Source organism: Oncorhynchus gorbuscha, linkage group LG01 (genome assembly GCF_021184085.1).
Source record: "Oncorhynchus gorbuscha isolate QuinsamMale2020 ecotype Even-year linkage group LG01, OgorEven_v1.0, whole genome shotgun sequence".
In the NCBI taxonomy this organism is placed as follows: Eukaryota; Metazoa; Chordata; class Actinopteri; order Salmoniformes; family Salmonidae; genus Oncorhynchus; species Oncorhynchus gorbuscha.
The window spans coordinates 47638651-47780746 of record NC_060173.1 but is presented as its reverse complement, the minus strand read 5'-3'; the positions used below and the strand labels follow the sequence as shown (position 1 = coordinate 47780746).

Below are 142096 nucleotides of genomic sequence, written 5' to 3'. Positions count from 1 at the left end.
CTAGAATGTAACTACGTGTTTTAAATTTTTATTATGGTTAAAACAGAAGGTGCTGTGAATTTTGGTTCTGCTCTGAAATATGTGATAGTTGTCTTCTAAACGTGTTGGTCAAAGTGGGCTTGGTGTCAGTATGTATCAGTTTGGTGTCAGAATGATATCTTATTGACTGATGGATGCTGACTTGATGGCTGTCCATTTGCAATACATTTAAACAGTGATGAACCATCACCAAATTGACATGCTGAAATCAACACCAACGAGCGATGGAGAGGAATCACTATCACTGCCCGGCCATCCCGAGTTCAACAGGCCAGTCAATTGGGCATTTCTGCGGTACATTAGAGCATGTCAAATTTGTGATGGTAAATGTCCATTGTAAGACATTGCAAATGGACAGCCGTGCTCCTGGCAATCTGAACTGGTTACCAGTAGCACATTTTGAATTATTTTTTAAATAAATGTCTTTAGGGGGGTGCAAGGGGTCCATGGTCATTGCACCAAATTGCACCAAATTCTTACCTCCTATGACTTCCTATGATCAAACATGACAAATATACCTTCTAGGTTGATTCAGGGCTTAATATGGTGATTTATCATTTGGTCAGTATAAATGCCATTTGGACATTTCTTAAGACTTTTGGACGCTGACTTCCTATGATCATATATGGCAAATGGACATAACATCCTGATTTGGTACTTTCAATATTTATGAATGGCATTTGGGCATTTCTTATGCCATTTGGCCATGGTTCACTGACTTTTGTGTTCGTAAGCCGACTTCCTATGATCATATATTGCAAATGGGCAAGACATAAGCCTTATGGACAAACTCAATAAAATAAGACAAATGAATGTTCATACGGTTATTACATATGTATTATTGACAAACAAAATTCTAAAGAATTTCAAAATACGTAGAATGTATGCACACATGACTGTAAGTCGCTTTGGATAAAAGCGTCTGCTAAATGGCATATATTATTATTATTTTTATTATAAAAAAACATTTTTTTGTTTTTGAAATGTAGATTTATTTTTTTCAAAATTTCACCCTTAGGTCTTCACTTTGTGACCATTTGCCATATGACAGTCTACCATGGAGCGTGCTCGCCATCTTTGGGATTTTTGGGGTGTGACACTTGGCATTTGCCATGTTCCACTTGCCATATGGTTTGGATGAACTGCCGTCCATTTGAGTGGTATTTGCGATTGTGTATATGGTTCGGCAAGAAGTTGCCATTCAATTTTGTCCATTTCATGGGGTCTTCCCTCACTTATCCAAGGGGCTCTCCATTTAAATGTGGCCTTTTTCTACTTTACTGGAGCAATGCCATGTGGTTTCACTTAATTTGCTATTAACATCATCAATTAAATCATCACAAAGGGATGGCAGAATAGGTAATGGAGTATTGTTCAATCAAATCTGTAGCAACTTCAGAGGTAAGATATCGTTTCTTAATAATGTGTTCAATATTACCCTGCACTATTGGCAACAAAGTAATAAAATATACACAGTGGTGATTAAATAAAGCAACATCAACAATAGAGGATATGTCTATAGAAATCCCCTTGGCAATAACCAGGTCCAGAGTTTGACCGCGGTTATGGTAGACCAAGAACATTTTGGATAAAGTCCATAGAGCTCAAAAGATTCAGAAATGTAATGGCCTTGGAGTCAGTCTCTTCGTCAACATGTCTGGTCTAGCGACGGTGGGTTTGTGCCCATAGGCGACGTCACCTATCTGGTGAGGACCTGCCTTATAACAGCGCTACACCAGGAATGCCTACAAGCCCTCAGTCCAGCCTCTCTCAGCCTATTGCAAACAGTCTGAGCACTGATGGAGGGATTGTGCATTCCTGGTGTAACTTGGGCAGTTGTTGATGCCATCCTGTACCTGTCCCGCAGGTGTGATGTTCGGATGGACCGATCCTGTGCAGGTGTTGTTACACGTGGTATGCCACTGCGAGGACGATCAGCTGTCTGTCCTGTCTCCATGTAGCGCTGTCTTAGGCGTCTCACACTATGGACATTGTAATTTATTGCCCTGGCCACATCTGCAGTCCACAAGCCTCCTTGCAGCATGCCTAAGGCACGTTCACACAGATGACCAGGGACCCTGGGCATCTTTGTTTCTGTGTTTTTCAGAGTCAGTAGAAAGGCCTCTTTAGTGTCCTACGTTTTCATAACTGTGACCTTAATTGCCTACTGTCTTTAAGCTGTTAGTGTCTTAATGACTGTTCCACAGGTACATGTTCATTAATTGTTTATGGTTCTGTCATGTTTTGTCATTTATTATCATGTCTTGTCCCTGTGCTTCCCATTCTATTCGTTTCCCTCTGCTGGGCTTATTAGGTTCTTTCCCTCTTTCTATCCCTCTCTCTCCCCCTCCCTCTCTCACTCTCTCGCTCTCTCTTCTCTCTATCGTTCCGTTCCTGCTCCCAGCTGTTCCTATTCCCCTAATCATCATTTAGTCTTCCCACACCTGTTCCCGATCCTTTTCCCTGATTAGAGTCCCTATTTCTCTCCTTGTTTCCCGTACCTGCCCTGTCGGATCCTCATATATAATTCACAGTGCTGTGTCTATGTTTTGCCCTGTCGTGTCGTGTTTCCCTCAGATGCTGCGTGGTGAGCAGGTGTCTGAGTCTGCTAGGTTCAAGTGCCTTCCCGAGGCAACCTGCAGTTCTCGATCAAGTCTCCAGTCTGTTCTCGTCTTTACGTGTAGTATTATGCTTTTTGTTTTATAAAGTTTATTCTGGATTAAATACTCTGTTTTCGCCAAGTCGCTTTTGGGTCCTCATTCACCTGCATGACAGAAGGATCCGACCGAGGAATGGACCCAGCGACTACAGACGCTCGTAACACTGCCGTCGAGATCCAAGGAGCCATGCTCGGCAGACACAAGCAGGAATTGTCTGCTGCTCGCCATGCCGTGGAGAGCCTGGCCGCTCAGGTTTCCGACCTCTCTGGACAGTTCCAGAGTCTTCGTCTCGTGCCACCTGTTACTTCCTGGCCTGCCGAGTCTCCAGAACCTAGGGTTAATAACCCACCTTGCTACTCCGGGCAGCCCACTGAGTGCCGCTCCTTTCTCACCCAGTGTGAGATTGTGTTCTCTCTCCAACCCAACACATACTCTAGAGAGAGAGCTCGGGTTGCTTACGTCATTTCACTCCTTACTGGCCGGGCCCGAGAGTGGGGCACAGCTATCTGGGAGGCAAGGGCTGATTGTTCTAACAATTACCAGAACTTTAAAGAGGAGATGATTCGGGTTTTTGACCGTTCAGTTTTTGGTGGGGAGGCTTCTAGGGTCCTAGCTTCCCTATGCCAAGGTGATCGATCCATAACGGATTACTCTATAGAGTTTCGTACTCTTGCTGCCTCTAGTGACTGGAACGAGCCGGCGCTGCTCGCTCGTTTTCTGGAGGGACTCCACACAGTGGTCAAAGATGAGATTCTCTCTCGGGAGGTTCCTTCCAGTGTGGACTCTTTGATTGCTCTCGCCATCCGCATAGAACGACGGGTAGATCTTCGTCACCAGGCTCGTGGAAGAGAGCTCGCATCAACGGTGTTTCCCTGCTCCGCATCGCAACCATCTCCCTCCTCTGGCTCTGAGACTGAGCCCATGCAGCTGGGAGGGATTCGCATCTCGACTAAGGAGAGGGAACGGAGGATCACCAACCGCCTGTGCCTCTATTGCGGATTTGATGGACATTTTGTTAATTCATGTCCAGTAAGAGGCCAGAGCCCATCAGTAAGCGGAGGGCTACTGGTGAGCGCTACTACTCAGGTCTCTTCATCTAGATCTTGTACTACTATGTCGGTCCATCTACGCTGGACCGGTTCGGGTGAGCGCCTTTAGAGATTATCAGCGACTTTTCTCTACATGCAGTGCCTTGATTGACTCTGGGGCTGAGGGTTGTTTCATGGACGAAGCATGGGTTCGGAAACATAACATTCCTTTCAGACAGTTAGACAAGCCTACGCCCATGTTTGCCTTAGATGGTAGTCATCTTCCCTGTATCAGATTTGAGACACTACCTTTAACTCTCACAGTATCTGGTAACCACAGTGAGACTATTTCTTTTTTGATTTTTCGTTCACCTTTCACACCTGTTGTTTTGGGTCATCCCTGGCTAGTATGTCATAATCCTTCTATTAATTGGTCTTGTAATTCTATCCTATCCTGGAACGTATCTTGTCATGTGAAGTGCTTAATGTCTGCCATCCCTCCCATTTCTTCTGTCCCCACTTCTCAGGAGGAACCTGGCGATTTGACAGGAGTGCCGGAGGAATATCATCTGCGCACGGTCTTCAGTCGGTCCCGAGCCAACTCCCTTCCTCCTCACCGGTCGTATGATTGTAGTATTGATCTCCTTCCGGGGACCACTCCTCCTCGGGGTAGACTATACTCTCTGTCGGCTCCCGAACGTAAGGCTCTCGAGGATTATTTATCTGTGTCTCTTGACGCCGGTACCATAGTGCCTTCTTCCTCTCCGGCCGGGGCGGGGTTCTTTTTGTTAAGAAGAAGGACGGTACTCTGCGCCCCTGCGTGATTATCGAGGGCTGAATGACATAACGGTTAAGAATCGTTATCCGCTTCCCCTTATGTCATCAGCCTTCGAGATTCTGCAGGGAGCCAGGTGCTTTACTAAGTTGGACCTTCGTAACGCTTACCATCTCGTGCGCATCAGAGAGGGGGACGAGTGGAAAACGGCGTTTAACACTCCGTTAGGGCATTTTGAGTACCGGGTTCTGCCGTTTGGTCTCGCCAATGCGCCAGCTGTTTTTCAGGCATTAGTTAATGATGTTCTGAGAGACATGCTGAACATCTTTGTTTTTGTCTATCTTGACGATATCCTGATTTTTTCACCGTCACTCGAGATTCATGTTCAGCACGTTCGACGTGTTCTACAGCGCCTTTTAGAGAATTGTCTCTACGTAAAGGCTGAGAAGTGCTCTTTTCATGTCTCCTCCGTTACTTTTCTCGGTTCCGTTATTTCCGCTGAAGGCATTCAGATGGATTTAAGGTCCAAGCTGTCAGTGATTCCGTTCCAAGGTCACGTGTTTGCCGCTTTTTAGGTTTATTTCGGTCAAGTTGCTGCCCCTTCACAGCTCACGTGTTTTAAGTGGTCGGTTCCGCCCAGGGAGCTTTTGATCTTCTAAAAGAACGTTTTACGTGCTCCTATCCCGTTACTCCTGACGTCACTAGACAATTCATTGACTTCTTCCAGTCTGACGCGTTTTCACTTCCTGCATTCTTCATTATCTGGCTGTTCTTCAATGTGTTAGCTGGTCGGGTTCGAGGCAGTCTATTCGCCAGCGAATTCATTACTGCGCGCAGACTAAGCCTCTCCTGCCGGTCATCTCAGACCGCTCCCCATTCCTTCTCTTATGGTCTCACTAGACTTCATTACCGGTCTGCCTTGTCTGCGGGGAAGACTGTGATTCTACGGTTTCAGGTCTAATTCAGATGGACAGTGCTCTTTTCATGTCTCCTCCGTTACTTTTCTCGGTTCCGTTATTTCCGCTGAAGGCATTCAGATGGATTCCGCTAAGGTCCAAGCTGTCAGTGATTGGCCCGGCAAGGTCACGTGTCGAGTTCTTTTAGGTTTCGCTAATTTCTATCGGGCGTTTCATTCGTAATTTCGGTCAAGTTGCTGCCCTCTCACAGCTCTTACTTCTGTCAAGACGTGTTTTAAGTGGTCCGGTTCCGCCCAGGGAGCTTTTGATCTTCTAAAAGAACGTTTTACGTCCGCTCCTATCCTCGTTACTCCTGACGTCACTAGACAATTCATTGTCGAGGTTGACGCTTCAGAGGTAGGCGTGGGAGCCATTCTATCCCAGCGCTTCCAGTCTGACGATAAGGTTCATCCTTCATTTTTCTCATCGCCTGTCGCCATCTGAGCGTTGATTGGGTAAGGGCCAGTTAGCCCTAGGCGAATGGCGACAGTTTGACCGTTCCTTTTGTCGTTTGGACAGACCATAAGAACCTTGAGTACATCCGTTCTGCCAAACGACTTAATGCCCGTCAAGCTCGTTGGGCGTTGTTTTTCCGTTTCGAGTTTGTGATTTCACCGTCCGGGTAGCAAGAACACCAAGCCTGATGCCTTATCCCGTCTGTTTAGTTCTTCTGTGGCTTCTACTGATCCCGAGGGGATTCTTCCTTATGGGCGTGTTGTCGGGTTGACAGTCTGGGGAATTGAAAGACAGGACAAGCACTCACGCACACTGGCGCCGCGCGCTTGTCCTAGTAACCTCCTTTTCGTTCCTGTTTCCACTCGTCTGGCTGTTCTTCAGTGGGCTCACTCTGCCAAGTTAGCTGGTCATCCCGGTGTTCGAGGCACTCTTGCGTCTATTCGCCACCGACTCAGGAGCGTGACACGCGCCGTTTCGTGGCTGCTTGTTCGGACTGCGCGCAGACTAAGTCGGGTAACTCTCCTCCTGCCGGTCATCTCAGACCGCTCCCCATTCCTTCTCGACCATGGTCTCACATCGCCCTAGACTTCATTACCGGTCTGCCTTTGTCTGCGGGGAAGACTGTGATTCTTACGGTTGTCGATAGGTTCTCTAAGGCGGCACATTTCATTCCCCTCGCTAAACTTCCTTCCGCTAAGGAGACGGCACAAATCATTATCGAGAATGTGGAATTCATGGCCTCCCTCCGTTTCAGACAGAGGCCCGCAATTCACGTCACAGTTTTGGAGGGAGTTCTGTCGTTTGATTTGCGTCCCAGCCTTCCGGGTTTCATCCCCATTCTCTTCCCAGCTTGCTTGGGCAGAACAGCTCCCCTGGGCAGAATACGCTCACAACTCGTTCCCCTCCGGGCTCAAGCGTTTGTCCAACGTTGTTTGTCCAAGCGCACCTGGAGGAGGGTGAGGTCTGCACTTTGCCGCTACAGGGCACAGACTGTGAGAGCCGCCAATAAACGCAGGATTAAGAGTCCTAGGTATTGTTGCGGCCAGAGAGTGTGGCTTTCCACTCGCAACCTTCCTCTTACGACAGCTTCTCGTAAGTTGACTCGCGCGGTTCATTGGTCCGTTCCGTGTCTCCCAGGTCGTCAATCCTGTCGCTGTGCGACTGCTTCTTCCGCGACATCTTCGTCGCGTCCATCCTGTCTTCCATGTCTCCTGTGTTAAGCCCTTTCTTCGCACCCCCGTTCGTCTTCCCTCCCCCTCCCGTCCTTGTCGAGAGCGCACCTATTTACAAGGTACATAAGATCATGGACATGCGTTCTCGGGGACGGGGTCACCAATACTTAGTGGATTGGGAGGGTTACGGTCCTGAGGAGAGGAGTTGGGTTCCGTCTCGAGACGTGCTGGACCGTTCACTCATTGATGATTTCCTCCGTTGCCGCCAGGATTCCTCCTCGAGTGCGCCAGGAGGCGCTCGGTGAGTGGGGGGTACTGTCATGTTTTGTCATTTATTATCATGTCTTGTCCCTGTGCTTCCCATTCTATTCGTTTCCCTCTGCTGGGCTTATTAGGTTCTTTCCCTCTTTCTATCCCTCTCTCTCCCCTCCCTCTCTCACTCTCTCGCTCTCTCTTCTCTCTATCGTTCCGTTCCTGCTCCCAGCTGTTCCTATTCCCCTAATCATCATTTAGTCTTCCCACACCTGTTCCCGATCCTTTTCCCTGATTAGAGTCCCTATTTCTCTCCTTGTTTCCCGTACCTGCCCTGTCGGATCCTCATATATAATTCACCGTGTTGTGTCTATGTTTTGCCCTGTCGTGTCGTGTTTCCCTCAGATGCTGCGTGGTGAGCAGGTGTCTGAGTCTGCTAGGTTCAAGTGCCTTCCCGAGGCAACCTGCAGTTCTCGATCAAGTCTCCAGTCTGTTCTCGTCTTTACGTGTAGTATTATGCTTTTTGTTTTGTAAAGTTTATTCTGGATTAAATACTCTGTTTTCGCCAAGTCGCTTTTGGGTCCTCATTCACCTGCATGACAGGTTCATTGAACAAGCATGGGAAACTGTGTTTAAACCCTTTACAATGAGGATCTGTGAAGTTATTTGGATTTTTACAAATTTTCTTTGAAAGACTGGGTCCTGAAAAGGGCCGTTTCTTTTTTTGCTGAGTTTAGTTTTTGTCTTTGCTGTCACAAAGGCGTTCACTAAAATATTTTGCTTGCAATGTTTGTCACCCACCCCCATCCATGTCCTAGTGAGTCTTTTGAGAAAATTTGAAATGAAAGGTACACCAAATTTAAAGGGATGCTCTAGATAAATGCACTGAAAACCGTATTGAATGAAAACTCCACTAGAAATTATTTTGGGATTGTTATCAGCGGTTGAAATTACATTTAGTCATGGTTTCATTTGGCCTTGGTTCAACTCTAGTAGGGATATTCCTTAACATAGTTATGTTGATCATCATTTGGCTGCTGATCCTCTGTCTCCACCCCTAAATGAAGGATGTTTTTGTTAATATTTGAGAGGGGCAAATGGAGAAATTGAGTGGAGGGCTGTTTATTTAAGCTTTATCAGAACTAAGAACTAATTATTATTTTCAATGCCTAGTTGTTATTCAGAGAGCTAAGACCCTTTTAATGTTACAACTTGGATGTATGACAGATTGCATCCAGAAATAAGAAATTACATTTATAGATGAAAAATATTGGCCTTACTGGAATATCCAGTCTGCAGCCAAGCATGTGTTGATATTCTGTCAGTGATGTCATGACTCTGTGTTCTGGCTTATTTCAAACCCAGGTCAGTCAACCGTAGAAACAGAGCGAGCATTCACAAGATTGCATTTATTACTGTAGGTGCAATGGCAGCCTTTAAAATAATCCCTGTTTTTTTGGTCCCATGTGTTTCAGTTGGTAGAGCATGGCACTTACAACACCAGGGTTGTGGGTTCAATTCCCCCGGGGGACCAGTACAGAAATGCATGTACTCACTACTGTAAGTTGCTCTGCTTAATGACTAAAATGTAACACAAGAAAATGCATGAGGGGAATCTAGACCAATCCTTTCTTCATCAACACACATGTAGACCAGATATACAAAATCAAGTGAACATATGGAAACAAGTCCTCTTTGTTTTCTCATCATGATCGTAATTTCACTGATCTGAATATGCTTCTGACAGAAGCAAAGACAAAAACAGACACTATTGCCGGCTTGTACAGTAAAGTTGCCAGAGATTCGGGGTTGAACGTTTGTCCGTTTTCTTGACCTTTATTCAGAGAGAACTGAAATGTCTTTATTATACCAATGGTCGACATGGCGCAATAGGGCCTTTTATTTTATTTATGATCATCCAATGATACCCTCTGACACTCAGTCACTGTTTTAACCCCTCTACTGCTGTATCAAGCTCACAGTACAGTTTCAGTATATGAAGGGTTACACTATACCCCCAACCAGAGTCTCTATCAGAGACCTTTACTGGTCAGCCATTACCACCAATGATGAATGTTAACTACAACTGTATTAGCAATTGAGTCATTTTCTGGTTGTGCGGAAAGTAGGCAAATGAAGCAGGTCACAATGCCCCCAGGACCCAGGCGGCTCATAGCAGGGATATGAGGTCATACTGCAGGCAGACTGCTCTAATGGCCCAGAGTAACCCAGCTGAGACCAGGCTCTTCCTGTCAGGACTGTTTGGATGTTGAGCCCTTACCTTTGGCCTGTGGAATGGTCCAGGTCCCGATAAAGTCGGGCTGCTGCTCTGTTTGAAAGGCTAGCGGTTGAGTTCCAAATAGCACCCTGTCCCCTATATAGTGCACTACTTTTGACAAGAGTCCTATGGGCCCTGGTCAAGAGTAGTGCACTATATAGGGAATAGGGTGCCATTTGGGACATAGGGCTAAAGGATCCTCTGTTCACAGACAAATGCCTATCTTCTAGGCACAGACACATGCATACAAGCACACGATAACGTACGCTCTATACACACACGTACACATGGATTATGTGTAGTAGATATGTGATAGTAGAGTAGGGGCCTGACGGCATTCACTTAATATGTTGTGAAAAGTGTTGTGAATGTATGGTAATGTTTAAAAAAAATTATAACTGCCTTAATTTTGCTGGGCCCCAGGAAGAATATCTGCTGCCTAGGCACCAGCTAATAGGAATCCATAATAAATAGGCCTAACACCACCCTATCTGAGTAATCTACTGCAGCCCTCATCCTCCACGTACAACACCCGTTCTGCCAGTCACATTCTGTTAAAGGTCCCCAAAGCACACACATCCCTGGGTCACTCTTCTTTTCAGTTTGTTGCAGCTGACTGGAGCTAGCTGCAACTAACACTCAAACTGTCACTTTCTGACCTTAGTTCCTTTCCCCAGGGCGTGAGTTTCGGGTGGGTAGTCTATGTTCTTTTTTCTATGTTGTATTTCTGTGTTTGGCCTGGTATGGTTCTCAATCAGAGGCAGTTGTCGATCGTTGTCTCTGATTGAAAATAATACTTAGGTAGCCTGTTTTCCCCATTTTAGTGGTGGGTGATTATTTTCTGTTTAGTGTTTTCTGCACCTTACAGGACTGTTTTGTTTTTTTCGTTTATTCACGTTGTTGTTTTGTATTTCAGTGTTCAGTAAATAAAACATCATGAACACGTACCACGCTGCGCATTGGTCCGATATTTCATACTCGACGTCAGACGACGAAGATAACCGTTACACAAACTGGACAGTTTTATCTCAATCTCTTCATTCAAAGACTCAATCATGGACACTCTTACTGACAGTTGTGGCAGCGTTGTGTGATGTATTGTTGTCTCTACCTTCTTGCGCTTTGTGCTGTTGTCTGTACCCAACAACGTTTGTACCCTGTTTTTTGCGCTACCCTGTTGTGTTCTACCATGTTGTTGTCATGTTATGTAGTTTTGTGTTGTCTCTCTTGTCGTGATGTCTGTTTGTCCTATATTTTTATTTCATTTATTTTTAATCCCAGCACCCATCCCTGCAGGAGGCGTTTTGCCTTTTGGTAGGCAGTTGTTTTAAATAAGAATTTGTTCTTAACTGACTTGCCTAACCTTTAAATAAAGGTTAAATAAATAAAATAAAATAAATAAAGGAAGGAAGAACCAGAGTAACCTCTGCTGCAGACAATACTTTCATTAAAGTTTCCAGCCACAGAAATTGCAGCTCAAATAAATGCTTAACAAAGTTCAAGTAACAGACACATCTCAACATCAACTGTTCAGGGGAGACTGTGAATCAGGCCTTCATGGTCTAATTGCTGCAAAGAAACCACTACTAAAGGACACCAATAATAAGAAGAGACATACTTGGGTCAAGAAACACAAGCAATGGACATTAGACTGGTGGAAATCTGTCCTTTGGTGTGTTGAGTTAAAATTTTAGATTTTTGCTTTAGCCTTAGTGACTTTGTGAGACGCAGAGTAGGTGAATGGATGATTTCTGCATGTGTGGTTTCCACCGTGCAGCACGGAGGAGGAGCTGTGATGGTGTGGGTGGGTGCCTTACTGGTGACACTGCCGGTGAACTATTTAGAATTTAAGGCACACTTAACCAGCATGTCTACCACTTCATTCGGCCGCAATAACCAATCCCATCTGGTTAACGCTTAGTGGGACTATCATTTGTTTTTCAACAGGACAATGAACCAACACTCCTCCAGGCTAGTTGGGCTATGAGGGCTATTTGCCCAAGAAGGAGAGTGATGGAGTGCTGCATCAGATGACCTGGACCCATAATCTAACTAACTAACTAACTAACTAACTACCTAACTAACTAACTAACTAACTAACTAACTAACTAACTAACTAACCAACTAACTAACCAACTAACTAACCACAAATACAGTGTTTCAGTCACAGACAATCATTATTCATGTTAACTTAAAAACAAGAGATATGTGATTTACATTTTGTTTGCTGTGGCTATTTCCCCCCCAACCACGCCATAGTGTCCCAGTGTTTCAATTGGTTTTACTATAGTTATTCACCTCACTAAACCAGTCCTGGGAAAGGTCTGTAGGGGGCATGTTTGCTCTGTTTAACATCAGCTTGTTTGAGTAGATGACTACTACATTAGCTGGCACAAATGACTGAAGCTGTGCAGCCTCGTGGTGACTCTGACTTAACTGCTATTAAACAGCTGATAGAGCAAAACATAGACTCTTGACCATAGGTTTTAATTCAGAGAGGTAAGTTCATCCAAATGACTTATATAAATTAACAAGGTGGAACATGTATCACAGATCAAAGAGCAATCCATCTTTTGAAAGGTTTTTATCAAGAGTTCTTCACAGTTACTAGGGAAAAATGTAATTCTTCATCAATATTTTTGGCCTGTTACTGCGGGTGTTTTCTGGTATTTCCCGATTGTCCTAATATTATGGTCAATAGTATAATCAACCACACCGTCCTGACCCTGGCTCATCTAATGTCACAATGCCATGAAATATTGCTCATAAAGGTAGCAAATGCAGGGCCTAATAAGTGACCCATGTGGTAAAGTAATTTATGGTCATTATGTGTCCATCCCACTGAGGTCATTGTAAAAGTTAAGAGAGTGCTGTCGGATTTAGTGACCGACCAAAATCTCATTATGTTTTTCTCTCTATTCGTGTTGAGTCTAAGTCCCCATATGTTTTCATTTTGTGCAGCTTGTAACCTATGTAAGCTAATATGTAGTTTCTGCTTCCCCTTGAATATAAGTGTCACTGCACATGCATACGCACACGCACGTTAGAGCTGGATTGATGTGTTTCTCATTCAATTCCATCTTGCATCTAATATACTGTAATCGTGCTTCCATGGCCAGAGAGTTAATTGTGTCACGTTTAACATTTTGAAGGGTCTTGAACGTAGCTCAGCGAGCAACACTTACTTACTGTATGTTTATTATGCCATTCAATAGGGGAGAGATGTAAGTTATCTGTGTTTCAAAATTGTCCTGTCCCCTGGCCCTCTACGCTACCCCTGTTTGAGTAAGTACAGTCAGGGATGTGGTTGTCAAATGTCTCAAACAAAAATGGTAATAACTCCATGTAATAAAGCATTTGTAATGGATTAGTAAGTAGTTTATTCATTTTGTATTAATCATGACTTACACATTTGTAAATGTTAACATATTTATAAACAACTTTTTAAGTATTTAAAAATGATTCATAAGATCATAAGATGTTTAATATCGGTCCTTTTAAACCATTTACTAATCATGAGTAAGTATTTTTGTGTGGGCTAGTTATACTAGCCCATTGTAATTTCAAACAAAAAAATGAACATGTCATTGGTAGACATTCCAAACGTATCTGACGGTCTCAAAATGCCCCCTAGAACGTATCAATAAGTACACAATACAGAGGAATGTTTAAGAAAATATATTGAACATTTTATTCCAAAACAGTCACACGGTTGTAATAGTGTGATGTGTAACTTTAGACACTTGATTTTGAGTAAAATAAAGTTTTTGTCAGAAAATGCTAAGCGTTTCTTGGCAGTGACTTGGCAGTGACCAAAACCAAAGCAAATTGCTGTCACTTCTTACAGCAGTCCTGTAGTCCTTTCCGGCAGCTCCGCCAAGTTGTGACAAACTTTATTTAATTTAGAGCACAGTTTCATTTATTGTTTAATTAATTTTGCCTTAGTAAGTATTGTTGACATTGTTTCATATCTTGTTGCTCTTCCGAACCGTAATAATGTTAGTGAATTGCTGAATGGATGATTGCTAAAGTAGGCCGCAGCAAAGCCTTGGTCTTTCCTGAACGATTTACCAAGTGGAGAGGCGGGCATATTTGTCTGCTCCTGACAGAGTTTCGGTTTCCTTGGTCGTCAGAATAGCCGAAGCAAGGTTTTTCATATCGTTTCTCTTCTTAACAGTGAAAAAAGGGATATAGTCAGTGTAAACATGACTTGACATAAGACGCCTGCATTCAGTTACCAAACCTTTGTCAGCAAGCTAGCACAGCCGCAAATGGAGCAAACGGTCATATTTCTGTCATTTAAAACCTCTCTAGTCTACAATTTATCTTCTATTGCTGAGCTTAATTTCCGAAACATAATCTGTCTCTTCCCAGAAATGACCGATGAAAGAGACAATCACTCTAAAAGAGATGCCCCAAATTAAAAAAGGAGGCCCCATTAAAGCCCCAGTCTTGCCTGGGCGAGCAACCCCGCCAATCCACTTGCCAGGGCGGGAGGAGGACAGCGATTGCCAGGACGCTGCCCTTAGTTTGAGGAAGTGCACAGAAGCTTTGAATGGGCTCAAAAGAGACATATATGATAAACTTCACATGAAAATTGACACTCTCTCCACAACTCTCAGCTCAGAAATGTCCTTAATTAAAGAAGAACTGAAATCATCTCTAGTTGCACTACAGGCAACAATGACTAAACAGGGCACTACCATTCTTGAACTAGAGTGCTCAAATGTGTCTTACAGTGATGACTTAACCTCCTTTCAGGTCCCAGTGAATTGGCTCTCATCTGTTGTTAACCTCACTAGGGTAGGGGGCACTATTTTCACCTCTGGATGAAAAGCGTGCCCAAAGTAAACTGCCTGTTACTCAGGCACAGAAGCTAGGATATGCATATAATTGGTAGGTTTGTATTGAAAACACTCTAACATTTCCAAAACTTTTAACCTCTTAGTCCGCCCCATCCCGGATCCGGGATTGTGACTACAACCTCAAGCTCATTACCATAACGCAAAATTAGCGATTTCTGAAAATTGCAAATGAAATGAAATAAATATGCCTATCCTCAAGCTTATCCTTTTCTTAACAATCCTGTCGTCTCAGATTTTCAAAATATGCTTTAGAACCAGAGAAAATCAATAATTTGTGTAAGAGTGGTGATAGCTAGCTTAGCATTTAGCGTTAGCATTTAGCATGCAACATTCACAAAAACCAGCAAAGGGATCAAATAAAATAATTTACCTTTGAAGAACTTCAGATGTTTCAATGAGGAGACTCTCAGTTACATAGCAGATGTCCAGTTTTTCCTGAAAGATGCTTGTGTAGGACACAACGTTCCGTTTTGTTACTATGCATTTGCCTACCGAAACTAACCGAAAATTCAGTCACCTAAACGTCAAACTTTTTTCAGAATTAACTCCATAATATCGACTGAAACATGGAAAACGTTGTTTGAATCAATCCTCAAGGTGTTTTGTCATATATCTCTTCATTGAAATCCCTTCCCTGGAAGCGTGCATTCTTCTCTGATTCGGATGGAAAAATACTGGTAGGTGACTTTTGCGCACCAATTTCCACGCAGACACCGTGCGGGACACTTGGTAATTGTAGGCTCTTATGGTCAATCTTCCAATGATATGCCTACAAATACGTCACAATGCTGCAGACACCTGGGGGAAACGATAGGAAGTGTCCGTTCATTCCTGTCGCATTCACAGCCATATAAGGAGATCATGGAAAACGTGCCTCCAGAAATCCTGTTGATTTCCTGGTCACTCAAACATCTTGGTTTTGCCTGTAGATTATGTTCTATGGCACTCACAGTGAAAATCTTTACAGTTCTGGAAACGTCAGTGTCTTCTTTCCAAAACTATCAATTCCAAGCATAGTCGAGCATCTTTTCGTGACAAAATATTGCGCTTAAAACGGGCATGTCTTTTTATCCAAAAATGAAATACTGCCCCTAGAGTCTTAACAGGTTAAAATAATGTATGTGAGTGTAAAATAACTGATATGGCAGGCGAAAACCCGAGAAAAATCCATCCAGGAAGTGGGATTTTTTATGAATGTAGTTTTCCATTGACTGCCTTTACAGTATCCAATGACTTAAGACTCAGATTGCACTTCCTATGGCTTCCACTAGATGTCCTCTTTAGAAATTGTTTCAGGCTTGTATTCTGAAAAATGAGAACATAAGACCACTCTGAATGAGTGGATCCTGCAGTGTTCCAGAGCTGTTCACTGCGCACGACTGAGAGAGCGCCATTCTTGATTTTTTTTTGTCTGCCTGTTTTGACCACCTTGGAGCCATTGGATTACTGAACAAAACGTGCCAACAAAACGGATATAAAGAGGGAATTTATCGAACAAAACAAACATTTATTAGGTAACTGGGAGTCTTGTGAGTGCAACCATATGAAGATCATCAAAGGTAAGTAATTGTATCACTATTTCTGACTTTTGTTACTTCTCCATTTGGCTGGTAGCTTTTTGTAATGTTTTGTTAGCTGGGTGCTGTCCTCAGATAATCGTATGGTATGCTTTCACCGTGAAGCCTTTTTGAAATCTGGATTAACAAGAAGTTAATATTTAAACCGATGTATAACACTTGCATGTTTTTTGAATTTTTATTATGAGTATTTCTGTTTTTGAATTTGGCGCTCTGCAATTTCACCGGATGTTGGCCAGGTAGGTCGGTAGCGTCCCACACCCCCTAAAGAGGTTAAAGTGCTGAAATAAAAATGCAAGGACCTTGAAGGTGTCACACCCTGACCATAGTTTGCTTTGTATGTTTGTATGTTTTATTTGGTCAGGGTGTGATCTGAGTGGTCATTCTATGTTATGTGTCTAGTTTGTCTATTTCTATGTTTGGCCTGATATGGTTCTCAATCAGAGGCAGGTGTTAGTCATTGTCTCTGATTGGGAACCATATTTAGGTAGCGTGTTTTGTGTTGGGTTTTGTGGGTGGTTGTTTCCTGTCTTTGTGTTTGTTGCACCAGATAGGGCAGTTTCGGTTTTTCCATGTTTATTGTTTTGTATTATGTTCATGTTTAGTTTTTTTCACGTTGCATTTTGGTCCGCCTCTCCTTCCCAGGAGGAAAACCGTGACAGAAGAACGTCATAGACGCCACAACATACGCCTGGTGGGCATTGCTGAAGGTCTGGGGGGGCTCCGCCCAATATACTATTCCCCCTAACTTTTGCAGGACATGTTACACCTTGACGAAAAACCCCTTTTAGACCCAGAGAGGGTGAGCTAGACCCAGAGGGTGAGCGAGACCCAGAGAGGGTGACCCCAATGGCCCTTCGTCACTAGAGCGCATTACTACCACATCTGGGACCAGATCCTGCTGGAGAAGCATCACCCTTACTGTGCAGAGGCAAGATATATACTATCAAAACCAATAACACAAATAACATTTCCCTCTGAGGCACTTGACCGGGGATCCAATGACTCGCTTTTTGCCACCGCCATCGAGCCCCTCGCAATTGCATTTAGAACCAACCCATATATAACAGTAGTGTTCAGAGATTGAACAAAGAGTCTCACTTTATGCTGATGACTTGCTTCTCTATATCTCAAACCTATTGTGCTATCTGTTCTTAGTGCATTTGGCCTAGTCTCTGTTTACAAGTTAATCCTGAATAATAGTGAGCTTTTCCCTTGAAATGCAAAAGCTCATAACTAATTATACACATTGCCTTTCAGAGAAGTTCTCAACAGATTTACATACTTGGGGGTACATGTCACAGACAAATTTGATAACCTTTTTAAGGCAAATTTTACTCCTCTTGTAACTACAATTTGATTCTGTGGTCTTGCCTGATGTAAGGCAGGTTCTCACCAGACATCACCGGCAACAACGTCGCTTATGGGCACAAACCCACCATCACTGGACCAGACTGAACTGGCAAAAAGTGCTCTTCACTGCCGAGTGCGGTTGTGTCTCACCAGGGGTGATGGTTGGATTCGCGTTTATTGTCGAAGGAAGGAAGCGTTACACGGAGGCCTGTACTCTAGATCGGGATCGATTTGGAGGTGGAGGGTTCGTCATGGTCTTGGGCGATGTGTCACAGCATCATCAGACTGAGCTTGTTGTCATTGCAGGCAATCTCAACGCTGTGCGTTACAGCGAAGACATCCTCCTCCCTCATGTGGTACACTTCCTGAAGGCTCATCCTGACATGACCCTCCAGCATGACAATACCACCAGCTGTACTGCTTGTTCTCTGCATGATTTCCTGCAGGACAGGAATGTCAGTGTTCTGCCATGGCCAGCGAAGAGCCCGGATCTCAATCCCATTGAGCACATCTGGACCTTTTGGATTGGAGGGTGAGGGCTAGGTTGCCTAGTGGGTAGAGTGTTGGACTAGTAACCGAAAGATTGCCAGTTCAAATCCCCAAGCTGACAGAGTACAAATCTGTTGTTCTGAACAAGGCAGATCTGTTGTTCTGAACACTGTTCCTAAGCCATAACAAATTGTTCAAGTTGTTCTTAGAATTGTTCTTGCCTAGTTAAATAATGTTTTTTTTTAAATCCCCCCAGAAATGTCTGGGAACTTGCAGGTGCCTTGGTGGAAGAGTGAGGTAACATCTTACAGCAAGAACTAGCAAATCTGGTGCAGTCCACGTGGAGGAGATCCACTGCAGTACCTAACACAGCTGGTGGCCACACCAGATACTGACTTTTGATGTTGACCCCCCCTTTCTTCAGGGACACATTATTCAATTTCTGTTAGTCACATGTCTGTGGAACTTGTTCAGTTTATGCCTTAGTTGTTGAATCTTGTTATGTTCATAGGAATATTTACACATTTTAAGTTTGCTGACAATAACATTACCTAGCTGTGTAGCCTTAGGGCTCCCAAGTGGTGCAGCAGTCTAAGGCACTGCATCTCAGTGCAAGAGGAATCTCTGCAGTCTCTGGTTCAAATCCAGGCTGCATGACATCTGGCCATGATTGGGAGTCCCATAGGGTGGTGCACCATTGGCCCAGTGTTGTCTGGGTTTGACTGGAGTACGCCTTCATTGTAAATAATAATTTGTTCTTAACTAGTTAAAATAAATAGCAATTATAACATGAATGACACTGTATTATATCATTACTTGTACTTCTATATTTGTATGTGAGGAGTAAATATTCAATATTGATATGTTAACCGTTCTTGATCATGAAGCATTTTGTTAGTTAGCTTGCCGGAAACAAATTATTGCATTGGACATCCTAGACTGTGCGGCTTGTCCTGTTCATTTTAGTTTGCCATTTGTTAGCTAGCTGCTTAGTAGAATTTAGCTGTGTATTGCCAGCTAATTTAATGTGTAAAATAAACCCTTTAATAGTCTACACTTGTGTATTGTTGCATTATTCAAGAGTGTAATAGGTTTTAGAAGTAAAGTTGCTTGGATTGTTAAGTACTTTGAGCTGACTGGCTAGTGGTTTCTGTGATATTGACAGTCAATTTGAGCTGCGGACCAAGAATGTCCAGTTGCCAGCCACAATGAAAGGTAAGGCAAGGATGTAATGTGAATTGAAAAGTAAAAATCTCTTTCGCCTCTCTGCTCCTCAGAGTCTCCTTCATCTCTCGTATTGAGCAGTGGGTGAACACAAAACACTACCCTGTAATGATGGAATTCACTCGATGAACACCTCAACCCAATTGATATAAAGTATATGGCTCGGGCTTACACCTTTATATTGGGAAGTTGTATTAAGCCCATCAGATGATAGATTTATCTGCCAGGACAGTACTCTATCTTGTCAAGTAGTAATCTCCACTGTGTGAGGTCCTGGCTGCCTGCATGGATGCTGTAATAAAGAGATTGCGTTTCTACAGGGAAACCATCATTTAATTGAAGAGATGATTAGATTAGTGCATCTGCGGTTTGAACCCTTCCAGTTTATGTACAGATATGCTCATGTTTCCACAAAAAAACAAAAAAAAGAATAAAGAAAGGTTTCGAAACATGTCACATGGATATTTGTAATTAAATCTACACTGTGTCCAAATGTAAGATAGATATGTGCAGATTTCAATTGAGAGAAACTCAGAGGGTAAGGACATTTCCCCTTTGAAATGTATTCCTCACTTGGTTTTGTGAGTGTCTGGGGAGATTCCAGTGCTACAGAAGTGTTATAGCCCAGGGCATTCTGGAATATTCAGAAAAGACAGGGAATGAGTTCATGTTCAGTTACTGTAATGTTTGTGTTCAGGGGTCATGACATGGTTGATTCTCCCTCTCTTTTCTGCCAAGGTGTTAGAATTGGCCCCTGAGGCCAGAGGGGTCTGTGTGTGTGTTTGTATATGTGCATGCGTATTTGTGGCCCTTATCCCCGGTTATACTTTTCTCTCATGGATCTTTCACTTGCAAAAAACCCACTATCCCCAAAATATTCTTACATGATTGATATGGGAAAGTTCAGTTTTAAAATTCATTATGACATATGCTCAGCCTCAGTTTCTATTACCTCAAGCATTCATTTTTAGGGGTTCAATACTCAACTCATAAATTCACTCCAATTCTGCCGATTCATTATTTTTCATGTTGCTACTGCACTGATTATAATAGTCAGACGTTCTCAGGGGGAGGGAGTGATTAAAGAGATTGATTTGTCTTCTTGAAAATACTGGCTTATCGAAGGTACCCAAATCATTTTCATGGTACTTTAGAGGTTATTGAGTTGTTATTAAAAATGTTGTCTCAAACCCCTCCACAAATCAACAAACCTATCGCAGGGGGTACTGTATCTCTTCTACCTTGTCACACCTCATCATTTCTCCAGTTCTTAGACTGTTATCACGATCTTGGAGAAACAATCTCATGCAAGTATGAGTGGGAGTCACTTGTACTATTTGAGCTTCCTCACCTGTATAGTAGGACAGACCTGTGCATAAGATGAGCAAATAGGGATTTGGTTAGGCCCTAAATCACTGTCTGAGCCTTACCGGAAAGTGATTTAGGCCGGGATTCAACAATTTAGGCCAGTTGTCGACAATGCAGATTGTATAGGCAAGGTTACCGCGTTCGCAGAGATTACATTCACAGCAGAATTTACAGTGAAATGCTTACTTACGAGCCCATTCCCAACAGTGCAGAGTTAAAAAGTAAGACAAATATTTGCTAAATAAAAAAAGGAAATAGTAACACAATAAAAACAACAACGAGGCTGTATACAAGGAATACCGGTATTGAGTCAATGTGCAGGGGTACAAGGTAGTTGAGGTAATTAAGTATGCACATGTGGGTAAGGGTAAAAGTGACTATGTAATGCCCGGGGGTGTAGTGGAGGAAGAAGTCAGGCGCAGGAAACAGAGAGTTCAGGGTAGCGATACTTTTAATTCACCACACAGGTGAAACCGACGCCAACCCAAACAAATGCCCCAAAACACGGGGAACTAAAACAGTCCAGAAAATACACACATACACGGACAACCGTGAAATACAGTCGTGCACAAATGTACACACAGAATAATCCCGCAAACCCAGTAGGAGGGCCGGCTGGATAATAAAGCCCCACCAATAAACCTAACTAAACACAGGTGTAACTAATAAACAGACAAGGGGGAAAAAAGGATCAGTGCCAGTTAGTAGGCCGGTGACGACGACCGCCGAGCGCCACCCAAACAGGAAGGGGAGACACCTTCGGTAGGAGTCGTGACAGACTAGGCAATCAGGATATATAATATACAGAGTAGCAGCAGCGTATGTAAATTGGGTCTATGTGTGCGCGTGCATCTGTGAGGCGTCAATAAGCATGGGTGTGTGTGTTTTGTGTGTGTGAGCGTATTTGGTGTACAGCATGTGTGTGTTTGTGAATGTGTTGGAGTGTCAGTGTAGTACTGTATGTGGAAGTGTGTGGATTTCTCTGAGCCTACCCAATGAGCATATGTTAATTTCGTTTGTTGTCTTCAAGTTTCATCTTACCCCTTTCTAAACCTCAATTGACCTCATTGCCCCCTACTTTTGATCACTTGAACAAGAAATGTGTGCCAAACCATGCCCGCCAACACCCCTTAGCTTCCTGAACCTGTTTTAATGTACCTGTACCTCAGGTAAAATAGTCTGCCATTTCAAGCGAGGACTTAGGAAACACATCTGAATCCAACATACTATAACTTGTATAAGAATGCTTTGTATCAAAACAGCTCATAGCTCATTCTTTCCTTTCTTTGTGGATTTGTGTGAGAATTTGACTAAAGTCATGTATAAAGCTCATCCCTCAGGAGAGCTATTTGTTCTGTGGTTATCTCCTTTCCTCTGAGCTGGAGGAGTCATATAGCTGCATGCCTGTGGAGTCAGCATGGGGGAGGCAGAGAGGACCTATAATGAGTGGGAGGGAGGGAGGTGATGAGTAGAGCTTGGATATTTGAGGGAGGAGAGGGAAACACATTCCAGGTCACAGGTCAGCAGTCAGCTCCTGAGATGGGAGGATTTAGTTCTCCTGGTCCCTTATAAACACAACCTTTCCTTTCTCTGAGATGGAATGAGAGGCAGTGTGAGGGACTGAGGGAAAGGGAAGGATGGTACTTCCCAGCTTGCACATTTGGTTACTTGGAAGTTGTGGGATGTGTGTTTTTGGTTTCATATTGTTTCAGAGAACGGAGAACTACGTTTCCTTACATGTGATTTTAAATAACACTGCTCGCTTATTTTGGGTTATCTTTTTTTAACTCCAAACACAGATAGGACACATATAGGGAAATTAATTTGATTATGCATTAATAATAATCCCCCTAGAGTCTGTTAAACCAGTGCGTCAATATAATTAAAGGTTTAAAAGAATTCCCATCCAAATCTGTCAGTTTAACTAGAGATATCAGTTTTTTGCATGGGCTGCATCTTAATACACCTCTTCCGCCAATGGCTGCCTTCCGCATCTGCTGTGGAAGGTGGACGAACTACAGCTGTGTTTGTCAGACCATTAGATCCCGAAAATTGGCTGTAGTAGTGTAGTGTCCGTGCTGTTTGGCCTACAAAACTAATATGACCACCATCTCGCGATGTTGGTCTCCGTTTTGTTTTGCTCTACACATCCCACTCCTCTGAAATTGATGTGCCAACTTTTATTTGTAGCATCCAAATCATTTAAAATCAAATCAAAGTGTATTTGTCACGTGCGCCGAATACAACAGGTGTAGACCTTACAGTGAAATGCTTACTTACAGGCCCTAACCAACAGTGCAATTTTTAAGTAAAAAATAGGTATTAGGTAAATAATACATAAGTAAAGAAATAAAAACAACAGTAAAAAGACAGTGAAAAATAACAGTAGTGAGGCTACATACAGTAGCGAGGCTATAAAAGTAGCGAGGCTATATACAGGCACAAGTTAGTCTGGTTAATTGAGGTAGTATATATATGTAGCTAAGGTTAACGTGACTATGAATATATGATGAACAGAGAGTAGCAGTAGCATAAAAGAGAGGTTGGAGGGTAGTGGGTGGCGGGACACAACGCAGATAGTCCGGGTAGCCAATGTGTGGGGGCACCAGTTAGTCGGGCTAATTGAGGTTGTATGTACATGAATGTATAGTTCAAGTGACTATGTATATATGATAAACATTTGATTACCTTTTGATGACCTGTTCAGGAGTCTTATGGGTTGGGGGTAAAAGCCATTGAGAAGCCTTTTGGTCCTAGACTTGGCGCTCCGGTACCGCTTGCCATGCGGTAGTAGAGAGAAGAGTCTATGACAGGGGTGGGTGGGGTCTATGACCATTTTTAGGGCCTTCCTCTGACACCGCCTGGTGTAGAGGTCGTGGATGGTAGGCAGCTTTGCCCCAGTGATGTACTGCGCCGTACGCACTACCCTCTGTGGTGCCTTGCCTTGTGGCCGAGCAGTTGCCGTACCAGGCAGTGATGCAACCAGTGTTGGTTGCGCTCAATGTTGCAGCTGTAGAAACCTTTGAGGATCTGAGGACCCATGCCAAATCTTTTTAGTTTCCTGAGGGGGAATAGGTTTTGTTGTGCCCTCTTCACAACTGTCTTGATGTGTTTGGACCATGATAGTTTGTTGGTGATGTGGACACCAAGGAACTTGAAGCTCTCAACCTGCTCCACTACAGCCCCGTCGATGAGAATGGAGGCGTTCTCGGTCCTCCTTTCCTGTAGTCAACAAACATCTACTTATTCTTGGTTACATTGAAGGATAGGTTGTTATTCTGGTACCACCTGGCCAAGCCTCTGACCTCCTCCCTATAGGCTGTCTCGTCGTTGACGGTGATCCGGCCTACCATTGTTGTGTCCTCTGAAAACTTAATGATGGTGTTGGAGTCGTGCCTGGCCATAGTCGTGGGTGAACAGGGAGTACAGGAGGGGACTGAGCACGCACCCCTGGGGAGCTCCAGTGTTGAGGATCAGCGAGGCAAATGTGTTGCTACCTACCCTCACCACCTGGGGGCGGCCTGTCAGGAAATACCTAGGATAGGATAAGTAATCCCTCTCACCCCCCCTTTAAGATTTAGATGCACTATTGTAAAGTGACTGTTCCACTGGATGTCATAAGGTGAATGCACCAATTTGTAAGTCGCTCTGGATAAGAGCGTCTGCTAAATGACTTAAATGTAAATGTAATGTAAGTCCAGGATCCAGTTGCAGAGGGAGATGTTTAGTCCCAGGATCCTTAGCTTAGTGATATGCTTTGAGTGGACTATGGTGTTGAATGCTGAGCTGTAGTCAATGAATAGCATTCTTACGTAGGGGTTCCTTTTGTATAGAGATTCTGGGATAATGATTTTGATGATGATGTTGATGTTGATGTGAGCCATTACCAGCCTTTCGAAGGACTTCATGGCTACGGACGTCAGTGCTATGGGTCTGTATTCAGGTGTTCTTGGGTGCTGGGACTATGGCGGTTTGCTTGAAACATGTTGGTATTACAGACTCAATCAGGGACATGTTGAAAATGTCAGTGAAGACACCTGCCAGTTGGTCAGCATAATACTCTTAGAAGTTCTCTGAAAGTTACTTTAATTAACTGCTGAGTGAAAATCTAAATTTGTAAAGATACAATTCTGTTAACTCAAACCCAAATAATGATGTTCTCTCGCCCTATACTCATATTTGTGTCCAAAGCATAAATTGGAGAAAAAAAAAACACTTCAAAAACCGCACCTCAAACGTGTATCCCATACTCCTAACTAACCCATAACCCTGTGTGTGTGTGTGTCTGTGTCTGTGTCTGTGGATCAACCACGCAGGTGGTATCATACTGTAGAGTTGGCTAGCGTTATGCCTACTCTCGGATACATGATCCACTGTACTCTGGATCAAATACTACAGATAACTTGCTGAAACTTGAGAGTGTTTTAAATATAACATTTTGCAAAAGAATAATGAATAATATTATCCCATTGTAAAAAAAAGTGTAATGTGATCTTTTTTCTGTTGTATTGAATTTGTTTTAACTTCCTTCACTCCGGGTGCCATTACTGTTTTATTTTCAAATTTTGCAGCAAAGACTGAGTAGTGACTTCGTTGCACTACTGTATAATTATTCTGCAATTATGCTGTTGTAATGGAAACTATTAACACAATAGCCTATGTGCAAATTGGTCAGACAAGCAGATCTAGCTGGACCAGTGTCTTAGACTTATCGGACCATTTGTTCTGTGTGTCTGGGATACGACCAGACTATTTGAAATCGTTCCAAGTACTTTGAGCCTTTTCTCTAGCGTGCCAGATGGGCTGAGTTGAATGTTCTGGGACTATTCCATTGGTTTATTTATCCAGGCATGCTTAATCAAGCACAGATTGAAGTATTTGAAATGATTTGAAATAGTATTTGAACCCAAGTCTGGAGATGAGCAGTGTTCAGGTCAGTGAGTGTGCCATAAAGCCGGGTCTTTCATTTGGCTTGGCTTGTCTTACTTGTCCTCCGCTGCTCCCCTGCTGTGTGAGCAGCTTCTTCTGACAAGTGGGGTGGGATGGAGGGACGGCCAATCTATAGCAGGCTTTGACACGCTGAGTACTCTCTTTGTCTGACGTGTCACCGAGAAAGACCCAGCAGCACTCGAAGGCGTGATTGGTGTGACGCTTTGCCATGGTAACTATGTTGTCGGCACTGTGGATGTGTGTGTCTGTGTGTGTTTTAGTAGGGATGGTGGCGGGGCATTTTCTCATCAACACCCCAAAACGTTGGATATAGAAGCTATAAATTATGTTATTATGTTTGAATAAATGTATGATCGGCGCTATGCTACCGTTTGTCTGCTCACAAGAAAGCGTGTTCTTTGTCAAACTGAACACACAGGAGACTCCCACGATGACCTGTTGTTGCAGGTTCAGAATATCCCCTTAAAGTTTTCCAAGAAAACTGAACTTTGTCATGCATCTGCTGCATGGTCTCACTGGCACCAAGTCCCACTGAACTTGTCACTCTCCAGACCTGCGCCCCATAGGCTGGAAAGGGACTATGGGACCACCAAAGGGACACACTTTGCCAAGGTAGTCAGTCACCCCCAGTGCACAAACTGATTGAATCAGCAATGTTTATTGCACATTGTGTTGTGTTACAGCCTGAAATCAAAATGGATAAAATACTATTTTTTTTCTCACAAAATACCCCATAATGACAAAGTGAAAACATGTTTTCAAATGTATTGAAAATGTATCAAATGTATATCTAATTTACATACATTACATGGCAGTTATTACAGCTGTGTGTCTTTCTGGGTAAGTAGAAGAGCTTTCACATGTGGATTGTATAATATTTGCCCATTATTCTTGTCAAACTTCTTCAACCTCTGTCAAATTGGTTGTCCTGCAATACTTAGTTTGAAGTGAGACTCTATATGGCATGACGCTGTATTTAATTTAAAGTCAGAACCCTTTGCTCATTCAGAACACATACATAAATGCCTTGTAACATATGACGCTGTGCTTACTATAAGGTCAGAACCCTTTGGTCATTCACAACATATACATAAAGGAGTAATAATGTAAACACTAATGTATTAACCATTAGGGAATTATCACTAGCAGCTGAAACAAATAAACATTAAAGACATGTTTAAATCATACATTTCCTTTTATTTGTAAAGTTTCAAATAGTCCAGCAAATGCAATTACACTACCGTTCAAAGGTTTGGAGTCACTTAGAAATGTCCTTGTTTTTGAAAGCAAATTTCTTGTCCATTAAAATAACATCAAATTGATCAGAAATACAGTGTAGACATTGTTAATGTTGTAAATGACTATTGTAGCTGAAAACGGCAGATTTTTTTTAGGAATATCTACATAGGCGTACAGTGGCCCTTTATCAGCAACGATCACTCCTGTGTTCCAATGGCACGTTGTGTTGGCAAATCCACGTTTAGAATTTTAAAAGGCTAATTGATCCTTAGAAAAACCTTTTGCAATTATATTAGCATAGCTGAAAACTGTTGTTCTGATTAAAGAAACAAGAAAATTGTCCTTCTTTAGACTAGTTGAGTATCTGGACCATCAGCATTTATGGGTTGGATTATGGTGCACAACTTAGCAAGAGGACAAGTACATTGGAGTGTCTAGTTTGAGAAACCGACACCTCACAAGTCCTCAACAGGCAGCATCATTAAATAGTCACCAGTCTCAACGTCAACAGTGAAGAGGCGACTCTGGGATGCTAAATTAGATATCCAATTTTGTTGTTAAAAAAGTGTCAAGAAAGTGTGATAAACCAGAAAGAAATGACAGTGTTATAAATGCTTTGTGAAGCCTCAATTGAATATGATTTATAATGCCTTTATTAAGCAGTGCTTATGCCACCCTTTACATAGCATGTATGACATATTGTATTTTGTGGGTTATGTCACATTTGACAATTGTAGTTATGTCACACAGCAATGCCTCTTAAAAGCTCTTTTCTCTTTTTAAAAGTTCTTAATTAACTGACTTGCCTAGTTAAATAAAGATAAAATAAAATATTGGATTCACATCAAGCCAAAATCTATATTAAGAATAGGCCAACATCAAAACAACCTTCATTTAAAGTGCATTTAAAGTATGATTTGATTAGATTCAATCTCATTCTTTCATTTAGACATCTGGTTGAGATGGAGACGTGAACCCAACATGTTAATGATTCACTTGAAGATTACATTTGAAATCAACCAAAGCTTGAAACCCTAGGCCTTTATGCAATTCAACATATCAATTATTCATTTGTAGACAAACTGGAATTCAAGCCAGACTAAGTCTGTTGCACAAAAGATACATCTCCTTCAAATGTTGATATTTTGTATTTATTAGGGATCCCCATAGCTGCTGCCAAGGCGGCAGCTACTCTTCCTGGGGTCCGAACACAGCAAGGCACTTCCATTACACGCAAAACAAAAAATATTAAACAATACATCATATAACACCGCTACACTACTACATATCCACAACACAAAATGCAAGATACCACCATACAACAATATTAAAATGTACTTGTGTGTAGAGTTTGGTTGCATTGACAATGACACACAATTCAATATCACTGTTGCAGTACAGTAAACAGTAAATGGTTCTGTACTCCAGCACATTCATAATACAATGATTCTGAGGTAAAAGTGCAGCCTGTCAGCTTTAATTTGAGAGTCTTTTCATCAGCTTTAATCATCTTTAGGGTCAGGTTTAATTTCAGGGCCATCCATATCAGGAGAACCATTTAAAAAATTACATTACTTTTTGTATGTACGCTCTTAGAGAAAAAGGGTTCCAAAATGGTTCTTTGACCCGTAGGAGAACCATTTGTAACAGTATTTATTCAACCTTTGAATGGGAAACACAACCATGGCCACATTTTGAGGATATTGTAACCATATGTAATCATAGAACGTGTGCATTTTCAAGATAACATGCAAAGGTCGGTAAATCTGTGGAGGTCTTCACATTGCTATAGTAATCTGCGCAGAAACAGCCTTGATCACTTGCACTATTTACTTTTAATGTAATCTCAACTGCAATCCAGGTCGTTTGGTTGTGCTATTAGATGAAGCACATTGATAATACATTAAGTTGTTGTATTAATACACAATATCTGACATTGTATTCCCATTTGAAATCTGTTGTGCTTTTAAATGGTTTAAAGTGTTGTGATAACACATTTAGATGACAACGAAGGGCTCGTACCACCAAAGATCAGCGCTATAGCGCGATTGATATTTAAAGGCAATGTTCCCGGGTTTGCAGAGACTGCATCCACGGTAAATGCTGCATTTACCATCTCAATCGGAAATTACCTTTTACATTTCGGATTGAATCGAGCCCTAACCCCAAAAATTTGACATAGTTTTTCAAATTCGAATTTGGCTGAGCTTTTAGATGGCTGAAAGCATAGTGATAAAACATTGGGAATTCCACAAACTTCTGGCTGTCTTTCTGAATGTGTGCATAAAGGATGAAATCTCAACCAAATATTACCCAAATTCCCATATTGAAATGACATGGTGCGCCCAGTAGGCCTTCTCCAAATTCCACATGACTTATATATACGTATATTTGTCATGTGATAAACACAATGTGTTCAATCACAGTGTTTTAACTACTTTATGATTGGCAAATAAAACAGAACCTACTCAATATTGCTATTGATTATTAGTAATTCCAGGATCATTAAGTGTTGTTTGTGTCCAAACAGTTATATCTTTATTGTTTTTCTTAATCTGATCTAATCTGAGTGAAACTTGAGATCTGGGGAGTGCATAGGCTGGGCAACAGACAGAGAGACAGGGGGTGTTAGGGGTCTGGATTAGAGAAGTCTGGGTTATCGTTTTACACCTCCCCCAGGGAAAGCCACATGACCCTGCAGAAGGGAGGTAAAAAGATGTTGGGCCACGTTCTGAGCACTCAATGAGAACCACATGTGGGAAAGAGGGAGAGGAGGAGGAGGGGAGGTGGGCAGTGACTAAAGCCTGTCTCTGTGAGAGGAAAGAGAGTGCTGCTCTGAACTCTCCTCACATTTTCAACAGGCTGCGCAGGGGACAGGATCTAAGAGAACAGGAATCCCTGTGTGTGTGTTTCTTGTGTCTGTGTGTGTGTGTGTCCGAGAGTGAATGAGTGGAAAAGGAGTACATAAATCTGTCTTACAGAAACTTCCACGCTGGCCATTGGGCTCAGGACTGGAAGATACAGAGAGGTTATTCTGAGGAAGAAGAGGAGCTACACTGTCACATATTTGATCTGACTAAAAGGGGAAGAAGAGGAGAAAGGAGACATGTCACGTGCAATCCCGAGAAGAAACACCAGCAAGCAAGGTTTGCAGAACCTCTTGAAGTGAGTAAAAATATGAATACAGTTATTGGAGTACAAATAGATTGAATAGAGAAAGAGAGTTAAGTATGCTGTTTATCAGAAGGGAAGAGCCAGAGAAAATGATAAAGAAAAGGTATGCTAGACTCTCGTAAATTGAGTCATAGTGCTATATTATTTTACAGCCAGCATGCTAGAGTAAATTGAGTTGTAGCTCCAGCCCCTTTCTCAAGCTCTTTGTCTTGTGGACACAAGGCAGCAATCAGGTTAATCGTTACTGTGACTGAGGCACAGGTACTGTGTGGCCTAAACAGCACACAACTCAAACACACGAAGCAGCTGGAAAATTCAAGACAAAATGCTGTATACTAATCTAGGAATGGTCTTCAATTACAGCTGGTGTTGGTGTTCCGCGTATGGACGTGAGTCAGAACCTGTCCTCATTTAACTCAGAACACCCTTTCTTGGCTGAAGAAAACTGCTGCATTAATTTGTCTAAAATCCATATTTTACACAAAAAATACACTGAACTGTTTGATATACTGCATAATATCATCCAAATGTTAAACCATGTGTCCATATATCCCCAGTTCTGGCTAGCCTCTCCTTAGTAAACATGTTTGTCTGATTGGGCACCAGAGGGAAGGATCAGTGTACTGTACTGTAGATGTGGGTCAGAGATCAGAGATCAGACCACACAGCAGCATACACAAAGCGTCTCCGAGTAGGAGTGCTGATCAAGGATCAGTTTTGCCTTTTAAATCACTTGTCTTTTAAATCATAATGACTAAGAGGGGGGGACCTGATCCTAAATCAGCACTCTTATTCTGAGACGCTTTATAAATACAGGCTTTCTCCTGCTGCTCTGATTACAGGAGGGGTTATTCAATGACCATTGCCCTGGGTCTTATCACCGTTGACACAACCTGGACAGGCACTGAAGCAGAGCGCCACTCTGTCACCAGAGACAGACCTTTTCATCAGCCCTCCTGGCTAGGTTGTTTGTTGTTCCTTCAGGAGGCTTGGAGGGTGGTGGAAGAGAGATGGAGAGATAAGTAGAGAGAGAGAGAGATAGAGAGATAGAGGGACAGAGAGAGGGAAGATAAGAGAGATAAAGAGAAAGATTATGAAAGAGGTGCCCAAGGCTTTCTCTTCTGACTGTAGCTGAGGGAAATTCCGTCAAACCTGTGTCAGAAGTGACGGGTGACTTGGGCAGCGCAATTGTGAGAGAGGCTGCTTATGGGTGGTGGCATGTTAGGTCTTTTTCTTTCTTTTTTTCATTCCTCCAGCGTTGCTCTATGGGAGAAAGCAGGTAGTGAAAGAACAGTGTAGGTACTCTGTAAACTCTCAAAATGAAGAGGGGTAGAGCATGGCACTTGCAACGCCAGGGTTGTAGTTTGATTCCCAAGAGGGACCAGTACGAAACAAGTCTGCATAAGAGCATCTGCTAAATGACTGTAAATGGACATAACATGAGACATGAAAATAACATTGATTCCATCTAAAGAGAACCAATACAGTCCCATTAACGGACAGTCTTATTTACTTCCCAGTTTGAAGGAACACAGAATACTGTTTGGGAAAGGGACCTTAAGACACTTCAACCATTATGATCAACAAAATAATATGTGAAAGAGAGTGAATGAGTGCTGCATTCAGTCTTCAATGAAAATACAATCCTTTTGTTTTGATTGTGTAATCAGAGTTTTCCAGTTTTGTCAATGGGAGAGGAGAGGCAGGCTTGAGGATTTCAGGTGGAGCAGAGCAGGTGTGGTTTGTCAAACAACTGAGAGTCGAGGCTTAGGCTGCTCCGAGGGTGTGGAATACAAGATACATTTTTGTGGGTATTTTTTCAGGGCTGCCAAAAAATATTTTCTCGCACACTTGTCTCTCACACACTTGTCCCTTTGAAATGCTCTGCCAGTTGCTTTGACATGCCAATGAGAAGGCTGTTTATCTTTAGGCACGGTGTTAAAGATGTGATTAACATCCAATGATTACATGTTTCAAACTGGTGTCGTCCCACAGCTTTTTGATGAACCTGATTATGGCTGTGTGTGTGTGTGTGTGTGTGTGTGTGTGTGTGTGTGTGTGTGTGTGTGTGTGTGTGTGTGTGTGTGTGTGTGTGTGTGTGTGTGTGTGTGTGTGTGTGTGTGTGTGTGTGTGTGTGTGTGTGTGTGTGTGTGTGTGTGTGTGTGTGTGTGTGTGTGTGTGTGTGTGTGTGTGATACCTTTTACTAGCCTTCTTGTTTACTCTGATGTTGCCATTTCTGAGTTAGGATGTTTTTACACATATCATACTGTAGACATAATTCTACAAAATGTATGAGGGGAGGTGCCACACAGATGTCAGTTCAAGTTTTAATTTACATTTGATCGAGTTGTCAACTAATGTGAATTCAACATGAAATCAAACATTTGAAACATGTCATTGTATTTAGGTTTAAAGTTCCCAAAATGCCTTTACATTGATGACATTCTGCGAATCCATTCAGTTGATTCAATGTCATAAAATGTTAGTTGTTGTTGAAATCATATGGAAACAACGTTGGTTCAGCTAGTTTGTGTCTAGTGGGATATCGCTTAAATTAACTGTCCAGTGATCCCAGATTACTATGAAATACGACCTATAATTACATGCAATATGAGTGAAATGGTTCTCCTTCCAAAAAGTGTTAATTATGTTAAAAATAAGATTTTCCAAGTTGTAATGGTGTGGGCGTAACCCAACAACAGAATAGTGTGGGTGTATACCGTTCATTAGACCCGCTGATTGGCCGGCTCATCCTCTTCAGATGTATGACATCATATTCTATGAGTGAATAGCAAGCATTTTCTAAACGGTCTGTTTGAGAAAAGTTTGAGGTGGGGTTTTTTGAAGTGTTTTTTTTCTCCAATTTATGCTTTGACCACAAATGTGAGTGAGTATAAGATGAGTCAGCAACATTATTTGGGTATGAGTTAACAGAACATTAACTTTTAAAAGTGAGGGCAGTGGTGGAAAAAGTACACAATTGTCATACTTGAGTAAAAGTAAAAAGTAAAAGTAAATGCTATACATCAAATTCCATATTTTAAGCAAACCAGATGCCAGACAGAGACACATTCCCATACTCAGAGGCAGTAGGGATGACAATGCATTATATTGATAGGTGCATAAATTGGAACATATTGCTGTCCTGCCTGAGCATTTGAAATGTAGTACTTTCGGGTGTAGGGGACAATTTCTGGGAGTAAAAAGTACATATTTTCTTTAGGAATGTAGTGGAGAAAAAAGTAAAAGTTGTCAAAAATATAAATAAGTAAGTAAAATAGATATACTCTCCCAAAAAATGACTTAAGTAGTACTTTAAGTACTTTACTTGTGTACTTTACACCACTGAGTGAGGGAACCGTTAGGAGGGGAGTAGAATGCTCTTCAACCAATGTGTTTAGGGAACAGTCATAAACACTACAGCCAGGCCAGGGAGTGCATCAGAGCTGTGTCCCAAGAAGCAGTTGGGCTAATCCTCAGTGCAGATGGTGCCACTCTGGGAGAGTGGAGAGAGATGGATGACATCAGCTTCAGACAGACACTCCTCCATCCCATCCCTTCCTTAGAAAGTGTCTGATTATGCCAAACCTCTCATCCGCTTGTCTGAAGGCTCTGTTTCCTCAGATATACTATTAAGTGAGTCCCATCCCATCATTAGAAGGTGTCTGACAATGCCAAACCCTTGTAGTCTTTTGGAAGTGTTTTTGTATTTTTGTATTTTTATTTACAGATTTTCACCCCCGCAATGAAAGTATGGTTTTCAGTTTGTTCATGAACCCTCATCATCTTGTCTAAATGTTATGTTGTCTCAGATTTACTATCAAGTCAGAAAGAGATATTGATGTTAGAAGCCAAACAAACTCAAAGTTTGGTCTCATTATTGGTTTTTTTAAAAGCACTTACACTAAAGCAATGAAACTGCCCTCTGAGAAAAATCACTTGACATAAGTGTAGCTTGGCTAGCTGCGCTTGTGTTATAGAGATTTTTATGAGATTGTTTCCATTTTTGTTTTGTTTGTTTTTGTGGGTATTGACATGCCGCTCTTTGAGGTACCAGCTGAGGTACCAGCTGAGGTACCAGATGAGGTACCAGATGAGGTACCAGATGAGGCCTCTAAACACGTTTTCTCATGTTGTAACATTCATTTGAATGGGTCAGGAAAGGCATGTTGGTCTGTTTTGAATGAAGTGAGAGAGAGACAGAGAGAGTGACGGCGCCTCCTCTGATAGATACACAAACTATCTAATCCCACACGGTGAGATAAGATGATATGCAAATAGTTTCACCAGAGCTGCTCATTGGACAGCTTTATCATGGTATTCCATGCAGTTGAGAAATTACGTGCGCATATACAGTTCCAGTCAAAAGTTTGGACACAGCTACTCATTCAAGGGTTTTTCTTTATTTTTACTGTTTTCCACATTGTAGAATAATAGTGAAGACATCAAGACTTTGAAATAGCACATATGGAATCATATAGTAACCAAAAAACTGTTAAACAAATCAAAATATATTTTAGATTCTTCAAAGTAGACACCCTTTGCCGTAAAGACAGCTGTGCATTCTCTCAACAAACTTTATAAAAACATATATATTTCACCTATATTTAACTAGGTAGGCCCGTTGAGAACAAGTTCTCATTTACAACTGCCACCTGGCCAAGATAAAACAAAGCAGTGCGACAAAAACAACAGCAGAGTTACACGTTAAAAAAAACTTACAGTCAATAACACAATAGAAAAGAAAAACAGAAAAAGCTATGTACAGTTTGTGCAAATGTAGAAGAGTAGGGAGGTAGGCAATAAATAGGCAATAGAGGCAAAATAATTAGAATTTAGCATTAACACTGGAGTGATAGACGTGCAGAGGATGACGTGCAAGTAGAGATACTGGGGTGCAAAAGAGCAAGAGGGTAAGTAATAATATGGGATGAGGTAGTTGGGTCTGCTATTTACAGATTGGCTGTGTACTGGTACAGTGACCGGTAAGCTGCTCTGACAGCTGATGCTTAAAGTTAGAGAGGGATATATAAAGGCCCCAGCTTCAGAGGTTTTTGCAATTCGTTGACCAGTGCAGTATACCTGCTGGATCCCATGCTGCAAGTGGGTGTTACTATGGTGACCAGTGAGCTGAGATAAGGTGGGGCTTTACATAGCAAAGATTGTAGTTGACATTATAGACGACCTGTATATATATGACTACATCCAGTAGTCATGTGTGCATACATTCTAGTATGGGTGGTCACCTGCCATGCTCTACCAACTGAGCTACAGAAGGACAGTAGTCACCTGGAATGAGGTAGTCACCTGGAATGAGGTAGTCACCTGGAATGAGGTAGTCACCTGGAATGTTTTTCCAACAGTCTTGAAGGAGTTCCCACATATGCTGCTACGCACTGTTTTTCCTTCACTCTGCAGTCCAACTCATCCCAAACCATCTTAATTGTGTTGAGGTCTGATAATTGTAGAGCCAAGGTCATCTGATGCAGCACTCCATCACTCCCCTTCTTGGTAAAATAGCCCTTACAGAGCCTGTAGGTGTGTTTGTTCATTGTCCTGCTGAAAACAAATGATAGTCCCACTAAGTGCAAACCAAATGGGATGGCCTATCGCTGCAGAATTCTGTGGTAGCCATGCTGGTTGTGTGCCTTGAATTGTAAATATTCACAGACAGTGTCACCAACAAAGCACTCCCACAACATCACACCTCCTCCTCCAGGCTTCATGGTGGGAGCCACACATGCGAAGATCATCCTTTCACCTACTCTGCGTCTCTCACAAAGACATGGCAGTTGGAACCAAAAATCTCACATTTTGGACTCATCAGACCAAAGGACAGATTTCAGCCAGTCAAATATCCATTGCTTGTGTTTCTTGGCCCAAGCAAGTCTCTTCTTCTTATTGGCGTCCTGTAGTAGTGGTTTCTTTGCCGCAATTCAACCATGAAGGCCTGATTCACACAGTCTCTGAACAGTTGATGTTGAGATGTGTCTTTTACTTGAACTCTGCAAAGCATTTATTTGGACTGTAATTTCTGAGGCTGGTACTGAACTTATCCTCTGCAGCAGAGATAACTCTTGGTCTTTCTTTCCTGTGGCGGTCCTCATGAGAGTCAGTTTCATCACAGCGCTTGATGGTTTTTGTGACTGCACTTGAAGAAACGTTCAAAGTTCTTGAATTGTTTCCTGATTGACTGACCTTCATGTCTTAAAGTAATGATGGACTGTTGTTTCTCTTTGCTTATTTGAGCTGTTCTTGCCATCATATGGACTTGGTCTTTTACCAAATAGAGCTATCTTCTGTACACCACCCCTAACTTGTCACAGCACAACTTAATGTCTCAAATTCAATGACACTTTTTTTGGGTTATTACATGATTCCATATGTGTTATTGCATTGTTTTGATGTTGATACAATGTAGAAAATAGTAAAAAAGAAAGAAAAACCATTGAATGAGTAAGTTCGTCCAAACTTTTGACCAAATAAGAATACGAACAAAGTAAATTACATTATAATAGAATAAACATTTGAGCATAAATATTATACAGGAACACACGATTTAAAATACAGTATTTACACAAATATTGGGGAAGGGGGGATGGGGGCAAATGTATCAATTGAGCAGTATAATAAGAGTCTGGTAGCAACAGTTGTGATGTGTGCTAAGGTGAGGAGAATCAGAGCAGGTCCAGTTCAAGTGTTCAGTAGTCTTATGGCTTGTAGATAGGAACTGTCTCTGAGCCTCTTGGTATGAGACCTCATGCTCCATCACCGTTTGTCCGACGGTAAGGGAGAGAACAGCTTGTGGCTGGGGTGTGTGGGGTCCTTGTTTATGCTGCCCCGGGGTGGCATGCCAAATTTCTTCAGCCGCCTTAGGAAGTAGAGACACTGTTGCACCCTCTTGACAAGAGTGGTGGTGTTGTTGGTTCATGACAAGTCCTTGGTGATGTGGATGCCAAGGAACTTGAAACTCGTGACTCTCTCTACTACAGTCCCATTGATATGGAACGGGGCATGTTCCCTCCTCTACTTCCTGAAGTCAACAATCAACTGCTTTGTTTTGGTGACATTGAAGAAGAGTTTGTTGTCCTGCCACCACAATGCCAGTAAACTTACCTCCTCCCTGTAGGCTGACTCGTCATTTGGTTATCATGCCTACAACCGTGGTGTCATCAGAAAACTTGATGCTGGAGTTGGGGTCATGCAAAGGCAGGCAGACATGTGTGAACAGGGAGTACAGCAGAGGACTGAGGACACACCCGTGGGGGGCTCTGATGTTAATAGTCAGTGTGGAGGAGGTGTTGTTGCCATTTCTCACGGCCTATGGTCTGCCCATCAGGGAGTCTAGGGTCCAATTGCAGAGGGTGGTGTCCAGACCCAGGGCTCTGAGCTTGGTGTCAAGCTTGGAGGGAACAAAAGAGTTGAATGCTGAACAGCAGTCAATGAACAGCATTCTCACATAGGTTTTCCTCTTGTCCAGATGTGTTAAAAGCCAGGTGAATAGCGATGGAAATGGCATATTCCGTGGATTTGCTGGAGAGGTAGGATTGGAGTGGGTCTAGTGTGGCTGGCATCCTGGCATCAATGTGGGCCATGACCAACCTCTCAAAGCACTTCATGATGAGCGAGGTGAGCTGAGTTTGTCTGAGTTGTCGAACATCAATTCAAGTTTGAGTCTGTATTGTCTTTTTGCACCCCTAATGGATTTGCGGTGCTCAGACCTGCTTGCCTTTTTTGCGTTGCGCACCACCGAGTCATCTGGGTTCCCAGATGTAGTAAATTAGCTGAGCTCCTCTCATTTCGTAACTTGTTCAACCACTTCTTGGAAAATTAGTATCTTCAGTATCGTCAACAACATGGTATTGTGACTAGCTGATGTAATGGCCTCCACAAAGTAACTGTTCTAACTTGTTTCATGACAACCATGAGATCATCATGGAAAGGTTTCCCAACAATACCCCCCCCCCCTCTCAGTGTCTGTCTGTCTTTTATCAGGGGATGTTATTATTTAATAATTCAGCAAGTAAACAACATAACTTATTTTGTTAAACATGTGCTATTAACCTTTCTAATTTACGCTAATAACGACTTTGTTTGTGAAATGCTTACTTTGTTACCTAATGCATCTGTAGTCAAGTATTACTTTACTACTTACAACGGTCAAGCAAGCGCTGTGTTTATGTACAAATTCTACACAACAGCAGGAATATATGTTCCTGTCCTCTTCTGATCTCTGTGGTCTCTGGGTGGCCAGTCTGGTTCTTTAACAGCCAGGTGTCAAACCTAACATGGGACTCAGAAATTAGGGAATGAATTACCAGAGGGGTTCACATTTTTGCCACATCATCATTCCTACACCCTCAGTGCACCTGAAAGCTTTATTGTTGGGGTAGATCATGTCCTTAACTTCCAGAGGGAAAAAGACTCAGGCTGCCAATGTTTCGGCCTGTACTTTGCCAACCAAATACATTATCATGAAACATTGTAATTGCTTGTGATCCCCTGGCTGCTGTTAGGTTAGTTTTAGATCGCCAAACTTCCCCATCTCTGAACCTCCAGTCTGAAACCCAGGAGTAGCCTTCATCTCTGTGGGTTAAGGTTGTTGGTGGCCTATGCTCCAGGAGGAGTTAAAACCCTCTGGCAGTTCCTGTTACGGGGTCTAGTTAATAGGTAATCAACTAGCTGCTCTGTTATCCAGACCCCGCATGTAGGGACTTGTACAATACTTCAAATCAAATCAAATGTATTTATATAGCCCTTCGTACATCAGCTGATATCTCAAAGTGCTGTACAGAAACCCAGCCTAAAACCCCAAACAGCAAGCAAAGCAGGTTTACAAGCACGGTGGCTAGGAAAAACTCCATAGAAAAACTCCATAGTCAAGGAAACACCGTTGTACTTGAACATGACTATTGAACTTGCCATTCATGCCGTTTTAATGAATTCTTCTAACATATCATACTAAAACACGGGATCAGAAGTGGCTCGAAAGCCACGCACTTGTTATTTTTGTAGCTAAGTACAGTATAGGCTTAGTTACATTCCATAGTCAAAGAAACACCGTTGTCTAATGCTAAATACACTACAGCATAGTGCTCACCTTGTTGTTAGCTGGCTAGCTAGCATCACCACTTACCTCGTTGACTGAAGGCAAAGAGATCTCCTATTCCATCGCCGTGGAAGTAAACAATCAATCTCCAAAACCTAAAAAAATAAATGTTTTACCTTTATTTTCCAAGGTTAGTCTCATTGAGATTAACAATCTCTTTTACAAGAGAGACATGACCACAAATGTTGCATACACATTTACAACATAAAAAACAAAACAATACAGTTTAGAAAACATCAATTTACACAATGAACAGGAAGATGGTTTGGGAAAGTGTGGCGCAACTAGGGGTCAAAACATTCACAGACCACCACTTAATTTTCCACCATAGTGTTTAACATAGCTTCAAACTCATTTAAAGCAATTTCATCTGACAGAGTTGAGTCTGGACAATACCAAAGGCTGACTGCAGTTCTTCAAAGGCCTCATTCAGTAATGAAGCACAACAACTGTGTCATTAGCTTAAAATTAGCATTTGACACAATTCTATCAACAATAGTAATATAGATATAGGGGTAGCCTAGTGGTTAGAGTGTTGAGCCAGTAAGCAAAAGGTTCCTGGATCAAATTCCTGAGCTGACAAGATAGAAATCTGTTGTTCTACATCTAACAAGGCAGTTAACCCACTGTTCCCTGGCAGGCCGTCATTGTAAGTAAGAATTTGTTCTTAAGTGACTTGCCTAGTTAAAAAGGATTTAAAAATAGATAATTAACAACATTCTTCCAAGAACAGAGCCCTATTGCACTCCTTTCTGGATAGTTAACATAACAGATGACTTGACATCAAACTGGACACACCGCATTCCTGCAATGCAAGTTGGATGAAGAAAGTAGCTTCATGAATACCTTCTCGACCCCTTGGAGTCAGAAATGCTGGCTCAAGCTCCTGTTTGTTGACTCCGTGGTGCCTGAGGTATATCAACGCAAGCAGCACAAGTTACTGGCTCAAAGCCATTTTACCAGTCGCTGATGATATCCTGATTGTAGGCTACAGTGGCACAACGAACAAGCAGAATGCAACGAAGTTGTGAAGCTTCTAGCACTGATGGAGCACTGCCGACTGTCACGCTGGTATAAAGGATTTGGAGACAGGAGCAGGAATACACAATAGAGGTTTTTAATATACCCAAAACAAACACGTATACAAAACACTGGGCTGTACCCAAACAAAAGAGCGAGGGTAAACCTTGTTGAACGATACGGGACGATACCCGTAATACAAAATATATAAACCATGCAGCATAACAGCTTCACCAACTCATAGGTACTCACACCAACAATGGACATGGAAACAATAACCGACAAAGACAGAGGGAAGAGATGGAACATATATAACATACTAATCAGGGGAAATGGAAACCAGGTGTGTTTAATCAGACATGACAGTCCAGGATTGATGATAATGAATCCTGTTCAGTAAACCCAGAACGCCAGTGACGTAGACCTCCGGATCTGGTGAACAGAATGAGGATCAGTACCGGGGAGATCCTAGACACTGACCAGTTAAGGTGCGCCTTGGCCTTCTAGAAACTATAATTCAAAGTGAAAGGCACTTCTATTGCCACATCCTCTCAGCCAAAGGCCTGCAGCCAGACAAGGAGAAAGTAAGAGTGATCCTCGTTATGCCAAACCCGACTGATGCAAAAGGAGAGCAGCATCTTATCAGCTTTGCAAACTATCTCTCAAAGTTCATGCCAACCCTGTCAGCAGTCTGTGAGCCTCTACGACGACTGCTGGACGACTGCTATCCAAACACGAGGCTGCGGTGCAGGAGATTAACTTCTCTAGGGTAGGGGGCAGTATTTTGACATCCGGATGAAAAGCATGCCCAAAGTAAACGGCCTGTTACTCAGGTCCAGAAGCTATATGCATATCCAGAAGCTAGGATATCTTCTTGAGTGTAGGGGGCAGGATTTTCGTTTTTGGCTAAAAGATGTACGCAATTGAAACTGCCTATTTCTCAGGCCCAGAAACTAGAATATGAATATAATTGTCAGATTAGGATAGAAAACACTCTAAAGTTTCCAAAACTGTCAAAATCTTGTCTGGATGTATAACAGAACTGATATTGCAGGCGAAAACCTTAGGAAAATCCAACAAGGAAGTGCTGTTTTTCCTGAAAGCTCTCTGTACCATTGGATGCCTTGCCTCCATTTAAAGGGATATCAACCAGATTCCTTTTCCTATGGCTTCCGCAACGTGTCAACAGTCTTTAGACCTAGTTTCAGGCTTTTATTTTGAAATATGAGGGAGAAAGATCACATTGTGTCAGTGGATAGCTGGGTGTTCACAGAGTTTTGCTTGCCCAACAGAATGGGGCAGCCATTGTCTCTCCCACTCCTATTGAAAAAGCTACAGTCCTGGTTGATATATTATCGATTATATATTTTAAAGGTTAACCTATAATCTAACATATCATACTGAAACCGTTCTCATTCCAGGAACTCCCGCTAATCACACTCACCTGTGACACACAACACTGACCATCTGCTCTGGAGAGGCATTTGCCTGTTTGTCTTCAGTTTTGTGTGGCGACAGGAGTGGCCTGCTCAGGCTTGCTCTGGTGTGAATTTACAAAGGGGCAAAAACCGCCCAAATACATTCCCTCAACAGTCTCACTGTCGGAGTCTGGCTCCTTGGCCCTGCGGCTGTTGCTTTTGAACGTTATTCGGAGGAAGTCGAGCTTAGACATTGATACAATTGTCAGGAAAGGCAACATAAGCCCCAATGTAAACCAGATTCTGTAAACCATATTCTTTGGAGTGTCTTTTCTCACTACTGTGAGAGTGAGTTCATGGAAATAAAGCTATTACAGATCGGTTACAGATCTAAAAGATGGAGTGAGAAAATGGGTCACTTAGATTAGGTTTAAACGAGAACAGATTCTTTCTTTGTCAGAGGATGACAAAGAAAGAAAGGCCATCTATAATCCAGACACCAAAAAATGAATTACATCATCATCTGAGTCAGACGTTTGACTTGTGCCAAGAATGAGATAATCCCATAATGCTGATTAAAGGAAAAATAATAAGAGGTTATAAAAGTTAAGTCAGAGAGCCTTGGTCCTGAAACGTCCACTACTACCATACCAACTGGCTGTGATTGCGTCCTTGTCTCCACAATGGTTGTGTCCAAAAAGAATTGGAGACAAACTCACACAAATTATATTTTACCTCATAACTGATGTGTCAAATGTGCTATACTATGAAATCGCCTTTGTGAAATAGCTTCCTGATTCACAACTCAGTGGTTTTGGGCACTTGGTCATGTCGTTCTCCCCTGGCCTCTCTCTCTCTCTCCTACCTATTCACGCTGACCATAACTGCTACGCAAATGGAAAACAGGAAAGAAAGAAAGTGCCTGAAGGCAAAGGGAGGAGAGGGGAATGAGGGAACGAATCTGATGCTATTGCTTGTAACTGAAAATTACTAATGGGTGTTGGGGGGTTGATTTTACAGACCATCCCACCTACATGGCTCTTTATAGGGGGTGTTGTAAAATGGAGAGTCACTGAAACAGATGGGTTGATGGTCTCAGGTGGTGGTAACAACACACACACACACACGCACACAGGACCTGGGGTCTGGGACACATTAGGGCCCTATTAGTGACCTGAGCCTTCCTTAATTGATCCAGAAGCCAAATGGTTGTGCGTGCTGTCATCTGACACCCTGACACACAGATGGAACCTATTAACCTCCTGCATTCACACTCAGGCAAATACAAATGTGTGTGTGTGTGTGTGTGTGTGTGTGTGTGTGTGTGTGTGTGTGTGTGTGTGTGTGTGTGTGTGTGTGTGTGTGTGTGTGTGTGTGTGTGTGTGTGTGTGTGTGTGTGTGTGTGTGTGTGTGTGTGTGTGTGTGTGTGTGTGTGTGTGTGTGTGTTTGCGTGTGTGTGTATTCACCCTGAGGCTAATGCCATGGTCCCTTCGCTACACAACAGAGACATACAGCACAACAGACACGTCCATAAGTGCTGTAGTATCTGCTATCATAATCACAGAAAAATATATGGCATGCACTTCCAGGCAATGTCTAAATGTCTAAATGTCTAAATCAGCGAAGGTGAACTCTAAACCCATTTTGCGTCCCATGGGGGGTTTGGTTTGTTCTGCCGTGGAGAAAGGGGAATAGACTGTTGTGATAAATATGTTGCTGCAGTAAAATGCAAACAAAAGGACAGCCACATGTTTACTGGTGCGGGGGATGCTGTAGTGATGCGGGGGATGCTGTAGTGGGTTAGGCATTGTTTTAAAAACATCTTCTTTGGAGAGCCCAGGCTGAGCCCAGGATGATGACTCAGAGAATCCATGTCAGCTATAAATATAACGCTCAAAGACAGACGGGGCTAAAAACAGTTCCTTATTTAGGTTCTAAAGCTACAGTCTGTGATTTTGAAAGCTGTTCAATGGTCATTTCCATTATTTATTACATTTGTTCCCTAGTCCCATATCTCAGAAGTATACCGAAACAAGTGGCAAGGACCCATTTAGTTGTCTTTCAAATCTCAGACTATAGCTTTAAACAATGCATCTCTCCGGCTCTCCACAGAATCACCACCCAAAGGAGCGTTGAGGATGCAGAGGAGGTGGAGCGAGAGCGTCGGCGGAGGGCCCGGGAATCCTACCGCAGTATGGGCAGCAGCAGCACCTCGGACCCTGGAGGCCTTTCACTAGACAATGTGGTCCTGGCTGAGGACGGCCTGTAAGTACCCAAATACATTCTTAGGAAAAAAAGGTGTTCTCTAGAACCTTAAAGGGTTCCTTGGCAGTACCCATAAAATAACCCTTTGAAGAACTCTATTTGATTCCAGGTAGAACGCTTTTGGTTCCAGGTAGAACCCTTTTGTGTTCCATGTAGAACCCTTTCCACAGAGGGTTCTACAAGAACCTGGAGCCAAAAAGGGTTCTCCTATAGGGACAGCCGAGGAACTCTTTTGGAACTCTTTTTTTCCAATTAGCTAAGAATGTACTTTACTTTGACTCATCCAAGATGATAATGGAGTTATTGAACCTATAGTAGATCAGTCATTTGAGATGACTTTCCTGTCCCAAACATTACTCATTCACCCGCTCAGTCATGTCCCATCTCTCAAATCTAAACTACAGTGTCTCTATTACAGTATGTTTTGGATTGTACTGATGCAATGATTTATATTAAGGGGTGTTTTCAGACTTCCCAGCTGTGGATGCCTCAGTCTATCATATCATGGGAGTGCTACTGGGACGGTTAGTTCCCCCTGCTTGCCATACATTCAGTTGTTTATGGATCTGCTCCACAATCCTGAGGATGCGTGGTTACAACAAATAAATATTTCCTTTGGGAAAAGCCATTCATCTCCACATCTCCTCTTAATCCCTCTCTCTCTCTCCTCTCTCTACCCCAGTCGCTCTTCCTCCCTCTCTCTAACTCTCTCTCTCCCCTCTCTCCCCTTCATTCTCTCTCTTTTCTCTCTCTCTCTCCCGCACTCATTCCTTCAATCTCTCCGAGTGAAGAAGAACACACAGCTGCCTTCCCATTACAGCATTTCAGAAGAATGTTAACTACAAAGTGTCTTGAAAAATGACTACTATGTCATGGCCCTTATCATAACTGCCACTTTTAATCTCACATATTTAATAACAGACTGTCTCTCCAACACCTTCTTCAAGTGGGGAGAAGAGAGAGTAAAACAGCTGATCATGTCAATGGCTCCACGTTTCTAAAACTTTCTAAACCGGGTTACTTTAACTCTACCTATGTTAACATATTACCTCAATTACCTCGACTAACCGGTGCCCCCACACATTGACTCTGTGCTGGTACCCCCTGTATATAGCCTCGCTATTGCTATTGTTATTTTACAGCTGCTGTTTAATTATTTGTAACCTTTTGTTTCTATAATATATCTATTTTTTCATCTATTTTTTTTACTTAAAATGTTTTTCTTCTTAACTTCTGAAAGCATTGTTGGTTAAGAGCTTGTAAGTAAGCATTTCACTGTAAGGTCTACTACACCTGTTGTATTTGCCGCATGGGAGAAATACAATTTGATTTGATTTGATTTAGTGAATGACTTGACGTGTAATTGTTGCTTGTTCATAAAACAGGCATTCGAAAATGTCAAAACCTTTTCAAGCACTCACTGTTCTCTTTCAGTTATTCATTTTGATATTTTACTTTGGCATTCACAAGAATCTCTAAGTAGCTCGAAGAACCAATCAAACACTTATGTTAGAGACAAACAGGTTGAGTGGCGAATGAGGGAGCCCCTCCCCTCTTACTAAAGATCCACTCTCCCGCCCTCTGATAATTCTCACCTCTCTTCCTCACAGAAGAGTTCTACTCTAGCTCTCCTCAGCATTACTTGATCTGTTTTCTTGTTTAACTGTTAACAGGTTTGCCGTTGAGGTTAAGCCGCCGAACACAGGTTTTTCCGTCTTTTGTGGTGGGTGACTTTAACGAAAGGAAAGTTTTTGCTTCCGTAAGAATTAGCCCATGGTGGGAAAAGTACCCAATTGTCATACTTGAGTAAAAAAATTATATCTTAATATAAAATGACTCAAGTTAAAGTCACCCAGTAAAACACTACTTGAGTAAAAGTCTAAAATTATTTGGTTTTAAAAATACTTAAGTATCAAAAGTAAATGTTATTGCTAAAATATACTTAATTATCAAAAGTTAAAGTGTAAATCATTTAAAATTCCTTAAGCAAACCAGACAGCATGTTTTTATTTATTTACAGATAGCCAGAGATGTTCCCTGTTTAGTGAGTCCACCAGATCAGAGGCAGTAGAGATGACCAGAGATGTTCTCTGTTTAGTGAGTCCACCAGATCAGAGGCAGTAGGGATGACCAGAGATGTTCTCTGTTTAGTGAGTCCACCAGATCAGAGGCAGTAGGGATGACCAGAGATGTTCTCTGTTTAGTGAGTCCACCAGATCAGAGGCAGTAGGGATGACCAGAGATGTTCTCTGTTTAGTGAGTCCACCAGATCAGAGGCAGTAGGGATGACCAGAGATGTTCTCTGTTTAGTGAGTCCACCAGATCAGAGGCAGTAGGGATGACCAGAGATGTTCTCTGTTTAGTGAGTCCACCAGATCAGAGGCAGTAGGGATGACCAGAGATGTTCTCTGTTTAGTGAGTCCACCAGATCAGAGGCAGTAGGGATGACCAGAGATGTTCTGTTGATAAGTTTGTGCATTGGACAATATTCCTGTCCTGCTAAGCATTCAAAGTGTAAGTACTTTTCGGTGTCAGTGAAAATGTATGGAGTAAAAAGTATATCATTTTCTTCAGGATTATAGTGGAGTAAAAGTTGTCAAACTTATAAATAGTAAAGTACAGATACCCCAAAAAAACTACTTAGGTCGTGCTTTAAATAATTATTACTTAAGCACTTTACACCCCTGGAATTAGCTTGGTCTATTCTTCTTCCTTTTTGTCCTGTGATAGCTAGCATCACACTAGCTGCGAAGACTTGGCTATCCTACCGACAAGCTTTTCTACATGGAAGGGAAGAATTACTAGCGAGCTCTCTCATTTAACTCAACCCACTACCGTGCCACGTTGACTAGATCGACCTCCCTAGCTTTATTGCTTATAGGTCGAAAGCCATGCATTTGTTTGTCGCAAAATCAACATAGTGCTAGCTTCCTTTGGCTAACTTTGTGTTAACTAGCTAATGTGGGGGAAAAAATAAGTCAAAATTGAATTTGTAGTATTTAAGCTTAACATGATGAACAGGAATGACATTTACTCTAACCAAATAAATCAAATCAAATTATTATTTGTCAAATGCTCCAAATACAACTGGTGTAGACTTTGCTGTGAAATGTATTTATTTTATCTTTATTTAACCAGGCAAGTCAGTTAAGAACATATTCTTATTTTCAATGACGGCCTGGGAACAGTGGGTTAACTGCCTGTTCAGGGGCAGAACGACAGATTTGTACCTTGTCAGCTCGGGGGTTTGAACTCGGGGTTACTAGTCCAACGATCTAACCACTAGGCTACGCTACCTCCCCAAATGCATTCTTACGAATCCTTCCCAATGATGCAGAGATTAAAAATTAAACAAATAACATAGTAGCACGAGGAATAAAAGAAAATACACAAGAATGGAGCTATATACAGGGAGTATACGTACCAGAGGTATGAACTATTTGAGGTAGATACGTTCATGAAGGTAGGGTAAAGTAACTAGGCATCAGGATAAAAATAACATGAGTTAAATAAAAAACAGAGTAGCAACAGCAAATGATGAGTGTAAAAGTGTGTGTGAGTGTACATGTGTGTGTGTAATGTGTGTGTGTGCATATGTAGTGTACCTGAATGTGTGTGGGTTTTGTGCGGGAGTGACAACGCAGGGTATGTGAGTGAGTGTGTATATCGTGTGCATATATAGTCTAGTGAGTGTGTATATGGTGTGTATATATAGTCTAGTGAGTGTGTACATTGTGTGTATATATAGTCTAGTGAGTGTGCATTGGCTCAGTGCAAGATAAGAGTCAGTGCAGATATATAATGATTGGCCAATAATGTCAAGGACATGGAGGAGTTGGGCCTCAAATCAAAATAAAATAAATAGTCAATGAATAACGATAATTTGGCTGTATATATGGGGTACGAGTACAAGTCAATGTGTAGGTGTATGAGGTAATTGAGGAAGGTGTGTACATATAGATAGGGGTAAAGTGACTCGGCAACGACATAGATAATTAACAGTAGCAGCACCCTATGTGAGGAGTCAAAATAGTGTTAAAAGGGTCAATGCAGATAGTCCGGGTAGCTATTTGGTACTTAGTATTCTCATGGCTTGAGGGTAGAAGCTATTCAGTGTCTTGTTGGTTTCGGACTTGGTGCATCGGTACTCCTTGCCGTGTAGTAGCAGAGAGAACCGTCTATGACGGGTGGCTGGAGTTTTGACAATTGTTAGGGCTTTCCTCTGACACAGTCTGGTATAGAGGTCCTGGAAGGCAGGGAGCTCGGCCCCAGCGATGTACTGGGTCATACGTATAGCCGGAGTGAAGGTAGAAGGCTTATCTCTCATCTTGGTAGCCCCTCGATGGCAAGGCAAGCTCTGGATAGTGGAGAACATTCTTCTGCTGTATCGTAAGCCTTGGCAACTCCCGTTATGCAGGGATCTGCTGACCCAAGTGATCAGAGAGAGTTTCCCCCCTTAACCGGATGCCATATCCCTCTGGGCTTGGCCCATGAGAGGTTAAATCTGGATGTGACAGGCTTGCCTCCCGGAGTCATTGAGACTATCCAGAGTGCTAGGGCTCCTTCTGTTCCCTCACTGTATGGAAACAAATGGTGTGACCAAAAAACAGATCGTTCCTAACCTGGTGGGTCGGAGCTTTGGGCCAGTAACTGAAAAAATCTGTCGTTCTGAGCAAGGCAGTTAGTTGCTAATGTCGATTAAGGCAGCCCCCCGCAGTTCTCTGATTCAGAGGGTTTGGGTTAAATGCGGAAGACACATTTCAGTTGAATGCATTCAGATGTACAACTGACTAGGTTCCCCCTTTCCCTGTGCTCTCTAACTGAGGTTTAATGCTTCCTGCAGGTCCTTTGAAACTGGGGGAAGGCTGTCTTTCCAGCCACTATCTCGGCCTGTCATATAGGCTTGAACACGGACAAGGTGGGAAAACACCCCTTGTTATGTCGTTTCATGAAGGGGGTATGTTGCTTATGTCCAGTTCCCAAGCCTTTAGTCCCATCATGAATTTGTCTTTTGAGCTTGAAGCTATTTCACAGCGGCCTTTTTACCTCTGGAAAGTGTGGAGAAATATCTCTCCTTTAAGACAAATCAAATCAAATCAAATCAAATCAAATTTATTTATATAGCCCTTCGTACATCAGCTGATATCTCAAAGTGCTGTACAGAAACCCAGCCTAAAACCCCAAACAGCAAACAATGCAGGTGTAAAAGCACGGTGGCTAGGAAAAACTCCCTAGAAAGGCCAAAACCTAGGAAGAAACCTAGAGAGGAACCGGGCTATGTGGGGTGGCCAGTCCTCTTCTGGCTGTGCCGGGTAGAGATTATAACAGAACATGACCAAGATGTTCATAAATGACCAGCATGGTTAAGGCAGAACAGTTGAAACTGCACCAGCATGGTCAAGCCATCATGTCAGGTAGTCCTGGGGCACGGTCCTAGGGCTCAGGCAGAACAGTTGAAACTGGAGCAGCAGCACAGTCAGGTGGACTGGGGACAGCAAGGAGCCATCATGTCAGGTAGTCCTGGGGCACGGTCCTAGGACCGCTTTAATGGTCAATTAGGTCTGCAATGCAAGTGACTGAACTACATGCACTGTCAGTTCAACATTCGTGACTACAGTTTGCCCTGGGATTTAACCCTGTTTTCCAACTTCGTCTTTTTACCTAAGGTCAGCGGCAATTACAATTGCAATCACTTTACAATCACTTTCTAGCTTGTGGCTTTCCACCTGCTGCCTTTCCCTTCTACAGAAGAGGAGCGGCTCCTCCGTTTGTGTCCAGTACGCGCACTGCGCATTTACTTGGATAGGACAAGAGCAATGCCAAGAGCAACCAACCCTTGTGTTCTGGGCAACTCCCTGCAAGGGGAGGCCCCTCTCTCATCAACGGTTGTCACATTGGATTGTGGAAACTATTATATTGGCCAATAATAGCAGCTACAGGAGGGCCTGAGGGCTCACTCCAACAGAGGTATGGCTATCTCTTGGGCATTGTTCAAGGAGATTAAAAGAGATTTGTGATGTGGCTTGTTTGGCATCCACTTATACTTTTATGAGGTTCTGCCGACTAGACATAACTGCACCTTCATTGGCACATACTGCCCTCAGTGTCGGGGCCTCTGAGGGTTTATTTTTGTGAGACTGCCTGGATTCGTAGAGTATGTTTATATTATTATTATTATATTATTATATTATTATATTATAGTATGTGCTATACAGGAGTTGGCCATATCCCACTGTGAGGTATTGAAACAAATATTTGAAAGAGAACTTAAAGTTACTTGCGTAACCCTGGTTCTTTGATATATGAGTGAGATATTTCACCATATTCTCCTACTTGCAAGAGTGTGAAGAAGTTTTGCATGCTTGGGAAGGAACACAGTGTGGGAGAGTGGCTCTTTATGAGGGGAGGGGCTCCCTCATTCACCACTTGATCTGTCTGTCTCCGACAAACGTGTATTATTGGTTCTTGGAGCTAGTTAGAGATTCTGGCGAATCCCAATGTGAGATACAGTATCTCACTCATAATATCAGAGAACCGGGGTTACACAAGTAACCTTAACCGGACCGCACACACACCATCACGCGCATGTTGATTTGTCCCCCCACACCAGACACGATCAGGACACGTAGGTTGAAATATCAAAAACTCTGAACCAACTATATTAATTTGGGGACAGGTCAAAAAGCATTAAACATTTATGGCAATTTAGCTAGTTTGCTTGCTGTTGCTAGCTAATTTGTCCTGTGATATAAACATTGGGATGTTATTTTACTTGAAATGCACAAGGTCCTCTACTCCGATAATTAATCCACAGATAAAAGGGTAAAAGTTAGTTTTCTAGTAATCTCTCCTCCTTCAGGCTTCTTCTTCTTCTTTGGTCTTTATATGGCGGTTGGCAACCAAATTTAAGGTTCCTTACCTCAACGTACTAGACTGGAGTGTGGACCACAGTTCATCTTTCAATCACCCACGTGGGTATATGCTCCTAAAAACCAATGAGGAGATGACACGTGGGTATATTCAGTGCGGCAGGTAGCCTATTGTTTTGAGCATTGGACCAGTAACCGAAAGGTTGCTGGCTCAAATTCCTGAGCTGACAAGGTAAAAATATTTTTGTTCTGCCTCTGAACAAGGCATTTAAACCACTGTTCCTAGGCCGTCATGGCAAATAATAATTTTTTCTTAACTGACTTAAATAAAAAATAAATAAACATATGCTCCTAAAAACCAATGAGGAGATGGGAGAGGCAGGACTTGTCAAACGTCACAAATAGAGCTAAGTTCTATTTTAGCGCCTGGCTACGCAGTGTGGGTGCAATGATTGAATAACATGTATGTGTGCATTTATTTTTCAATGCTCGCGCACACTACGTGTGCGGTCTAGGTAGCATGTAAATGTCCTCTTTGTCCCCAAAGGTCATAATAGTTCAGAGAGATCAAACTTCAAGACAACTGTCAAGATTGGTTTGGGTTTTGCTGTTATTCAATCTCTGTGTCGTTGACACTCGTGTGCTGCTCTCTCAACAACGTAATTACCAACCCAGATTCAGACTTGCTTCCTTTCTCGTTGTTTTCAGAGTATCATGACATGTCAGAGCCATTGCATAAACATTCCTCTCCAACCGGTGCCTGTAGCCTTTATAGGGCAGTGTCTTTGGTGCCAGAACGTACCACTTCATAACATCTAAACAACATCTACATGACTAAACACCTGACAAATCACACCACCATAATTACTGCCCATTATTTCTGATAATATATATAACCTGCCATCTGGAAACATCAATTTACTTTAGTAGCTAACCTGTTTAATCAACATTGGAATGCCTGGTGGGAGCATTCCATTCAGCCAGCTCCTGCGAAGATGAAACAGACTTTTATTACAGGGCTGTTAAAATGAATGGGGGATAGAGAGAATAAAGAAGTAGGGAGAGGGAGAAAGAGGTGTGCAGCTAATCTGTTAATCTCTCTTTCTGGTAATTGATAGAAGGTTCATGGAGTCGTTCAGGCAGATGCAGATGTTTGGACTAACCTGGGGAGAACCCTGTGAAGTTTACACAATTCAATATAACTACTAAATATCCTGTGGTCGTGTTGTATGAAAAGCAACACAGTATTGGTCTAGAGGCAAGTATCGTGCAGTGACTGCAGTAACGTTATAAGAAAAAAAATCAACACATTGTTAGTCTAGACTCGTCGTGAGGTGACTGCTGTCTTTTTGTAACTAACATAAGAAAAACCCAGTGTTTATTCAGCAGGTGTTATGGTGAGGACAAAATGGCTGTGTGGTGATGAAAGGGTAGTTAACATATCTTCTGTTGCGTCTGGACCACAGCCATGTCAATATTGAGCAACCTGGAGGAACACGAGGACAGTGCTCCCTTGTGTACTTAAAAAAAATGGATCTTCAAAAATGTAGGACATCTGGATTTTTTAGATTTTCCACCATTTCAATACATTGAAACAAATGAATAGCTCACAAAATAAAATGCTGATATGTACATTTATACTGATTGCATAGCGTTTTTGCCCTGTCAATTGTTTGTCAAAGAGGAGATGACGGTAAAATTCACAGCCTTATCCACTTTTATCACCATCTAGGCTCCCCATCCACTGCCTATCCACCATGGCCCCCACATGATTGCCTACCATGACCCTCACATTGGGCTCTGCCTCTCTCCCTGCAGTTAGTCTAAGCCCTTGTTTACACTGGCTCTTAATATGCGCTCATTACAGAAATCACTTAATTTAATGTCGGTTGAAGGAAGGTAGCGGTTCTCGACTCCCAGGTGCTAGTTCATTTGTCCAGCTGTGTTGTCTCTGGGTCCCCGCAGGGCCTGTTGTCCTCATAGGCCCCTTGTCTGTTTGACTCTCTATCCCCTGGAATCACCATTAAGATTAGCCTCTGTACTTAAATAACCCAGAGCTGATTCAGTGTTCAGCTGTAGCAATCTCAGTTATTGTCATCACTCCTCTCCCAACCCAAGAGTGAGTGTGTGTGTGTGTGTGTGTGGTGGGGGGATTCACCACACACACACACACACACACACACACACACACACACACACACACACACACACACACACACACACACACACACACACACACACACACACACACACACACACACACACACACACACACACACACACACACACACACACACACACTTGGCTTGGGATAGGAGTGATGAGGTGTGGGTGGAAATAAAAACACACCACACCACATATACACGCATACATATGTTAGCCTGTGGCACCGGCTGTAGAGGAGGAATAACACCAGAGTCTACAGAGGGCTGTTCCAGCTGTTTTCCTGCATTGTGTGTTTGATCTGGTCCTGTTGGTGTTAATTGATGGGCTCAGCACCTCCAGTCCGCATTTACACCTCTCATCCTGCTATCCATCCCCAGCATTCGCTAGGCCGCTGGGAGACAGCTTTGTAAGCTGTGTGTGGGCCACGGACGCTCTCACTGACACTGTAGTTGACATGTTTAGCCTTTACTGTAGAAGCCATGTTTGCCACATACTACAGAACACATTTGGCACTTTGGGATGTTTCACGCCAACCAAAACATCTCACTGGTGGTCATATTACAAAGCTGTCCTCTCTCCACCATCTGACTCAGTTTAGCTTTAAAAGGATCGTAATAAGTAGTCCTATTACCTTAATGAATGGATTTACATGGACTTACTCAAAGGAAATTGAACATTATAGCCATAATGGTTAGTTTTATCCAGATTTGTTCTTCCTTGACACATTCTTTAAGGGCTTCCTGACATTGTCGAGGGTTGTAAATGATTACAATGTTTTCAGGCTCAGTTAGGCAATCCTTGCACCTATATATATATATATATATATATATATATATATATATATATATATATATATATATATATATTTTACTAGGCAAGTCAGTTAAGAACAAATTCAATTTTTCAATGACAGCCTAGGAACAGTGGGTTAACTGCCTTGTTCAGGGGCAGAATGACAGTTTTTTACCTTGTCAGCTCGGGGATTCGATCTTGCAACCTTCCTCGTTATTAGACCAACGCTCTAACCACTAGGCTACCTGCCGCCCTTCAGAGGCCTTTCATGTTATAAACTGTATCGAGCTAAATCTACTTCCCTCTCAGACGAGGGGTGAGTTTCCCAAAACATTCGTAGCACTAACATCCTTTTTGTCGTCCATTGCCTACCAACGGACTTATAAAAGGTTAGGTCACCATTCAGATGAACATCATTAGCTATTCTTGGTTGAGTTCCCAAAACCTTTGTGGCACTAAGATTGTTTTATCTCTCCTCTTTGTGTCCCAGGTATGAGAGTGATCTGAAGCCTAGCAGCAGCTCTCCTTCTATGGAGGAGGACGAGGGCTTCAGTGACTGGACCCAGCGGTTGGAGAGACGCCGGCAGCAGGCCCAGCGCATGGAGGAGCTCAGTCAGGCCCCAGAGGAGCAGGACCAGAGGCCCCTGAACGGTGCCGCAAAGGCCCCCACACCACATACCCTCTCTGCCTCAGCCACCCCCACCACATCCACCTCTCGTCTGCAGAGACAACACAAGGCAGAAGCGGAGGATGAGGAAGAGAAGAAGTTGGTAAGAAAGGAGAGTGAGAGGAAAAGGAGGGAGCGAGAGGAGGTGGTGAGAGAAGAGAGGGTGCAAAAGGAGAGGGAGAGAGAAGGGGAGGGAGCGAAACAGAGGCAGGAGAAGATGAGGGTGCTCAAGAAGAGAGAGGAGGACCAAAGACCAGATGCTAAGGAAATGGTATTCTTGTGCATTATTTGTAATGATATGCTAATATGTGATTCATTAAGAACATTTACAAATTAGAATATGATTATTCAAAAATGTCTGTCCTTGAAGTAGTCAACCATGTAAATGTTTCATGTTCTTCCCAGTTCCAGTTGAAGGAGAAGAGAAAAGATGTGAAGGTCTCCTACACATCCCAAGTCATCCTGCAGACGGAGGCAAAGCATGCTAACACCAACGGAGACACAGCTGGGGAGGAAATTACATCATATATGGCCAAAACCAAATTAAGAGCTCCCAGGTAAATCAGGGTGTATTATGGTATATGGATATGTATCATTAGATCTGTTTCCACATTCAATTACATGGCAAGAAAATCACATGGCAATTCACATTGGGACAGATACAGATATAGGAAACGTCACCTTTCCTATGCGCTTACTGTACCTTATGCAGGCATTGCATGTGTGGTTTTCACTCAGCAGGGTTTTCAGGAAATTTCTCTAAAGCCATCCCTTTAAATTTGGTGTACTTTTATTTCTACATTTTTCGACAGACTCAATAGAATATATGGAGAAAAACTGTTCAGAATATTAGGGATCAATAAAAGAAAGCCATGTAAATGCACACATATTCGTCTAATTTTCAGTATCAATTGGTAGATTTAAAAATCTTGTATTTGGAAAGTATTTAGACCCCTTCCCTTTTTCCACATTTTGTTACGTTACAGCCTTATTCTAAAATGAATGAAATACAAAATTTTATTCATCAATCTACACACAATAACCAGTAACGACAAAGCGGATTTTTTTTTTTACAAAAAAAACACAGGAATACCTTATTTGCATAATTATTCAGACCCTTTACTTTGAGACTCTAAATTGAGCTAAGGTGCATCCCTTTTACATTGATCATCCTTGATATGTTTCTACAACTTGATTGGAGTCCACAAGTGGTAAATTCAATTCATTGGACATGGTTTGAAAAGGCACACACCTGTATATATAAGGTCCCACAGTTGACAGTGCATGTCAAAGCAAAAAGTTCAAGGAATTGTCCATGAAACTCCTAGACAGGATTGTGTCGTGGGACAGATCTGTGGAAGAAGACCCCAAGAACATAGTGGCCTCCATCATTCTTAAATGGAAGGAGTTTGGAAGCACCAAGACAATTGCTCGAGCTGGCCGCCCGGCCAAACTGAGCAATTGGGGGAGAAGGGCCTTGGTCAGGGAGTTGACCAAGAACCCGATGGTCACTCTGACAGAACTCCAGAGCTCCTCTGTGGAGATGGGAGAACCTTCCAGAAGAACCAACCATCTCTGCAGCACTCCATCAATCAGGCCTTGATGGTGTAGTCAGTAAAACACACATGACAGCCCATTTATAGAGTTGGCCAAAAGGCACCTAAAGGACTCTCAGACCATGAGAAACAAGATTCTCTAAAGCCAATCTTCACGTCTGGAGGACTCTGGCACCATCCCTATGGTAAAGCATGGTGGTGGCAGCACAATGCTGTGGAGATGTTTTTCAGTGGCAGGTACTGGGAGACTAGTCAGGATCGAGGGAAAGATGAACGGAGCAAAGTACAGACAGATTCTTGATGAAAACCTGCTCCAGAGTGCGCACGACATGAGACTGTAGCGAATGTTCACCTTCCAACTGGACAACGACCCTAAGCACACAGCCAAGACAATCCAGGAGTGACTTCGGGACAAGTCTCTGAATGTCCTTGAGTGGCCCAGCCAGAGACTGGACTTGAACCCGATCAAACATCTCTGGAGAGACCTGGAAATAGATGTGCAGTGATGCCCCTCATGCAACCTGACAGAGCTTGAGAGAATCTGCAGAGAAGAATGGGAAAAACTCCCCAAATACAGGTGTGCCAAGCTTGCTGCATCATACCCAAGAAGACTTGAGGTTGTAATTGTTGCCAAAGGTGCTTCATCAAAGTGCATGCTTAGTCCCCTCCTGTACCCCCTGTATTCCCTGTTCACCCACGACTGTGTGGCCAAGCACGACTCCAACACCATCGGTTAAGTTTGCTGACTGACAACGATGAGACAGCCTGAAGGGTGGATATCAGAGACCTGGCAGTGTGGTGCCAGGACAACAGCCTCTCCCTCAACTTGAGCAAGAAAAAGAGGATGATCGTGGACAAGGAAAAGGAGGGCCGAACACGCCCCCATTCATATCGAGGGGGCTGTAGTGGAGCGGGTCGAGAGTTTCAAGTTCCTTGGTGTCCACATTACCAGCAAACTATAATGGTCCAAACACACCAAGAAAGTTGTGAAGAGGGCATGACAATGACTTTTCCCCCTCAGGAGACTGAAATGATTTGGCATGGGTCTCCAGATCCTCAAAAAGTTCTACAGCTGCACCATTGAGAGCATCCTGACCAGTTGCATGATCGCCTGTTATGGCAACTGCTTGGCACCTGACCGTAAGGCGCTACAGGGGGTAGTGCATTCTTCCCAGTACATCACTGGGGCCAGGCTTCCTGACATCCATGACCCATATTCTATGCAGTGTCAGAGGAAGACCCCCAAAAATCTCAAAGACTCCAGTCACCAAACTCAAAGACAGTTCTCTCTGCTACCACACGGCAAGCGCGGTACTGCAGTGCCAAGTCTAGATCAAAAAGGCTCCCTAACAGCTTCTACCCCCAAGGCATAAAACTGCTGAAAAATGACCCCCCCCTTTGTTAATACACTGCTGCTACTCGCTGTTTTTTTACCTATGTATAGTCACTTTACCCATACCTCGGCTAACTTGTACCCCCGCACATTGACTCAGTACTGGTACCCGCTGTATAAACAGTTGAAGTCGGAAGTTTACATACACCTTAGCCAAATACATTTAAATTCAGTTTTTCACAATTCCTGAATTTTAATCCAAGAAAAGATTCCCTGTTTTAGGTCAATTTGGATCACTACTGTGTTTGAGGAATGTGAAATGTCAGAATAATAGTAGAGAGAATGATTTATTTCAGCTTTATTTCAGTTAGTATTTGGTAGCATTGCCTTTAAATTGTTTAACTTAGGTCAAACGTTTCGGGTAGCCTTCCACAAGCTTCACACAATAAGTTGGGTGAATTTTGGCCCATTCCTCCTGACAGAGCTGGCGTAACTGAGTCAGATTTGTAGGCCTCCTTGCTCGCACACGCTTTTTCAGTTCTGCCCACACATTTTCTATGGGCTTTGTGATGGCCACTCCAATACCTTGACTTTGTTGTCCTTAAGCCATTTTGCCACAACTTTAGAAGTATGCTTGGGGTCATTGTCCATTTGGAAGACCCATTTGCGACCAAGCTTTAACTTCCTGGCTGATGTCTTGAGATGTTGCTTCAATATATCCACGTAATTTTCCTGCCTCATGATCTACTTTGTGAAGTGCACCAGTCCCTCCTGCAACAAAGAACCCCCACAACATGCTGCCTCCCCTGTGCTTCACGGTAGGGATGGTGTTCTTCAGCTTGCAAGCCTCCCCCTTTTTCCTCCAAACATAACAATGGTCATTATGGCCAAACAGTTATATTTTTGTTTAATCAGACCAGAGGACTTTTCTCTAAAAAGTATGATCTTTGTCCCCATTTGCAGTTGCAAACCGTAGTCTGGCTTTTTTTATGGCAGTTTTGGAGCAATGGCTTCTTCCTTGCTGAGCTGCATTTCAGGTTATGTCAATATAGGACTAGTTTTACTGTGGATATAGATACTTTTGTACCTGTTTCCAACCAACATCTTCACAGGGTCCTTTGCTGTTGTTCTGGGATTGATTTGCACTTTTCGCACCAAAGTACATTCATCTCTAGGAGACAGAACAAGTCTCCTTCCTGAGCAGTATGATGGCTGCGTGCTCCCATGGTGTTCATACAGATGAACGTGGTACCTTCAGGCATTTGGAAATTTGGAAATTGCTCACAAGGATGAACCAGACTTGTGGAGGTCTACCATTTTATTCTGAGGTCTTGGCTGATTTATTTTGATTTTCCCATGATGTCAAGCAAAGTTTGAAGGTATGCCTTGAAATAAATCCACAGGTACACCTCCAATTGACTCACATTTTTCAGAAGCTTCTAAAGTCATTACATATTTTTCTGGAATTTTCCAAACTTTAGGGGCACAGTCAATTTAGTGTATGTAAACTTTTGACCCACTGTAATTGTGATGCAGTGAATTATAAGTGAAATAATCTGTCTGTAAACAATTGTTGGAAAAATGACTTGTGTCATGCACAAAGTAGATGTCCTAGCCAACTTGCCAAAACTATAGTTTATTAACAAGAAATTTGTGGAGTGTTTGAAAAACAAATTTAATTGACTAACCTAAGTGTATGTAAACCTCCGTAGTCTCATTATTGTTATTTTATTGTGTTATTTTTCATTTATTTTTTACTTTAGTTTATATTCTAAATATTTTCTTAAATCTATTTTCTTAAAACTGCCTTGTTGGTTAAGGGCGTGTAAGTAAGCATTTCATGGTAAAAAAAAATACCTGTTGTATTCTGCATATCTGACTAAAAACATTTAACATTTAGATAACATTTTATTTTATTTAATTTGAATGAAGGGTCTGAATACTTATGTAAATGTTATACTTCAGTTTTTTTCATATATATATATATATATATATATATATATATATATATATATATATATATATATATATATATGGCTACAGAAGCATATATCTTGGGTCTCCAAATTTCATCAAGTTACAAGGCCAGCATTTAATAAACTTCACAGTGGAAAAGGTGTTATGTTGATGTGCTTCAGTTTGCTGTAATATGACTTGTTTCACATTTTTCTTTAGAAATCATAAAGTAAAATAGATCTAAAACAATTGTCATTTATATTTACAATCCCTCTTATCCAAACGGCTTACTAATTTACCTAGCTGTTTTCAATACACCTTATCAATTTGTAAATTACAGTGCATGAAGAATGGTGTTATTTCTTTGGGGAAAAATAAAGTAGATGTTGCTCCACTTGGAACCGACAGGTTGCTCGATGTTATTCATCGTTTCATCGCGCTTAAAGGTGGTGGAATTATGAGGGAATTAAGTCAAGGTCAGAATGCAGCGTATCGGTTGACACATCTCCGCCACACTTTAATTTCTTTGATTTTCACCCCAAATGAATAGCGGGTCAGGTCAGAATACGTGTAGAGAGAAAAGTCCATAAAAAGGTAATTACATTCCCTTTACGTGTAACAACCTCAGGTCAGAATTCCCCCCCGAAGTGACTCCTAGATGTTACACATTTTAAACCATTAGGAGACAGAGATATTTCTTGAAATCCTGCCCCTCTATGTATGCTCCTTTTTTCCTCCAGCCGTCAATCTCTCTCTCCATCTCTCCCAGGGCTGTGGTACAAGTGGCAGGGGTCGAGACCGAGGAGGAGGCGGAGGCCATCTTAGAGGCCAAGCTGGTGAAGATCCGGCGTAGCCAAGCAGAGAAGGAGAACCAGGAGCTTGAGCTGCTCAGACACAAGCAGGCTGAGGCCGAGCAGGATCTGGAGGAGCTGAAGAGGAGGAGGGAGGAGAGACGCCAGGTCAGGGAGGGGGAGGAGCGCAGGAGCAGGGAGGAGGAGCAGCAGCGCCTGGCCAAGGAGGAGGTGATGGTCAACTGCAGTGTACAGTACATACGTAATGTGTAGCCTATGGCATTAAGAAACACAAACAGAAAGAGATGAAACTCAATATCTTACACATCAGCCGGTGGTGTAGTGCAGGGTAAGCCTAAGTAAGCACAGTTTATCCACCTTTTTGGGGGAGTTCACTCACCTTTTCTGGAAAAATGCATTGAAAGTATAGGGAGAGTGACTTTTTTCACCGCGACCACGGTCAGTTTAACCACCTACAGTATTTTATTTATTTATAATGTATATAAGGATGGGTATTCCGAGTCTTTTCGGGAAGCCAGAACATTTGACTCGGTTTAAAGAGCCGTTCATTTGGATCCCAATGGCTCTTCCATTTGGATCCCCAAACACAGGTGTGCCAAGCTTGTAGCGTCATACCCAAGAAGGCTCATGGCTGTAATCACTGCCAAAGGTGCTTCAACAAAAGTACTGAATAAAGGGTCTGAATACTTATGTAAATGTGATATTTCAGTTTTTAATTATTTTAGAAATTTGCAAAGATTTCTGAAAACCTGTTTTTGCTTTGTCGTTATGGGGTATAGCGTGTTTATTGATGAGGAAAAATAAAACAATTTCATTCATTTTAGAATAAGGATGTAACGTAACAAAATGTGGAAAAAGTCAAGGGGGCAGAATTCTTCCCGAATGCACTGTATATCTCCTAGATTTAGGACAAACACCTGATTTATTTTGTTGACTGTCGTTTGTGCCATTTTTTTATTTGTTATTTAATGCGTTTCTCTGGACTATACTAGTAAAGGCCATATTCAATATTTTATGAAGTATTTTTTTTATATAGTCAAAGGTTTGGACACACCTACTCATTACAGGGTTTTTCTTCCTTTGTACTATTTTCTATATTGCAGAATAATAGTGAAGACATCAAAACTATGAAATAACTTATGTGGAATCATGTAGTAAGCAAAAAACTGTTAAACAAATCAAAATATATTTTATATTTGAGATTCTTCAAAGTAGCTACCCTTTACCTGGATGACACACTTGGCATTATCTCAACCAGCTCCATGAGGAATGTTTTTCCAACAGTCTTGAAGGGGTTCACATATATATGCTGAGCACTTGTTGGCTGCTTTTCCTTCACTCTGCAGTCTAACTCATCTAAAACTATCTCAATTGTGTTAATGTTGGGTGATTGTGGAGGCCAGGTCATCTGATGCAGCACTACATCACTCTCCTTTGTCAACAATTAGCAATTGAGACATGGTGACATCCCTGTGCAGTTTCAGACCTGTCCTGCAGCTCAGTTCAGAAGGACGACTGTGTTTTTGATGTGTCTGGGTGGTTTAATACATAATACACTGCATTATTCAAGTTGGTTTGAGGTTTTTAAATCATGTGAAGCTGTGAAATGTGAAGCTATTAGGGAAATCTAAAGTCAACCCAGATTTACCACAGATTACAATTAGGTCACGTGCAGCTGCACTCATAATTGATGATTACTTGCGTGCTGCCAGCTGAGAGCTTATGGCCAGGATTGAAACAAACCAAACCTTAATTTATGTTGTGATGCAAAAAAAATGTTGTTTTGTGTTACATTTAATTACCAAAATTATCCTATTTATACTTTGCAGGCAATTTTGACAGTATGATAAACGTTTCTGACTCATATCGATGCCACATTGGCTGTTTTCTAAATGAGAAGTTGTTTTTTAGAGTTAGTTGCTCTTTAAAAATTGACACATTAAAAAATAGCACATTTCTAATGGAAAGCCTAACAGTTGGTTCAAAATAACTTTTAGATGACCAAATTATTAAATTGCTTGCCAATTAATTAATTAAATGTTTTTATGCACTGCAAAAATGAGCATGGACCTGAATGAGGCTCTCTCACATTACCTGTTGTTCCTGCAGTGGAAATATCCTTCAGCTAATGTTTTTCTAAGTTATCTGCAGATAATTGTTGTCTGGAGCTCAAGAAGCTGTACTAGCAGCCTGCGAATCAGTGAGGCAAATGAACCACTCTTTCACCGATGTGATTCGGTTCCTGACGTTCACCAAAAATATCCATTGTGTGTCTTCCTGTACAGGAAGAAAAGAGGAGGATGAAGGAGGACATAGAGAGGAGGAGGATGGAGGCAGCAGAGAGGATGAAGAGCCTCAGTACCTCCAGTGTGGACGGAGATGAGTTGTTTAGCCCGCTCAATCCTAAAGGCTCCATCTACAAGGTAGCTAACGTTTCTGTTCCATTCATCTATACATCTATATATACCTCAGGTTTGTAATTATTGCCCATGGTCATATATGACAAGCACCATTCTTGTGATGATATGGCAGTGAGTTTTTGAGATCATGGATAATGATAATGATACCTTTGGTTTTCTGTATAAAATAAAGTGCTCTATATTTCTATATTGTTTTACTACAACAAAAAATAACTCAAATCTCACTTTATACCATCTTTACAGCCATTTTGTTTAGTTTCAATCACGTAAGTTGCATGGGAGTGTTATAAATGTCAGCATTTTCCACAGCACATGTAGTGCAGCAGGTCACACACATTCATGTATGGGTTTGCTGTGATGTGTGGATTTGCTGAGACGTGTGTGAGACGTGTGCAACGTCTAGTTAGCTCTGACAGCATGCCTTTATGTACAAATTGGATACCACCATTGACTGAAAAGTCAGAGACCATAATACAGGTGAAGTTGGAAGTTTACATACACTAAGGTTGGAGACATTAAAACACATTTTTCAAACACTCCACAAATTTCTTGTTAACAAACTATAGTTTTGGCAAGTAGGTTAGGTCATCTACCTTGTGCATGACACAAGTAATTTCCAACAATTGTTTACAGACAGACTACTTAACTTATAATTCCCTGCATCACAATTCCAGTGGGTCAGAAGTGTATGTACACTAAGTTCACTGTGCCTTTAAACAGCTTGGAAAATTCCAGAAAATTATGTCATGGCTTTAGAAGCTTCTGATAGGCTAATTGACATCATTTGAGTCAATTGGTGTAGGTGTGAGTCAATTGGTGTAGGTGTGGATGTATTTCAAGGCCTACCTTCACACCTCAGTGTCTCTTTCCTTGACATCATGGGAAAATCAAAAGAAATCAGCCAAGACCTCAGAAAGGAAATGGTAGTCTTCCACAAGTCTGTACAAACAATAGTACTTAAGTATAAACACCATGGGACCACGCAGCCATCATACCGCTCAGGAAGGAGACGCATTCTGTCTCCTAGAGATTAATGTAATTTTGTGAGAAAAGTGCAAATCAATCCCAGAACAACAGCAAAGGATCTTGTGAAGATGCTGGAGGAAACAGGTCCAAAAGTATCTATATCCACAGTAAAACGAGTCCTATATTGACATAACCTCAAAGGCCACTCAGCAAGGAAGAAGCCACTGCTCCAAAACCGCCATAAAAAAAGCCAGACTATGGTTTGCAACTGCACATGGGGACAAAGATCATACTTTTTGGAGAAATGTCCTCTGGTCTGATGAAACAAAAATGTAACTGTTTGGCCATAATGACCATTGTTATGTTTGGAGGAAAAAGGGAGAGGCTTGCAAGCCGAAGAACACCATCCCAACCGTGAAGCACGGGGATGGCAGCATCATGTTGTGGGGGTGCTTTTCTGCAGGAGGGACTGGTGCACTTCACAAAATAGATGGCATCATTAGGCAGGAAAATTATGTGGATATATATTGAAGCAACATCTCAAGACATCAGTCAGGAAGTTAAAGCTTGGTCGCAAATGGGTCTTCCAAATGGACAATGACCCCAAGCGTACATCCAAAGTTGTGGCAAAATGGCTTAAGGACAACAAAGTCAAGGTTTTGGAGTGGCCATCACAAAGTCCTGACCTCAACCCTATAGAAAATGTATGGGCAGAACTGGAAAAGCGTGTGCAAGCAAGAAGGCCTACAAACCTGACTCAGTTACACCAGCTCTGTCAGGAGGAATGGGGCAAACTTCACCCAACTTATTGTGGGAAGCTTGTGGAAGGCTACCCGAAGCATTTGACCCAAGTTAAACAATTTAATGGCAATGCTACCAAATACTAATTGAGTGTATGTAAACTTCTGACCCAATGCGAATGTGATGATAGAAATAAAAGCTGAAATACAGTGGGGCAAAAAAGTATTTAGTCAGCCACCAATTGTGCAATTGATCTTCTGGATCATCCAAATGCTCTCTAGCAAACTTTCATTCATTCTTTCCTTTACGCGGATCAGTTGTCCTGGTCCCTTTGCAGAAAAACAGCCCCAAAGCATAATGTTTCCACCCCCATGCTTCACAGTAGGTATGGTGTTCTTTGGATGCAACTCAGCATTCTTTGTCCTCCAAACACGACGATTTGAGATTTTACCAAAAAGTTATATTTTGGTTTCATCTGACCATATGACATTCTCCCAATTTTCTTCTGGATCATCCAAATGCTCTCTAGCAAACTTCAGACGGGCCTGGACATGTACTGGCTTAAGCAGGGGGACACGTCTGGCACTGCAGGATTAGAGTCCCTGGCAGCGTAGTGTGTTACTGATGGTAGGCTTTGTTACTTTGGTCCCAGCTCTCTGCAGGTCATTCATTAGGTCCCCCCGTGTGGTTCTGGGATTTTTGCTCACCGTTCTCGTGATCATTTTAACCCCACGGGGTGAGGTCTTGAGTGGAGCCCCAGATCGAGGGAGATTATCAGTGGTCTTCTATGTCTTCCATTTCCTAATAATTGCTCCCACAGTTGATTTCTTCAAACCAAGCTGCTTACCTATTGCAGATTCAGTCTTCCCAGCCTGGTGCAGGTCTACAATTTTGTTTCTGGTGTCCTTTGACAGCTCTTTGGTCTTGGCCATAGTGGAGTTTGGAGTGTGACTGTTTGAGGTTGTGGACAGGTGTCCTTTATACTGATAACAAGTTCAAACAGGTGCCATTAATACAGGTAACGAGTGGAGGACAGGGGAGCCTCTTAAAGAAGAAGTTACAGGTCTGTGAGAGCCAGAAATCTTGCTTGTTTGTAGGTGTCCAAATACTTATTTTCCACCATAATTTGCAAATAAATTCATAAAAAATCCTACAATGTGATTTTCTGGATTTTTTTTCTTCTAATTTTGTCTGTCATAGTTGAAGTGTACCTATGATGAAAATTACAGGCCTCTCTCATCTTCTTGTGGGAGAACTTGCACAATTGGTGGCTGACTAAATACTTTTTTTTCCCACTGTAAATCCTTCTCTCTACTATTATTCTGACATTTCACATTCCTAAAACAAAGTGGTGATCCTAACTGACCTAAAACAGGGAATATTTACTAGGATTAAATGTCAGGAATGATGAAAAACTGAATTTAAATGTATTTGACAAAGGTGGTTGTAAACTTCCAACTTCAACTGTATGTCATTGTATTTCAGCCCAAGTCCAAATGGTAGCTGTGACAGCCTGTGTTTACACTGGTCTGTGGTATTGTCCTTAACTCCTTCCACCTTGCTCTGCTTAAAAAGTAGGGTATTAAGTAATACAGGTAGTTGTCAGTATTATAGATAGTGTTTCCATGGGTTCATTTGTTTGGATTCAGACGTTTGCACGGCACGGCATGTTGTAAAGCATTGTGTAGTGTAAAATGTTCTTGTTTGTTGTCAGTTGATTAGACTTGTCAGATCACACAGGGATTGAAATCCACTCAGATCTTGATTTACAAGCCTGGCTCATTACATTACATTATTACTGTTATTATTATTAAAGATGCATCTATTTATCTCTCATGAATTCACTCCTCGTATTAACACTAATGAAGACGAACTCTGTCACCTACAAAAGGGCAAGTTCAGCTAGCTACTATAACTTTTACTTCCTGCCTTCTGTTTCTAAGCTGACTTTCCTCTCTGGGTACAGGGTTGCTATGTTGGTGCCCTTGCCTACATCCTTAGTGCAGTCATGAGCATCCATCTGCTTGTGTGTGTAATTTCAGAGAGAGAATGATGAAAGTTTGACAGCAAAAAATACATTATTGGTGAGTTGGTGTCAACATGCTGTGCTCTTTGCTTCAGGTCCAGGACTGAACAGTGAACAGTAACATAAGGGAACCTTTTGTGTGGGAAGAACCAGAGCTTGGTGCTGGATACGTTGAAGTATGACCTCTTTGGCAAGCAACGGTAGAGGACAGGACATTATGACCCTGGCTCAAACTAGAACTCCTCTGATACAAATGTATTCGTATTTTGATAATGATTTGCCTAAGACTTGTAATCCCAAACACATTTTATTTACTATGATTCAGTCTGTAATGCATTAAATACACAGATTCAAGATAAGTAATGGGTTTCGAGATGGAAGTCTTCCCACACCCTGATTGCATTATAATTATGCCTGCAGTAAACTGTGGACTGGGGCATAGTTAGTTTAAATCTGTCTTTGATGATACGAACTGACAGATACAGGCGGATGGAAACGGTTGAGAAAGACCAGCAGAAGATTTCTCTGTTTGACTTGGAAGAGATATTTGCAGCGTCAGGCCAAATACAGGGCTGCGATTAACATCAAATTGATCATGATAATCCCGGTCTGACAATTCTAGAAGTCACGGAGCACTTCAACTGTTATATTCTAATTACAAAACAATAACCTTTAACATCACCCTTGTGTTTTTCAGATCACAGAAAGAACAGAATCCTTGAACCGGTCCCTAAAGAAAAGGTGAATATCATACAAGTATACAAGACTTTTTCACAATGAGTAACACGAAGCAAACAAACAAATTCACCAGCCCCGGTTGTTCCACTTGTACTCTAAAATACCTTCCCTCACTAATGCTTCGTTGTATCTTGAGGTTGACCAAAGTACTAGTGGGCCCCTCGGCAGATGCCTGGATGGAGAGCTGCTATCTGAGGCAGAACAGCAGCTATGCTGGCTAAATGGCTGGTGTGTAAATGTAAACATAGACAAAGAGGGCCAGTGGTGACCTCCAAATCTCTCTCAGTGCATCACCTTTGTCAGCCTGGATGATTTATGGCTTGGTTAACTCTGACCAGATGTGAGGGCTGGAGCCTGGGCTTGCTGGGTTCTCTCTGGTGGCTGGTGAGCTATAGCTCTGGACTGTGGGACGGCTCCATGCAGTCTGACTGCAGTAAGTAATCAGTGGCAAAGAGCTCTCAGCAGCTAGAGTAGAAGAGACCAGGCCAGAGTTGAATTAATATTAAGACTGTGACTGAAAATAGGGTGTAATAACAACTTTATAGGGTGTGCACCCACATTGCCCAGAATGCGCTGTGGTGAGGAAATTTTACTTCCTTAAGTTCTAAAATACACTTTACTAAGACATATACGATTATTCATATTCTGAATCGTTCAGTGGAGTTCTTTCTCGAACATTTCATTAACAGTTTATCCCAAAAAAAGTAGGATTTCTTAACCTAATACATCCCATAATAAGCACTGAGCTCTGTTGACAGAGTGGTGCAGCTTTCTCGCAGCAACATTGAGGATTTTACATGTCGTGGTGGTCATCTTCAAAGGGAGATTAACATAACACGAGCTGAATTAAATGTAAAAGACTTTGAAAATAAAAAAGCTTGCTCAGAGCTCAGTGCTCTGTTTACGTTTCACAGTGATAAGCTTGCTTTTGTGAGAAGTCTTCGAAAAAGAACAGCCATTTTGCATTAATATGAAAAGCGTGTACTAAAATATGAAAATACTACATGTAATGTCTCAAAATCGATATCTATCTCACCTCTACATTGTTTTACATCCTGCGGATTCGAGAAGAAATATGACGAGTTCAACGGGAAAGTGAGCCTGTCAGTTAGTTAATTCTCGCACAGCAACCTGCCTAGCTGAAGTGATGCTGTGCAACTTTCCTTATTTTTGCCCACTTTTTCCCTCTGGCCTCCATTGACTGTCACATTAACATTGGCCATCCTACAAGGTTAAAAACTCCAATAATTTAAGAGCGGATTATGATAAGAGTCATGAGGTTAGACCATTGGCTTCCTTAGAGGATTATCTACACAATTAACATGTGTTTTAAATGTTTTTTTACACATTGGTCAAAATATGTTTTTTATTGGACACCCTAAACTTTATCTTCCAGGTGCAGGTTTGAGATCTGAGGAATTGAGTGTGACGTAATGTTTAAGTCTAGGCAGGTTTTTTTAGGACAGAGGGAAGGATCCTTGTGTGTTAGTCCTTTGATGTGGGTGTTCCACTGCCTTGTTGATGTGTGTAAAAACACTGTAAGACCGAATCAAATCTTTCCGGAGAAGAATACGGTTGACAGACAGCTTTCTTCACCCCTTCACTTTTAACAGCCTCAACTCATGCAGATAGAAAACATGACATCATTCAGAAAACCCCATTTCAACGTCTTTGCAGAACAAAACACCCTCCAAATATAGATTTGTGGGCTGTGCACGTTTATGAAGTTCAAATAATCCTACCATGCCTGTGAAGAAGCTATGTAATCCTCAAACTAACCAGCCATATCAGGCTAATGACTCACACATGCCTTTCATGGGAGCTCTCTTTTAAAAAATAAACGGTTTTGAGGCCATGTTGAAATGCAGGAAATAGGGTCAGTATTTCCAGATTTGTCCACACACGGTTTGTTTTCCTGTTTAGTGTATATGTCTGAGAGTAGGACTCTTGTGTAGTGGGGTTTAGGCAACTGGCAGCGTGTGTGTGTGTCTGGATGTGTGTGTGCGTGTGTGTGTGTGTGCCTGTGTGTGCGTGTGAAGGGGGCCTTTGCACTGGGTCCCACTGCGGTCAGTGAGCAAGCTTCATACTGGGCCTGAAAGACAGTCTTGACAGAAGCTGTAAGAGGTCACAAAATCCCATCCACTCTCTAATGGCAGAGTAGATTCAAGTGGCTCATTTTACCAAGGGGGGTGTATCATAACAATGTGGAAAAGGGATATTTCACTCAGGGAGGGGAAGGATGATCCCTGTTCACTTGCGGGCCTATAGCCAGTCAGATGAGATCTTTAAAATGTATTATTTTCTTCCCACAAACATTTTCACTGACCGAGTGTCTTTGTTTTGGATACAGCAACAGCTTCAAGAAGACACAGCCCCCTGTTCTCCTCGCCAAGATCGATGACAGGCTGGAGCAGTACACCCACGCCATTGAGGTTAGCTCCCACCTGGTAGCTCCCCCCTTCTTCCCTCTCTCCCTCCCTTCCTCCCGACAGACAGAGGCCCCATTGATGAAGGCTGTGTGATGAATGCTTTCATCTGGTGACTATTCAGCCAGACTTCTCTGTCCCCTTCTCTTCCTCTCTAAAGGTGACGCACTGTGTCAGTCTCACACACACAAAGTTACTGTATATACTGTAGTTAAACCTCAGCCTCAGCCTCAGCCTCAGCCTCACAGTCCGTCAAACCACCTCTACTCTATCATATGGGAGAGGATTGATGGACACTTGAGGATAGGCTTAGCTTGCTTTCTCATCTCTGTGGTGCCGGAGTCATACTATAAGTACGGTTGAAGTCGAAAGTTTTCATACACCTTAGCCAAATACATGTAAACTCAGTTTTTCACAACTCCTGACATTTAATCCTAATAAAAATGCTTAGGTCTGTTAGGATCACATAAGTCTTAGGTCTGTTAGGATCACCACTTTATTTTAAGAATGTGAAATGTCAGAATAATCAAAGAGATATGTATTTATTTCAGCTTTTATTTCTTTCATCACACTTCCAGTGGGTCAAAAGTCTACGTACACTCAATTAGTATTTGGTAGCATTGCCGTTAAATTGTTTAACTTAGGTCAAACATTTCAGGTAGCCTTCCACAAGCTTCCCACAGTAAGTTGGGTGAATTTTGGCCCATTCCTCCTGACAGAGCTGGTGTAACTGAGTCAGGTTTGGAGGCCTCCTTGCTTGTGCACACTTTTTAAGTTCTGCCCACAAATGTTCCATAGGATTGAGGTCAGGGCTTTGTGATGGCCACTCCATTACCTTGAATTTGTTGTCCTTAAGCCATTTTTCCACAACTTTGGAAGTATGCTTGTGGTCATTGTCCATTTGGAAGACCCATTTGTGACCAAGCTTTAACTTCCTGACTGATGTCTTGAGATGTTGCTTCAATATATCCACATAATTTTCCTGCCTAATGATGCCATCAATTTTGTGAAGTGCACCAGTCCCTGCTGTGGAAAAGCACCCCCACAACATGATGCTGCCACCCCCGTGCTTCATGGTTGGGATGGTGTTCTTCAGCTTGCAAGCCTCCCCCTTTTTCCTCCAAACATAACGATGGTCATTATGGCCAAACAGTTCTATTTTTGTTTCATCAGACCAGAGGACATTTCTCCAAAAAGTACGATCATTGTCCCATAGTGCAGTTGCCAACCGTAGTCTGGCTTTTTTTATGGCAGTATTGGAGCAGTAGCTTCTTCCTTGCTGAGCGGCCTTTCAGGTTATGTCGATATAGGACTCATTTTACTGTGGGTATAGATACTTTTGTACCTGTTTCCTCCAGGATCTTGACAATGTCCTTTGCTGCTGTTCTGGGATTGATTTGCACTTTTCACAATTTTTTCTGAGGTCTTGGCTAATTTCTATAGATTTTCCCATGATGTCAAGCAAAAAAGCACTGAGTTTGAAGGTAGGCCTTGAAGTACATCCACAGGTACACCGCAATTGACTGAAATGATGTCAATTAGCCTATCAGAAGCCATGACATCATTTTCTGGAATGTTCCTGAGCTGTTTAAAGGCACAGTCAATTTAGTGTATGTAATCTTCTGACCCACTGGAATTGTGATATAGTGAATTATAAGTGAAATAATCTGTCTGTTAACAATTGTTGAAAAAATTACTTGTGTCATGCACAAAGTAGATCTCCTAACCGACTTGTCAAAAACTATAGATTGATAACAAGAAATTTGTGGAGTGTTTGAAAAACGAGTTTTAATGACTCCAACCTAAGTGTATGTAAATTCCGACTTCTACTGTACATGGGAGTAGAGTGTGTGTGTGAGTGAATAAGTGTTAGGGGCCCTCTTACTCTTTTCCCGTGAGGGCAATATTTCACAAGCCACTATTGCATCATCCGATTACTACCATGCCTTGTTAACCTTTTTCTAAAGACGAGATACAATTTATTTGGAAAGTATTCAGACGCCTAGAATGTTTTCATTACGTTACAGCCTTATTAAAAAAAATCCCTCATCAATCTACACATTATACTCCATAATGACAAAGAGAAAACAGGTTTTTAGACATTTTTGCAAACACATAAAACATTTAAAACAGAAATACCTTATTTACATAAGTATTCAGACCCTTTGCTATGAGATTCGAAATTGAGCTCTATGTGCATCCTGTTTCCATTGATCATCCTTGAGATGTTTCTACAACTTGATTGGAGTCCACCTGTGGTAAATTCAATTGATTGGACATGATTTGGAAAGGCACATTTCTTTCTATATAAGGTCCCAGCGTTGATAGTGCATGTCAGAGCAACAATCAATCAATGAAGTTGACGGAATTGTCCGTAGAGCTCAGAGACAGGATTGTGTCAAGGCACAGACCTGTGGAAGGGTACCAAAACATTTCTGCAGCATTGAGGGTCTCCAAAAATACAGTGGCTGTCACGACTTCTACCGAGGGTAACTCCTCTACCCTGTTCGGGCGGTGCTCGGCGTTGCCGGTTTACTAGCCGCCACCGATCCCTTTTTCCTTTTCTGTTTGTTTTGTCTGTGATTCTTTTCACACCTGGTTTCATTTGCGTTTATTTCTGTGTGTATATAGGGTACCTATTGCCTGCCTTAGTTCGTGCGGGATTAGACTTGTATGTATTGCGCTAGATTGTATTTTGATGTTTGTTGTTTTCATGGTTACGGACGTGTATGTAAGTGTCGGAACTGTGTTTGTTCCTCCGTGCGTTTGCACGAGTTCTGAGTATCGAGAGCGTAGTTTTTGTATTTTCGTCAGTGCCATTTTTGTATTGGTGAACTATATGATTAAACACACTTCTCAGACATCCCTGCTCTCCTGCGCCTGACTCCTACACCTCTCACCGAGACGCACATTATCACAGTGGCCTCCATCATTCTTAAATGGAAGAAGTTTGGAACCACCAAGAGTCTTCCTAGAGCTGCCCGCCAGGCCAAACTGAGCAATTGGGGGAGAAGAACCTGATGGTCACTCTGACAGAGCCCCAGGGTTCCTCTGTGGAGATGGGAGAACCTTCCAGAAGGACAACCATCTCTGCAGCACTCCACCAATCAGGCCTTTATGGTAGAGTGGCCAGACGGAAGCTACTCCTCAGTAAAAGGCATTTGACAGCTCGCTTGGAGTTTGCCAAAAGCCACCTAAAGGACTCTCAGACCATGAGAAACAAGATTCACCAGTCTGATGAAACCAAGATTTAACTCTTTGGCCTGGAGGAAACCTGGCACCACCCCTATGGCGAAGCATGGTGGTGGCAGCATGATGCTGTGGGGATGTTTTTCAGCGGCAGAGACTGGGAGACTAGTCAGGATCGAGGGAAAAATGAACGGAGCAAAGTACAGAGAGGTCCGTGATGAAAACCTACTCCCGAGAGCTCAGGACAGACTGAGGAGGTTCACATTCCAACAGGATAATGACCCTAAGCACACAGCCAAGACAACGCAGGAGTGGTTTCGGGACAAGTCTATGAACGTCCTTGAGTGGCCCAGCCAGATCCCGGACTTAAATTGATGAGGGGGAAAAAAAACATTTAATACATTTTAGAATAAGGCTGTAACGTAACAAAATCTGGATAAAAAAATACTTTCCAAATGCATTGTATACAGTGTTGACTGTGAATGCAGTCTTCGCAGGTACATTGCCTTTAAATTTCAATCATGCTATAACGCTGAACTTCAGTAATACAGATTGAATCCAGCCCTGTGTTACTCATTATGTCTAACTATGTTATATTGTGGTTCATTTTTACTTGCTGTGCTTCATTTTCATACTATCTAATTTCCCCCTAATCAGACTTGATAAATATCAGTGAACAAGCTTGATACATTTTTCTTTTTGATCTAGAGTTCTGTTATTTCTATGTAAATTCCATGCAATTGGAATGTAAAGTATATCACATTGTTATGTTGTGCAGTACTCCCAGGAGGCCAAGGCAGCCAAACAGGGCCTGATGGACATCCCCATGTCACCTGAGGCAGTGTCCTCCAAGAAGCACTTGTTTGAGGCTGGAGAGGCTTGGAACCAGAGCCCGTCCAAAGGCACACCATCCAAGGCAAGGAAACACCAACTTGACGTTACACACTGTACACATGAACAAATATAGTCAAAGTCCAATTTATTTCTCACCATCGCTAATGACATTATACATCCACCAACATAAATAGACCCTTATCAGTGTTTCCCCTAGGATTTTTTTCAGCAGCAGTGGCAAAGTTAGCGTAGGGGGCGGGGCATTGTAGTGGGTGTGGCCAATGGTGCTTTCCAACATTTCTAGAGACCCCCCTGATTGTTCATCCTTAAAGATGATCTTATTTAAAAATATATAGCTCCATTATCTTTTCTACATACATTATATCTGTTGTTAGTCATTTAAGTTTACACTGAAAATGTTTAACCATCCCGAAAATTATATATACTGAACAAAAAAAATTACGCAACATGCAACAATTTCAAAGATTTTACTGAGTTACAGTTCATATAAAGAAATTAGATCATTTAAAAATAAATGAATTAGGCCCTAATCTATGGATTTCACATCACTGGGAATACAGATATGCATATGTTGGTCACATATACATTAAAAAAAGAAAGGTAGGGGAGTGGATCAGTCTGTATCTGTTGTAACCACCATTTGCGTCGTGCGGCGCGACACATCTCCTTCGCATAGAGTTGATCCGGCTGTTGATTGTGGCCTGTCAAATGTTGTCCCACTCCTCTTCAATAGCTGTTGCTGGATATTGGTGGGAATTGGAAATTGCTGTCATTCACGTTGATCCAGAGCATCCCAAACAAGCTCAATGGGTGACATGTGTGGTGAGTATGCAGGACGTGGAAGAACTGGGACATTTACAGCTTCCAGGAATTGTGTACAGCTCCTTGCAACATTGGGCCGTGCATTATCATGCTGAAACATGAGGTGATGGATGGCAGGAAGCTTGGCCCCAGTGATGTACTGGGCCATTCACACTACCCTCTGTAGTGCCTTGCGGTCAGAGGCCCGAGCAGTTGCCATACCAGGCATTGATGCAATCAGTCAGGATGCTCTCAATGGTGCAGCTGTAGAACCTTTTGAGGATCTGAGGACCCATGCCAAATTTTTTCAGTCTCCTGAGGGGGAAGCGGTATTGTCGTGCCCTTTTCCACCTGTCTTGGTGTGTTAGGACATTGATAAATCTTTGGGTTTTGTCGCGCCCTGTTCACGACCATCTTGGGGTGCTTGGACGATGTTAGTTTGTTGGTGATGTGGACACCAAGGAACTTGTAGCTCTCAACCTGCTCCACTGCAGCCACGTCAATGAGAATGGGGGCGTGCTCAGTCCTCTTTTTCCTGTAGTCCACAATCATCTCCTTTGTCTTGATCACGTTGAGGGAGAGGTCGTTGTCCTGGCACCACACGGCCGGTCGTTGTCTGTCGTTGTCTGACCTCCTCCCTATAGGCTGTCTCGTCGTTGTCGGTGATCAGGCCTACCACTGTTGTGTCATCGGCAAACTTAATGATGGTGTTGGAGACGTGCCTGGCCATGCAATCATGAGTGAACAGGGGGTACAGGAGGGGACTAAGCACACACCACTGAGGGGCCCCTGTGTTGAGGATCAGCATGGCGGATGTGTTGTTACTTACCCTTACCACATGGGGGTGGCCCTTCAGGAAGTTCAGGATCCAGTTGCAGAGGGAGGTGTTTAGTCCCAGGGTCCTTAGCTTATTGATGAGCTTTGAGGGCAGGTTACCTTCGTGTTCTGCTTAAAACATGTTGGTATTACAGACTCGGACAGGGAGAGGTTGAAAATGTCAGTGAAGACACTTGCCAGTTGGTCAGCGCATGCTCGCAGTATACATACTGGTAATCCATCTGACCCCGTGGCCTTGTGAATGTTGACCTGTTTAAAGGTCTTACTCACATCGGCTGCGGAGAGCGTGATCACACAGTCTTCCGGAAAAGCTGGTGCTCTCATGCATGTTTCAGTGTTATTTGCCTCGAAGCGAGCATAGAAGTAGTTTAGCTCGTCTGGTAGGCTTGTGTCACTGGGCAGCTCTCTGCAGTGCTTCCCTTTGTAGTCTGTAATGGTTTGCAAGCCCTGCCACATCCGACGAGCTTCAGTGCCGGTGTAGTACGATTCGATCTTGTCAGGACCCGGTTACGAACCCGGGTCTCCGGAGTGAGAAACAGTCACTTGACCAACTGAGCCACGAATAGTCGGCAGAACCCAGAAGATGAGGCAGACACAGCAGTACTTGAGACGGTGTATTTAATGAAGTAAAAAGTGAAGTCCTTCAGGAAAACATGTAACTCCACAACCTCAAAAGGAATTCCACAAGAACAAAGGTAATCCTCCAAGACAAAAAAGGTAAATCCACAAGGTGGTAGGTATAGCATAAAAAGCCTCAAAAGATACTCAAAAATAAATAAACAAGAACAAAAAACAGAATTCCACAAGAGAGTCCACCGGGATCAACAATAGTTCACAGAATACTAGGGCTGGGTGCTAACATACAAACACAGAGCAAAGAACTGAGGAAAACTAAGGGTTTAAATACAATCAGGGGAAACGAGGCACAGGTGCAAATAATAATGGGGATCAAGGGAAAACAAAAGGTCAAAAAGCACAATGGGGGCATCTAGTGACCAAAAACCGGAACAACCGTGGCCAAATCCTGACAGATCTTAGTCCTGTATTGACACTTTGCCTGTTAGATGATTCGTCTGAGGGCATAGCGGGATTTTTTACAAGCTTCCGGGTCCCGCTCCTTGAAAACGGTAGCTCTAGCCTTTAGCTCAGTGTGGATTTTGCCTGTAATCCATGGCTTTTGGTTGGGGTATGTACGTATGATCACTGTGGGGACGATATCATCGATGCACTTATTCATGAATCCAATGACCGATGAGGTATACTCCTCAATGTCATTGGAGGAATCTCAGAACATGTTCCAATCTGTGCTAGCAAAACAGTACTGTAGCTTAGCATCTGCTTCATCTGATCACTTTTTTTATTGATCTAGTCACTGTTGCTTCCTGCTTAATTTTAGCTTGTAAGCTGGAATCAGGAGGATCGAATTATGGTCAGATTTGCCAAATTGATGGCGAGGGAGTTCTTTGTATAATTCTCTGTGTGTGGAACAAAGGTGGTGTATTCCCTCTGGTTGCACATTTAACATGCTGATAGAAATTTGGTAAAAATGGATTTAAGTTTCCCTGCATTAAAGTCTCCGGCTATTAGGAGCTCCGCCTCTGGGTGACCTTTTTGTTGTTTGCTTATGGTGGAATATAGCTCATTCAATGCTGTCTTATAGTGCCAGCCTCAGTATGTGGTGGTATATAAACAGCTATGAAAAATACAGATGAAAACTCTAGGTAGATAGTGTGGTCTACATCTTATCATGAGATACTCTTCCTCAGGTGAGCAATAGCTCGAGACTTCCTTAGATATCATGCACCAGCTGTTATTTACAAAAAAAACAAAGTCGCTGCCCCTTTCTTACCAGACACCGCTGTTCTTTCCTGCCAGTACAGCTTTTAACCAGCCAGCTGTATGTTGATAGTGTCATTGTTCAGCCACGAATCCGTAAAGGATAAGATATTACAGTTTTGAATGTCCCGTTGGTAGTTTAATCTTCCGCGTAGGTCATCTATTTTATAATGCAATGTGGAAAAAGTCAAGGTGTCAAGGGGTCTGAATACTTAGTACCAGTCAAACGTTTGGACAAACCTACTCATTCAAGGGTTTTTCTTTATTTTTACTATTTCTACATTGTAGAATAATATTAAAGACATCAAAACTATGAAATAACACATATGGAATTATGTAGTAACCAAATAAGTGTTAAACAAATCAAACTTTTTGTTATATTTGAGATTCTTCAAAGTAGCCACCCTTTGCCTTGATGACAGCTTTGCACACTCTTGGCATTCTCTCAACCAGCTTCACCTGGAATGTTTTTCCAACAGTCTTGAATGAGTTCCCACATATGCTGAGAACTTGTTGACTGCTTTTCTTTCACTCTGCGGTCCAACTTATCCGATTGTGAAGGCAATGTCATCTGATGCAGCACTCCATCCCTCTCCTTCTTCTCAAATAGCCTTGACACAGCCTGGAGGAGTGTTGGGTCATTGTCCTTTTGAAAAATAAATTATAGTTCCACTAAGCGCAAACCAGATGGGATGACGTATCACTGCAGAATGCTATGGTATACATGCTGGTTAAGTGTGCCTTGAATTCTAAATAAATCACTGACAGTGTCACCAGCAAAGCACCCCCACACATCACACCTCCTCCTCCATGCTTCCTGTTGGGAAACACACATGCGGAGATCATCCGTTCACCTACTCTTCATCTCACAAAGGCACCGTGGTTGGAACCAAAAAATCGAATCTCAAAAATCTCAAGACTCATCAGACCAAAGGACAGGATTTCCACCTCTCTAATGTCCATTGCTCGTGTTTCTTGGCCCAAGCAAATCTCTTCTTATTATTGGTGTCCTTTAGTAGTGTTTTTTGCAGCAATTATACCATGAAGGACTGATTCACGCAGTCTACTCTGAACAGTTGATGTTGAGATGTGTCTCTGACATGAACTCTGTGAAGCATTTATTTGGGCTGCAATTTCTGTGGCTGGTAACTCTAATGAACTTATCCTCTACAGCAGAGGTAGCTCTGGGTCTTCCTTTCCTGTGGCGGTCCTCATGAGAGGCAGTTTCATCATAGTGCTTGATGGTTTTGTGACTGCACTTGAAGAAACTTTCAAAGTTCTTGAAATGTTGCGGATTGACTGACCTTCATGTTTTAAAGTAATGATAGACTGTCGATTCTCTTTGCTTATTTGAGCAGTTCTTGCCATAATATAGACTTGGTATTTTACCAAATAGGGCTCTCTTCTGTATACCACACCTACCTTGTCACAACACAGCTGATCAGCTCAAATACATTAAGAAGGAAAGAAATTCCCCAAATTAACTTTTAACAAGGCACACATGGTAATTGAAATGAATTCCAGGTGACTTCATAACTAAGCTGGTTGAGAGAATGCCAAGAGTGTGCAAAGCTGTCATCAAGGCAAACTTTGAAGAATCTCAAATATAAAATATATTTTGATTTGTTTAACACTTTTTTTGGTTACCACATGATTCCCATATGTGTTATTTCATACTTGTGATATCTTCACTATTATTCTACACTGTAGAAAATCGTAAAAATAAAGAAAAGCCCTTGAATAAGTAGGTGTGTCCAAACTTTTGACTGGTACTGTATAGATATAAAGTGGAGTGGCGGCAACAATTTAGCAGCAGTGCTTATGGATACAAAACATGCTCTTTTACATACAGTAGCTGCTTTGAGTTATACTGCAGACTAGAGACACAGACATACCTAGCTAGCGCTTTCAAAATACATTTTCACACTGTGCAGATGTCTAAATATATCAGTCCTAATGCTTCTCTCCATGCTATTGTATGGGTGTGATCTCACACCTCTGTTTATAGTCCTCCCACCCCAGGCCATAGCCCCTGACTCTCCCTGATGTGTTTAATTACTGCACCTCATTCGTCGTGTGCAGGCCAAGGTTCTTTGAGGTATCCGGAAAAGGCATGGCAACTTGACCCGGGGCGAGTGGAATAACAAACACCCTGTGAGCCACGGCGGTTGGGATCAGAGGCGCTTAAGGCTGTAGTTTATTTTTACTCTCTACCACAAATGTGTGGTTTCCCCTATCCCCCTCTCCTGTACCTCAGAGGTATTCAATATTATGTAGCAGTAGCTGTTAGCCTGCCCACCCAAAACCAAATCTATTGTGTGTGCTGGACAGGTACATTTATATGTAACTGTCACAAGACACTATCGAATACATAATGAATGGAAGTCTCTTGTTGAATGCTTGAGTTGACGTATGTCTGTGTGTGTGTCAGCAGAATGCTGAGGGTCTGAAAGTGGGTGTGGCAGACCTGATCACCCAGTGGGTGAAGGGGAACCCAGATGGCACAAGCAGGAACTCGCCCCCGAGACCAGCTGTAAGTTTATCTATGTACAGTATATATGGATATACATGTACTGTATATGGCTCTGCATTTCACCAGTCTCCACCTGAGTAATCTTGGTTATCCCAGAACTAAAGTCTTGCATAGCTAGTTGGTCAGCTTCTTGATTAAGTTCTGGTTCCATAAGTGTTAAGAGAGGCGATGAAGAGATGCTAGAACAAGGAATGGAACCAGAACAAGGAGCTCCAACCTCTCTCTCTGCAAGTTACGGACAAGTTTATGGGCCAAATGTCCTCTCCCTTAATGAAAATCAAGATGCCAACACCTGCGAAATCATGATTTGTCTAAATAACCTGTGACGAAAAACCCAAGCACCGGAACTAATGCTTAGCTATCAGTGCCCATAGTATAAAGAGATCTATAAAGAGATCTATGGTACCATTTATGTTTATGTATTCTGCTCACAAGAGATTACCTGTGGAATATACACTACCACAAACGGCTTCCCTGTCACTATTCTCTAGCACTGGCATCCCCTTTACATAGGTGGCTTAAGGTTGGACACTGTTGTACGATGACACACGGGGTGTCGCATCCCCTTTACAGAGACTGAATCATTTTCATCAAAATACAGCATTAGTGAAACATTTGTGTATCTACTTCCTTTACTTTCCTTCCTCCGTCTTCTCATTTCAACGCTCTTCATGTCCTCCCTTCTCAAGGTTACTGCTCTTTTCACTTTCATTCCCTGTCCTCTCAGTTTCCTTCTGAACTCTTCCACACGTAAGTGTTTGCAGTACAGCTGTGTACAGGCATGCGGAGAATCAGAGGAGCGTTTGTGCAGTGAGCTTCATCCAAGGCTGCCCCCTTCTGGGGTGTAATTCTGTTGTGGCGGTTCAGAACCAAAGCCAAGAGGATTGCTTGTCTTGCATGGCTGATAAAATCATTTGATTTGATACAGCTGAGTTTCTGTTTGGTGCTGTTCATTCCCCAGGATGTAAAAGCTGGTGACGTGATGCAGAAAAAGAACATGTGGGAGATCATTGGAGAAACATCCCCTGGGAGATTAGGGGCAAAGGTGAGTACGCTCACTCGCTCCCAGACATACACATACAGTATTTGAATATTCTGTGACAAACTCAGTGTATTTACTGTGGCAAATGATTTCTTTTCTAAATCAGTCCCTATGCTTTTCAGGGCAATCCATCTGGTAAAAGGTACAAATTTGTGATGACTGCTCATGGCAAGTATGCGAAGATTCCTGTTGATGATGATGAATATATGGATGAGTACACCAATGGAAAAGCAGGTGCGATATCTGGGTCTATACAATAATCATACACTTTAAAACATTACTGTAATTACCATGAGTAGTCCAATAATAACTCATATTTTCTTAGGCAAAAAACACCTTTTTATTCTGCTGGTCCTGCAGATAAAAACCAACAATTATAGACAAAATACCAGCTACAATTTAATAATATTTATTTGATCAAACACCAAAAGGGCAATAGCTTTGCCCTTGACCTTGCTCTGACCATTATCTTCACTACAGAATACATTTTCTCTATTTCATTCTGTAGATCAAGATGAACTTTCTATGTCAAACATAAACCAAAATCAGCTTTTTCCTATTCAAGTTTTTTTTCTTCTCTCTTTTATCAAAAATATATAGAAAATAACATTTACTGTACACTTATACAGATAAACATCGGATTGCAAAACGGTTGAACATCACTCTGTCAATAGGAGATAATGTTCTTAATCTTTTTATATAGTCCATGCATGAAACACAAACGTAAAGCATCAATAACAAGCTGACAAATCTAGAGAACCTTAAGGTTAAATGTCACTCTCAGCTCTTGACTATTCTGGGTACCCCGTTTGACAGCTGCATATTTGAAACCTCTGTGAAACATGCTAAATTTAACTTTCACGTTAATCCTGCATTGATGTCAATTGGGAAATTCGTGGATCTCAAATTAGGAATCTGCCCTAAGTACTTACTGTATACATTTTTCTTCGCATTTATCATCACTTGCCTCCATATCCCACAAGACCTCCCCCTGACCCCTCATCCATCCATGCCAAAGGTTAAACACTTCCTTCATATAGCTTCCTCATCCTCCAGGAGTTAGCAACCCAAGATCTCAAATAACACTCTCAATGACCTGTACTCCTAAAAAGGAAGATGGCAAAGCTGGCATTAGCATATGTAGTGTAATCAAACATTCTAACTTCTAAGAAGCGCCTGAATATCTAAAGTGTATTTGAAAAACGTACGGAAATAGCACCATTTGGAGAAATATACACTCCTTCTACCTTCATCCTCTCTTCCTTTTTTCATCCTTATTTGGTTACGTACTCTGAATCCCCTGGAGTCAGATTTCTTCCGATAACCAAATCCTACATCAATATACTGTTCAGTCTAGTTTTCAGTAGGTAGTGGTCTGCAAAAGTCATTCATTCTCCTATCATGGTTTAACAGTGGACAAAAAATAAGCTCTGAGATTTACTTAATCTTTGTACATTTTAATCTCACGAGATGTCTGAATTCCTTTAAGACAAAAATATATTTTTCCTTCTGCTCTGATTTTCAAGGTAATATTTTCATACTGTCAGAGAAAGAGACATTCAGACACATCTGTAACGTAGTCAGATGTGAAGTTCAGACCACATTCTCTGAGAGACCGTCTTAAATATTGTACCCTGTGTCAAGCAGAGAGACTATTACACAGGACCTGTACATTATGACTAATATGTCTACACCTGTACACAAAACATTTAACAGAATTTTTCAAAATGTTCTTCTGTTTAATTTTTACCAGTCCAAAGAGACATGGGTTAAGGACAGGTGAACCCTCTAGCTGTTCTGTTAAAGTCTTTTGGTTCCTCATCTTTATTTTTACGCCCTATGAGACCCATCTCAAACACTGTCAAAATTTTTGTAAGTGGCCTTGATGCAGCCTCTCTTAGCCTTTTGGCATCAAACTTTGGGCTGAAAAGGAGGACAGGCAGACGATGGGCAAAGGATGGAATTTCTTTTGGTGCATCCTTTGGCTGCTCTTTTTTCTCCTCCTCACTTTTGCTAGCTTCAATCACCTGCATAATCTTCTCTTTAGAGGAGAACATATCAAAGAGAAGAGAATCCCACTTCTTTGCTACCTTGGGAGGATCGTCAGCTGTTACAGCTGCCACCATGTCTTTAAATGACACCGTTTCATCCGTTTTCGCTTCAACTCCCTCCTGCTCAGCTCCCTTTGCGGTGCCTTTCATAAGATTTGATTCTGGGGATGTAGGTGGTTCTTCTTCCACCACCATATGCTTCTTCAGCCGTGACCAACCACTGAGTTTAGACTTCATCATGCCCTTTGGCTTTTGGATCACTTTAAGAAGGGGTGCAGCTGCTGGGAAAGAGTCTTTTCCCTCTTCCTTCTCTGTTGATGGTGTGGTTGGAGCTGACACCACCTTTTCAGGTTGGGCTTCTTGGTTATCCTTTGACTTAGCCGGAGACTGAACAGCCACCAAAGGCTTCTCAGGAGCTGAGCTCTTTCCAAGTGGAGAAGAAGTAGTCGGCTTTGTCCCTGCTGGTTTAGACTCAGAGATTGCTTTGGTGGGCATTTTAGGCTCTGGTGATTCCTTTAACTCTTCTTGTTGTACCCTGGCTTTAGCCACAGGAGATTCTGTTTTTGAGACAGGAGATATTGTCTTGCTGGCATCTTTGTTTTCAGCAGAAGGCACAGGGTGTTGGGTTTCTGTGGTGGGTGTCTTGGGTTTTGGGATGACTCCATAAGTTGGGGTTTTAACCTCTGGTTTCTTAGCCCCGGGTGTTGGAGATTTAGCCCATGGTCTTGTGTTGGCCACAGTTTTAACCTTTGGTGTTTCTGAAACAGGAGTTGCCATTTTGCTGGTTACAGCTGTGGATACGCTTGGTTCTGAGACATCTTCAGCTTGTGTAACAACAATGATTGGAGGCAGAAGCTTATCTGCTGGAGTCGTGGATATTATGGCCTCATTTAAAGGGATTTTATCCTTGGAGGATGCTTCCTGGTTGGACACCATGGGCAAAGGATGTGTTTTTACAAGTAACTCTTGGGTAGGTATGTTAGATGCTTCCAACCCTTGCGTTGTGGTTTTAGATTCCTCTAGAGCATGCGTCTTAGACCTGGATATGCCGAATGAAGGTGAGACACGTTGGATTCCACCATGGGCAACATATGCAGCAGGAGTCAACCCATAATATGTATGGGTTGATTTAGGGGCCATATATGTTGGTGTATTGGGCCTTTGAAATCCAATGGATGATACCCCAGCTGTGGGAGTCTTTGGTCTTTGATAACCTGCTGGTGGTTGTGGTCTTTGATACCCAACTACAGGTGTTGTTGACCTTTGATACCCGATTGTTGGAGTCATTGGTTTAGGCTCTTCATTCGAGGGTGTCTTGGGAATTTGATATCCATATGATGGTGCAGTAGGCTTTGGTGTCTCATTGGTTGGAGTCTTGGGCCTTTGATACCCATCTGAGGGTGCTGTAGATTTTGATGTGTCTTTGGTTGGAGTCTTGGGTCTTTGGTACCCATATGAGGGTTCTGTAGGCTCTAGTGTTTTTTTTGTTGGAGTCTTGGGTCTTTGATAGAAGGGTGCAGTAGGCTTTAGTGTGATAATTGTTGGAGTATTGGGTCTTTGGTACCCATATGAGGGTGCTGTAGGCTTTAGTGTTTCTTTGGTTAGAGTCTTGGGTCTTTGATATGAGGGTTCTGTAGGAGTTGGTGTGACATTTGTTGGGGTCTTTGGTCTTTGATAGTCTAATGAAGCTGTAGAGGTCTTTGGTCTGGTAGACTCACCTATTAGAGCTTTTTGTCGATGAGCCTCTGGTTTTAAAGTGTTTTCAGGAGGTGATTTAGGTGTAGGAGTCTCTTTTGGTGTCACTTCCCCATTTGGAGTTCTTGCACCCTGACTAGTTGATGGTGATGTTGAAGGCTCAGACATTGGCAGATTTTGAGAACCAGACAAAGATGGATTGGCAGAATTAGAACCAGGTGTTGGTGTTTTAGATCTATGTGCATCTATAGTAATGGGTGAGACAGCAAATAAAAGTGGGTTGGGTCTTGATATTTCAAAAACAGGTGTTTTGGCACGGGACACACGATATGAGGGTGTCTTAGGTCGACCTAAATTAGTTCTTGGTGTTAAAAAGTCATTCGTTGGCGTTTTAGCTCTTTTCACTTCAGATGTAGGCGTTGCACTCCTTTGGATTTCAGGTCTGAACGATAAACCTCTTTTTACCCCAGATGTAGGCGTTGCACTCCTTTGGATTTCAGGTCTGGACGATAAACCTCTTTTTACCCCAGATGTAGGCGTTGCACTCCTTTGGATTTCAGGTCTGGACGTTAAACCTCTTTTTACCCCAGATGTAGGTGTTGCACTCCTTTGGATTTCAGGTGTCGGTGTTAAAATGATTTTGATTTCCGATGTCGGCGTTGTACCTTGATTCATTTTAGACGTTGCAACTCTTTTGATTTCTGATGTCAAAGTTAAATTGCTTTTCACTTCAGATGCCGGTGTTGCACTCCTGATTTCAGCTGTTGGTGTTATTACCCTTCTGATGTCTGGTGTGGGTGTTCTACTCCGAGGTAATGTGTCTGCAGTAAATGTCTTACCAGTGTAATCATGCAGGGGGGACTTAGATGCAGTATATACACGAATTTGACGGACATCAAACATCGGTTTGGGTGCTTTTAGTGTAGCTTCGGTAGCTTTAAACCGTGGACTTGGACTTTTGCGGTGTATTACTACTGGGGCTAGTCGCAGAGTAGGTTGTGTGGCAGCAGAAGTGACTGTGACAAGAGCAACTGGAGCAGGGACTGGAGGTGCAATTTGAGCAGCAGTTGTGATTGTCACTTCAGGCACAGAGGAAGTTGGCACAGGCGTTGTGGGTGCCACTGCATGTGAGACTGGCCCTGGAATGGGTGATGGGGTTGTTGGAGTAAATGTGTAGAGTGGGGCCACATGCTGGGGGAAGGTGGGTCCTGGAGCAGCATATGGCTTTGGGGAGAACCTTGTTGTACCACCAAAAGTGGCTCCTTGTTGTTGCGGGTAAGGGGATGGCACATGCCGATAGGCTGGCCTGACAGCGAATCTGGGGTGCTGTGTGTAGAAGGGTGCCTCTGGGGTTTTAGGAGGGGTTGAGTGATCACTGTGTTCCAAGTCAGGGCTTGCTTCATTCACAGGGGAGAGGTTTGAGCGGAAAGGGACTGGTGTCTTTGCCGTTTCAGGGGGAAGCTTTTTTCTTGATTTTTTTCTCTGTTTTCTTGAGTAGTTTCTGGAGTCTAACATTTTCCTTGCCAGGCTTGGGCAGTAGAGCTGGAGGGTACTGCTGGGACAGCAGGCCTGGTTCAGTGACATTGTTATAACTGGCAGCCATGAGCAGTTTAACCCCCCTGAAAAGAATATAAGACAGTGTGAGGAATATTTCTTTGGTTATCAATGATACGGTATTGTGTTAGAAGAAAAAGGGCAGTTTACAATCAATTCAACCCTCCTTAGAGATGCTCTCCACCTCCAAATCCAACATCTCCTTAGAGCTGCTCTTCACCCCCAAATCCAACATCTCCTTAGAGGTGCTCTCCACCCCCAAATTCAACGTATCCTGAGAGCTGCTCTCCACCCCCAAATTCAATGTATCCTTAGAGCTGCTCTCCACCCCCAAATTCAACAGCCCCTTAGAGCTGCTCTCTACCCCCAAATTCAACAGCCCCTTAGAGCTGCTCTCTACCCCCATCTCGGCCCATGGTATACACACTTAGAAAAAAAGGTGCTAAATAGAACCATATAGGGTTCTTCATTTTGCGTAGGGTTCTACCTAGAACCCTCTGTGATGGGTTCTTCCTAGAACCTTTTATAAATGGTTCTATGAAGAACCCTTTTATTATCTTAAGATCCTTCCTAAAACCGCCTATGAAGTGTTCTACCAAGAACCCTTATCTTCTTCCTAGAACCCTCTGAATGGTTCCACCAGCCATATTAGTATTTACAATACATAACACATACCATAATGCCTTTCTTTGAGGGCCACAGTGGTGGTGTTATAAAACAATTATTTTTAATGAAAAAAATGTTGGGCCTTACTGCTATTAGTCCATACAAACGCATTGATTAACAGATTCACTACATGGAACAACAGATAGTCCCCCCCAAAAAAATCTAAAGGAGGTTTGTTCTGAAGTGTTTGTCCTATATCTGAGCAATATACAGTGCCTTGCAAAAGTATTCACCCCCTTGGCGTTTTTCCTATTTTGTTGCATTACAACCTGTAATTTAAATGTATTTTTATTTGGATTTCATGTAATGGACATACACAAAATAGTCCTAAATAGTCCAATAGTCCAAATTGGTGAAGTGAAATAAAAAATATTACTTGTTTCAAAAAAATTGAAAAGTGGTGTGTGCATGTGTATTCACCCCCTTTGCTATGAAGCCCCTAAAAAAGATCTGGTTAATTAAATAAAGTCCACCTGTGTGCAATCTAAGTGTCATGATCTGTCAGATGATCTCAGTATATATACACCTGTTCTGAATGGCCCCAGAGTCTGCAACACCACTAAGCAAGGGGCCAAGGAGACCAAGAAGCCCTCCAAACAGGTCAAGAACAAAGTTGTGGAGAAATACAGATCATGGTTGGGTTATAAAAAAAAATATCAGAAACTTTGAACATCCCTCGGAGCACCATTAAATCCATTATTAAAAAAATGGGAAGAATATGGCACCACAACAAACCTGCCAAGAGAGGGCCGCCCACCAAAACTCACGGACCAGGCAAGGAGGGCATTAATCAGAGAGGCAACAAAGAGACCACAGATAACCCTGAAGGAGCTGCAAAGCTCCATAGCGGAAATTGGAGTACCTTTCCATAGGACAACTTTATGCCCTACAATCCACAGAGCTGGGCTTGACGGAAGTGTGGCCAGAAAAAAGCCATTGCTTAGAGAAAAAAAATCAGCAAAAACGTTTGGTGTTCGCCAAAAGGCATGTGGGAGACTCCCCAAACATATGGAAGAGGGTACGCTGTTCAGATGAGACTCAAATTTAGCTTTTTGGCAATCAAGAAAAACGCTATGTCTGGCACAAACCCAAGACCTCTCATCACCCCAAGAAAAGCATCCCCACAGTGAAGCATGGTGGTGGCAGCACCATGCTGTGGGGATTCTTGTCATCAGCAGAGACTGGGAAATTGCTCAGATTTGAAGGATTGATGGATGGCGCTAGATACGGGGAAATTATTGAGGGAAACCTGTTTCAGTCTTCCAGAGATTTGAGACTGGGACGGTGGTTCACCTTTCAGCAGGACAATGATCCTAAACATACTGCTAAAGCAACTATCGAGTGGTTTAAGGGGAAACATTTAAATGTTTTGGAATGGCCTCGTCAAAGTCCAGACCTCAATCCAATTGAGAATCTATGGTATGACTTATAGATTGCTGTACACCAGCAGGAACCCATCCAACTTGAAGGAGTTGGAGCAGTTTTGCCTTGAAGAATGGGCAGAAATCCCAGTGGCTAGATGTGCCAAGCTTATATAGACATATCCCAAGAGACTTGCAGCTGTAATTTCTGCAAAATGTGGCCCTACAAAGTATTGACTTTGGGGGGGTGAATAGTTATGCACGCTCAAGTTTTCTGTTTTTTGTCTTATTTCTTGTTTGTTTCACAATTTCTTTTTCATTTTGTATCTTCAAAATGGTAGGCATGTTGTGCAAATCAAATGATTAAAAAAAATTATATTTAATTATATTTTAATTTCAGGTTTTAAGGCAACAAAATAGGAGAAATGCGAAGGGGGGTGAATACTTTCGTATGGCACTGTAAGAAAGATCAGGAAACATTTGTTACATATTTTTTTAACATGTTTTTAACCCCCTGTTTTTGGCACTAAACACCCAACATGTACATGTTCGTGAGAGTCTCACCTTTACACATAGTAGTGTGTAGCCCATACTGTTCAGATGCTACAAGATCAACTGTACCAACTTCAGACAAGTCCCAAGACCCTTGTGGGCAAAAAGGAGTCATAGAACAAAACGGAGAACACCATCATGTTCCATAGAGTGGTCATAATATACCGAACAAAAATATAAACGCAATATGTAATGTGTTGGTCCCATGTTTCATGAGCTCAAATAAAAGATCCCAAAAATGATTTGTCAAATTTTTTGGCACAAATGAGTTTACATTCCTGTTAGTGAGAATTTCTCCTTTGCCAGGATAATCCATCCATCTGACAGGTGTGGCACATCAAAGAACTGATTAAACAGCATGATCATTACACAGGTGCACCTTCTACTGGGGACAATAAAAGGCCACTGTAAAATGTGCAGTTTTGTCACACAACACAATGCCACAGATCTCTCAAGCCTTAAGGAAGAGTGCAATTGGCATGCTGACTGCAGGAATGTCCACAAGAACTGTTGGCAGAGATTTTAATGTTAATTTCTCTACCATAAGCCGCCTCCGTTGTTTTAGAGAATTTGGCTGTCCATCCAACCGGCCTCACGCAGACCAAGTGTAACCAAGCCAGCCCAGGACTTCCACATCCGGCTTCTTCCCTTGCAGGATTGTCTGAGACCAGACAACTGATGAAACAAGAACATTTCTGTCTGTAATAAATCCCTTTCGTGGGGAAAAAATCATTCTGATTGGCTGGGCCTGGCTACCCTGTGGGTGGGCCTAGCTCCCAAGTGGGTGACCCTATGCCCTGCTAGGCCCACCCATGGTTGCGCCACTGCACAGTCATATGAAATCCATAGATTAGGGCCTAATTAAATTATTTCAATTGACTGATTTCCTGAAATGAAATGTAACTCGGTAAAATTGTTGAAATTATTGCATGTTGCGTTTATATTTTTGTTCAGTATAGTTTGTAGGCCAAACCGTTTGGAAACTACAGATGATTTTGTGAGAAAAACCATTTTCGGGTCTCATGGTCTGACAAAACACCACTCTAGCTCTGTCACCTTTCACCGCAGATGCAGAAGTGCGACATAGTCGGATGCGGTGGATTGCGATATCTCTAGATTTAAACTGACAGATTTTTATGGGGATTTTTTTATTATGCTAATTAGATTTCCACAGGTGTGGACATTGACCAGAGTTGTTTTTACTCACTTGCATCCTGCTTTCAGAATGACTGCCAGGGTAGGGAAAATGTATATATGAGACTACCTAAACCATCTAAACTGGAACAACCATCTCAGTAACGAGTGCAATAATTCTTGCTACTAACAGATTGGATTAGTTTAGAAAAACCTATGTTATTAATCTTTATGTGGCATAAGATCAGTCAATAATTGTACATGCAATAACACAGATAGTTAGGCAAACAATTCTAAAAATCGACCTGCTGTAGAGCATGCTGGAAAATATGATAATAATGGGCATGGTTTTGAGTGTTTTACTCAGCACATAGTAAAAATAACACAATCTCACTCCAACACACCAACACATGGGGTTATTTTACACCACTGAGTGTTAATTTACCTCTTTACATAATTAGGGCTCTATTCAATCTACGTTGCAGAAGTTCAGCATACTGAAATTTAAAGGCAATGTTCCCGCTTTAGAGGAGACTGCATCCACCGTAAATGCTGCATATCGGCCGGCTCCGACACAGCCCGGGATCAAACCCGGATCTGCAGTGACACCTCTAGCAATGCGATGTAGTGCCTTAGACCACTGTGCCACTCGGGAGGCCTCAGGAAGAGTCTGGGTGGTTCCAAACTTCTTCCAATTAAGAATGATGGAGGCCACTGTGTTCTTGGGGACCTTTACCCTCCCCCAGATCTGTGCCTCAACACAACACTGTCTCTGAGCTCTACGGACACTTCCTTCAACCTCATGGCTTGTTTTTTTCTCTGACATGCACTATCAACTGTGGGACCTTATATAGACAGGTGTGTGCCTTTGCAAATCATGTCCATTCAATTGAATTTAACACAGGTGGACTCCAATAACGTTGCAGAAACATCTCAAGGGTGATAAATGGAAACAGGATGCACCTGAGCTCAATTTCGAGTCTCATAGCAAAGGGTCTGAATACTTATGTAAATAAGGAATTTCTGTCTATTTTATTTTATTGAATTAGCAAACATTTCTAGAACCCTGTTTTTGCTTTGTCATTATGGGTTATTGTGTGTTGATTGATGGGGGGAGAAAATAATGTAATCCATTTTAGAATAAGGCTGTAACGTAACAAAATGTGGAAAAAGTCAAGGGGTCTGAATACTTTCCGAAGGCATTTTACAGTTTTACAGGGTTCAGGTTTAAACACTGAGGTAAACACTAACGCTCAAGTCACTACAGAAAGAAAGAAAAATACAATAAAAAGCTTATTCAAAATCAGAAGGATTCTATGTCGAACCTTGCCTTCCAAAGAACCTTCGTCTTCCAAACCCTGGTCCCTCTGCAAATAACCCTTTTGGAACCCTTTTTTTCTAAGAGTGTAGATCCGTGGCTGACTTATTCATTGACCATCAAAAACATAATCAACACACCATTGGTAAACAAACATCTGAATACTTTTTTATTTCTTTTTCAGACCTACCCCATGGTGAATATTGAAAAACATGTGTTGGTGGCAAAGACTTTCTTCTCAAGACGGTATGAACTTCAACAACACCGTTTGCTTGTCAGGCAACCCTGTGATAATATCCTGAAGTAGTATACCTTTATACCTTTCCTACCACCTTTAGTAGGTAACTTTAGAGAACTTTTAAAAATGGTTAGCTGTTGCTTTGTTCTGTGTGTCTGTATATTCAGATTGTACAAAGCAATGAGAACTCCCCAATTCCATTTCATCTCCAGACATGTACAAAACATCTTCTGTTTCCGTGACATAGACTGACCAGATGAATCCAGGTGAATGCTATGACCCCTTATTGATGTCACTTGTTTAAGTCACTTCCATAGGTGTAGATTAAGGGGAGGAGACACATTAAAGAAGGATGTTTAAGCCTCAAGACAATTTAGACATGTATTGTGTGTGTGCCATTCACGCACCGGTTTGTGTCAAGTACTGCAACGTTCCTGTGTTTTTCACGCTCAACAGTTTCTGGTGTGTATCAAGAATGGTCCACCACACAAAGGACATCCAGCCAACTTGACACAACTGTGGGCAGCATTGGAGTCAACATGGGCCAGTATCCCTGTGAAACGCTTTTGACACCTTGTAGAGTCCATGCCCCGACAACTTGAGAAAGTTCTGAGGGCAAAATTGTGTGTGTGGGGAGGGATTAATGTTAGGAAGGTGTCCTTAATGTTTTGTACACTCGGTGTATATTTGGTTACTTGTCAAAAGTATATGCCACATATGTTTATGTATATACAGTATGAATGTTTGTTTTTTACTCAATGGTTGTTTCTCTTCTTTGTTTATGCCATTGAAAAGTATTAGGTGAATGCATTTACAGTACATGTATGTTGGAAATACAGAAAGGAACATAAAACCCAAGCTTAGAATATGAAATGGTAACTCTTTGTCATATTTCCAGGTTTGGGAAGTTTAGTCACTGAGCCCGTTATTTGTAATATTATGTTTAAAAAATGTGTTTTTCCTCTGGCATTTATTTGAGCACAGAGATTATCCAGACATCAGCATGAATAAGGTGTTAAACACTAGGCTACACTGGCTTTTAAGCGATTCATCTCTTTTTTTTATGCATAAAATTCTGCATTGAAATGCCAAATTGTTTTTTGGTAACTGAATAACCTGGTAAGAGAACATTGATTGTCTGTCATATTATTTCCACTTTATTTCACACATACTAACATTTCATCCTGCCATTTAACCATGATTCTGTTTCCAGTGATGCACACTGGGATTTTTCACATCCTTACTTATGCTACTAATGTGACAATATTATGATTTCTGCTTTTTTTGTGTTAAAACTTTCTTTACCTTAAACCTATTTGTTTCTGACATGAAATAAAGCATTTTATATGATGATGTATGTATTTGGTTCGTAGCATTTTGTTCAGTACATTTTACGCAGCTAGACAACTGCCATTTGCAGAGGATAAAGAGGCGTAGTTACATTTACATTACATTTAAGTCATTTAGCAGACGCTCTTATCCAGAGCGACTTACAAATTGGTGCATTCACCTTATGACATCCAGTGGGACAGTCACTTAACAATAGTGCATCTAAAACTTAGGGGGGTGGGGTGAGAGGGATTACTTAACCTATCCTAGGTAGTAGTGTAGTGAGTGGAAAGTGAAGGAGGGTAGTCAAGTTTAACACTCCCTGCAATTAAGGCCTCACAGCTGATACTGGAAGGTTCCTTGGCCTAATTTTAGGCAGAGAGTAGAGAGGAGGGCAGCTGATCACCTGCTCCCTTCTATAGATGCTCAGTCATGTCCTGTACAGGCAGGGTGCATCACTTTCACTCGACGAGGACAGTAAATCAATAGCCGAGAAAATACCTGAGGGGCTGCTTATGGATATCAGATAGAACCTAAGAGCATATATTGGTCTAATTACTGTACTGTACATAACAACAAGGCAAAGTAATGTGTGAAGACACTGACACTTGTGCCTGTGGGTTTACTGTACAAATTACCAATAAAGATCAAATATACCAAAAACTATGTTGCTGGTATATTACATGTTTTTATATTATGTATTACTGTGACACTATGAGGTCTGGGCAGTTAGATACTGTGACAGTGTGAGGTCTGACTGGCAGCCATACTTGGCCTGCAACCTACAGGTCCAAGTATTGATTGAGAGTGAAAGTGAATGTTGATCATTGGTCATGGCCATTTGAGTAGGTCATAGTTTTTTTGTGCACAGTAAACAAATGATATAATTGGAAGATCTTGACCCGTATCTTTTTTAAACCTTGATGGCTGTAAACCTTTTAAAGTTCAAAAGTTATTTATCTCTCACAACCTTCTGTCTTGTTTAATAATGGAAATTGCATGTATAATGGCACATCAAATACCTTTTTACTTAAATATTTTTTTTTATGTAGGTTTGTATGATTTAGGCCAGGGACACTAAACTACTATTTGAGAAGGTACGGTCACACAAATGTCCTAGGTGGCAAAGGTCCGGATGGATATTGTCTATTATTGGTGTATTGAGAAAAAAAACTGCTCGCAACCCATGTGACCCCAAACTGTTAAAACTGTTTACACCCCTCTCGTTGATCATAGACAAAATGTTTGCCATTCTTTAGGCTAGGGGTCAGAATTTTCACTTTTTGATAAATAGCATGCCCAATTTCAACTTCCTGCTACTCATGCCAATAATATAAGATATGCATATCATATATTTAGATAGAAAACACTGAAGTTTCTAAAACTGTTTGAATCATGTCTGTGAGTATAACAGAACTTATGTAGCAGGCAAAACCCCGAGGACTAACTGTTCAGAATTATTTTTTTGCCTCTCTCTGTTCCCTGGCTGTTATTGCCAAGGGATATTTCTTAGGGACCTGTTTTCAGTTCCTACCGCTTCCACTGGATGTCACCAGTCTTTGGAATTTGGTTGAGGTTATTCCTTTGTGCAATGAAGAAGTAGGCCAACTAGGAACTGGGTACACTTTTGTGAGATGCGCAAGATGTGAAAAGTGGCGCCGGTTTGTTTTCATTCCTGTATTGAACACAGATTGCCCCGTCTACAATTTGATCGATTATTAATGTTTAAAAATACCTAAAGTTGTATACCAAAAGTAGTTTGAAATATTTTGTCAAAGTTTATAGGCAACTTTTGAAATATTTTGTAGTGACGTTGCATTTTTTGTAAGCAGTTTTTTTTCTGGATCAAACGCGCTTTAGAAATGGACATTTTGGATATATATGGACGGAATTAATCGAACAAAAGGACCTTTTGTGATGTTTATGGGACATATTGGAGTGCCAACAAAAGAAGCTTGTCAAAGGTAATGCATGTTTTATATTTTATTTCAGCGTTTTGTGTAGCGCCTGCAGGGTTGAAATATGCTAACTCCTTTGTTTACTGCTGGGGCAGATGGTGCAGGCTATCAGATAATAGCTTCTTATGCTTTCGCCGAAAAGCATTTTTAAAGTCTGACATGTTGGCTGGATTCACAACAAGTGTAGCTTTAATTGAGTATCTTACATGTGTGATTTAATGAAATTTTGCATTTGATAGTATTTCATTTGAATTTGGCGTTCTGCACTTTCCCTGGCAATTGGCCAGTTGAGACATTTGCGTCCCGCCTATCCCTAACTAGTTTTGAAGCTAATTTGCTACAATTCTACCTATTTTGCCATGGGGCGGAGAGAAAAGTGTGCAGTTTTAAAGCACATTTCCTGCAATTCTACACGTCTTGACATGTCGAGGCCCCTGGGCACATAATATGGCCATGATAACTACAAGATTTAGATAGCTGGTTAGCCTAGCTGGTTAGCCTAACTTACCTACCTAGCTAACATGGGCTAGTAATTGATCAACTCTATATTTTTGACATGTTAGAAATAGCTCTCTATGGTCTGTCAGTTAATGACATGACAAGAGGAAAACTGATTATACACTACCAAATTTCGAAATTGCACCATGTGCATTCCACTACTACAACTTTCAGCAGCATTAAGTTGAAAGCCCGACTGAGTTCAAGTCAGTACACGCGGTCCATGTTCCGGATCCGGACCGCGGTCCACCAGTTGAATATGGCTGTTTGAGGCCTCTGCTAGTAGTCAAACTCAAATGTAGGCCACTACTGATCATGTTTTAAAGCGGCCACTCTGCTACAGTAACAGAGACTGGACCTGCCTCCTGATACATGAGAGGAGGTCATCCTTTTAAGGCTCTGGTAGGTTAGGCTTTTGGAGCACCTCCAAGATGCAAGTTCAAAAGAGGAAAGGGTAATAATAGCCATGCATCATACAATGGCTTTTGGTTGTCCACCTTAGGTGGGAAGAAAAATCTCCTATCCCCTACCCCTAAAAACATGCACATGCATTTAGTTTATGAGCACATGATCAGTAAAGTTATAAAAAAAATATAACAGCATTGAGCTTACCAGGTAATGCTTACTACAGTTGACAAACACGCCCGGACAGGGGAGTCCCCTTACATTTGAAAAAGCAAAAACATTTACAGATTCAACTTAAAACACTGTACCAGCATGTACTTCAACAATAAACATTCTACCACCCTGTGTGTTATATGTTCATAGGTTAACATATGCAAGTAGTGTAGGAGTATCAGAACATAAACCATTATTGTTTTAACCATGATACTATCTCGTTCCAGTTATGACTCCTGGAATGCAACACCCGAAATACAAAGCTTTAACATTGCATCGAAAATCCCTTTGCTCTTTGAAGACATGTCAAATAGTTTTAGCCATAATGGGGCTACAGTATACAGTACAGCCTCCTGGGGGCTGGCTTCAACAGCTCTAACACCTGTCTCAGTGCTCTACCACCCAGCCAATAGCATAAACACATTACTACGAGCTGTCGAAAAGAAATTGTAGTGTATTTACCTGTGTGACTGCTGCTTGGGGGTCGGCCGGCTGCTGCCTGCTTGTCCCAGCCCGGAGTGTCAGACCGGAAGGCTCATGTTGAGCGCAACTATACCCCCTTCCTACAAATGGAAGGGCCAGTCTCCATGGCAGTCCAAAAATAAAATCTGAGCCCTAAGCTCAGAATGTGCTCCGTCGTGACAGCGCGCTAACTGCGACCGTCAGCCAGTCAGGGGGTGGCCATAGCACCTTAGATATTACCACCCCTCGCTGTGGCGACCAGATCCTCCTCTCTGAAAAATACTCTTTCAGAGTGGCGCCCCCTGCAGAAAAGCGTGAGCCAGCTCAGCTCAAGAAGCTTTTCTCTGCCAATTCGACCGAAATGTTAACCAATCACAGCTCCAGCCAGGGCACAGCATGGTCCGCCTAATAAATCAGTCCAATCAGGCACCCATAACACAGTTAAAGAGGGAAATTCATGATATCGCATATCTGTAAGGGTCTTGATGAAGCTAGAAAAATGAGAAACATTCTCAGTATGACAGTTAGTTCTTAGAGCCCTGGGCCCGTATCCACAAAACCTCTCAGGGTATGAGTGCTGATCTAGGATCAGTTTCATATCATAATAAATAGGATTATATGGACAGGTGGGGACCTGATCCTAGATCATCTCTCCTACTCTGAGACACTCCTACTCTGAGACACTTTGTGGATACGGGCCCTGGTGAGAATCTAATGCACACAAATGCACAGCCACAGTAATCTTCCCATTATAGAATACTTCATAAATAGGCTATAATGGGAAGATTACTATGGCTGTGTCTTGTATTTGCGTGAATTAGACCCACTGGTCAGTCCAAATACTATTTTAAAGCTGCTGAAGACCCTGAAAGTTGATTCAGCAAATAATGTAAAGTGTTGAAAAAGTACAGACTGTCCACAGATCCTGTCCTCATTTGACCGGGCCATTGACATACATTACGTTTATGTACAGTATCAATCTGATCTCCCACTCCTGTGGGAAAGGAACAAGTCTACCATCTGATTGCCTCGACTGACGTTCCTCTTGGGTTAATTTTGCTTGCCTAATGTGATGGCAAATATAGCAACAGGGGCGTTGGCTGTCCCTCTCCAAACTTGAGCCTCCCTCCCTACCCCACAATTTATCCATTTCCTTATTAAGTGCCGGGTGTAAGACGTCAAGACATCCCCATTGGGGCCTCGCCTCCGACGTTTCCTTGTCCAATAGGGACCTTCCTTGGATCAAGTGTCACTATAACAGAAGGACATAATCAGGGTTGTAATTCTGCAGAACCTTACAGCCAGTCTCGGCCACCAGGGAGCTCACTTCTTCTTTCCGCTATTCTGAGGTAAGAGAGAGAGAGTGAGAGTGGTTGGAAGGAAGAGAGAGTGAGTGGAACAAGAGAAGGAGTGAGTGAGTGAGTGAGTGAGTGAGTGAGTGAGTGAGTGAGTGAGTGAGTGAGTGGTGAGTGAGTGGTGAGTGAGTGAGTGAGTGAGTGAGTGAGTGAGTGAGTGAGTGAGTGAGTGAGTGAGTGAGTGAGTTAGATAGATAGATAGCTTGATAAAGAGCTTCAGATCAAGTGCACTGTTAAGAGCTCAGGGCCCCCCTAGCTGTCTCCTTTCAAGAACAGCTGAATCCACACGTGCAAAACCACTGCCACTGTGTTGGAACACTCAGGCATTAAAGCAGTCGGCTGCTCCATAGTAATGTTGAGGTCAAGGGTGAAAGGACCCACCAGGGGGATAGGGACTGGTGAAGGGAACATACAGGTTTCTACATAAGCTTCTAGCTTAACTTGATCAAGATTGTGGGTGTCTCTTTGTGCAAGAATATAATTCTTGAAAGCCACTTGGCATGTAAAATGAAGTGTCAACATTTTGTGTCAAGAAATGCTGGTATATGTGTGAAAGTCTGTTCTTGTTGTTCTTGTTAGATTAAGTGCTAAAAGTGACTTGGGTGCTACAAGGTTTCTGGGGGTGAGGCCTGGCTCCAACAGGCTGTCGCAAGCCTGGGATTTAAAAATGGTCCTCGAAGACATGTAGCTATGTTGTGGAGCTGATCCAATGGTTTAAATCAAAATGGAGGCTAAGATGAGGGAATCTTAGAGATATGCTCCATGTTACCTCAATGTTAGGATTGAGAACAGTCTTGTTAGCACTATACTGGTCTTTTGTGATGTGGTTAACAGATAGCTGGACACATATCTAGTGGACAGAAATGTTTGCGTGTTGTACGTCACAGCAAAGTCAGTGATAGTTTAATAGAGAGAAAGGTGTGACATTCTGTAATTCTGGAGACCTGTGAACTAGGAGAACGTGGTGGCACGTTGAACCTTCCATACTTATAGGCTAAACACATAGACACTCTACTAATGTTACAGGGCCCATTGAGCAATAGCCTGATTTGTGAAATCAACCCAGAAATCTATAGCTATGATAATATGATTGCATTTTCAAGAATCAACCTTTGACTTTCAGTCTTTCGCATTGTCAAACAGTTTCATGTTCTTTCATTATTCCCTATGTCCCCATTTTTATTTGTTATCTTTAACAAGTTAATACGACATAATGGAATCATGGAAAAGTGTCTGAAATGCCTATGAGAGGGAGATGTCCACATAAGGAAATTAAATGGGAATTACTGACACTATTCCAAGAGAAAGAACCTGATCTGTGCTTTGGAAATCGGATCCTGGACCCATTTCTTAAAGACATTTGCAGCTGTCTGTTTAGGAATAGTTGTAATGTGTGAGTAAGCCTCTAGGGTGGCCCAGTTATAGAAGTTATGCTTTACAAATGCAAAGGTGAAGTGTTTTGTGAACATCCTTGTAATGCACGCTAATCAGTTCAAAATGTGTAACTTTGGGAATTTATCAGATTGTCTGACAAGATAATATTAAGTTGCAAAACAAACTAAATCAGAAGCAAAAGGCTAGCCATAGCTTACTAAATCGGTCTAGAAGAGACCGAATCCCTTTAAAATGTTGATAAAGAGTTAGATAGTCATGTTTCTAAAGATGCATGTATTCTAGCACCTATGTTGAGGCATGGAATTTGACCAAGATATTAAGTTAACTTGAAGACCTTAGATTATGACCTTCACATTGACCTGTGGTCTCGTGGAACATGGGAAGGGGGGGGGGGGGTAAAAAGAAAAAGGCCATGAATATTTGCATGGGTACCTTCTCATTTATTGTCTGAGAAGCAGAATTGGCAGCGTATTGAATTTCAGTATATTTTCCTAACACTAATTAGAAAACAGATATTACAATGTGCAGATTTAGAGCTTGGTAGATTCAAAAGCAATCCCTTTACAAATTCAGCTAATTTTTCTGTACTACAATTTATTCAAAAATGTCGGCAAAATGTTCCCCCATTAGGGTTGGGTTCTGGTAATGGGAGAAGACATTTTACAGTCTGGCATCGATCATAACCCCATGCTATAAATAATGCTAGTGACTTGAGTGTTGCCTCCTTGGCATCTTAGTGAAAGTGTCTCTCTTTCTTCCCTTGTACCTCAGGTGCAAAGTCCACTGTCACCATGTCTGACACAGAGGAAGTGTAAGTATTTGCAGCATTATTTTGCATCCTCATAATTACCTCATCCAAATTTCATTTTGGTGAGTTGTTTTTGACTGCCTGACTAAACTTGCAATATCTTTTTCTATCCCTTTTCAATCCTTTCACAGCGAGGGTAAGTTACATTATTACTATGTTATTGCCCTGTATCATTATTGTATCTTTCCATGATCATAGTCATTTTAAATGGGTAATTGTTCAATCGTATGCTGAAACATTCTATATGTTTTGTTAACCAATGCCTAACTGATTTCAATCCTCAATGTAGAATAGTTAAAGGCAATGGAGAAACCTGGCTGGATTCCTTAGGTTTCAAGTTGTGTTCAAAACTGCCCTCTGTAGCACAACATGTAGAGAAAGCCATGACTTAGTCATGACTTATTGATGAATGGTTTCAGGGGCCAATGTTGATAACAGGCCATTGACTAAATTGAGCATGATGCATTTAAATGAATTAACGCATTCCTTTAAATGATTTTCTAAATGTCAGAGCACATCCATCCACTCGTCTGTTAGCAACAGGTCCCTGCAACTCTCTAGACCATTTACAGTTATACTGTCCTCCTAGTTTGTACACATTCTGTCTGAGTAAAAATGCATATCTCCTCTTTATGGAGGGCTATAAATCAATCCTATTAAACTATCAGGCCTTGAAATGTTTTGTCAGCTCAAAAGTCTTTCTAAGAGACCTGATTTAACAGCACTTTGTGAACTGCCAATTGATCAGCTATGGAGGACTGTATTGTGTATGCATACAACTGATCCCTACTGTACCCATATTTACAGTGTATAATATATATAGTAAATATTATATTATATACTGATATATTGGATGCAGACGGATTCTTTTGGTAACACTATTGTTTTACTCCTTTCTTTCTCCAAAATTGTTGTTTATATCCGTGGAGGCGAGGGAGAAGGTAAAAAACAATGACGCGCAGACAATGAAAATGTTCATGTCATCTATACTAATTTGTCAGCTGTGTCGCTCTTGATCCTCAGTGTGCTTGAGGATGTGTGTTCAACTCATACAATCTTCATGTAGCTCATAGCATGTTGGATATTGCTAATGCTACCACTTCACCTCACTTCATCAGACTTTAACTTGAACATACAATATGGTCATTGCGGAAAAGATTTATCTACAGAGTAAGAAACTACAGGCTCATGTCAGACTAGATATACCAAATTAGAAGATACCTCGTCGGCAAACAAACCTTCGTAATTGGCAGAAGTGTTTGTATAGTAGAAAAGTAGCAAGGTCAATTTCAGGTCCCTGTATGTAGGAAACATCAACACATTGTCCAATATTGCCTCTATTGATCTATTCATTGAACCCTGAACTCTTTCTCCTGCTTGCTATTTTCTCTGCCCCATATAGCGCCACCCGGTGGTTACGCCCATGAACTCATCTCCTCTTTTAACATCCATATCTCTCTTTTGTTCTAAATAACTCACCATCTTTCTCATGCTTCCATTCATTAACCTCTCCATTCACCTTCCTCTCCCTGGTTACTCACTGCATGTTGTGTAGCCATAGCAGAAGAAGTAGTTGAAGAGGTAGTTGAAGAGGTAGTAGAAGAAGAAGTGGTAGAGGAAGAGGTAGAAGTGGCCCCAGAGGCAGCCCCAGAACCAGAGGCAGAGCCTGAGCCAGAGCCCGAGCCAGAGGCAGAGCCTGAGCCAGAACCAGAGGCGGAAGGTATGTTGGCATGGGGTATTCTATCATCCTTTGAGATGCAGCAGTGCGCTCCACCTGTTACAGCCAGACAGACCTATGACTAATATAGCTAGGGATGTGTTCCAATGTCCATAGTAGCATACCCCTTAGAATCCAATACATTGGACATGTTTTATTATAAGTGGTATGCTAGTGTCGATAATGGGATACATATCCCTAGTGTACTTTCTTGTTCTACATTTACTTGAATGTAGTACCTTCCCTTCATAGCTGGCCAAGACAATGGATGCATCCACTGTATTATTAGTTGTATGTTATTAGCTATATGTTCTAATTTAGAGTGTGCTAATAAATATGCCCATTTCCCTGTTCCGTTCCCGCTGCTTTTAGGCCTAGGACAACTTGCTTCCTCATTGCTACACAAAAAATGCTGGATTAAAAACAACCTAAGAACCAGCGCTGGGTAAATATTGGGCAGAACACACAATGGGTTATTTTGACCCGAGCCAGTTGGGTTGCGTGAATAACCCAACATGTTGGGCTGTGGTTATCCAAACAAGGGATCATTTAACCATCAGTTGGGTATTTTTTTTTAACTTTCACGCTGCGGTGACCTAGCAGCTGTGTCTTATTGTATGTAATCCTTAAATTATTTTCAGGAGGTGTGGCTTATTATGGCTGTGAATATTCAGATAGCTCTTTTTGGTCACCCGTGAGAGTACATCTCATTCCTGTTCATCGTGTGAATGTTCAACCTTAACATGTGATAACTGTACAACAGAACAGATTAACAGGAATTACTTTTACTCTGATGGTTGGCAAAAAAAATCTGTAAGCCACGCCCCTACTGAAGTACGCTTCTAAACCCTTCTGACCCACTGGGTCATACAGTGCCTTCAGAAAGTATACACACCACTCAACTTTTTCCAGATTTTGTTGTGTTACTGCCTGAATTTAAAATGGACTAAATTGAGATTTTTTTGTCACTGGCCTAGACACAATACCCCATAATTCAAAGTGTAATTGTGTTTTTCAAAAAAATTCTAAAGTAATAAAAACTGAAAAGCTGAAATGTTAATTAGTATTCAACCCCTTTGTTAGGGCAAGCCTAAATAAGTTCAGGAGTAACAATTTTCTGAACAAGTCGCATAATATGGACTCACTCTGTGTGCAATAATAGTGTTTAACATTATTTTTGAGTGACTACCTTATCTCTGTACCCCAAACATACAATTATCTGTAAGGTCCCTCAGTCAAGCAGTGGTTTTCAAACACAGATTCAACTACAAAGACCAAGGAGGTTTTCCAATGGCTTGCAAAGAAGTGTACCTATTGGTAAATGTGTAAAAAAAAATAAAAGCAGACATTGGTTATCCTTTTGAGCATGGTGAAGAGGTTAATTATACTTTGGATGGTGTATCAATACACCCAGCCACTACAAAGATAAAGACGTCCTTGCTATTTCAGTTGCCGGAGAGGAAGGAAACCTTTCAGGGATTTCACCATGAGGTCAATGATGACTAAAATATTTACAGAGTTTAATGGCTGTGATAGGAGAAGACTGAGGATGGATCAACAACATTGTAGTTACTCCACAATACTAACCTAATTGACAGAGTGAAAAGAAGGAAGCCAGTACGGAATAAATGTTTTCCAAAACAGGCATACAGTCGCACTAAATTAATACTGCAAAATATGTAGCAAAGCAATTAACTTTTTGCCCTGAATGCAAAGTTATTTGTTTGGGACAAATCCAATACAACCCATTACCGAGTACCACTATCCATATTTTCAAGCATGGTTGTAGCTGCATCATGTTTTGGGTATGCTTATAATCATTAAGGACTGAGGAGTTTTTCAGGATAAAAAGAAACGGGACGGAGCTAAGCACAGGCAAAATCCTAGAGGAAAACCTGGTTCAGTCTGCTTTCCACCAGACACTGGAAGATGAATTCAGCAAGACAATAAACTAAAACACAAGGTCAAATCTACAATGGGGTTGTTTTTCCAATAAGACAATGAATGTTTCTGAATTAACATCAAGTTAATTCATTTTGAATTCAGGCTGTAACACAAAATGTGGAATAAGTCACAGGGTTTGAATACTTTCTGAAGGCATTGTCTCTCAATAACCCAGCACCAATAACTCTGAAACAACAATCCAACCTTGCTCTTTTTAAAGAAAACAGCAAAACTAAGTGACCAAATGCCTGCAACCAAGCAGTTGGGTCAACCAAACAACCCAGCATTTTTTGAGTATATAGAATAGAATTATTGTCTATATATATATATATATATATATATATATATATATATATATATATATATATATATATATATATATATATATATGCATTAGACTTCCAACTATAAGCTATAATAAGTCAACATCAGTGTATCAAAATATAGTGGATATCCTGCACTGTAGATGCACTCTGAACATGTGTTTGTTGTGGCAGTCCCTTCTTAAAGTTAGAATCCGTAGTTGCTACAATTTTTGGAGGTATAAATTAATGATATACACTGAGTGTACAAAACATTAAGAACACCTGCTCTTTCCATTACAGACTGACCAGGTGAATCCAGGTGAAAGCTACGGTCTCTTATTGATGTCACTTGTTAAATCCACTTCAATTTGTGTAGATAAAAGGGAGGAGACAGGTTAAAGAAGGATTTTTAAGCCTTGAGACAATTGAGATATGGATTGTGTATGTGTGCCATTCAGAGGGTGAATGGGCAAGAGAGAATATTTAAGTGCCTTTGAAAGGGGTATGGTAGTAGCTGCCAGATGCACCGGTTTGTGTCAAGAACTGCAAGGTTGCTGGGTTTTTCACTCTCAACACTTTCCCGTGTATATCAAGAATGGTCCACCACCCAAAGGACATCCAGCCAACTTGACACAACCATGGGAAGCATTGGAATCAACATGGGCCAGCATTGGAATCTAAATGGGCCAGCATCCCTGTGGAACGCTTTTGACGGCATGTCAAAAGATGTTCCTTATTTTTTGTATACTCAGTGTATACCCATTGATTCTTGAAGAATATAACTCATAAATGCCTCGTGAGCTTAGTTCGACTGTTGTACCTCATCAGAACCCAAAATATTAGCTTGTTTTACTCCAATGTGTGTAAACAATGTAAATGTAAAGAGACGGTATAGCTTCAAAACATGGTTGAAACTGTCATTGTTGGATGGATACCATGGATGATCAGTCGTTGCATCAATAGCGCTGTCTATGAATCTGAGAGTGGTTACAGTTATCCAGGGTCATCCCTCAGCTTTTACCGAAACAGAGGCCGGGTGGGCGTTGTTTTAGTTTCGACTAAGGATTCTAGTTTTAAACTGAACGATACTTTGAGGCGCTTTTGTGTGAGACACGTTTACAAATTCATTATTGTACTTCCACAAACTCCTGAAGTGTCACACACAAGTAAATCGTAGTGCGCAGCCCGACAAAAGAATAATTTCCATTTGAAATATTAAAATGAGATGACGCAAATGCCGAAGCTTAGCTAGAGTCTGCAGCCTATGGCTTACTAGTCAGCCCTTGTTGCCATTGCTAACGCTGTTTATTTTGCTTTCATTTTCATTGCTTGCTGCATGCAGAGGTCGTTGAAGAGGAAGGTATGTTGATTAAAGATGAATTATCTGTGTCACGCTGGTTTGTATATAGGAATGCGTATTTATATATTGTCCATGTCCCAGGTCTGAGGTCTCGCTGTATTGGGGGAATGTCTGCTCTGTCATAACTGCTTGTCAGATCTAGAATTACTGTGAAATTGGCTGACTGGCAGCACAAAGAAAAACTACACATCAGTTAAATCAACAACAACAACAAAAATTAAATGGTGTATTTTGGGAAAGAAATAAGAAAAAGGATGGAAGAATATGAAATGCTAACATTTGCTTAACCGCGCAGTGACCTTACTGTTTAACCCTCCCTGCTATGCCCACTCACGATTAGCACTGCATGTACCAAACCTATAACAAGAGAAAGAACATGCTCTTCTAACAATGAAATCTGTGTTGTCTTGCTTGTGAAAATGGTGTGCGGGTCAAACGACAAACATGACACAGTTAGAACGTTTCTCTTTTAAAGTTAAACACTTTGCTTGTCTTTCAGCAGTAATATTTTTCATTCGAATATTTTCCTGTAATATAAGTAGACGTCAATTATTCTAAAATAAGATCACACTAGAAATAAATCAAGCACACATTACACATGTCCACATTCTTCAATTGTGTGTGCAAAGCTGTTTATGTCATATCTGAGATTTGGATTTTTCTTTTGGTGGTTATTTCTCTGCTGATTTTCATAGCACTAACAAACATCCACCCCCTCAAATTGAAAGCCAGGCATTTTTGGAATATCTACCGCAGATTTTTTTCTCTCCATTTAATGTAGAAACAAATCAAATATTCATTCAAGTAATGCCTGAATCTTTTTTTGCCTGATTATTACTCATTTGCTTTATGCTGATTTGTACATATCTAACCCAATAACATGTACTTGTCCTCTTCATTTCTTAATATACAGCCCAAAAGCCACAGTTCAAGTAAGTCATCATTTCATGTAACCCCTCATTTGTTGGTACACATTTCTAGATGTGTATGATTACTACACAGAAATGGCTGCCTTCATATTTCCATTTCCATTTCATTCTCTCATAAAACAAAATACTACATTCTTAACTGTGGTAGTCAAAACCTTCAGCTGCCTTATTCTATATAGGCCTAACGCAACAAATGTGAATTTTTCTTTCTTTTTTTTAGATATATATTTTGTTATTATTTCATTGTCCTTATTTCAGGTCAACATCACATCAATTTCTAAACATGTAGATATATTTCATTACAAACAAGATGACATTAAACATAACAAAAGCAAACAGAAAACAAAACAGTGACGGTAAAAAAAAAAATAAAATTCAATAACTGAAATTCAATTTCAGTTCTCTGCTGTCTTACAGTGTTGCATTACCCCTAACATTATGCCTTTTTTATTACGTTATTTGTTTTTTATTATTTTACTACCCATGCATTCACTGTATTTTTATATTGACACTTCTCAGGGTACCAAAGATTCCTGATGGCGATAAAGTGGACTTTGACGTAAGTGGCCCTGCACACATCATGACCATCTGGAGACAGCTGGCCGGATAATACCAGGGCTAATGTCAGAGTTGACGACATGTACTTAACACATGGCTCTACTTCCTAACCTTACAGGACATTCAGAAAAAGCGTCAGAACAAGGATCTTATTGAGCTGCAGGCCCTGATAGATGCTCACTTTGAGCACAGAAAGAAGGAGGAGGAAGAGCTCATCGCCCTCAAAGAAAGAATTGTGAGTAAGAATGCGTAAATGACATCACTCTGCATACACATGGGTCAAATTTGAAAATGAATAGAAGGTCATAAATAAAGTCAAGGTTTTCTTATTGGACAAGTTCAGGTAGTTCACTCCTGCTTGCTTACATTTAGTTCCTGGTGAATACAACCATGACAAAATGATAAGACACTGCAATGTCCACTGGTGACCAAAGGTAATACAACCATGACAAAATGATAAGACACTGCAATGTCCACTGGTGACCAAAGGTAATACAACCATGACAAAATGATAAGACACTGCAATGTCCACTGGTGACCAAAGGTAATACAACCGTGACAAAATGATAAGACACTGCAGTGCCCACTGGTGACCAAAAGTAATACAACCAACCATGTGTATCTGTGTGTCCATCTGCAGGAGAAGCGTAGGGCTGAGAGGGCCGAGCAGAACAGGATCCGTAGCGAGAAGGAGAAGGAGCGCGCGGCGAGACGTGAGGTTTGTGTCCTCCGCCAGTTCCACCATCAACCCCTCCGGGCTTTCTTCAACGATCGATCGGCGTTCTGTCAACATGGGACCGACAACTACAACACAATGACTCTGTGCTGTGATCTCTAATACAGGAGGAGAGGCTGAAGAGGGAGGAAGCAGATGCCAAGAAGAAGGCTGATGAGGACGCAAAGAAGAAGTCTGCCCTGTCCAGCATGGGCTCCAACTACAGCAGCCATCTGCAGAAGGTGACCTTAGCGACCAGCCAGTCTTCACAGAACCATAACGTTATGAATAGAAAAAAATATCACTTACTTGTATACAACATGTCATTCAGAAGGAAAAAACAACAGAAAAACGAAACAATGAGTTGTGTGTTTACATGTGTGACCGATGGACTTGCCCCTTGTAACCACTGCCATTCACTTGTAACAGGCTGACTCAAAGAGAGGTGGGAAAAAGGAAACTGAGAGAGAGAAGAAGAAGAAGATCCTGGCAGGCAGACGCAAGGCCCTGAACATCGACCATCTGAATGAAGAGAAACTGAAGTAAGAAGCAGTTCAAGTAACAGACTTGGGCTTTATGTACAGTACGTTGTGTGTGGTGGTTTGTTTTGGCGAGGAGAATCAGGCCTACATCAGGAAGAGTCAGGTACAAGTACAATAGCTTTTGCAACTGTCTCTCGTTATCTGAAATGAATGCACTTTAAGAACAACCTTCATCCAATCAGAATCAAGTATTCAACCTCATGGTGTAAATATGGAATCTCCACAGAGAGTTTGAACTCAGAGTCATCTTGCTTGCTCTGCTCTAGGGAGAAGGCAAAGGAGCTGCATGAATGGATGCAGACACTGGAGTCTGAGAAGTTTGACCACATCGAGAGGCTGAAGAGGCAGAAGTATGAGGTATGTATTCGATGTCCTGGTTAAAGAAAAGAGAAATATACTATAAGTTATCCCAGTGATGCATGCATGCATACATACATACATACATACATACATACATACATACATACATACATACATACATACATACATACATACATACATACATACATACATACATACATACATACATACATACATACATACATACATACATACATACATACATACATACATACAGCAATATGCACATCTGAAAGAATTGTGGACTGTTGAAGTTATGATATATTTTAAAGACATTAAATTCAATTACGTAATCTTTTAATTTTACTTGCTCTAATCAAGAGCTCAGCTGATAATATGACTGTCTCCATTCTTAGAGCATAGAGCATGTCTTTGTACACGACCGCATTCCCTCGTGGCAGTATGGACGGTACTGTTATTGACCGTGACCTGATAAAACATCTAGCTCAAGTCACCACATGATCAGTTTTTTTCCTTCGGTTTTTACAGACATGGGTCATGTAAAACACCCTGTAAGATCTTTTTTAGACAACCTTGAAAAAGTCCAAGTCTTACCCTAGTAAAATCAAGGGTGACAACGGGCCACCAAGTCTCACCATCCGCTTGGTGGCCTCAGCCACACGGCCTCTCAGATATGAACACAACTCTGCTTTGATATCTCCTCCAGGTCACAACACTGCGTAAGAGAGTGGAGGAGCTGAGTAAATTGTAAGTAGTGCTGGACAGTTGTCACAGCTCATGGGGGCTCTGCCGCGCCACTGCGGTGCATGGTCTGAAACTTAATGAGAAAGTTGCATGTGAAACTTAACACAGAGGCGACTGAAACAGAGTAGACGGTTCCACGGTGGGTCGAGAAGACAAGAGAAGACACCAAATTAAATCTGAATGAATATTGATTATATTCCACTCATTCGGGTTGAACACGCCATGTTACAGACAGGTTATGACACATGGCAAACTGTACCATGTCATTCTGAAACATTCCAGAGGTATTAGAGTGTGTCTATGTGCAAGCGATAGACTGAGCTGAGACCCAATCATAGAACTGCTGAGCTAAAAGCCAGTCACTGGTCAATTCTGAAGAAATGGTGTGATTCACAGGTAAGTGATTCCGTCTGGATTTCATTCCCACTGAAAGAAAGTGACAGAAACTCAGTAGTGGTAGTGTCTGGCTAATCATTTCTAACATGTCCTCCTCCCCTCAACTCTCTATACTTGGCAATTTGGGGAGTCAATACTGACACACACACGAAGTCAGTCAACCAGTCTGTCTCCTGTAAAATGCGCTGTTAAATGTGTCATTTCCAGGTCATCACTCCCAGGAACCGCATTGACGTGTTACAGAAACAGTAAGTAATGTAGCTTCCACCCCTGTATCTTTCTGCCAAAACTGTTCAGGACAGTTTATGTCAGTTTATGGCTGAAAACATTACAGTTTAGAATCCACCAATGAGATGAAATGCTATTGAGTTAATCTCTCCCTTCACTATCTGACAGAAGAAACCAGTTTGCTATAGAACAAGATTGACATTCATGTTACTGTATTGGCAAACATTGCCAGCCATTCATTCTGAATTTGCTATGACATTAATTATTTAGTACTCTTGGCCCTTTGGACATAAAAACTCTTATACCTTTGGCAAAACACATATACAGTAGACACTGACAATCCAAATAACAAAGGATGTAGACCTACAAACAGGTTCAACAAAGAAAGCCAAGTTCCCGTGCATCACGTTCCTGAGCTGTAATGTAAGTAATGTAAGTCTCAAACCTTATTTTTTGGAATATACAGAGCATTTGAAATCTATTCAGACCCCTTGACTTTTTCACCATTTTGTTAGGTTACAGCCTTATTCTAAAATTGATTAAATAGTTCACACAATATCCCATAATGGCAAAGAAAAAAACATCGCTGCACACCTACTTTTAGGTCTCTCCAGAGATGTTCGATCGGGTTCAAGTCCGGGCTCTGGCTGGGCAACTCAAGGACATTCAGAGACTTGTCCCGAATCCACTCCTGCATTGTCTGGGTTGTGTGCTTAGTGTCATTGTCCTGTTGGACGATAAACCTTCACCCCAGTCTAAGGTCCTGAGTGCGCTAGAGCAAGTTTTCATTAAGGATCTCTCTGTACATTTCTCTGTTTGATCCTGACTAGTCTCCCAGTCCCTGCTGCTGAAAAATATCCCCACAGCTTGATGCCGCCACCACAGTGCGTCACCGTAGGGATGGTGCCTGGTTTCCTCCAGACGTGACGCTTGGCATTCAGGCCAAAGTGTTAAATCTTGGTTTCATTAGAACAGAGAATCTTGTTACTCATGAACTGAGAGTCTTTAGGTGTCTTTATGCAAACTCCGAGCGGGCTGTCATGTGCCTTTTACTGAGGAGTGGCTCCACTCTACCATAAAGGCCTGATTGGTGGAGTGCTGCAGAGATGGTTGTCCTTCTGGAAGGTTCTCCCATCTCCACAGAGAAACTCTGGGGTTCTGTTAAAGAGACCATCAGGTTCTTGGTCACCTCCCTGACCAAGGCCCTTCTAACCCCTATTGCTCTGTTTGCCCGGGCAGCCAGCTCTAGGAAGAGTCTTGGTGGTTGTAAACTTCTTCCATTTAAGAATGGAGGCCACTGTTCTTGGGATCTTCAATGCTGCAGATATATATTTATTGGTACCCTTCCTTCGACCACATGGCTTGGTTTTTGCTCTGACATGCACTGTCAACTGTGGGACCTTATGTAGACAGGTGCGGGCCTTTCCAAATCATGTCCAATCAATTTAATTTACCACAGGTGGACTCCATTCAAGTTGTAGAAACATCTCTAGGATGATCAATGGTAACAGGATGCACCTGAGCTCAATTTAGAGTGTCATAGCAAAGGGTCTGAATACTTATGTAAATTAGGTATTTCTGTTTTAGATTTTGTATAGATTTTTGCTTTGTTATTATGGGGTATTGTGTGTAGATTGATGAGGAAAACATTTATTTAATACATTTTCAAATAAGGCTGTAACAAAATTGGAAATAGTCAAGGGATTGGAATCATTTCCAAATGTACTGTATAAGGCTCTGGTTCTCTTTAATTCATGTGTTTACGTTGTGGGTATTGTCACATTGTCAAATGTTTCAAAAGCAAAGAAAATATATGAAAGCATCAAATCTGATCCTGAGGTAACTTTACATTTCTTCATTGTGAAGTCAATGAAATGCCTGTCCAATTACTAAATAGTGTGCTTTGGACTGCTGTTTCTTTGCTCTCTCAGTGTCGCATTCTAATTTCTTGAAGCTATCATGTGTATTACTGCCACCAAGGACCGGCTGTTAGCCTGATAGCTATAGGATGCGAAAAGAGATAATTTCCTCCATAAGGACAGAAAATACTCCATGAATCCTCACGAGCACAGTAGGATAGAACACACGGGTCAGTGAGAGAATCATGTTATATTTCCTTTGCTTTCATTCATTCCATCATCACCTCCATTCCATGGTAAGTGCTGCATGGTGTGTCGAAAAGGATAAGCATGACAACTCCATGACTTGTTTTGAGTGGTCTTTTGTTATTGATGATTGTTAGTTAGACCAATATTAACATTAGAACAGCATAACTCACACATTTGCATCCATATCCAAAGTAATTTGGAAGTAAATTCAGTAACTTAAAGTCAATGTAAGTCTTTATTTATAGATGAACATGTGCATTGATTGTCTCTTCATGGGATGTCTCACTCTGTTTCTCTGTCTTTGTGACGTTTTACAGCTCCAAGAAGGGTAAAACGGTTCGCAGAAAGTAAACGGTACCGTTCTGCTGCTTGGAGCCCAGACTGCCACCGTACTACCGGACACGAGCATAATGCAGCAACAACAACACACACTTACGCTAAGATCATGGCTCGGACACGACTAACACTATGTCTTAATGTTTGCATATTCACAAAAGATGTGCTACGGTCTACAGACGTAGAACGGAGCCATTAGCTGCTGTTGTAGGAATTATCCCTCACGCTTTCTCTCCCTGGACTGTTTGGTTCTCAGTATTTTTGTAAATAAAGTGTGACTCTTCAACCTTGTCTGTAGATCTGTTATTAACCAAACCCTCCAAAAAATATATATATTTCTTGCAGTGTAATTTTGAAGCAATTTGTTCATATTAATAACTATATCCACTCTGATAAGAGGCATAATGTTGTTGTGTTTGCAAAAATAGACCAAGATTAGCTTGTGGAATGATTTATGCCTATGTTAGAGCAGAATAATTATTGCATTATAATTAAAGTTTCTTCAACATACCATTCCATCACAAACACTGAATATCAGAGTCATCCAAATGAGGTGTTCTGTCCCATTTTGAGGAAAAATTTAAGCATTTGAATTGCCATCACAATTAGATTGAGTTAGATTGTAACCTAGACTGAAATGTTCTGATGTGCAACAGACAGTAACGTAAGTGGTTATCTACAGTAGCGTAGCACAGCCATTCCAAACCTTTTCCGTTGCGGGGGACAACCAATTCACTATCAAAATCTCTAGGACCACCATTTGTGCCACGCCTGCTCCTGCTCTCTCTCCTTGGCGCTCGAGGGTGCCAGGCTGCTCAGCCTCACGCACTCCTGCCACCATCATTATGCACACCTGCTTCCCTCGTCACGCACATCAGCGACTCATTGCACTCACCTGGACTCAATCACTTATGTTATTTCCTCCCCTATATCTGTCTGTCTCCCAAGCTCTATTCCCCACTTCAGCTTTAATTTTCGTATGTCTTTGTATTACCCGGTTCTGACGCTGTTCCTGTCCTGTTCCATGTCTGCGCTAAATTAAATGTTCAACTCTCCGTACCTGCTTCTCATCATCAGCGTTTGTTCTTACAATTTGCAGAATGGTAATGTGGGCGTTAGGAAACAAATTTGAAGATATTGATGTAATAAACAGCCCTAATTAGCTGATAGGATGGTCTAGAGTACACACCCTTACTCAGATGAACAGTCATTGGTCTATTGTAATCTAATCACATTGTGACGTCATGATGTTGGCCAAAAATTCCATCCGACCTGAACTGGCTGAAATGCCAGCATAAGTTTTTCAAACAGCTGTTATGGCCTAAACTCACCAAAGGCGAGTGTGTGAGGCGTTTGTGATTTATTTTAGAATGCAATGTTTTGAATTATAATGACCCAACTGAAGCCAGGGGTGGGGGTGTTGTGCGCTTTGACACCTCGCTCAATTAGAATGTCTCTATTTTTGCATTTGTTTTGCTGGCGCTGTAGTCACACAAAACAATAAAAATGTTTTTATTATTCACTTTTTTTCTAGCTCATTTGCATGCTAAATTAGATCTTATGGAAACACAGCATCGCTAAAAGCAAAGATGATTGGAGATATGGACTATCCTGCTAGCATACAGTCGCTACTCTGCCTGATCCATCCTTTACACCAGCCTTGCTCTGCTTTCTCTGCACGCCCTCTTCTGGTGAAAAGGACGTTATCATCATTTTCTGTTATGTGTTATTTCAATTTCGATCTAATTTCATTATTCTTTATCTCATAGTGTGGAAATATCTTCTTTTTTTAAGCACTGCACTTTTACACATAAAATATCTTGGCAGTCAAATTTAGTCAATTTCAGCCGTGAATGTAACAAATTAAATGCGTATTATTATGATTATAAACAAATTGCTTTGTGAAAAGTAATGTAAAATCGCATACCATATCATCAGGCCTAAACAATTTATTTGGATAGTCAATCTGTAGATGCTCTATCAGTAACATTTAAACTAACTATCTACTAAACCTAACTCTAACCCTAACCTCAACACTTATCCTAACCCTAAACTTAACCCTAACCCTAGCCCTATAACCTAACTTTAACCCTGATTCTATACCTAAACCTAACCCGTAACCTTAGCAAGCATTTGCTTGTCAATAGATAGATAGTTTGCTATTAGTAGTAGAGCTGGACTATCCGAACTATCCAAATAATGTGTGATCAAAATCTTTACAAAAAATATTATAATATATTTTTTTAAATAACCGCAGACCTCCTGCAGTAGGCCAGACAACAGGTTGGAAACCACTGGCCTAGCCTATGTCAATAATATGAAGTGACAAAGCACAACAGAAGGAAGCAATGCATGTGTCCACAGACCTAGCTGCCCAGTTTACCAGGTGTAATACATCACGTGTCTTCTTGAAAAATCTGTATTTTGGAGGGAACATGGCTGCCTACAGTGCGGAGGATCAAATCTAGGCTATAGACAAGTACAAGAATCAGCAAACTGAACTGAACAAATAACTTTGAAGTTGCCACAGTCTTTGAAAGTGGTACGTCTTTGTGTAGTCTATCTATTCTTTCGAGTAGGCCTAGACTCTCACTGTCCCTGTAGTTATTTTTCTAGAATTTAATCTAATTGAATCTAATTTTAAATCTAGAATTTAATCTAATTTAATCTAGAATTGGCTTCCTATTTCGCAACAAAGCCTCCTTCACTCATGCTGCCAAACATACCTTCGTAAAACTATCCTACCGATCCTTCACTTTGGCGATGTCATCTACAAAATAGCCTCCAACACTCTACTCAGCAAACTGGATGTAGTCTATCACAGTGCACATATACTACCCACCACTGTGACCTGTATGCTCTCGTTGGCTGGCCCTCACTACATATTCATCGCCAAACCCACTGGCTCCAGGTCATCTATAAGTCTTTGCTAGGTAAAGCCCCACCTTATCTCAGCTCACTGGTCAGCAACACCCCCCGTAGCACACGCTCCAGTAGGTATATTTCACTGGTCATCCCCAAAGCCAACACTTCCTTTGGCCGCCTTTCCTTCTCGTTCTCTGCTGCCAATGATTGGAACAAATAGCAAAAATCACTGAAGCTGGAGTCATATCTCTCTAACTTTAAGCATCAGCTGTCAGAGCAGCGTACTGATCATTGTACCTGTACACAGCCAATCTGTAAATAGCACACCCAACGACCTCATCCCCATATTATTACTTAACCTCTTGCTCTTTTGCACCCCAGTATCTCTACTTGCACATCATCATCTGCACATCTATCACTCCATTGTTAATGGAAAAGTGTAATTATTTCACCTTTATGGCCTAGTTATTGCCTACCTCCCCACTGTTCTACATTTGCAGACACTGTACATAGATTTTCCAATTAGTTATTTGACTGTACGTTTGTTTATGTGTAACTCTGTGTTGCTGTTTTTGTCGCACTGCTTTGCTTTATTTTGGCCAGGTTGCAGTTGTAAATGAGAACTTGTTCTAAACTGGCCTACCTGGTGAAATAATATACGTATATATATATTTTTTTTTTTAAGTAGGCCAGTGGTTCCCAAACTAGGGGACGTGACCTCATGTGGGGTTTGCCTGATATGAAAATGGTGTCATGGGAGAATTTCTAACTCCTGAAAATAAAACTATATATATATATATATATATATATATATATAAATGTCTTGTATCTCAAAATCATTGTTGTGGGGTTAACCTTAAAAATCCAAATGAACATTTTTTAAATCTGAAAGATACAATTCAACCAGAGAGCTTCCTGTATAATGGGAAAAGGCCACACAGGACCGTTGCACTTGAATCATTCCCATGATGAATGGCTAGGCCTGCTATGCTATGAAACCACACACTATTACAGAGACTTAGATATTCCCAGCCACAATTGATTTGGTGAAAGCAATGTGTGGGGAGGCACAGAAACTCACATCAATACCTTTGTCAGATAACACTGTTAAACAAATCATTTATGCTATTGCTAGCAATCAAGAGGAAACTCTGATTGAACATCTTAAACTCCTCAGATTATGCTCTCCAAATGGACATTAGCTGTGAGGGCCCAGATGCCCATGCATTGACTTTTGTTTGTGGCTGCAACCTGGTCTCCGAGCATTTCGTATTATTCTGATGATATTCAAACTCGCAACCTTTGGGTTGCTAGACATTAGTGTTATACACCAACCCATCCACCACGACCAACCACTCCGCTTTCGTTTTTGCCTTAAGTAACCATCTGTCTTATTTAACCATAACAAACGTAACATATCCAAACTATATGGAGTGTCTCAGATTTACGTACAGAATAATATGAAATGCTCTGAGACCAGGTTGGCTATACATGTAGAGAGACGCTATTTACGGAGACAAATTGTTCTGTCTCACGATTCACGAGCATGAAACGGCACAGGGATGTTCAGTGTGCTGCGTGGCTATATGTATGGCGGGATGGCGAGCAGGCCTCTGCACACTAGTTTATTAGTTAAAGAAGATCGACGACATCCGATCCTCGTTTGCTAAGTCAAACAACACCGCTGGTTCTGCTCACACTGCCCTACCCTGTGCTCTGACCTCTTTCTCCCCTCTCTCTCCAGATGAAATCTCGCGTCTTGTGACGGCCGGCCGCCCAACAACCTGCCCGCTCGACCCTATCCCCTCCTCTCTTCTCCAGACCATTTCCGGAGACCTTCTCCCTTACCTCACCTCGCTCATCAACTTATCCCTGACCGCTGGCTACGTCCCTTCCGTCTTCAAGAGAGCGAGAGTTGCACCCCTTCTGAAAAAACCTACACTCGATCCCTCCGATGTCAACAACTACAGACCAGTATCCCTTCTTTCTTTTCTCTCCAAAACTCTTGAACGTGCCGTCCTTGGTCAGCTCTCCCGCTATCTCTCTCAGAATGACCTTCTTGATCCAAATCAGTCAGGTTTCAAGACTAGTCATTCAACTGAGACTGCTCTTCTCTGTATCACGGAGGCGCTCCGCACCGCTAAAGCTAACTCTCTCTCCTCTGCTCTCATCCTTCTAGACCTATCGGCTGCCTTCGATACTGTGAACCATCAGATCCTCCTCTCCACCCTCTCCGAGTTGGGCATCTCCGGCGCGGCCCACGCTTGGATTGCGTCCTACCTGACAGGTCGCTCCTACCAGGTGGCGTGGCGAGAATCTGTCTCCTCACCACGCGCTCTCACCACTGGTGTCCCCCAGGGCTCTGTTCTAGGCCCTCTCCTATTCTCGCTATACACCAAGTCACTTGGCTCTGTCATAACCTCACATGGTCTCTCCTATCATTGCTATGCAGACGACACACAATTAATCTTCTCCTTTCCCCTTCTGATGACCAGGTGGCGAATCGCATCTCTGCATGTCTGGCAGACATATCAGTGTGGATGACGGATCACCACCTCAAGCTGAACTTCGGCAAGACGGAGCTGCTCTTCCTCCCGGGAAGGACTGCCCGTTCCATGATCTCGCCATCACGGTTGACAACTCCATTGTGTCCTCCTCCCAGAGCGCTAAGAACCTTGGCGTGATCCTGGACAACAAACTGTCGTTCTCAACTAACATCAAGGCGGTGGCCCGTTCCTGTAGGTTCATGCTCTACAACATCCACAGAGTACGACCCTGCCTCACACAGGAAGCGGCGCAGGTCCTAATCCAGGCACTTGTCATCTCCCGTCTGGATTACTGCAACTCGCTGTTGGCTGGGCTCCCTGCCTGTGCCATTAAACCCCTACAACTCATCCAGAACGCCGCAGCCCATCTAGTGTTCAACCTTCCCAAGTTCTCTCACGTCACCCCGCTCCTCCGCTCTCTCCACTGGCTTCCAGTTGAAGCTCGCATCCGCTACAAGACCATGGTGCTTGCCTACGGAGCTGTGAGGGGAACGGCACCTCAGTACCTCCAGGCTCTGATCAGGCCCTACACCCAAATAAGGGCACTGCGTTCATCCACCTCTGGCCTGCTCGCCTCCCTACCACTGAGGAAGTACAGTTCCCGCTCAGCTCAGTCAAAACTGTTCGCTGCTCTGGCTCCCCAATGGTGGAACAAACTCCCTCACGACGCCAGGACAGCGGAGTCAATCACCACCTTCCGGAGACACCTGAAACCCCACCTCTTTAAGGAATACCTAGGATAGGATAAAGTAATCCTTCTCACCCCCCCTTAAAATACTTAGATGCACTATTGTAAAGTGGTTGTTCCACTGGATGTCATAAGGTGAATGCACCAATTTGTAAGTCGCTCTGGATAAGAGCGTCTGCTAAATGACTTAAATGTAAATGTAAATGTAGTTATGAATGTGTCCTCCTCTGGCGTATGGACGCTTTGTATGACACACTGAGTGCAACTGGCGGCAAAAGAGCTGAGCACAGAACTCTGAGACATACTGCAACAGGTAACTTTGATTGTAAACTACATCAAACCACATTCACTGCGCGCACGCTTGTTCACAATACAATGTGGAGAATATGGGATCAGAGCATGACAAAGTTATATTTGACACCGAGGCTTGGTGGTTGTGGAGGGGGAGTGTTGGAATGATTTTTCACTTTGAGAAAGGAACTGTTGTCATTCACAATGGATGTTAAAAAAACAATGGATATAAAAAAACAGACTTAGTTGACTTTCTGGGTGGAGGATGGAACGACAGGGCCCTTATCGACCACTACCGCTGCAGCCTGTGCGAGGATGTCCGTTGGGAGTTGGCCTGCAGGGATACCACCCTCACCTTCGACCAACTGGTGGACCTATCAATTCGGTTGGATAACCTGCTGGTCACCCGCGGACGTCCAGAGAGGGCTCTGTGGATTCCCCCTCCCAGCACCACCACTCCGGTGCCTATGGAGCTGGGAGGTGCTGCGCTTGGGGAGGCTGGAGGAGGGGCCTTCACGCAATCTGTGGCCGCAGAGGTCACACTGCCGGGTTGGTTCCTCTAGGGGACGAGGCAGCAGGCAGGGCACTCTGGCGTTGCCCCAGATGAGCCTGCACCACTCTCATCCAGAGCCCTCTATTGTACACCTGTTTGTGCATGTTTACTTTCCTGAGTTTTTCCCGCATTCCCAGCATAAGGCGCTCGTCGATTCAGGCGCAGCTGGGAATTTTATCGATGGAGCATTCGCCCATAGTTTAGGGATCCCTATTGTTCCAGTGGTTAGGCCTTTCCCAGTTGACGCTCTGGACAGTCGACCATTAGGGTCCGGGTTGATTAGAGAGGCTACCATTCCCCTGGGCATCGTGACGCAGAGGGTCATAAGGAGAGAATCAGTCTCTTCCTCATTGACTCTCCTGCATTTCCCATGGTAATAGGCCTTCAGTGGTTAGCTCGTCATGACCCCACCATTTCATGGCAACAGAGGGCTCTCACGTGGTGGTCGCGAGCGACTCAATTACCACCCCATCGACAGGAGGATAAATCTCCTGGTAGACGCCACACTTCCCAGGAGTCACATGTATCCCCTGTCACAGGCGGAGACAGTGGCTATGGAAACATATGTCTCCGAATCCTGCATCAGGGGTACATTCGGTCCTCCACTTCACCCGCCTCCTCAAGTTTCTATTTTGTGAAGAAGGAGGGAGGTCTGCACCCGTGTATTGACTACCGAGGCCTAAATCAGATCACTGTGAGGTACAGTTACCCACTACCTCTTATCGCCACTGCGATTGAGTCAATGCACGGGGCGTGCTTCTTCACCAAACTAGATCTCAGGAGCGCTTACAACCTGGTGCGTATCTGAGAGGGAGACGAGTGGAAGACAGCATTCAGTACGAACTCGGGGCATTATGAGTACCTCATCATGCCGTATGGGTTGATCAAATCTAAATCAAATGTATTTATATAGCCCTTCGTACATCAGCTGATATCTCAAAGTGAGGTACAGAAACCCAGCCTAAAACCCCAAACAGCAAGCAATGCAGGTGTTGAAGCACAATTTGTTAGGAACAACTCCCTAGAAAGGCCAAAACCTAGGAAGAAACCTAGGCTATGAGGGGTGGCCAGTCCTCTTCTGGCTTTGCCGGGTGGAGATTATAACAGAACATGGCCAAGATGTTCAAATGTTCATAAATTATCAGCACGGTCAAATAATAGGTCTGGGACAGGTAGCACGTCCGGCGAACAGGTCAGGATTCCATAGCTCCAGGCAGAACAGTTGAAACTGGAGCAGCAGCACGGCTAGGTGGACTGGGGACAGCAAGGAGTCATCATGCCAGGTAGTCCTGAGGCATGGTCCTAGGGCTCAGGTCCTCTGAGAGAATGAAAGAAAGAAAGAAAGAAAGAGAGAAAGAGAGAATTAGAGAGAGCATACTTAAATTCACACAGGACACCGGATAAGACAGGAGAAGTACTCCAGATATAACAAACTGACCCTAGCCCCCCAACACAAACTACTGCAGCATGAATACTGGAGACTGAGACTGGAGGGGTCAGGAAACACTGTGGCCCCATCCGATGATACCCCCGGACAGGGCCAAACAGGAAGGATATAACCCCACCCACCTTACCAAAGCACAGCCCCCACACCACTAGAAGGATATCTTCAACCACCAACTTACCATCCTGAGACAAGGCCGAGTATAGGCCACAAAGATGTCGGCCACGGCACAACCCAGGGGGGGGGGGCGCGCTAACCCTGATGAATGCTCCATCAGTCTTCCAAGCCTTTTTCAGGTACCTGCATGGGCAGGGTGTAGTGGTGTATATTGATGACATTCTGATATACTCCGCTACACGCGCCGAGCATATGTCCCTGATGAGCAGGGTGCTTGGTCGACTGTTGGAGCATGACCTGTACGTCAAGGCTGAGAAATTCCTGTTCTTCCAACAGTACATCTCCTTCCTAGGGTACCACATTTCCACCTCGGGGGTGGAGATGGAATGTGACCACATTTCAGCCGTGCTTAACCTCTTGGTCCTACCTGGCACGCAGTCGTCCCATCTAGAGCTCTGGAAATGCAAATGCGCTACGCTAAATACTAATAGTATTAGTTAAAACTCAAACGTTCATTAAAATACACATGCAGGGTATTGAATTAAAGCTACACTCGTTGTGAATCCAGGCAACAAGTCAGATTTTTAAAATGCTTTTCGGCGAAAGCATGAGAAGCTATTATCTGATAGCATGTAACACCCCAAAAGACCCGCAGGGGACGTAAACAAAATAATTAGCATAGTCGTCGCTACACAAACCGCACAAATAAAATATAAAACATTCATTACCTTTGACCATCTTCTTTGTTGGCACTCCTAGATGTCCCATAATCACTATTGGGTCTTTTTTTTCCAATTAAAACGGTCCATATATAGCCTAGATATCGATCTATGAAGACTGTGTGATAAACGGAAAAAAATAGTGTTTCATAACGTAACGTCATTTTTTAAAATTCAAAATGTCGACGATAAACTTTCACAAAACACTTCCAAATACTTTTGTAATGCAACTTTAGGTATTAGTACACGTTAATAAGCAATAAAATTCAGCAGGAGGCGATGTCAATTCTATAGGTGTCTGTTTAGAAAAAATGTCTTGGAGAGAGCTCGACCAAAACATCCGGTCGGAGACCGGAGGGAATCGATTCCCTTGATTCGGTTAGACCAAGAATCAATTGCGAATCAAATGACAAGACTCTAGACAACGTGTGGAAGCTGTAGGCACTGAAACCTCGGTCTCATGTAATTCGATTCACTTTGAACAATTCCTTGAAGTCGCGGATGGATATTTATTTCCATTTTCAGTAATCAGATATTCCTGCACTTTTCGATGAAACGCATGTTCTGTTATAGTCACAACCGTGATTTAACCAGTGTTATAAACGTCTGAGTGTTTTCTATCCACACATACTAATCATATGCATATACTATATTTCTGGCCTGAGTAGCAGGGCGCTGAAATGTTGCGCGATTTTTAACAGAATGTTCAAAAAAGTAGAGGGTCGACTTAACAGGTTAATTGGCAGACTCCCACCACGGTAAAGCAAGTGCAGCGGTTTCAAGGGTTTGTATATTACTACTGGAGGTTTATCCAGGGTCTTGGTCAGGTGGCTAGGACGTGAGGGTTTATGTTTCCTCTTGCTCGGTGTGCGCGCAGTTTAAGGCTCCTAGGCACCTGCCCAGAGGTAAGTTACACCCCTTAGCCATTCCACAATGGCCATGGTCGCACCTGTCAATTGATTTTCTCACCGATCTCCCCCAATCACAGGGAAACACCATGATCTTGGTTGTTGTGGATCATTTCTCTAAGTCCTGCCGTCTGCTTCCTCTGTCCAGTCTCCCTACGGCCCTACAGACTGCGGCCTTGTTTACGCATGTCTTCCGGCACAACGGGGTGCATGAGTTGGGCATCTCCGGCGCGGCCCACGCTTGGATTGCGTCCTACCTGACAGGTCGCTCCTACCAGGTGGCGTGGCGAGAATCTGTCTCCTCACCACGCGCTCTCACCACTGGTGTCCCCCAGGGCTCTGTTCTAGGCCCTCTCCTATTCTCGCTATACACCAAGTCACTTGGCTCTGTCATAACCTCACATGGTCTCTCCTATCATTGCTATGCAGACGACACACAACTAATCTTCTCCTTTCCCCCTTCTGATGACCAGGTGGCGAATCGCATCTCTGCATGTCTGGCAGACATATCAGTGTGGATGACGGATCACCACCTCAAGCTGAACCTCGGCAAGACGGAGCTGCTCTTCCTCCCGGGGAAGGACTGCCCGTTCCATGATCTCGCCATCACGGTTGACAACTCCATTGTGTCCTCCTCCCAGAGCGCTAAGAACCTTGGCGTGATCCTGGACATCACCCTGTCGTTCTCAACCAACATCTTGGCGGTGGCCCGTTCCTGTAGGTTCCTGAAAGTTAACCCAGATGTGGGTAGGTTTCTGCGGTCTTATTGCCAGGACCGGCCAGGGGAGTGGGTGGCGTTCGTGCCCTGGGCAGAGATGGCCCAGAGCTCGCTTCGCCACTCCTTCACTAACCTCTCCCCATTTTCCAGTGCGTACTGGGGTACCAGTACCAGGCATCAGAGTCAGACCGAAGCTCCTGCGGTGGACGACTGGTTCTGGCACGCGGAGGAGACATGGGACGCCGCCCATGTTCACCTTCAGCGCACCGTGCTGCGCCAGAAAGCCAGTGCAGACCGTCACCGCAGTGAGGCCCCGGTGTTCGTAGTCCTGAGGAGACTAAACGAGTTGTGTTACAGGTTACAGCTCCACCCCGATTACCATATTAACCCCTCGTTCCATGTGTATCTCCTCAGGCAGGTGGTGGCTGGTCCGCTCCAGGAGTCTGAGGTGCGGGAGGTTCCTCGATGGACATCGAGGGGGCCCCGGCGTACGCCGTTCGCTCCATACAGTATTCGAGGCATCGGGCGAGGGGCCGTCAGTACCTCGTGGAGTGGGAGGGGTACGGTCCGGAGGAGAGATGCTGGGTTCCGGTGGAGGATGTGTTGAACCCTTCAATGCTGCGGGAGTTCCACCATCTCCGTCCTGAGACGGTCTTGCACCTCGCCCTCAGGGTCGTCCCCGAGGCCAATGTTGGCACGTAGCTGGAACCGCGCGTCAAGGTGGGGGTACTGTCACGACTTCCGCCAAAGTCTATTCCTCTCCTTATTCAGGCGGCGTTTGACGGTCGACGTCACTCGTTTTCTAGCCATTGCCGATCCACCTTTCATTTTTCCATTTGTCTTGTCTTGTTTTCCTACACACCTGGTTTCAATTCCTTCAGTATTAGACGTGTATATCTCCCTCTGTTCCCCCCATGTCTGTGTGTGGAATTATGTCAACCCATATTGTGTTTAGTGTTCTTAGTGCCATGTGTTTTGTTCGCCGAAATAAAAGGCTCCTTTGGCTACCCAACATCTGCTCTCCTGCACCTGACTCCGATACAGCCAGGTACGCATACCTAACAGATAGACACAATTATCTATATCACTGGTGAGAAGGTGTACATTGTAACATCTCAAAATTTTCATCAACAACTGGTTCATCAACCACTAACAGTTCAGTAAGCAATGTCCCTTGATACCATATGTCACTCATGTGTATAATAATTGTTCTATTGCATTTCTGCTACTTCTGTGATTGATAGAATATCTGTATCATCAAATTAACAAACATTCTTATATTGAGGACATTTGTGCCTAAGTGTGAACAGCAGGAGAGTCTGTCCTCTTGACTCATCAAGATAAAAGTGTTTATTTTTCCAATTGAAGTATATATTGTAATCATACATCTTCCGCTGCAGGAAACAGTCTAGAACAAATCCTTGTTGTAGCCTTTAGAGGGCTAACGGAAGTACTTATAATTGTGATCCGCGGTAGACTGTTCATTAACATTGTTCAACATTTTGGAAGTTAATTTAAATATTTGGTCTGCTGCTTTGTTATATACTGCAGGAACCTGATGCAACATTTAAGTGGTAAAGGAGGATAGTGATGTTTGTATATTTAATGTGTCTTTAGCTTTTGAATCAACCAGTGCTGTATTTTCTGATTTAGGTGGAGGATAGTCATACATGGTGGCATTGATGGGTACAGCCGGCTTATTGTTTCTCCGTGCTGTCTCCATATATTGTGTTCCTTTCATTGTTAGGACGGACCATGGAGAAGAAAACAACACTGTCTGCTGGTTGAATGTAATACATATTGAAAATATGATTTAAAAAAAATAGAGCTACATGCATCCTTAAAATGTCTTTTTGACCTACACATTGATTACATTCTATAGTGAGTGATGTATGCGGCTACATTTTTTTATGTTAATTATTTTCAGAACGCAGTCACATTATGTTGGACGGCGTTTTTGCTTTCTCCATGTTTTTGAAATGTATAAGTCTTTAAATTACCTTTTACAGACGACTTCTACAAACGAGGCTACACTTGTGGCAGCCCCTATTCCTGTGGCCCCCCATCTTCTGCAAAATTTCTTGTGGTCCCCCTCCACCTATACCACTTCCTGTGGTCTCCCATCCACCATTCCCTGAGGCTTATCGTCCACCTTCACCAGACTCTTCTGTTGATGTTGGTGAAGACAATGAGCAAGTCCTCCCTGTAAATAATTAAATGTCTTGTTATTACAGATGAATTGTGGGAAGTATCTGAGCTTTGTTATTCTGAATGTTTCTTTTTTTAATGTTGACCTACAAACACTGCTGAAGCTAAGGAGATGCCAATGTAACAGGGTTGGTTAACCCTGTTACACCAACCAAATTAACGTGATGAGGGACAATGTTTATGATTGTGCAATGACAGGCTTTAAGAGAGCCCGCTTTAATCCGGAGGCAAAAATAGACATGGTTTTTAGGGACGCTGACGGAAAAGGGACAGCTGATGAGGGTGGACCCCTCAAGAGAATTTCTCCGGCTGTTAATGAGTGCCATCCATTCCTCTGCAATATTTGAGGGACCTGTTTGGCAAAAATGCCTTTCTTGCAACTCTCAAGCCGAGTTACACTTTTACACCAACAAAGACACGTTTGTTTATGGCAATATACAATGGGGAGAACAAGTATTTGATACACTGCCAATTTTGCAGGTTTTCCTACTTACAAATCATGTAGAGGTCTGTAATTTGTATCATAGGTACACTTCAACTGTGAGAGACAGAATCTAAAACAAAAATCCAGAAAATCGCATTGTATGTTTTTTAAGTAATTAATGTGCATTTTATTGCATGACATAAGTATTTGATACATCAGAAAAGCAGAACTTAATATTTGGTACAGAAACCTTTGTTTGCAATTACAGAGATCATACGTTTCCTGTAGTTCTTGACCAGGTTTGCACACACTGCAGCAGGGATTTTGGCCCACTCCTCCATACAGACCTTCTCCAGATCCTTCAGGTTTCGGGGCTGTCGCTGGGCAATACGGACTTTCAACTCCCTCCAAAGATTTTCTATTGGGTTTAGGTCTGGAGACTGGCTAGGCCACTCCAGGACCCTGAGATGCTTCCTAAAATTCATTGACTTTTTTGACTTTATTGATTCAAAGAGGGTCTGGAGTGTCTAGGTCTCCTGCCTTACATGAATAGAAACTCAAGCCTCTTCAGAGAGGTTTCCATCTATGCTGGGAAAACTCTTATTGCCACAGACATAGCTTCTCTCTTCAAAGCAGAGTGCTCCCCGCCTGGTACCAATCAAAGAGCAATAGAGAGAAGAGTCATGTTTCTGGAGGGACTGGCATCTAGAGGTGGAAGGTTAGATGCAAAACCATGATCATTGAAGTAATACAGCCCACATCAGTAAAATATCACTTATTCACTCTCACAACTGTGGGACAGCATTTTATAGCCTTATTCTTCCATAGGCCCCCTAAGAATGTAATAGATCAATTAAATCCCAAACTACTTTCACTTAGAGTATTGGGTTCTCAAATAAGCATTACTTATGGACTTTAATGTCCCCCCCCTTCCATTTCTTCAGGAGAGAACACACCCTTTAACCATGGAGAAGGTATTCATTTTCACTTCGGGGGATTCAACATTCCTAGGCTGGGATTGCCAGTGGAGCCACAGCTACAGGCTACAGTTCTCTCTGCTACCACGCCAAGTCTAGGTCCAAGAGACTTCTAAACAGATTCTACCCCCAAGCCATAAGACTACTGAACATCTAATCAAATGGCTACCCAGACTATTTGCTGCTACTCTATCTAACCGGTGCCCCCGCACATTCGCTGTACCGGTATCCCCTGTATGTAGCCTCGCTATTGTTATTTTATGGATGCTCTTTAATTATTTACTTTTCTTTATTTCTCGTTTTAAAAAACTGCATTGTTGGTTAAGGGCTTGTAAGTAAGAATTTCACTGTAAGGTCTCCCTACACCTGTTGTATTTGGCGCATGTGACAAATACAATTTGATTTAACGAGAATTCATTTAAGGGGAAATAACCAACATGTTTATCGCATGACTACCTAGTAAGTTGGGAATAATGCAGGCAATGTTAATTGGTGATGTGTCCTATAAGAATTGATATTATGAAAGTTTCCGAAAGGAGTGTCCATCAGCAAAAAAAAAGTTGTGTAGTGAGTTTTCAAAAACATTACAACCAACCAGAATCAATTGGACACAGTAATACATAATGCAGCTTTAATATTTGAAAAAAATGTCTGATTTCATAGTAGAGTGGGTAAACTGAGCATTATGCAAAGTAGTTTAGTCATGTATGTCAAGGGACTATGTTACAAGAGATCATACGTTTCCTTTGTGCAATGTTACCATAAATACATCTTACAGTAAATATGGACCACATTTCATTTACATGTGTTATGGCAATAAAAACAGACACCATAGTTGGTACATAGGTCATGGTGCAGCAAGTTTGGGGGTAGTGGAGAAGCACAAGTGGGACTTTTTGAGTGAAGTAAATGAGGGCAGAAAATGATATCAGGGACCAGGAACTTGAAGCTGCTGATAATCTCCATGTCAATGTACAGTAGATGGGAGAATGGTCAAGTATCACCATCGACTTTGTTTTGCTTACGCTGAGACTGTTGTCCTTATCACCATTTTGTCAGGTCCCACAGCTCCTTCTTGTACTCATGATCACTGTTGATCAGGTCTGCCATGGTAGTGTCAAGTCCATTCTGGGGATACACATTCTTGTGATAATGTAATTACAGGATTTACACCCAGAACCCTGAGTCTGCTATCCGGTTTGTGGGTCAGGATGGCGTTGAAAGCAGAGCTATGAAAGAAGATGCACTCTGACGTATGTGAACATGTATAATTGACATTTGTTGGGACAATAGGCAAACTGGAGTTGTTCCAGTGAGATTTCTGCTACTATGTGCAACACAATATCTGTTGTTCCAGTTTTTAAAATCGATATCGACTGGGCTGCATTAACAAGAGCGTCAGATTGAGAGATTGACACAGTTGGCACAGTTTTAAAATGTCTATTTGCAGTCACTTTCAATTGATTCATTGACTCCAAGAACCATAGATTGTTGGTAGTTCATAACATTAACACAACTGACAAACATTGCTTGACCGTAAATTGGGATACATGTTTTAATAACAATGTATATTTAATTGGGCTTAATGTTGCATATCTTGTGTTGTGTATGCATAGCCAACCAGGTGAGAATCACCAGAATTAATTGATACTTGATGAATCAGGTCTTCTCTGCTGTTTCATCAGCCTCCCCCTTGTCCACTCCAAGCTCCTCTTCATGGTTCACTGTGCAAGACACAATTGTGTGAAAATAAAGCGAAAGGAATGGGGACACTATTCTTTTGAAGCAGTACTATATAGTACTGGGAAAATGCCTGAAGTTATTTTACCCTAATAAGCTTTGATGGAATATAAATGTTCAAAAAAGTGAAAGTGCACATTAAAGTCTACTCTGTTCGAAAGCTGACATGTAGATGTTTGCAAGGGTTTTACAAGGTTGTCACTAGCCAAATTGGCTTTATGTGAGCTTTTCAGTGTCTTCATGCTAATCGCGAGCTACCTCGGTTAACGCTAGCATGGAAATGACAGCCAGTCAAGCTGTAGAAGTTGCCTACCTTCAGCTGATGTTTTGCTGAAATACAAGGTTTTGGGCCTGCTTCAGTACATTTACATTACATTTAAGTCATTTAGCAGACGCTCTTATCCAGAGCGACTTACAGTACTAGCCGATAAGTCACATTTAGGTAGCTTGTCTTGCTTTAGTCAATGATAAAGCAAAATAAAGACAATAGTCCAAAAATCGAGAACTACCAGAATGTTGAGCATCTCCGTTGTCTAATCTATGTATGCCTAACCCTGCATTCAAGCAACAATCTTGCTAGTATGTTTTTATTTTTACATTTTACCTTTATTTAACCAGGCAAGTCAGTTAAGAAAACATTCTTATTTTCAATGACAGCCTGGGAACAGTGGGTTAACTGCCTGTTTAGGGGCAGAATGACAGATTTGTACCTTGTCAGCTCGGGGGTTTGAACTCGCAACCTTCCGGTTACTAGTCCAACGCTCTAACCACTAGGCTACGCTAGTAGTTAGAGTAATTTACCTTGATAGTATTAACATAGTTAAATGTGTTTCCGTGGCTGTTATAGTTGACATGTTTTTTCAGCAAGGCTTTTAATAAAACACAAGACGGCGCCGTTCACTGCGGCTAGCAGTATGACCGGGCAGTTTGAGGTTGACTATATGATATAATATGGCCGGGGTTTGAGACTACCGACGTTAGCTAAATTATCTATCAAGTATCTGATTTAGCTTGTGCTAATGTAACAGAATAACTTTAGACCGTCCCCTCGCCCATACCCGAGCGCGAACCAGGGACCCTCTGCACACATCATCAACAGTCTCCCACGAAGCATTGTTACCCATCGCTCCACAAAAGCCAGGGCCCTTGCATAACAAGGGGAACCACTACTTCAAGGTCTCAGAGCAAGTGACGTCACCGATTGAAACGCTATTTAGCGCACACCGCTAACTTAGCTAGCCGTTTCACATCCATTACACTCACCCCCCTTTTGACCTCCTCCTTTTCCACAGCAACCAGTGATCCGGGTCAACAGCATCAATGTAACAGTATAACTTTAGACCGTCCCCGGGCGCGAACCAGGGACCCTCAGCACACATCAACAACAGTCACCCACGAAGCATCGTTACCCATCGCTCCACAAAGCTGCGGCCCTTGCAGAGCAATAGGAACCACTACTTCAAGGTCTCAGAGCAAGTGACGTCACCGATTGAAACGCTATTTAGCGCGCTAACTAAACTAGCCGTTTCACATCCATTACACTAAGCACTGCTGATCCTGGTGCTAGATTAATGTTAGCTGAATTTTATAGCCAGTGATGAGAAACAGATCATTCCACTATAAACTAGCTGATAAACTTTATGATTCAGTAACAACAATTTTCAAAGACAAAACCGTTACCTTGTAAAGGTGTTCATAATCTGCTTGCAATGCAGTGGGAAAGGAAGTTCCTTCAAACTGTGAAATCTGGTTGAAAGGAGGAGCTAGGGAAATTGGCTAGAAAATTAGCATATTAAAGAATGAGTTAAATTCGCTTGTGTATGTGTATATTTAGCGGCTGTTGGCATTAATTTGACGTGTGCAGGACCACTTGTAGCCGTTTATTTAGCACATGTTGAACCGCCTGCACGCACAATTGCACGCGCTTATTTGACGCGTCCACACGTTAATTTAACACATGCACCTGTTTACTTTACACACGTAGCATTAAAAAGATTGGGTCTTAAAGCACGTGGTCAAACGCAAACGGAGTTCCATAGAATACCCTTCCATTTTCCTCTGGGCATTAATGTCGCGTCCAAGACAACTGGGAAGTCAGAGAAAAAAACAAGCTCCGACTGGGAAAATCGTTTTGAACAGTCATCCAACTCGGAATTCAAACTCAGGGACTCGGGCCTCTTTCTAGAGCTCAGACTTTCCGATCTGAAGATCCTTGACGTCATGATTTGACCTCATATTTTTCCTAGTTCCCAGTTGCAGTGGTGAAAAAAGTACTACATTGTCATACTGGAATAAAAGTAAAGATATTTTAATAGAAAATGACTCAAATAAAAGGGAAAGTCACCCAGTAAAATATTACTTGATTAAAAATATAAAAGTATTTTGCTTTACATATACTTATTAAGTATCAAAAGTAAATGTCATTGCTAAATACTTAAGTATCAAAAGTAAAAGTATTTTCACATTCCTTATATTAAGCAAACTCGATGGCACAATTTTCATGTTTTTTAAATGTAAGGATAGCCAGGGGCACACTCCAATACTCAGACATATTTTACAAAGGAAGCATTTGTGTTTAGTTAGTCCAACAAATCAGAGGCAGTCGGGATGACCAGGGATGTTCTCTCTTGATAAGAGAATTTGACAATTTTCCTGTCCTGCTAAGCATTCAAAAAGTAGCGAATACTTTTGGGTGTCAGGGAAAATGTATGGAGTAAAAAATAGCATTATTTTCCATCAGAATGTAGCGAAGTAAAAGTATAAAAAAATATAAATAGGGAACTAAAGTACACATATCCCCAAAACCGACTTAAGTACTTTACTTAAATACTTTACACCACTGCCCTGTTGTCTTGAAAGCACCATAAAACTCATGGTACCCCTTCGCAAACCCATATCTGTGTGAAGCTGGATTCAGTGCTCTTGTCTGCATTCAAACCAAATATCGATCCAGGTTGGATGTGACAGCAGAGGTGAGATGCGCACAGTCGACCACTGTTGAGAAGCTACCCGACATGCGTCAAGCACACCCATCTCATTAGTGGTGGTAAGATAAGATACATTATGCCACATTAAAAGTATGTGATGGTGAGTTAAGAAGACAATCACAAACTGTTAGAATGTTTTTCAATTGACTGCCATAGCAGCAAATACAAAAGTGAGCATTGGCTGTTCATTGGGCTACATATGTTTTTTCACATGGTTGAGGTTGCGAGAATTTTCAACTATCAAAATGAGTTCGTGGGCCGAAAAAGTTTGCGAACACCTTGCCCTGGTCCAGTAACCTATCCCTGTGGTTTGGGCAACATTGTGGTGCATTCGGTGTTGCCTGGCTTACAAACAGAGCTTTTAACATAATTTGTATTTAAATACAGACCTTTTAGGTAGAGATTACTCTACACAACTACAAGTGCCTACTCACCGCCACATGTCGAAGGGGCTTGGCTTAGACAGCCAATACCTTCCAGCCCATGCTCGATTAGGTTACATCCAATGGTTTAAAGCCTGCATTGCTGATGTTAATATTTATTGTCCATTGAGCAGTGGTGGGAAAAGTATCCAATTGTCATACTTGAGTAAAAGTAAAAATACCTCAATAGAAAATGACTGAAGTAAAAGTGAAAGTCACCCAGTAAAGTAATAATTGAGTAAAATATAAGGGTATTTGGTTTAAAATATACTAAAGAATCAAAAGTAAATGTAATTGCTAAAATATACTTAAGTATTAAAAGTAAATATCAGAGGCAGTACTAGGGTTGTTCTCGTGGTAAGTGCGTGAATTGGACCCTTTTCCTGTCCTGCCATGCATTCAAAATGTAATGAGCACTTTTGGGTGTCAGGGAAAATGTATGGAGTAAAAGGCACGTTATTTTCTTTAGGAATGTACTTTAAAGAAAATGCTTTACTTATTTTAATTTTATGTTTAGCTCACATAATATAATTTAAAAGTATACATTCATGTGTCTGTAATATAATACATGTGACAAAAACGAATGTAGACGTTAATAAATTAATTTCTGTAGCTTCAAAAATTCCGGTCTTTTGCAACTGCAGTACACAATGTGAACTCGTGATGACGCTGTTGCTCTCTCAATGTTCAAGGGATATTTTCGGTTCTGACGGTGGATCTACTGTACTCATAGAAATATAATTACTAATAATAATACTATTGGTAGCTACTCACTTTGCACACTTGTCAGCTAAACAAAGAGACTCATTGTCCCTTTCACTTCTGTTCAAGATGTTTACTCTCGTTCACTTTTGAACAAGACAACAAATAAAGGCAAAAACAACTATGTTCACACAGCTCATAATACTTTTCCATCAAATTATATGTATCCTAATTGGCTATAGTGTTAGAAATATAGACCATCGGGCCCAATGTTGTTTTTGCGTTGTGGACTGATTTATATTTGTAAAGTTAAATGTCAGATACAGAAAAACATGCATGTGTTAAAATAGTATTTTTAGGATATAGACTAGGCATATAGTGTCTGTCTATTTATTTTTGTGAATTTCAAAAGTGAAACCCCTTGTGATAATTACAAATGGTGTGTTACTGCTATACACAGTGTTGTTTTAATGAAACATGCTACAGTTGGAGTTACACATACGCTAGTAAGTATTCGGCCCTGAGTTGATAGGCCTAATATCGCTTAAATTAACCTCTCTTATATAAATTAGGTTTTGGACAGATTATTTTATGGCAACAGTTCATGTCTTATTGGTAAGTAATTTGGGTCATTAGATGTGTTTCATTTAGGCCATAGCCTATCATTTTATGTATTTATTCATTTGATATTTTGCAGTATCAAATCTCTTGAGATGCACCATCTCGTTTTCAAGTATCCGAATAAAAAATAACAATAATAACAATGAAATAATAACAACAATAATAATAAAAACCTACATTAACAGCATGAAACAAGGTTTTACAATTACTGCTAGTCCTACTAATAAAAACTACTGCTACATCTACTAATACAACTGATAAAACGAAGTACCTATAATATATATATAAATCTTCACATGCAGATGTTTTTATTAGTTAAATGCACTGTGTAATGCCCTGATTTCTATAGGTAAATTGTTCCTGTCAGTTAAAAAAAAATCGGTATGTAACTAGGCAAGTCAGTTAAGGACAAATTATTATTTACAATGACCGCCTACACCCGCCAAACGCGGACGAGGCTGAGCCAATTGTGCACCGCCCTATGGGACTCCCAATCACCGCCGGTTGTGATAAAGCCTGTGGTGTCTGGAGTGACGCCTCTAGCACTGAGATGCAGTGCCTTAGACCTCTGCGCCACTCGGGAGCCCATTTGGGCCTTTGTATCTGAAAGATCTTACTCCAACCTCAAGATGTACCCTTGGAATGTGTAATTTTTGCTGTTGTGGAAAGGAGTAGTGTGTGTCTTGTAAAGTTAGGTGTTTCTTAATATATAGGCCGACAAGGGTTTTTTAAAAATAAATCTGCTCCAATGCAGTTGTCTTCTGCTTGGGAGAAACATGAATACTTTAGAAACTATAATCTGTCCAGCATAGTTAATGCGTTGAGACGTTACATATGATAGGCCTATGACAGGGAGTAAGTATAAAAAATAATTTATGTCTTATCAAATGCTATTGTGTCCTCTATTTCGTTTTTATTTTGCAATAATATGGATGTGAATTTTTTTATTTATTATGTGGATCCAGTATAAATCGCGAGAAATTATCAAATGTACAATAGGCCTAATATTATAATATAATGTGCTTAATACAGTATAATATGCTTCAGCATTTTGAAGATATTTTAGAATTTCAATATGTCATTATAATCTTTGTTCCTCAGGTTAAATATGCCAGGCAAAACACATTCAGTTATCTTGGCAAAGCAATAGAGTAAATGATGAATCATGTTTTGTATAAATAGCCATAGTCATTTATTTATAATAACATCGAACGACTTTCACAAATTTTAAGATGTATAAATATAAAGTTAAACATTTCTCACAACAAACCAACCACGCGCCCCTGAATATAAACAGGCAACATTAAATACATTAAAAACCTTTTTTTCGTTTCACCTCTTATTTACACATAGACCTATACAAAAATGGTCCTCTATTGTCATAAACAATTAAAATGGCAAGGGAAAGAAAGTGGTCAAATATTTCATATACGATTACCTGTACATAAATAAATCGGTAAATTATTTCTTATAAAACGTGACCCATGGGATGCCAATGATTGAATTTCAAAGAATTTAAAACGTTCTATTAAAGGAAGGAAAGGCAACCTTGCCATCATATTATTATAGTACAGCCACATTCTGCAACCCTGTCCGTTCGTTGTTTTCTTCATTTACATGAATCGATTCATTTTCATGAATGTAGCCATATACTATCACTGTCTTTTCATAGCACTTGGTAGATGGGGTCATGGGAGGGCTGTGGGCACTTGGTCGGCGACGGCACGGTTGCCCCTGTCTCGCTCAGGATAGATCCCTCTTGGGGAGAGCAGGGGCTACCCTCCTGAACTGATAACATAGTGCACGCGGACGTGTCTGTTGAGATTCTCTCCACGATGCTGGATAGACAATCCAAGCTGGAGATGACTGCGTTCTTTTTGCTTCTGGCATCAGCTGTAGTAACAAAGGTGAATAAAACATCAGAGACAACAATGAACTAGTATCATTGTCTAAATGTCAAATGCTGTCTGTCTTGAGTCTTGAACTTTGGGCTACAGAAGAAGAGCTGCTGCTGAATAAAACGTTATTTTAAAACCGTATAATAAAGGCCTGGGCCTATTACAAGTCACAATAATATAAAACTAAATAGAAACGTACCATTTGGAGTCTCCGCAAAATAAGAGCTTTCATAGCTGCTTCGTCTTGCGGACGTGCACGTCGGGGCATTATAGTCCATCTGGATAATAAAAAAATATGACATTATTAAGAATTCGAGCAATACAATATCACATATTGTGTTCTGTCAACTTGTGGAATGATATGTCAAACCAAAGACCTATAAATCAACATATCATACTATAAACCTCAATCCAAAATAATATATACAAATAAAATGGAATAGGTCTACTAAATGTGTGTATACATTTTATGTAATAAAGAACGATCGAAATCCAGTGGACATGCCCATAGACAGTGAGGTCAAGATGCACCAACTCACCATTCCATCAGAGCAGTTGGACCGTGGGCTGGATGCGTCAGAGTCCCCGTTGTAGTGCTCCAGCGAAGGGTAGTAGTTTTCGCCGTCCTGGCCCCTGAGCAGAGACTGCAGAGACTCGATGTAGCTGATGGCATTTCTCAGGATCTCCACCTTTGGAAGCCTCTGATTGGGATTGTTCGACGTACATCTCTTCAGGTTCTCGAAGGCGTCGTTGACCTTGCCCAGTCTCCTCCTCTCCCGCATGGTAGCAGCCTTCCTCCGGTCGGTGTTGGTGGTTTTCCTCTTGCAGGCTTTGCATGCCCAGAGGAGGCACCTACCGGCTTGGTGGTGCCCGCTTGGGGCCCTGATGTGCTCGTCTTCGTTATGGTGATGGTCGTCTGGCTTGAGGAGACCAACATGGACTAACCGGGGGTCCATGTCTTCGAAAAAATGCATGTCGCTGGTGTTGAAGCACGGGTCGTCATAAAAGTCATCAGCGGAGGTGATAGGGAACGAAATATCCGACAACTCCATCTCTATCTCAGTGTCAAAAGCCAAGACCAACTTTGTAACAATTGTTCTCTTGTCTCTGTATTTGTTACAAACGTTCTAGGTTACCAGAAACTTTGGGCAAAAAAGTAAAAGTATCCTTAAAAGTATGGTTAGGTTTAAGTGTAGGAATGTGGTTAATAACTTTCCCCAAACTCTATCCTAATGCAAACTGTTGCTGATGCTGTGGATCGAACAAGCTTTTATCCTTGGTGTTAGAGTTAGGGGCGTGCTCTGCATTTCTGACAGCTCCCTGGATTGGCCAATGATCGCGCGGAATGGGTGCTTAGGGAGGGGTTTACAACTTCACGCTAATTAGTGAACAATTTCTCATAACTGTCCATATAATTACATAGAGATCGAGGCCTATTATTCGTTTGAAAACAGTCATACTGATATTTTTAAAAGCTCTGATACTAGAGAAAAATAAATCACAGCAATCAATTCACTTTTCATTCGTTTTTCATAAATATAATTTACAGATTACATTTTATATTTTGGTGCTTAGTTGTATTATTGGTATGATTCTATCTAGTCCTATTACTAGAATGTTATGCTGTTTGCTGAAGTTCCTTCTGGAATAAATAAAATAGGCTAATTCTATTATATTATATTCCCTTTCATATAGCCATAACCTGTCTAAATATATCATTCTGTTATGCACAAGTTTCTCTAATGTCCATATAGCCTATTGGCTCAAACGGATGTTACAACAATTTGTTTCTAAGAGTTTCTGAACACAAGGTGTCCAAATGATGTCAACACTTATTCTCTTGCACACACTATTACTTTTGGCAGTGGCAGTTAGCCTATAGCGGTTGCAGCATTAGGCAAGTAGCCAAAATGATAGTTCGAATACCCAAGCCAAAAAATAAATAAATACATATGTTGATGTGCCCTTGAGCAAGGCACTTAACCCTAATAGCTACAGGGCTGCTGTTGATAATGGCTGACCCTGGTTGTGACCCCACTATCCAAGGGTGTCTCAGGGGGAGTTGGGATATTATATATATTTTTTAATTCAGGTGTGAAACAGGACAAATATAAGCATCCACCAAATTATTCATCTAATCTATAGCCCTCAGATATATTCATTATCCAATGTGTATGCTGCTTTAGAATTAATCAGGCAGACCAGTTTGTTTTAAACACAATGTACTTTTCTAAATACAAAATGCTCTCTTGGCTGTAAATTCTGCTGCTGCCTAAAGTGTATATTTTTGTAGACAGGTCTATTGGAGAATATGAGGCCACTATACGCCTACTTCTTGAAAACCTGACAATATTATGTTACAGATGAGAATCACTAGATGGCGATAGTGAGTTGATTAAAGCAGTGTTGGCATCCCATGCAAAACTCCTCCAAATATCAAATCAAATCAAATTGTATTGGTCACATACACCTATTTAGCAAATGTTATTGCGGGTGTAGTGAAATGCTTATGTTCCTAGCTCCAAAAGTGCAGTAGTATCTAAAAATGATTCACAACAATACAGACACATCTAAAAGTAAAATAATAGAATTAAGAAATATATAAATATATAAAAACATATAAAATATATCAATTAGATCAAGCAATGTTGGAGTGGCATTGACTAACATACAGTAGAATAGAATACAGTATATTCAGTTGAAGTCGGGAGTTTACATACACTTTAGCCAAATACATTTAAACTCAGTTTTTCACAATTCCTGACATTTAATCTTAGGAAAAATTCCCTGTCTGAGGTCAGTTAGGATCACCAATTTATTTTAAGAATGTGAAATGTCCGAATAATAGGAGAGAGAATTATTTATTTCAGCTTTTATTCAATCATCACATTCCCAGTGGGTCAGAAGTTTACATACACTCAATTATTATTTGGTAGCATTGCCTTTAAATTGTTTAACTTGGGTCAAACGTTTCGGGTAGCCTTCCACCACCAGTTTCCCACAATAGGTTGGGTGAAGTTTGGCCCATTCCTCCTGACAGAGCTGGTGTAACGGATGTGAAACGGCTAGCTTAGTTAGCGGTGTGCTCTAAATAGCGTTTCAATCGGTTACGTCACTTGCTCTGAGACCTTGAAGTAGTAGCGATGTGTGGAGCGATGGGTAACGATGCTTCAAGGGTGACTGTTGTCGATGTGTGCAGAAGGTCCCTGGTTCGCGCCCGGGTATGGGCGAGGGGACGGACGTAAAGTTATTCTGTTACATTGATGCTGTTGACCCGGATTACTGGTTGCTGCGAAAAAAGGAGGAAGGTCAAAAGGGGGGTGAGTGTAACGGATGTGAAACGGCTAGCTTAGTTAGCGGTGTGCGCTAAATAGCGTTTCAATCGGTTACGTCACTTGCTCTGAGACCTTGAAGTAGTAGTTCCCCTTGCTCTGCAAGGGCTGCGGCTTTTGTGGAGCGATGGGTAACGATGCTTCGAGAGTGACTGTTGTTGATGTGTGCAGAAGGTCCCTGGTTCACGCCCGGGTATGGGCGAGGGGACGGTTTAAAATTATTCTGTTACACTGGTGTAACTAAGTCAGGTTTGTAGGCCTCCTTGCTCGCACACACTTTTTCAGTTCTGCCCATACATTTTCTATGGGATTGAGGTCAGGGCATTGTGACGGCCACTCTAATACCTTGACTTTGTTGTGCTTAAGCCAATTTGCCACAACTTTGGAAGTATGCTTGGGGTCATTGTTCATTTGCAAGACCCATTTGTGACCAAGATTTAACTTCCTGACTGATATCTTGAGATGTTGCTTCAATATATCCACATAATTTTCCTTCCTCATGAAGCCATCTATTTTGTGAAGTGCACCAGTCCCTCCTGCAGCAAAGCACCCCCACAACATGATGCTGCCACCCCCGTGCTTCACTGTTAGGATGGTGTACTTCGGCTTGCAAGCATCCCCCTTTTTCCTCCAAACATAACCATGGTCATTATGGCCAAACAGTTCTGTTTTTGTTTCATCAGACCAGAGGACATTTCTCCAAAAAGTACGATATTTGTCCCCATTTGTAGTTGCAAACTGGAGTCTGGCTTTTCATTGCGGTTTTAGAGCAGTGGCTTCTTCCTTGCTGAGCAGCCTTTCAGATTATGTCGATATAGGACTCGTTTCACTGTGGATATAGATACTTTTGTACCTGTTTCCTCCAGCATCTACACAAGATCCTTTGCTGTTGTTCTGCGATTGATTTGCACTTTTCACACAAAGTACGTTCATCTCTAGGAGACAGAATGCTTCTTCTTCCTGAGCAGTCTGACGGCTGCGTGGTCCCATGGTGTTTATACTTGCGTACTATTGTTTGTACAGATGAACGTGGTACCTTCAGGCATTTGGAAATTGCTCCCAACGATGAACCAGACTTGTGAAGGTCTACAATTTTTATTCTAAGGACTTGGATGATTTATTTTGATTTTCCCATGATGTCAAGCAAAGAGGCACTGAGTTTGAAGGTAGGCCTTGAAATACATAAACAGGTACACCTTCAATTGACTCAAATGATGTCAATTAGCCTATCAGAAGCTTCTAAAGTCATGACATAATTTTCTGGAATTTTCCAAGTTGTTTAACGGCACAGTCAACTTACTGTATGTAAACTACTGACTCACTGGAATTGTGATACAGTGAATTATAAGTGAAATAATCTGTCTGTAAACAATTGTTCGAAAAATTACTTGTATCATGCACAAAGTAGATCTCCTAACCGACTTGCCAAAACTATAGATCGTTAACAAGAAATTTATGGATTGGTTGAAAAACTAGTTTTAATGACTCCAACCTAAGTGTATGTAAACTTCCGACTTCAACTGTACATATGAGATGAGTAAAGAAGTATGTAAACATCATTCAAACATTACTAAAGTGACTCCATTATTAAAGTGGCAAGTGATTGCAAGTCTATGTATATAGGGCAGCAGCCTATAAGGTGCAGGGTAACGTAACCGGGTGGAAGCCAGGCTAGTGATGGTTATTTAACAGTCTGATAGCCCTTAGGATAGAAGCTGTTTTTCAGTCTCTCGGTCCCAGCTTTGATGCACTTGTACTGACCTCGCCTTCTGGATGATAGAGGGGTGAACAGGCCACAGCTTGGGTGGTTGACGTCCTTGATTAACAATTTCAGATTGTCAGTGATGTGTATACCGAGGATCTTGAAGCTTTCCACCTTCTCCACTGCGGTAACATCGATGTGGATAGGGGAATGCTCCCTCTGCAGTTTCCTGAAGTCCACGATCATCTCCTTCGAGTGATAGATTATTTTCCTGGCACCACTCTCCCAGGTCCCTCACCTCCTCCCCTCCCCGTATGCTGTCTTGTCATTATTGGTAATCAGGCCTACTACTGTTGTGTCGTCTACAAACTTGATGATTGAGTTGGAGTTGTGCGTGGCCACGCAGTCCTGGGTGAACAGGGAGTACTGGAGGGGGCTGAGCACCCACCCTTGTGGGGTCCCTGTGTTGAGGATCAGCGAATCAATAATAATCTTTTGACAAATCAGGACACTGATGTCACTATGAACACAAATATTACTTGAAAGTGTTAAATCAAACACCATAGAGAAAAAGAGACTGTTCAGAAATGTATCGAAAACTTTATTTTAAAAGGTAGATATATTGTTGTAACATTGTACTGTATGTGATGAAGAGGGACAGTGTATATTTGATCTGTATAGTAGGTAAAGGCAATAGGTTTTGTAGAAACAAAGTGTACAGATGAGACCAATCCCAAACAATATCCCATTATACATCAACCCACAAATTCTTATGAGAGTGACCTCTTTGTAAAATACTGAATACAGAAATACCATTATAAGCCATATAACATAGCGAGGTGTGTCAATCCAGATATTAACATTATTTCAAGTACTTTGCCTTCAGCTTTGATTGTCACATTGTTATCTCTCAATTCATGCAACATGGCTCAACTTTGCTCATGGAATACATACAGTGCCTTCGGGAAGAATTCAGACCCCTTGACTTTTTCCACATTTTGTCATTTCACAGCCTTACTCTAAAATGGATTAAATACAAATATTCCTCAGCAATCTACACAAAACACCCCATAATGACAGAGCGAACACAAGTTTTTAGAAATGTTTTCAAATTTATTCCACTAAAAAAACAGATAAGTATTCAGACCCTTTGCTATGTGACTCAAAATTGAGCTCAGGTGCATCCTGTTTCTATTGATCATCCTTGAGATGTTTCTACAACTTGATTGAAATCCACCTGTGGTAAATTCAACTGATGACATGATTTCGATATGAGGTCCCACAGTTGACAGTGTATGTCAGAGCAAAAACCAAACCATGACGTCGAAGGAATTGTCCGTAGATCCGGGACAGGATTGTGTCGAGGCACAGATCTGGGGAAGGGTACCAAAACATTTCTGCAGCATTGAAGGTCCCCAAGAACACAGTGGCCTCCATCATTCTTAAATGTAAGAAGTTTGGAACCACCAAGACTCTTCCTAGAGCTGGCCGCCCGGCCAAACTGAGCAATCTGAGGATAAGGGTCTTGGTTAGGGAGGTGACTAAGAACCCGATGGTCACTCTGACAGAGCTCTAGAGCTCCTCTATGGGGATGGGAGAACCTTCCAGAAGGACAACCATCTCTGCAGCACTCCACCAATCAGGCCTTTATGGTAGAGTGACCAGACGGAAGCCACTCCAGTAAAAAGGCACATGACAGCCCGCTTGGAGTTTGCCAAAAAGGCACCTAAACACTCTCAGATCATGAGAAACAAGATTCTCTGGTCTGATGAAACCAAAATTTAACTCTTTGACCTGAATGCCAAGTGTCACATCTGGAGGAAACCTGGAACCATCCCTATTGTGAAGCCTGGTGGTGGCAGCATCATGCTTTGGGGATGTTTTTCAGCAGGAGGGTCTGGGAGACTAGTCAGGATCTAGGCAAAGATGAAGAGAGCAAAGTACAGAGGAATCCTTCATGAAAACCTGCTCCAGAGTGCTCAGGACCTCAGACTGGAGTGAAGGTTCACCTTCCAACAGGACAATGACCCTAAGCACACAGCCAAGAGAATGCAGGAGTTGCTTCAGCACAAGTCTCTGAATGTCCTTGAGTGGCCCAGCCAGAGCCAGGACTTGAACCCAATCGAACATCTCTGGAGAGAACTGAAAATAGCTGTGCAGCAAAGCTCCCCATGCAACCTGATAGAGCTTGAGCGGATTGTCAGAGAAGAAATGGAGAAACTACCCAAATATAGCTGTGCTAAGCTTTTAGCGTCATACCCAAGAAGAGTCGAGGCTGAAATCGTTGCCAAATGTGCTTAAACAAAGTACTGAGTAAAGGGTCTGAATACTTATGTAAATGTGATCTGTTTTTTATTTTAATAAATTAGCAAACATTTCAAAAAAACTGTTTTTGCTTTGTCATTATCGTGTATTGTGTGTAGATTGAGGGGAAAAACGATGTAATACATTTTAGTATAAGGCTGTAACCTAGCAAAATGTTGAAAAAGTAAAGGAGCCTGAATACTTTCCAAAGGCACTGAACATGATACAATGAGGCTGTGTCCTTTTAAATGCCCAAATCTAGTGCATAATATATGTATTCATTCTTTTTGAATACATGTATTTTAGAACCTAAAATACTGGATTCAAGATGTTTCCCTCTCTCGAACACACCAAACATTTAAACAAATTGTGCAGAAATGCAAACAGGAATTAAGAAGTTCTACAGCTTGGTTCCGAATAATCCTAGTTGTAACTAAGCCATACGCCTCAAATGATTCCCCTTGTTTTTTCAGTTACAATAATTTCTATTGAGGAGCTAGCAAGTTA

General features: G+C 42.0%; 5 protein-coding genes across 16 annotated transcripts in view; 2 read left to right on the top strand and 3 right to left on the bottom strand.

Moving 5' to 3' along the window:
• The first annotated feature begins 29514 nt into the window (after positions 1 to 29514).
• Positions 29515 to 91310, top strand: LOC124038796 (non-muscle caldesmon-like). 7 transcript variants are annotated; one of them, XR_006839426.1, is made up of 15 exons: positions 29515 to 29846; positions 43515 to 43667; positions 53985 to 54264; positions 54567 to 54718; positions 59776 to 60028; positions 62104 to 62241; positions 66669 to 66712; positions 69060 to 69141; positions 73103 to 73240; positions 79088 to 79186; positions 80148 to 80231; positions 80351 to 80462; positions 90744 to 90805; positions 91010 to 91063; positions 91254 to 91303. XR_006839426.1 is itself a non-coding variant. In XM_046354865.1 (14 exons), the coding sequence occupies exons 1-13, from the start codon at positions 29788 to 29790 to the stop codon at positions 90764 to 90766; spliced, it is 1617 nt and encodes a 538-aa protein (XP_046210821.1). In that variant the 5' UTR covers positions 29515 to 29787; the 3' UTR covers positions 90767 to 90805; positions 91254 to 91310. The 7 variants fall into 7 exon arrangements, 5 of the variants coding, with proteins under 5 accessions (XP_046210821.1, XP_046210820.1, XP_046210819.1 ...); XR_006839410.1 differs by having other exon boundaries at positions 90744 to 91063; positions 91254 to 91270; XM_046354865.1 differs by lacking the exon at positions 91010 to 91063 and having other exon boundaries at positions 91254 to 91310.
• LOC124038785 (mucin-2-like) lies at positions 80545 to 95933 on the bottom strand. Its single transcript, XM_046354852.1, is given in 5 exon segments — positions 80545 to 84386; positions 84447 to 85429; positions 85431 to 85592; positions 95195 to 95243; positions 95663 to 95933. Coding segments are annotated over 3 exon segments (3519 nt in total). The 5' UTR covers positions 85578 to 85592; positions 95195 to 95243; positions 95663 to 95933; the 3' UTR covers positions 80545 to 81997.
• A 968-nt stretch (positions 95934 to 96901) lies between these two features.
• On the top strand, positions 96902 to 111709 carry LOC124038750 (troponin T, fast skeletal muscle isoforms-like). Of its 5 annotated transcripts, none has more exons than XM_046354828.1 (14): positions 96902 to 97011; positions 99184 to 99223; positions 99352 to 99356; positions 100776 to 100940; positions 104529 to 104546; positions 105460 to 105478; positions 105995 to 106034; positions 106152 to 106268; positions 106674 to 106751; positions 106877 to 106990; positions 107178 to 107290; positions 107557 to 107647; positions 108318 to 108358; positions 111405 to 111709. In XM_046354828.1, the coding sequence occupies exons 2-14, from the start codon at positions 99204 to 99206 to the stop codon at positions 111436 to 111438; spliced, it is 855 nt and encodes a 284-aa protein (XP_046210784.1). In that variant the 5' UTR covers positions 96902 to 97011; positions 99184 to 99203; the 3' UTR covers positions 111439 to 111709. The 5 variants fall into 5 exon arrangements, with proteins under 5 accessions (XP_046210784.1, XP_046210800.1, XP_046210795.1 ...); XM_046354825.1 differs by lacking the exon at positions 96902 to 97011 and adding an exon at positions 100150 to 100161 and having other exon boundaries at positions 99189 to 99223; XM_046354839.1 differs by lacking the exons at positions 100776 to 100940; positions 104529 to 104546 and adding an exon at positions 100150 to 100161 and having other exon boundaries at positions 96938 to 97011.
• A 21812-nt stretch (positions 111710 to 133521) lies between these two features.
• Positions 133522 to 135479, bottom strand: myod1 (myogenic differentiation 1). The gene is made up of 3 exons (XM_046321683.1): positions 134791 to 135479; positions 134451 to 134529; positions 133522 to 134246 (listed from the first exon to the last, which is right to left on the bottom strand). Exons 1-3 carry the CDS (start codon positions 135301 to 135303, stop codon positions 134020 to 134022), a joined length of 819 nt encoding a protein of 272 aa, XP_046177639.1. The 5' UTR covers positions 135304 to 135479; the 3' UTR covers positions 133522 to 134019.
• Positions 135480 to 141352: 5873 nt separating this feature from the next.
• LOC124009540 (ferritin, heavy subunit-like) overlaps positions 141353 to 142096 on the bottom strand; it is a 10753-nt gene continuing 10009 nt past the window's right edge. For both annotated transcript variants that reach the window (XM_046321460.1, XM_046321545.1), the window contains one exon: positions 141353 to 142096. This exon is cut by the window's right edge and continues 452 nt beyond it. The gene's annotated coding sequence lies outside the window, so the exon portion shown is untranslated.

Bases quoted from the DNA above. Each gene is read 5' to 3' on its own strand.
- LOC124038796 (XM_046354865.1), top strand. From the start codon at position 29,788: ATGTCACGTGCAATCCCGAGAAGAAACACCAGCAAGCAAGGTTTGCAG. The intron at 54,265-54,566 runs GTAAGAAAGGAG...TGTTCTTCCCAG, and splicing joins ATGAGGAAGAGAAGAAGTTG to TTCCAGTTGAAGGAGAAGAG. The intron at 80,463-90,743 runs GTGCGATATCTG...TTTCTTTTTCAG, and splicing joins GTACACCAATGGAAAAGCAG to ACCTACCCCATGGTGAATAT.
- LOC124038750 (XM_046354825.1), top strand. From the start codon at position 99,204: ATGTCTGACACAGAGGAAGT. The intron at 106,752-106,876 runs GTTTGTGTCCTC...TCTCTAATACAG, and splicing joins AGCGCGCGGCGAGACGTGAG to GAGGAGAGGCTGAAGAGGGA. The intron at 107,648-108,317 runs GTATGTATTCGA...TATCTCCTCCAG, and splicing joins TGAAGAGGCAGAAGTATGAG to GTCACAACACTGCGTAAGAG.
- myod1 (XM_046321683.1), bottom strand. From the start codon at position 135,303: ATGGAGTTGTCGGATATTTCGTTCCCTATCACCTCCGCTGATGACTTT. The intron at 134,530-134,790 runs GTGAGTTGGTGC...TTTATTATCCAG, and splicing joins CCAACTGCTCTGATGGAATG to ATGGACTATAATGCCCCGAC. The intron at 134,247-134,450 runs GTACGTTTCTAT...TTGTTACTACAG, and splicing joins TTTTGCGGAGACTCCAAATG to CTGATGCCAGAAGCAAAAAG.